This window comes from Pleurodeles waltl, chromosome 3_1 (assembly GCF_031143425.1).
Source record: "Pleurodeles waltl isolate 20211129_DDA chromosome 3_1, aPleWal1.hap1.20221129, whole genome shotgun sequence".
NCBI lineage: Eukaryota > Metazoa > Chordata > Amphibia > Caudata > Salamandridae > Pleurodeles > Pleurodeles waltl.
In genome coordinates this window covers 161,222,854-161,367,032 of record NC_090440.1, presented here as the reverse complement: position 1 = coordinate 161,367,032, position 144,179 = coordinate 161,222,854, and the positions used below count along the sequence as shown (strand labels likewise).

At 46.1% G+C, this 144,179-nt stretch overlaps 1 protein-coding gene across 1 annotated transcript; it reads left to right on the top strand.

Annotated features, from left to right (window-relative positions):
* Window positions 1–28,883: 28,883 nt before the first annotated feature.
* Window positions 28,884–143,908, top strand: CRABP1 (cellular retinoic acid binding protein 1). Its single transcript, XM_069221241.1, has 4 exons — window positions 28,884–29,136; window positions 29,944–30,122; window positions 43,157–43,270; window positions 143,640–143,908. The coding sequence occupies exons 1-4, from the start codon at window positions 29,064–29,066 to the stop codon at window positions 143,688–143,690; spliced, it is 417 nt and encodes a 138-aa protein (XP_069077342.1). The 5' UTR covers window positions 28,884–29,063; the 3' UTR covers window positions 143,691–143,908.
* The last annotated feature ends 271 nt before the right edge of the window (window positions 143,909–144,179 follow it).

The window sequence follows — 144,179 nt, the reverse complement described above, 5'->3', positions numbered from 1 at the left end:
CATTGAACTGTATATTGCTTAGGGATGAATGAAATTTGATAAGTGAACCAGAACTCGAACCAAGCGAAATATTTGCTCTAAAGGTGGTAGATACACTGGACGAATTGAAATCCTTACAGAATGATGTCAGTGAGGATGAGAAACTCTCGTGGACCAAATCACAATGTGTAAAGAGACTAGATGAATTATGGGTTTCAAGTGAAGGGAAATTCGTTCTTCCAAACAGCCTTTTGACACAGATAGACAGATTTTACCATGGACAAGCTCATCTTGGGAGGGATGCCATGATTAGATTGTTTAAAACTGATTGGTTTAACCCCAAATTCCGTCAAGTTGCTGAAGCAGTTTGCCACCGTTGCGTCATTTGCCAACAGATGAACGCAGGGAAGGGAACCGTAGTAAATTTGAGCCACATAGGAAGAGCAGGGGGTCCATTCAGCAGGATGCAAATGGACTTCATTGAGATGCCTGTGCATGGAGGCTTGAAGTATGTGTTGGTGGTTGTGTGCATTTTTAGTCACTGGATCGAAGCATACCCTACACGCAGGAATGACAGTCTCACAGTTGCAAAACTACTCTTGAGAGAGCTAATACCACGTTTTGGATTCCCGATCTCTTTAGAATCAAATAGGGGAAGTCACTTCAATAACGAAGTAATAAAATTGCTTTGTGCAGCACTGAACATTGAGCAAAAGCTGCATTGTAGCTACCGCCCTGAAGCATCAGGTCTAGTGGAGCAAAGGAATGGCACATTGAAATCAAGAATGGCGAAAATATGCGCATCAAAAAACTTAAAATGGCCTGACGCATTGCCTTTGGCACTAATGTCAATGAGAAACACCCCTGACAGAAAGACTGGACTGTCCCCACACGAGATTCGCATGGGCAGAGCTATGAGACTTCCAGCAGTTCCTGCAAATGCGCTTTTGAATATTACAGATGATATGATGTTAGACTACTGCAAAGGTCTAGCTGATGTGGTTCGCTCTTTCTCTCACCAGGTGGAGGCAACCACCTTGCCACCGATCCAAGGTCCAGGACACGCCCTGAAAGCAGGTGACTGGGTCGTGATAAAGAAGCACGTGAGGAAGTCGTGTTTGGAACCCCGTTGGAAAGGACCTTTTCAAGTGATTTTGACGACTACCACCGATGTGAAGTGTGCGGGAGTTCCCAACTGGATTCACGCCAGTCACACAAAGAGGGTATTGTGTCCCACAGACAAGGAAGTTGAAGCGCTGAAGTTACCAGTACCTGATAACAAAGTGCCAAGCGCTGAGACAGAGCGAAAAAGAACTAGAAGCGAACAGGCAGAAATAGAGGAGGGAGAAATATTCTCTGAGGACGAGGCAACTGACTCACTTGGAGAAGACCAAGGAGGAGCCTCAGAAAGCGACGAAGCAGCTGAAGGTAACAAAGAGCCTGAAGCAGCTAAAAGTGACAAAGAGCCTGAAGAAAGTAACGGAAGCAAAGGGCTTGAAACAGGTGAAGAAGCAGGAGAGCCTGATCAGAGGAGGGCTTTCCCAGAAGCAGACGATACAGGAAAAGAAAAGGAAAACCTGATTGACTCCCCAGAAGGAGGGGACAAGGCAGAACAGAACGAAACTGCTCAAACTCCTTCAGAAGAGATTGCAGGTCCATCAAGTGGACACAGTGCAAAAAGAAGACCAAGCATATCGCCAGTAAAATTAAGAATTAGAGAAACGTTGAACGACAGTGAAGGGCCAAGAGTGAAAGAGAAAAGAAAGGAAGTATCTGTCGTAGTACCAACACCAAGTGAAGAAAAGGACTTGGCCAAAGAGGAAAGTACCAGTGAGAAAGAATCAGAGAGATGCAAAATTGAAAAGAAAAAGGATACCGAGCAGGAGGTATTCCGGTCCGGAGTGGGCATATGTAGCCAATAACGATTGGTCAGACGAATTCGTATCCCTCAGTCTTGAGAACGAAGAGGCAGAACTTCATTTTGGAAATAAAAACTTTATGGACTCTGTCGATTGAAGACATTGATCACCTGATTGACTTTTCAACCGGCTAAGACATTGCTAACTTGATTGACTTTGAAACAGATTTTGAGACAACGCTGCTAACCGATAAGAGACCAAAGCTGGTAGATTTCTTGTTTGAAAACCGTTTTGCTTAGCTTAAATTTAGTACAGGCTTTGGCCTAGTTGCCTGGTCTCAAATTCTAACTGCGTGGTTTTTTTCCTTGAACTAATGAAACATATATTCTTGCTTGAAGTTGTATTTTTCCAGTAGAGCTGACTGATACACTTATCTCCAAGGTTTCGTACTAGGCCGGTTTCATCCCCTTTGATACAAGGTCAGTCTGCAGGTGCGGACAATGAAGGTACAGATAGTAAAATAATTGGCAACCCATGTTACAACTTGTGTTCCAAGGCTCCAAGGACAGTGTATGCATAAATGAGCGCTAGTAAAAGACAATTTTCATTGGACAATTTGAAGCCAACCTATGAACCCTCCAATGGAAGACCCTGCAGAATTTGGAATGTTTCTTACTTAAACCCACTGGACAAAGAGAAGTCAGCCATTTTTTTCCTCGATGCCAGTTTGAAGCCAGATGCCAGACTCCATTTTGGACGACACCCTGATGCCCTTTTCTCTATCTGAGAGAAAGAGACTTTAAGAATTCTCACCCTAGAGACTTTAACTTTGATTTGCCCCGTCTTGCCCATGCAGTAACTTTGCCCCATTCTCCTTGCCGCTGCAAGGAAGCTTGCCCTTAACTTTGCCCCCTTTGAAACTTGCCCCATGCTGATCAACCGGTACCTGAAGGACGAAGACTTTTCTTGAATGCTGATTGTATTTGGTAAATATGAAAGGATAATTGTATTATGCATTGTGTTTTTCCTTTTAGGTACCAACTGCTATTTTGATAGGGTCCTAGCTAGAAGTTTTCCAAATTTGTGTTGACTAAATTCGTTTTGCATGAAGCCCCACATGCCAATGCTAATTAGAGGTTAGTTGAGGTATTCATTCAATGTACCACGCTAAATTGAAATCTTGTTATGCTGACCAATGTATGAAATTAGTCAAATACAGTTAGTCATATTAGTGATTTGCATTGCCATAACTGAGTGTATCATCATCCAGATTTTGCGTAGATTGTGTTTCTTCCGCCGTTATGGACAGCCAGTAATGTTCATATACATATATCATTTGGTTTTGAGACTTATATACATCGTGTTAGCTTTGTTAATATAGGGAAATAAATTCACTAACTTTTAATAAACTGGTGTGGTTATGCATGACTGAAAGGTCGTGGTGCGCCGAAATACCAACTGTTATTGATTTCTGATGTGCTATATTGATCTATTAATTGAGTATTGATTACCGATTAGAATAGTTATTGATTATTGATCTGAGTGACTCGACTATTTTAGATGAGGAGAGCCCGACTCGGTTAAAAGATTCACCGACCTCCAACGTGTCCAGGTACAGGTAATTTATAAGGGCTGGACGCGTTATCAGTGGCAGCCCAGGGGGAAAAGGGGTGGGCCTACCCAGGCTGACGTTGGAGTTCCCAAGGGGGTTGGGGGCCAGCATTTTACAGGCAGCACCGGGTGTGACGCCCCCTACGAAAGCCTTCGGCAAAGACAGGTGTGGTGAAGCCCTGCAAGCAGAGCCAGATCGGGTAGAGTCAGAGGAGGAGAGGGGGAGGGCCGGGGATGCCACGGTGGCGGCGGGGCACACGGGGGTACAAGGGTTGGCCCCCCTTTTTGAGTGGAGTGAAGGGGACGAGGATGAGCAGGAGGTTGAGCAGGACGGGATCACGTTAAAAGTTATTCCCCCGCGGCGGACTTACGGGAAAGATGCGCAGCAGTCGGTTTCAGGGTCCCCGCAGTCGGGCGAGGGGGAGGGTGTGGGTTGGTCTGCTGGGCAGGGACCAGATGGCCTGGAATTTGGGCGTCGGGAAGGAGGGCGCGTTTTTTCTCAATGGCTCACCAGCACATCGGACCTTTTTTGGCAGGATCAGCACAGTGAGGGACGGAGTGACTCAGGCAGGCTCGAGGCGGCCCGGGGACCCTGGGGGGAAGGGAAGGCAGGGCCCAGGATGGCCGGCTGGAATTTATCGAGGAAGGAGGTCCTGGATAAGAGGGAGGATAAGGTTGGTATGACCAGGCAGCGCATCGGAAGGGGTTTTGCGCCCTCTGGCAGCGTGACGTCCGGCATTCAGCGGCCTGGCAACTCTGAGTTCTCAGGGAAGTCCCAAGCGGCTTCCCGTCGGCTGATGATGCACTTCCCAGGGACGGTGACGGAAGTGAAGAAGGCAAGGGGGTGGGAAGGTGATTGGTTGAGCAAATGCATGGAGACTGCTGGTAATGTAGAATTGGATTTTGACAATGACAGTACTGAAGAAGGGGAGTTACAGGAGGAGGAGAAAGCAGCTTGGTGGGATGGTAAAGGGGGGGTGTCTAATCCTGTTTGTCAGTCTTCGCAGGGTGCGGACAGCGGATTGGACACAAGACGAGCGGGACGGAAGGTTGAAGACCGGCCCCTGTCCTTGCAAAAAGGTAAAGGTTTGGGGGTACTGCGCCCAAAAATGGTGTCTGTGGCAGTTGAGGTGCATGCGGATAGTGCGGGCGAGCGACTGCACAAAGGAAAGTATGTTCAGGATGCAGGGGTGGGTCCAGAGCAGGAGGGAGCAGGGAACGTAGGGGCTGAGGAGAAGACCGTTAAAACTGGGGAGAAGGAGTGTGATGAGAAGGGGGCGGGTAAGTCTAAGTGCCTACCCTACATGGGCACGGCAAACCCACTTGGGGCGCATCTTATGTTGGCCACAAAAGAAAAAATTTGGAAAGGGGAGTATGTCGAAATGCTGAAATTGTTGCACCGGGAAGTCAGGTCTAAAGAAGGCTCGAAGGAAGAAGAATATGAATTAGCAAAACGCCCCAAGGTTCCAGTGACCATTGAGAACTGGACTGCTGCATTCCTGATTTTTGCCAGTGTCTATTGTGAGAGCTTTTCCTACAGGGCAGTGGCACTTTTCAAATACATGAACGTGATTCGGAAGGTGTACCTCAATTATGGGGGATACGCTTGGGTCCATTATGATGAGGAATTTAGGGTCCGTGTGGCAGTGGATGCTGAGGTGCAATGGGGAGAAATCGACGCGGATTTGTGGCAACACACAATGGGACCTTCCAAATTTGGGAAGACTATTTTCACAGCGAGTGGTTTGCCCATCACGTATCGGCCCTTTCGGGAGTGCCCCACCCAGGGTGGCGCAACCACAGGCACCATGGGAGGGTCCGGAGCGTCGGGGGAGGAGCCCCCAAGGCGGGAACATGTTTGGACTTCAATAAAGGAATTTGCACTCGCGAATATTGCAGGTTTCGGCACGAGTAATCCAAATGCGCGGGTAGACATCCCCTTGTTAACTGTTATGGGTCAAGTGGGGCGGGAACCTCTGACACAGGACATGGGGGAAGTGGTCAAGATCAGCAGGGGCCAAACCGAGCTAGAAGCAGCCAGAATCCTTTGGGGAAAATCTACTACTCCAGTTAAGCTGGACAAACTTCGCTTTTGGGCAGAGAGGTTTGTTAACAAACAGGCTGGACAATTGCTATTGAACCAATTTCTGCATGGTTTTGAGTTGGGATACTCTGGGCCTAGACAGTGCCGTTGGGTGGAGAATTTGCGTTCAGTGCGAGAGAAAGAGGAGCTTGTGCAGCTGAAATTGGAGAAGGAGGTGGCCGAAGGCGCATGGAAGGTGCTTTTGTAGATTGGCCTCTCCTAATCTTATTGTGTCTCCCATTGGCGTTGTCCCCAAAAAAGAACCGGGACAATTTCGCCTCATACATCATTTAACTTGGCCGGAAAGATCTTCTATTAATGATTTCATTCCAGAAGAGTTGACAAAGGTGTCGTATGCGTAGGTGGATGTGGCCATGGCAATGGTGGTGTTGTTGGGCCCAGGCACATTGATGGCCAAAACTGACATAAAATCGGCCTTTAGATTGTTGCCGGTGAATCCTCGTGACTTCGAATTGCTGGGGATTCAGTTCCAGGACAGGTGGTATGTGGATAAGGCGCTTCCATTTCATGCTCTCTTTTTGAATGCTTTAGCACCTTTTTGCAGTGGATTTTTCAGGAGGTAACTGGGCACAGGGAGGTGACCCATTACTTGGATGATTTCTTCTTTGCGGGCCCCCAAGGTTCTGTGTGCTGTGAAACAGCCCTGGGGCAGTTTAAAGATATTATCGGGGACCTGGGAGTACCCCTGGCCCCCGAAAAGACTGTCGGGCCCTGCACGGCCTTGGCCTTTTTAGGTATTGAGTTAGATTCGGTGGCCATGGTGGCCCGGTTGCCTGAGGACAAGCGAACAGTCATGCTCACGCTGGTACAATTGATGGTTGAGAAGAAAAAGGTGACGGTCAAAGACATCCAGGTACTGTTGGGGCATCTGAATTTTGCATGCAGGGTTGTTAGAGCAGGGTGGACCTTTTAGAGGAGACTAGGGATGGCCTTGTCTGGACACAATTTAGTGCATCATCATGTGAGACTGAGTGCGGGGTGAAACAGTATTTGAGGAGAGGATGTGGAGTGTGTTTTTGGAGTCTTTTAATGGAATCCCCATTCAACCGTGGCCGTTGTGCGACTGGGATTTCCAGATTTTTTCAGATACGTCCGGGGCGTTGGGTTTTGGCCTGTACTGGGATTGAAAGTTTTGTGCAGAGGATTGGCCGGAGGCGTGGCAGTCGGGGAGCGTAGCATCGCCTTTTTGGAGCTCTTTTCTTTGTTGGTGGCGGTTCGGGTTTGGGGTCACCTTTTGGCGCACAAACGAGTGTTGTTTTGGGTGGACAATCTTGCCGTTGTTCTGGTGGTAAATCGTCAGTCTGCTAGAGACGTACAGGTTCTTCAGCTGCTGCGCGTTTTTGTATTGGACTGTTTGAGCTGCAATATTTATTTCAGGGTGCGTCACGTGCCGGGAGTCAACAATGACATTGTGGATGCGTTGTCTCGTTCGCAGTGGGAGAGGTTCCATGGGTTGGTTGTGGATGAGGCACTATGCAGAACGAGGATGCTGCAGTTGGTGGTGAATTCCTTGGCCCCTTCCACCCGTCAGTCGTATGTCAGAGCGTGGTTTGAATTTTTGCGATCTGGGGCTCAGAGACGGCAAGCGAAGAAGGAAAGGGTGGAAGATGTAGTAAACTTCATTATGGATTTAGTAGGTCACCGCCTGTCCAAGGTATACATTGCAGGGAAACTGGCTTGTATTGCATTCATGGAGAAGCTTTTTTGGGGGTATGCTCCGTCGGCTGGTGAGTTAGGGCAGAGGATATTGGAAGGTTGGGCTAGGGAGGACGACAAGGGGGGGAGTTTACGGCAGCCTTTCACTTTGAACATTTGGAAAAGACTCCTGCGGACAATGAAGGAGGTGTGTTTTAATGAGTTTGAGTGTTTGTTGTTTCATACTCTTATGTCGTGGATGTTTTTTGGGGCTTTCCGTGTGTCGGAGTTGCTGGGGTCTGCATCACACCAAGGGATTCAGAGGGATGACGTTTGCATTGGAACGCAGGGTGTGGTTCTTCATTTACGGAAATCAAAGACTGATCAGAGAGGCAGGGGTAGGTATGTGTTCTTGGCAGGTTAACCCTTTCCGGGTATTTGCCCGCTCCAGCTAGATATAGGGTTGAGGGCTATGTTGCAGGATTTAAGGGGAAGGGTTTTTTGTCATGAGCATGGCAGGGCAGTATCCGCCTATCAGCTGTTAGCAGTGATGAGAGGAGGGCTGCAGGTATTGGGGCTGGAGGCGGCATGGTTTGGGACTCATTCTTTTAGGATCGGTATGGCGACGGAGGCAAGCCGTAGGGGTTGGAAGAGTGGAGACTTGTTGGCTTTGGGCAGGTAGAAGTAAAATGCCTATAAGAGGTATGTGAGACGGGATGATGATGCGTTGGAGTAGTAACTCTTTTCTTTCCTGCTGCAGGTTCAGTGCCCGGACCAGCCGCACGATGCATCTCCATATGGGTCGTTGGACATTATCAAGTGGGCCTAGAGACAAGCGCGGACAATATTGGGGACAATTTGGGTTTGGACAGGGACAGGTACCGCGTTCGTTGGGAAGGGAAAGGGGGTATGGTTTGGCAGGAACTGTTGGGGACCTTGCAGCGGGTTCGGGGACGGGGGTTTTGTCCTGATGGGGTGCTCATCCACTTGGGCGAAAATGATTTGGTACGTAAGAAAGGTTTGGACATTATGAAGGATCTGAAGAAGGACCTGTATGAAATTCAGAGGCAGTGGTATGGCTGCCACGTAGTATGGACAGCTTTTATTCCACGCAGGGTATGGAGAGAGGCACGGAGGCCTGGTGCAATTGAGAAGGCTCGTAGAAAAATTAATAAGGAAATGCGTTTGTATTGCCTGGAAAAAGGAATGACCTATTTAGAACACAAGGACTTGCGTTTCGAGGATCAGGAGTTTTTTCAGAGCGATGGCGTACATTTGTCCTTTATGGGCATGGAATTGTACCTGCTCCAGTTGAAGGAATCTTTAAGAGAGCTGTTTAAGGAAACTTAATGGCTGCGTTGGGACGGCTTACGGTGACTGCGGTGGCTGGGGGGGCAGAAAAAGGAGGGTTTTTCCCTACTTTTTCTGGTGGCGGAGACAGAGACTGTTCTCGTGATAACGATAACGGATGGACAGGACATATGCCAAGACAATTTCAGATTTGAAAGGGGGTGGACTGCAGCAGGGAAACAAAGATATCAAATTGGGCAATAGGGGTTGGAGACTTGCAGGTTCGGGAGATAGACCGCAGCAAATGACTATTAAGGTAATTGACGGCTAAGGATGACGGTATTAACGATCTGAAAGTTTAAGGGGAAGGGAAGGGGGAGCGTTTGGTTTAGGTGAATTTATGTATAGTGAGGTTTTTAGTTTTGTGAGGCTGGATGCCAAGGGTATTGTTTTGTGAGTGCACCTGTTTCCAATAAAACGGCCTTTTGCGCACACAAAGTTGGCTGTGGTGCTGTTTTCCTTCCTCCACAATTGTGATTGCCACCTTAAAACCTGTTTTCACTACATTTTATGGTACCCTAATGCTGTCATCTTGTTTTCCTTTATCACATTTCCCCAGGCTCTTTGAACATTCGTCACACCTTGCAGAGGAGCTCTCTGCAGGAGCACGGCCACAGATAGGCTAACATTTGCAGGTACCGCATTATACATAAGAGCAGGGGCATAGCTGGGGGAGGGGGCGGGCTGTTGTTTGGGATGCCACGCCCCGCCTAATAAATGTATTTCCTGCCAAATAGTTGGGTACAGGTGCTTTGAGATGGGTATGGTGAGGTGTCTGTCGGATTTCACCGTGAATTTTTCGTACACACGGACAGAAACGCGAGCACACTCTCTCCCCTTCTGCTTTGAAAGTCTTCAGAATTGTTGCTTCTTTTACAGAGTATTGTGTTTTCTCTCACTGCCTCTGGCAATCCACATCCTTCTCCCTTTTCAGTGTTCCTTTAGCCCCTCTAGTGCCCTGCTGGTAGCATTTGTTGGAAAATCTGAAGCCCCCCCCACACACACAGTCTTACTGACCAAGCTACGCCCCTGCCTAAGAGCTGTGATTTTTTCTCATCAAAGTTCTGCCTGTCCTGTAGCTGCGTCAGGCTATCCTCCCTTGTATAGAGCCTTTGGACATAGCGCCCAGGGCGAATCCAAATTTTGCACCCCCCATCACTCGTCGTCGATATGTTGGAAAAATGGGCAGGGGCGGAAAAGGGGAGGGGAATAAGAGAAAGGAGGGCCATGAAAAGGAAAACAGATACATGAGGACACGGGTGCCAGTGTTTCACAGTCTTCTTTGCAGCCAGGTCGGAGGGAGACTGCTGCAGGCAGCTGCTGGGCTCCCCTGAAGGCTGGCGCCCTGGGCGTGGGCCCAGCTCACTACACTAAAGGCCGACTTTGGGTGGTGGTCATTGGAGATGCTGCTCCACATCCACTATTAAACACAGGGACATGAAAAAAGAACCTGTGAAGGAGATGGAGACAGAGAATCAGCATAAGCCCTGCATTCTGCTGGCAGCCCAGAGTTTTGCCTGCCGAGTGCTGGGAGCCCTGACACAAGCACCGCTACCGTGCAAATGAGTGCCTCAGGCACGCGGTTCTCATGTCCGCCCATCAAGTGTCAGGTCGGGTTCCTGGAGTCATCCTTGCAGAACAGTGCACAGTTTTAAATTCAGACCCACACCATGTCTCCGCAGGGCCACGTGTGTATGGTACATGGGCCAACACTCACCACACCAGCACTGACGTGACTGTGATGACTGGACATGACTGGCACATCCATGACCCGACACTGAAATATGATTAGGGTATGTCCCACTCCATACTCCCTCGTCCCCCATTTTGGTGATACACACATTAATACACTTTAAACAAAACTAAGGCCCTCATTAGGACCTTGGTGGTAAAAACCGCCTATAGCCGCGGCGACGGCCGCCAAAACACCATCGCTGCGGCTACCAGCCGTCCGCCATAATATGACCACAGCCGGATTTCCGCCAGAAGGATTTCAGAAATGTGGCTGTGGCCATGCCGGCCGACGGTGGTAAGGTGGCGCTGCTGCCAGCAGCAGCGCCAAGCCAGTAGTCCGCCGCTGGCTGTATTATGAGAAGTAATACGGCCTGGCGGTGTTCTGCTGGCGGACGCTTCTGCTGGCAGCAGCGCCCCGTCCCGTCCCGACATAGGTAAGTGGGTGCTCCGACAGGGGAGGGGGCTGGGGGTGTTGTGTGTGTGTGTGTATATGTCTGTGCATGCGTGTATGTGGGTGTGGGTTGCATGTTGTATGTGGGTGCATGTTTGGGGTGTGAGTGTGTGTATGTTGAGTAGTGTGAATGCGTGTCTGCGTGTATGGATGTAAGTGTGTGCGGATGTGTGTGTGAATGGATGTATGCATGCGTGAATGAATGTGGGAATGGGTGTGTGTAAGCGTGTGTGCATGTGTGAAAGCGGGGTTCTGGAGAGAAAGGAAGGGAACCTGTGGAGGGGAGTGGGTGGGTAAGGCCCCTATCAGTGACAGGAAAGGGATTCCCTGTCACTGATAGTGCCTACTGCCATGGTTTTCGTTGCGGTAAGGAAGCCACGAAAACCATGGCGGTAGGCAGGGTCATAATCTCACAGGCAGTCAAGTGATGGCCGCCGGGCTGGAGATTGATATCTCTAGCCCGGCGGCCATTACCGCCATGGCGGTCGTTGTGGTACCAATGTCATAATATGGAGGAAAGTACCGCAAGCCTGTTGGCAGTACTTTCCTCCATATTACCGACGACTGCCAGGGTCGTAATGACCCCCCCACGCTTCAAAATGCAGGTACCAATTAACTGGCAGGGATACACTGTATCCTGTTGTGACGTGTCCATTCTCCTCTTTACATAAGGTCTAACGTGGTAAGTCTCAAGCACGGGGCAGTGATACCTCCACTCTGGGATTTAGAGCTCTGTGCTCAGTTTCAAAGTTGTATTGTTTCGATATGGAATTCAATGTCTAAAGCATCACACAGTTATGGTGACCAAACAATCAGTATTTGTTCTCAGCAGCATTTCGGTCCTTTATCCTTTGCACATTGTTTCCTCAAATGCGAGCAGCTTATGATAGGATATAAAATGAAGATAATGGTGCCAACTTCATTCAGACTTAGGTATTGATAAAGGCATGCTCTAATAAATAAATAATTAACCCCGAGAGTGCGCCGTCTTGTTCTTAGGCATAAATATAAATAAATCTATGTTCTGGCGGTCACCCATAGGTAGTTATAGTTCTGAAGTAGTTTCTATAGAAAAAGTGTTTTTTGTTTTGCTAATAACTTTTCCGCCATTTGATGAATCTTTACGAAATTTTCCAAGAAAATCCGACACTCACTTCAGCATCTGTCTGGAAAGTTGCGGGTGATTCATAAAGTAAGCAGGGGCCGAGAAAAAGGGTGCCCAAAATGCTTTTTCTGCATGCATTTCTCCATAGGGATTTTGAACAGGAATAGTGCCTGAACCACTTGATGGAATTACACCAAATTTGGCATAAATGTAGATCTTGGTCCAGAAAGTGTCCTTTTTGTTATTTGGTCTAAATCTGTTCAGTAGTTTTTGAGAAATTAAAGAAAAAACAAATGTGTGTATATATAGGGACGCGTAGCCTCTGTGAAACATCCTGATCTCGTTCTGAGATCTGATTGGCTGTGAACACTTAAACTAGGAAGTGTTGGCAGGCATGTTGGGACTCAGCTTTAGCTAAAAATAAAAAGGGGCCAGGGTACAGACACTATGACCCCTTAGCTCTGGTGCTGGGGTCCCAAAGGAACACCTAGAGCAGAAAAGCATTTTTTTTGTAAATGTTTGGCTTGAGACACGGTGGATCCGCCGAAAATGAACAATAAAAAACACGCTTATTTCAGTGAAGCCCCCGGGACCTGGCCATTTAAATTTTGACTGCAGGGAGCAGCACAGCACTCTGCCCCCGCCGCCCTGGTGACTGCCACCTTCCCAGGGCTAAGGTGAATATGTATGTTGGGGGGCACGCTGCCCCAGCAGTCCCAGGGACCCCCACCTCCCTGGGGCTTTCATCAAAGTAAATTTGAGGGGAGCACCTGGCTCCCCAGCAGCCTCAGGGACCGCAGCCTCTCTAGGGCTTTAAAATAAATAGATGCAGGAGGCCGCCAGCCCCACCCCCAGCCCCAGGGACTACCACCTTCCTCTGGCTATTTTACATTAGATGAGGGGCCACACAGCCCCCCTCGAGGAGCCATAATAGCCCTGGGGACCACCACCCCTCAGGTCCGGCTCCAGCTATGTCCCGGGTGCCCACCACCGGGACATAGCTGTTTGCTTTGACTTGGCAGGAGGTTTGACAGCTCCCACCAAGTCAGAGCAAACACTTCACTTTCTGCAAGTGAGAGCTGTGGAACAGCTCTCACTTGCAGAAAGTGAAGTTTTCATCTGTTTTCCTGCATGCAAATATGCTTGTAGGGAAACAGATGACAACATTGCTCCGTCAAGCAAGGAGCTTCTACTTAAAGCAGCTCCCTGCTTGTGGGAGCAATGCGGGCTCCCGCAGGACGTGGGGAGCTAGCTAGGATCGCAGGGACCTTCATGTTCCCCTTGCGTTCTTGTCACTCTTTCTCTCTTCCATCTCATAAAGGGATGGAAGAGAGGGAGAGAAATTGTTATTGAAATGGTCTCTCCATACAATTACTTCAAAGAGTCAGACTAGCAAGATGCTTGGTACAAATGTTATATTTACATCTGGATGCAGAGCAGAACAGAGTCACTTCAGTCCTAATGGTCAAGGTCTTGTGCTGTCACCCTGTAGGCTGAAGGTTCAAATCCTAGTATCACTGGGCATTGTGTTTGTTTATTTACTAATGTCTGGACTGTTAAACCTTCCTAGTGATGGCACATTTACGTTTCATTCCAATCACATGCGTGGGTTGACTGTCATAGGTATGCCTGGAAGCATCACAGTAAGAAGTCACCCATGTCCTAAAGGTTAAGGTCAAAGGCCCTCACATTGAAAGTTGAGGGTTCTACTCGAGGTGTGTCCGTGGTCATTTTCCTTCTTTAATTTCTTTTAAACTTCAAAAGTTTAAGGTTCATACTGAAAGGTGATCTCACTTGTTTTAAATGACAAATGCACTGTTCTTTTTAACTTGCCCTAAAATATCTCATTCTATGTATATAATTCTTCAAAGCCTAAAAAACTGCTCTCCCTCTCGGTCCCTCTTTCTCTCATTGTCAAGTTATCTCTGTCAATCTCTTTCCCTTAATTTCTCTCCCTCTCTCTCAATCTCTCCCTTTCTGTGTGTGGGTCTCTCTCTCTCTCTCTCTTCCATCCCATAATGGGAATCCCAGTGACCCCTGACCTGCTATTAAGGTCAGAGGTCACTCCACGCTGCACAGCTCCACCAGACTGTGTCCGTGCCCTTTACCCTTCCCTCGCTGCTGCTGCGAGTTCGAGGCCCTCCACCACCCGCAGGCACCCGCCTGCGCCTCATCCCTGGTGTCAAGTGGGTTTCGGTGAGTATTGTGCGTTTGTTTTTGTATCTGTCTTTGTTTTGTGCCTTTTGTCTTTGTTGTGTGCCATTTGTCTTTGTTTTGTGCCATTTCTGTGCTTCTTCGTAATTTTTGTGCTTTTTCCTCGTTCCTTAGCCGCTTTTCTTTTTTGTGCCTTCTGCCCGTTTTCAGCTCTTCCTAGCCGTTCTTTCTTGCCGCTGCGTCCCTGCGGCCCCACTCCCCTCGCACCCCCATTCGCCCACCACTCCCGCCTCCCAGCTGTTCCTCCCTCCCACCTCCCCTTCTTAATGGCGCCCGCTGCGTGGTGCTCAGAGTGACCTCTGACCTGCTATGAAGGTCAGCGCTCGCTCCACACGTCGCGCAACTCCACCAGACTGTGCCCGTGACCTTTACCCCGCCCTAGCTGTTGCCGCGAGTTGGAGGCCCTCCACCACCCGCAGGCACCCGCCTGCTCCTCATACCTGGTGTCTAGTGGGTTTCCGTAAGTATTGTGTGTTTGTTTTTGTATCTGTCTTTGTTTAGTGCCATTTGTCTTCGTTGTGTGCCATTTGTCATTGTTTTGTGCCATTTCTGTGCTTCTGTGCAATTTCTGTGCTTTTTCCTGGTTCCTTAGCCGCTTTTCTTTTTTGTGCCTTCCGCCCATTTTTGGCTCTTCCTAGCCATTCTTTCCCGCCGCTGCGTCCCTGCGTCCCGCCCCCCTTGCGTCCCCATGCGCCCACCGCTCCCGCCTACCAGCTGCTCCTCCCTCCCACCTCCCCTTCTTAATAGCGGCCGCTATGCCCCCGCGCTCAGCGGGCATGCTGCTGGCTTGCCGGAGGCGCACCAGAGGCAAGCCGGTCTGTGCCCGTCCGCGCCTGGATCACACCCAGCGCCAGACCGCCTGGCCTGCGCGCTCCCCGCGCCACCAGACGTTGCTACAGTGCCAACGAACTCTACGCCCTCAACTCAGGCCGTTCCACCGTCTGCGTCCAAGCCACCCCGATGCACACCCACGGACCCTTCTCCTGTCGGACCTGCAGCTTCTCCTGCCTCCAAGCCGCCAAGCACCACGCCAGAACCACACACAGCCACCTCAGCTGCATCCTCCTCAACACTACTCCGTCCACAAGCACGCAGTCGGACTCTGGGACCTACTCACCTCATCTTCCCCAGACATCGCCTTCTTCACTGAAACCTGGATGAATCCCTCCTCGGAACCTGATATCACCATAACCATCCCCAAAGGCTATAAGATCACCCGCAGAGACCGCACCAACAGACCAGGAGGTGGAATCGCCATAGTCCACAAGAACACCATCAGAATCTCAACTAACACCGATGACACCCTCGATGCCGCCAAACACTTACACTTCCAGATTCACATCAACGCCAACACGACCCTCAGAGGAACCCTTGTCTACAGGCCCCCAGGCTCCGACCACAGTTCAGTGACTCCATCGCCGACATAATCAGCACCCAGGCCCTTGCCTCTACAGACTACATTCTCCTCGGCGACTTAAATTTTCACCTTGAGAATGCCAACGACAGCAACTCCACCGCTCTGATCGCCAACCTCGGCAACCTTGGTCTCAAACAACTGGTCACGACGCCCACCCACTCCGCCGGCCACACGCTCTACCCCATCTTCTCCGCCAGCAGCCACGTCAACTTTAGCCATACCACCGAACTCTACTGGACTGACCACTGCTGCGTCCACTTCACCTTCCAGAAACCTGCCACTCACCACCGCCCATAACAGATCCCCCACCGCAGCTGGAACAAGATCTCGGAAGACCAGCTGATCTTCACCCTTGCCCGGGCCCCGCCACCTAGCACCACCGACCCCAACACAGCCGCCCTCAACCTCAGACATTGGATAGACGACTGCGCCAACATCCTCGCTCCGCTCAGGAAATCCTCCAACAACCGCACCAGCACCAAGGCCATCTGGTTCACCGCTGACCTTCAGGCCTCCAAGCGGGAGTGCCGGAAAATCGAGAAGTGGCGCCACAAACAAACAGAGAGCAACCACGCCGCCCTGAAAACAGCCATCCGCAAGCACCACCAGCTCATCTGGACCACCAAAAGATCCTTCTACAAAGATCGCATCACCAACAACGCACACAACAGCAAAGAGCTCTTCAGCATTGCAAAAGAACTCACCAACCCCAGGTCATGCTCCATCGACCCCCTTCCTTTGCAAGACCTCTGCGACTCCCTCGCCACCTTTTTCCATCGCAAGATCACAGACTTCCACAACAGCTTCAACTCCTCGCCCCCCATGACCACCGCAGCCACCACTAACCCCAATGCACCCAGCCACACCAACCTCTTGCTCTCCTGGACCCCCATCAATGACAAGGACACTATCAAAACCATGAGCACCATCCACTCCGGATCACCCTCTGACCCCTGCCCCCACCATGTCTTCAACCAAGCGAGTCCCATCTTCGCCCCCCAACTCCGTATGATCATCAATAGCTCCTTCGAGACCGCCACCTTCCTGGACAGTTGGAAGCACGCGAAGTTAACGCCCTATTGAAGAAACCCAAAGAAGACCCCGGTGACCTCAAGAATTACCGACCCATCTCCTTCCTTCCCTTCCTGGCGAAGGTCATCAAGAAGATCGTCAACGGCCAACTGACCCGCTTCCTGGAGGACAACAACACACTGGACATCTCCCAATCCAGATTCCGTAGGAACCACAACACCGAGATCGCCCTCATCGTCGCAACCGACGACATCAGGACCATGCTCGACAAAGGTGAAACCGCGGCCCTCATCCTCCTGGACCTCTCAGCCGCCTTCGACACCATCTGTCACGGCACCCTCCGCACTCGCTTCTGCGACACCGGGATTTGACACAAGGCCCCGGACTGGATCACATCCCACAACCTCAACATCATTTCCTACGCCGACGACACCCAGCTGATCCTCTCACTCACCAAGGACCCCGCCACTGCCAAAACCAACCTCCACAACGGACTGCATGCCATCGCCAACTATACAAAATGTACAAAACCATAGAAATTCACCTGTTATAGTTAGAGTAATCTCAAGTAACTACAACTGGTGCCCTAAGGTAACTATAACTTGCAGCCTCGCCATGCACTTCTAATTACCCCACAAATTACGGCACTCATGACATCTTTGATAATATCATTGATAATATCAATGTAATATTTGGATTACAAACAATTATGAAAAAACTGTGCATGGCGGGGCGCGAGTTATAGTTACCTTTGGGGACAAGTTATAGTTACTTGAGATAACTGTGACTATAACAGGTGAATTTTCATGGTTTTGTACGTTTAAAATGTGAGCCTAACTATAACGTCCCTGTAACCTTTGGTTTTTTAAGTGAATATATATTGTTTTTTTGAGTGAATATATATATATACATAAATAAATATATATATATATATATTTATATATATATATATATATATATATATGTAAATAGACTATACTTACACTTAATGTTTACCAAGCATATGCCTTTACAAACATGCTTCTAGAATGACATTTTGGTTGTAAAGGAATGCGTGGTAAAGGCATATTGGTGGTAAAAATTATCATTGTAAAGGCATGCGTGGTAGTGTTGTGGTCTGAATGACAGCAGAGTAAAGGCATGCATGGTAAAGGCATGCGTGGTTCAGTCATACAACCATCAGTGACAGATATTGAGTGAGACTGTGAGATTGAGTGTCAGTGAGTATGAGTGAGTAAGACTGAGTGAATGTGACTGAGTGAGAATAAACAATGAATAAGTTGTGTAGGGTGTAAGAGTGTTAGTGAGAGTGCAAGTGAAAACAAATGAGTGAAAGTAAGTGTGAGTAACAGAATGATTGTGAGCAAGAGAATGACTGTGACTAAATGAATGCAAGAGAGTAAATGAGAATGTGATGTTTGCAAGTTTGGTGTTGGCTCCGGCATACTGAAGGTAATTATTGTCTTGTAGAGACACCCAGAGCAAACTACTGATGCTGGCTACATGAGGCAATTCTTAGCATGAGAGACGCCTGTAACAAAATAGACTTGGCATTAAGAACATCAGTGATAAAATACTGGTACTGGCATACTAGAGGCAATTCATTGCTAATGGGGCACATGTGGAAAATACTGGCATGCTAAGAAAATTCTTGACATGTTGACACCAGTGGCAATATGCTGGCACTAGCACACTGGAGTTATTTCTTGTCATAAAGTCATAAAGGTAGACAACCTGGCGAATGTTGGGTGGCAATAATAATTTGATAGGTAATTTGTGATGGAAGGGTTACCAGTTGGCATGTAGGCAGCATACTGTGCCAAATTCTGGCAACGGCATTTTTATGCCATTTTTGACATAAGGGGCAGCCATGGCACAAAGGGCCGTTCAGCACAAAATGCTAGCCCTGGTGCAATGGTGATAGATTTTGACATATGGGGGCCACATAAAACATGAGGTCAACTCCTAGAGATCGCTAGGTTTAATTAGTATGGCATACCATCAAAAGATTTAAATATTTAAAGTTGAATATTTAATGAGTATTCTTTCAGCGCCTATGATATTTTAGCAAACTTATGTGAAAACTGTGCTTTAAAATGTACCATTTCATCCCATTCTCTTCCAAATTTTCTTGGGTTGAGAATCCCACAAGAAGAGGTTTCGTATACTTGCTCACTACAATTCAGAACTTTCAAAGATCAAGCAGCACCATAGCATAGGTATCTAAAATAGACATTTGTCTGTGTTATGCTGTTATAGAATTTCAGGAACGTCAATTGTAATGTTAGGGTAATGTGACATGCATTCCTGGAATAAATTCAAGGATCAAAGGATATCTCTTCCTGTGTTATCGTTAAGGTCAAAGGGTACTTGATTTCACTTTCTCTACCCCTGGCATTTTGGCGAATCAATGCCTATGGTGTAGGTTATAACTGTGAAACTGTGGCAGGGCTCTTTACATCACCTACTGATATAGACTGTTAGGTTTGTTTTTCTCCTAACACCCTTGCCTATATGACCACAGCTCAGTAGGGAAGAGTATGATATACCTGCCAATTTTCATTTTCTCCGAAAAAATAACAGTTTTGAGATTAGGAATTCTAGCAGGTGTGACCCTAATAATTTTGGTGCAACACAACAATGCATTTACTCAAATCTTGAGTGTGGTGCAAGGGTGGAATTTTAAAGCTTAAAAATATTCTAAAGAAAGTCCTACATTGTTTTAATTCTTGGGAGGTGTCTGATGTACGTATTCCCTTTAACCGAAAGCTGAAATGATCATAGACTCATTATAAAGATAGCCAATCAAATTGACCCAGTTCAACTCAGCATGTCACTTGAGGGCCTGATTATAGGTTCAGCAGTTTTAGGTGTGGGAATACCAGGGAGCTGGAATTTATGTGTGTGGCCAGGATTCGCACACTTGCAGCAATATGGTTTTAGTTATTTGCCCTGCAATGGGGAATAACATACAGGCCTGAAATTAGCATGGGGAGTCCCCTTTGCTAGGCCAATGCATGTGAAAGGGTAAGGGGGAAGGCTTGCTGTCAGGGTACTGGGAGGCTTGTGCCAAGCATGAGGGAGCCCTCTGTGTCCTCCCACACCTTAGAAGGAGGTTGGCAGGGGCTGAATAGGCCCTCAGCCCACAGCCCCTGTCTAATCCTAATTAGATTTTACTTGACAGAAAATCAGGGTGCAGGAATAACGGGCTAGATGTGATTGGTTGGAATGGTTTCATTCTTTTGTATTATTCCACCCTAATCATAACTAGGGGTGGGTGACAAATTCCACTCTACCACCATGTGACAGTTTTTTTTCGCGCGTGGTTCACCAATGGTAAGTGATTGTATGTCGGAATAACGCATACCTTTACCACGTGTGCAGTTGTTCCGCAGTCTTTATACCTAATGCTTTTTTACCATGCATATCATTACTACGACATGCCTTAGGGAAAGCGCTGGATTTTGGAACGGAATAATTTCCTGTTCCAACTCCAGTCTGTGCACAGTCAAATATTGTTGTAACAATATGCATGGTTAAGGAATTCACGGTAAAGACGCATTTGTTATAACGCCCGCGAAGTAACAGTAGCGCGTGATTCGCTCATCGTTATAAATGCTGTTTACCATGGTAAGTTGGTGAGCACGAGTGAGAATTAGCATCCATTAGCATCCATTAGCGTGATTTTTGGGAGCTCGGAGGGCAAATGGCAAGATTTTCCGAACGCATATGGTAGTGAGCTGCGTGAACATTCATGTTGGGGAAGCTGCCGCTCGAGTAAAAAATCTACTCGAGCGGCACAAAACCAACTCGAGCAGCAACGCCCTCTGGTGCTCCACATGCTGCTGTTCATGCTGATTGTCTCAGCGCAGAAGAGGCTCCCAATGCTAACAAGCATTTGCAATGCAACGGGTCTCGCGTTTGCTCATGTTAGAGCTGATCGCGTTGTAAACTCCTAACCCGACTTTTCATCTATCGGGAAAAGTGCTTTTATGTAGGTAACCCGAAAAAGTGAAATTAACTGTGTAAAGCGCTCGACTTCTGCTAAGCGAAATCGCGCTAGGAAAATAGAGAAAAAGTAGTCCACGATCTGACAGAAAACAGCGAGCCTCGCATGTTTTCTGTACTTGGTCGCTGCGCTTGAGGAGGGCTAACCACCGGAAAAGGCATGACGTGTACATGCCTTCCACTAATGAAAGCAAGCAGATTTTACTAGGCAAGCCCACGAACCAATGAAACACACTGACGTGACGCCGACAGGGCTCCAAGCCCTTTTCTAATAACTAAAACGTCTCGCTGCGATACGCATGCGCGAGCGCATGCAACGCAGGCTCGACCCTAAAAATGAAGGCAGCAAGTGCGACGTGCCGATTCCCAAACTCTTGCAGAAATCCGCTGAGTTTTTGTGTAACTCTGCAGAATTCCACAGAGTGAAACTCTGCAAGTTCACCCACCCCTGCTCATAACCAGGGCCATCCTACAGTATAGTGTAACCCATAGTGTGTCTGCAAAGTACTACTGGGCATTAAAGAAAACAGATTAAGAAATAAATAAATAATAAAGAAAATGACGTATTCATTGAAGTTGCTATGTCATGAAACCTTCATTGATGCATTAACAAACAGATTTTGTTTATTTCCCTGTTTTGCATTTTACCTCACCTACAAGCTATTTTAGAAAATCGTTTCAGAAAACATCAGCAAATTATTTTGCTTTGAGTGTGACCCTGAAAATTCTGGAAAATATTTTTTTGTGTTAAAAACGTATCCATGCCTGTCAGCCCTTTTGGTAAAATGATATTTCAAATTAAAAAATTGCGTAAATTACTCAGAGAGCTCCACTGACTCCTCTGGCAAGAGCTAGATTTTAAATCTCTGAAGAAAAATTAGGTTATGTCAAGTCTTATATTTCTCAACTTTCAAACTGTATTTGAGTCACTGACAGTGCCCTAATTATTTGCTAACGAGAAAGAACAGGCCTTCATATTTCAACATTATGTGCAACATTTGTTCAACAGATGACATTTGTGAACATAGAACCATGCCACGTCTGCTTCCGTATTGACTTTGTATTTTGCAACTGCTGGAAAAGGAAAGATGTTTTAACTCAGGAATGTGCATTCTCAGTCCAGGAGGGCTGGCCCCACGCCAAACTTTCGGCATATCTATACGAATAAACTGTTCATACACCTACTGACAGCAAGTGGATTGTATCACCTTAAAATAGCCCAATGAAATGCATTTTAGTACTTAAATACCATTTGAATAGTGCATAATAGGATTTTAGCTTAACTATTTTTGACATAAAAAAGAGCATGTTCAGATATATGTATAGGTGTGCAAAACCTTTTTTGAGAATAGCAGTGATCACACCATTTACCACCTGATTTAAAATGGCAGAATCATAATGTAAGAGAGAAATGATCAAGTACTGTTGTTTAAATGCCTTTTCCCGCATTCTTGGCTTCCCTCTGTCTCCGCCATCTCGCTGCCCAATGTGTACATCATCTAATTCCCTGGTTTTGCTGCCAACAAAAGAAAGCAAAGTAAGCAGAATAGAACAAAACGTTTCTACTAACATTAAACACTAAAGAGGTGTTTATTAGCATTCCCTCCACTTAGGAGAGGTTCCACGTTGTTTGTATATATGTCTGTATATAGTAAAAACAAACATGGCAATCAACAGAATGTTGAACACAGCCCAGTGCCTACGGAGCAATACAAACGTACACAGCCAGTAGGTAGCAGGTAAACTCTATTGTGTTGGTGTGAAATGTTCTCTAAGAGGTATTCGTTCACCTTCTCTATGAACTTGGGGAGGAATGGAGCAGTTCTGATGTCAAAAGTGATGCTGTTTCATATACTGCGTGCATACACAGAGAAGGCATGCCTTCTATTTTATTTCCTTCGTGAACAGTTTGGCTTCTAGGCTGGTGATGTTCTAGCTCCTGGTGTGGTCGTGCCTGTCTCAAGTGATTAGTTTCTATGCCATGTATGCAGTGCTTAATTTGTAAATAAAAACGTGCCGGTGCCCAAAGCCCTCCTGTTAAATACACGGGTGCTGTAGTTAAATGTGGGAACACGAAATACAGAGGCGGCGTAATCCTGAAGCCATCTCGGGCCTCTATTTTAAACCCCTCCCTGCCCCTTCAGCTCACTCTTGCAGCTTTCTACTTTCTCCCTCTGTGACGCTTTTTGTTTTTCTCTTCCCCCCTCTTTCCTATATGTGTCTTTTGCTCGTAGTAAATGCTTGGGGCAGAAGAATGAGCACCGGCCCTCAAAAATAAGTGCCGGTGCTCAGCACCTGAAACAAGAAGCACAAATTAAGCACTGCATGTATGATGTGAAATATTTCCTTTTACCTTGTATATTAGCTGGTCTTGAAGGTATTAGTGGCCTGAAGGTGGAACTAGTGTAGCTCCTTCAAAGAAGGGGTGATATGGTTGAATTTCTTTACACCATTGATGGGACCAGCAACAGTATGAAGGATGACTTTTAGGAACCCCAAAGTAGTGCCTGAGAGGTTGTTAAGCACTGTTGCCTTCATCTTTGTGGGAGGGGACCAGGGTTAGCACTGTTGCTCTTGGAGAAAGGGTTTCACTTTCGCCAGGAGGGAATTTGCAGCAAGGCGTTTCAGTCTTCCTTGTAATGTGTTCTTTGAATGTGAGACCTGTGCCAAAGATGAATCCAAGAGAATTAGGCCTGTCTGTTAGCTGCAGAGAAAATGTTTAAGTTCATATCAAAGATACATGCTTGGGTTTGTAATTATTTAGTGCTATTGGTGAACAGGGGGATTTCTGACTTTGGGAGGTTGAGCTTCAGGTAAGTGCTGGGCAAGCATGTCTGCTTTATTTCAAGGCAGTATTGAAGTCATAGGATGTTGTTGTTGCAGGAGATTATGATAAAGAGTGTTGTGTCACTGGCATATTTGTGGATCTTGATGTTATCATGAATATGGTTGAGAGGATCATTGTAGAACGATGTTTGAGAAACCCAAGCTTGAGTCCAGGGTGTGGATCAGAGTTTGTAGTGCACTATGTTGATGGCTGTAAGCAGGTCGAGCATGATCTAGAGACAGACCGTGTAATTGTTAGTGCAGAGGATGTCAATGATTACTTGAAAAGTGATTGTCAGCGTAGTCTGAAAGATTGGTAACCTCGTAGAACATTCTTCCTGCTGAAATGGGCCTGTAGCTTGGTGGCAACTGATTTTTCTTGGTAATGGTAGGTAGGTGATTAGGCAAAAGATGGCAAGATCATCAGGGTCTTTGATGGGATCCTTTTGCAGGGGGAGGTTTTGTCCTGTCCTGAGTCATCCGGGAAGATCATTTCGCAGGTCAATGCGGACTATGAGAGCAGCTATTTAAAAGGCTTGATGGAGCAAGATTTTACACCGTTGTCTTCATAGGATATATTGTTGAGAGTTCACGATGTTGCAGAGTTTTACTACCAGGAGGTGGTTCCACTTGGCAGCAGTGTCAAAGGAAATAGTAGCAGGCACGTGTGTGTTGTTGCTGTGGCATCTGACTTTGATGATCTCAGTAAGTGAATGATGACGATTTCAGCATCTAGGAGTTGGGTAATGTAGTCACTGACAGCCTTAAAGAGTGATTTGCTTTACTGTCCTTTGGCACTTCTCAGTCTTTACTATTCACCAACTGTTACATACATATATATAGAATTCCTCCTTCCTTTATAGCATGCTATATTTGTGCTATTTGTCTTACTTATTGCTTCTTGTTACCTACCCTCGAATGGTTCTAAGGAGAAGCAGCGTGAATGGTATGATGTTTTTTTGTTGAGCCAGTAATGCCTTTGCAGATTCATGACCCACGTGCATACGAAATTTGAGTGATTACATAAAACCCCTCAAAACAATATGGGCATTGCTAAACAAGCATCTGGTGCTTATTTTAGCTCAACGCGTGTCCTCCCAGCCATTTTGGATAAGAGGATCCATTTCAGGCCTAAAAACGGCAAAAACCACAAGCACCTCAAAGAGCAGCTGCTCGCTTTCTGGCCATTCACATTGTTCCCCTGTGCTCACATTAACTTTTTACAATGAATGGTGTGCAATGGTGTGGTGTAATAGTGCCATTTCGGCAATTGTGTGTAAGAAGTCTAAACACAAAATTACCAAAAAGTACGAAAGATTACTTCAGTGTAACAGAAAATGTGCCCAGATCTGCTTCAAACCTCCATGGTATTTGTATGTGTTTTTTACCACATCTCCCTTCCTTTGGATCCACCATTGCAGCTTGAGCTGTCACCCTGGTGTGCAGTGCAGTCCTTGCTCTTGTCAATGTGTAGACATGTGGAGTTAGACCTACTAACATTTGGCACAACACAGCAACCAAAGCTGCTGTGCTGCAATGTCTCAAATGGAGAGAGGAAAGCCATGCCATAACTTCTAAGATGTGGTGCTGTTTTTCTCTCCCCCTTTGCTGGCATACTTTTTCCTACCTTTTGCCAAACCACACACTCTTACAAGGTAGTCCAAGGGTGTGTGCCCTCTGTCAGTCATAGGTTTTGTACTGGAAGCGTACTCTTCCAGTGGAACAAACTACGCTTTTGTACTATTGCCACTTTGTATGTGTGCTGTGTAATGCAGCACACAGGGAAAGTAGGAAAAGCATTGTTTTAAAACTTGCTCCATACTTACGCCTGTCTCTAGGAGGCATATGTTTTTCATGATAATCACTCTCTAAGAATATTAGTAGATCGGGATTTGCATCAAAACCCATGGGTTGTTGCGTGGAACGCCCAAGTAGCATCCATGGAACGCTCCCTTGATGCTTAGTAGCACAACTTTTCAATCCAAATAAAGATTTGTGTTGGAAAGTGAATCCCAACACAACTTTTTGTGCTGGGTTTGTGTCACTTTTGTGGTGCAAACCCAGAGTAAATCTGGGCTCTGGTACGCCAGCACACGTATGAACAATGAAAGACCTTGGAGATAATATAGAAAGAGTCATCCTTTTGAATGTCTCACCCCTTAGCCAGCCATCTTGCCATACCTTTGCCACAGCTCAGTCATGTGTTAAAGCTGCATCATGCCCATCTCTCCCCTCAAAGGCTTGTGTATACATATGAGGCACTGGAAATCTCACTGGGATAGATTTGGGCACTTCAGGTTTTTTCAGGAATGTCCAAAACACACAGGTTAGGACAAACAACAGACCATGGCAGCAAAAAAAGTCCACATACACATTCACACACTTGATACTTTTCATAGCACACTATCTTGACATCACCTAAGAAGAGCACTATCTTGACACCACCTAAGCAGAATTTGTGTCAAGTACTAGTCCCTTCGCTTGTGGATGGTGGCCTTTAATAGATAGCCCAGGTGGTGTAACACCAAAACAAGTTTATAATTGGACATCCAAAGCCTGTTCCACTGTCAAGATATATTGATGCTACATGGATGGGTACTTTAAGAGAGGACAGTGTAAAAATGCATCACAAAAATGTTATATTGATTGACTGATTACATGATTGATATTATTTGTAGGTAGAGGGCATCACCACAGAAAGGCTTCTTGATTAAAAAAAAATAACAGAAAAAGAAACAGGAGCTTGGGTAAAAATATAACCAATTCTATACAGAGAAGTAGGGGAGACTGGGTCAATGTAGCCAGTACAGCACACAAACAGAAGCATTAGATTTTTATGTTATGTGAAAATGCTAGCCTTCTAGTGATCTGAGCTCAGTTGGAAGACAGTTCCATAGTCAAATGTCTACAGCCGAAAGGAGCAATCACCTGAGCGCATCTGCTGATTTTGTGAGTGGTGAGTAGTCACTGATCACCAGAAAGTAAAGAGTCAGGAGGTTCAAAAGGATATATATATATATATATATATATATATATATATAGTGTTTGATAGTGTGAAATCGATCAGGATTGACTGAATCTTGACCGAAATGCTGTCCGCTGCTTGTTCTGTAGGTTAGAATCCATCAAAAGTATAATCAGCTGTCTTGACCCAAGTTACCCTAGCTTCATTCCTAGCACAGGAAGAAAAGTGATGAGTTGGTAATTCCTGGGATCTAATGGGTCGAGGGAAGATTTATTCAGTAAAGGTTAGTCCACTGCCTTTTTTTAGAAAGCCTAAACTATGTAAACTTTTATGATGGTAAAACTTAATAAAAAGCGTATTTAAAAAACATATTGTTGTAGTAGCCTTGTGCAAAACTGAAAAATATTCTAAGGCATCTTTCCTGGAGGTTTAACGTAAAAAAAGTGGGAATGGGGTGCATTTTAAAGGCCATCCATTAGTCAATGCAGCGGAAAAATACATGGCTGTATGATTGTGTGTATGTTTTGTGTGTCTGGTGCAGTGATTTTTGCCTCAGTTCGCTTTATAACCTTACCTACTATCAAAATGCACGTGGAGTTAGAATAGTAAATGCACACTTCATTATTGTCAATGGCCAGTCCTCATAATCATAGGTATGTTATGTTGTGTGTGTATGTGTGTGTGTGTGTGTGTGTGAGCACGCGTGCGCGTGTCTGGCGTGTTTGGTGCATGAATGAAGGAAAGGTTACCATGTGTGTGAGTGCTGCATGTCAGTATGTATCAAGACCTGACTGGTTGTACAAGGCATCAGGCGTTTCCACTGGAGGTTGGAAGTGTGATGGGCCAGTGTTTTTTTGCTGGGGGCCGTGTTTTCAGCAGTGCTGCAATATCAGACCCCTGTAACAAAATCAGCAGGCCAGCATAATCCACTCAGCACGCAATTTTGTTACCAGCATCCCTGTGTTTTGAAAGATGGTATGCTTTTAAAAGCACCTGCAGAGTTCCTTGTATATCCAGCGGTTTTCAGGTAACAATAAAAGTGTCAAATATCTCTGGTGATTAATCTTCCTGCTGGAGGAATACGGAGATTTGTCCAGTGGCATTTTTGACTCATCTAAGCTAGCACAAATGGTTATTGTGCCTGCTGCAAAGAACGTCTACCATGCAGACCACAGAACTGTATTTTATGTGCATAGCTCGATGGGTTACTGCTTTTGTAACAGAGATCATTTTGTTACTGGGCAGTTCATAAATTCTAATTATAACCTTGCAATGTGAGCTATGAACTGCCATCAAAAAGCTGCATGCAACCTGCATGGTACAGGTTAGAAAGTTATGTATATTACCAGTCTTTCCTTAGACTAATATTGCTAAAAAGGGTTTGGGTAGAAATAAATTCTGATCAACAAAACCAACCCTGCCACTGTGTTACGTTTGGAATCCTGAATTTATGCTTCTCCGGACACGCACTCTTAAAAATGCATACCATTATGGATGACGTGAATCCTATACCTCGTAGTCCCCTTTGTCTTATGTAACATTTTCTATACACGCATTTACACACGTATTATTAATTGTCTGTGTGTGTGTGATATAAAGTGCTTCAACTCCCTATGCTGGTATGAGAGGCACTATAAAACAAATGAATTACATGTGAGAGAGAGGCTATGGAGAGATGGGAGGCACTGTCAGAGGGTGATGGTGAGGGAATCATTGAAGAACCCCTACAAAGATTACTGTATCCTGGTGCATAGTAAAATCAGCATTTACTATGCTTTGAAAGGTAATACAATTCAATTTAGAATGAAAAATGTAATGTAGAATGCACCAATTTTGCCATTCTCCCTTAAGGTTTCTTGGGGGGAAGGACCCCCGAACCTCTTTTGTAGTGGTCGGGCTTGCTCGCTACACCCTGTAGGGGGGCTGGCCTGACAAATTTTGTCAGGGCTACTTTGGGTTCCCAGTCCGGCCCTGGTATGTATGTTTCTGTGGCGTGTTACAGTAACTATCCCAGCATCGCCATAAAAAGAACCCATTCTGGCACAAAGAACACGTGCCTCTGGGTAACCCTCCTCATAACGAACCCTGTTATATAGCGCTTCGAAGTTCAGGTGTTGCACCACTCTTGTATCTTCTTTTTCGTTGCTGCTAACAGGATCACTAAATCAGACATTTGAATTATATCCTCCTGGCCTTTTCCTACAGCCAGGACAGCAGCTCGGGCGCTTGTACAGGTATGCAGACCTCAATGCATTACATACAGGGAATGGAGATAGCACAGGGCGTGTCTAGTTCTCTCACAGGGGCGTAGCTTCCAATGGTGCAGCAGGTGCAGTAACTCCGGGACCCAGAGGCCTGGGCGTGCCATTGAACTCTGGTTATTGGGGGGCCTTTCCTTCCTTGAACTAGGGCCCAAAACACACTGCTTATTCTACTGGGCACTTGGTGATGAGTTATAATTTGAAGGTTGCAGTGGAGTCCCAGTCATTCCTTTGGGGGAGGGGCTGTCATTTTTTGAGGACGTGCTGTGGCGGACGCCCTCTGTGTGGCGGGAAAGAGCTGGAGTGAATCGAAGTGAGGCGCAGTGACTGGGTGAGGGAGGGACGGGGTGACAGGCCGCCGACGCGCTCTCTGAATGACTCACAGGGGAGGGGAAGCCGTGAACGGGAGATCAGTCTGGCTGTGCCACTCACCCAGAAGGAGGCTGTGACAGTAGCCCGCGAGCCCCTTGTCTGACGGACCCCTCTGCAGCCTCCGTACCTCCACAACGAAGATGATGCCGGACTTTGCTGGCACCTGGAGGATGAAATCCAGTGAGCATTTCGACGAACTCCTGAAAGCTCTAGGTAAGCTTTTTAAACTACACATATTTCATCTTATCACACAAAATACATTTTTTTTTTTTGCTGTGGTATGGTTTCCTTTATTAGACAATAGGCAAATATGTTATTTTTCTGCTTGCATAACTCGAATGTATACCATATATTTTCGTGAATTAGATACTATTATACTAAAGAAAATACATTTAAAATAGTTACTTAGTTTGCGACTTTTTTTTTAGTAAATTTGTGTTTTTTCGAATATATAAACACGAATGTGTTATAACAGTAGAAGTGTCACACAGCAATTTCAGAGATGTAGGGACGTTTTGGAACATGAGATTACAATTTGCGTTTACTGTATTGAAACATGTATTCTAATGTATAGAGAGAGTGCCAGTCTTGTAAAGGGTCGGCAGCCTTAATTATACAGTCAGTGTAATTATAAACGGTGAGCTCTATGGCTGAATTTGCAAACTTGGAACAGAGAACAAGAACGTAAAAAATTGAAGCAGCCATACACCGGGCTGGGAGTGCCTGCAAGTCACCTGAAACAACAAATAGATAAATAACACATGCAGAAATAAGACAATTATAAAGGATAAATAATGAATGCATACCCAATAGCATGGGAAACACGAGTATATATATATATATATATGTATATATATATATATATATATATATATATATATATATACAATAGATACAAAATTATAAAATACATACACATGTACTAGATAAATAAACATTAAAAACATTAAAAACAGAAACCACAGCCCAATTTTAGAATCAACCCCCGCAGGCGTGTGAATAATGATTATCCTTGTGTAGGTGTCAACGCCATGCTTCGGAAGGTGGCGGGGGCCGCTGCTTCCAAACCACACGTAGAAATTCGCCAGGATGGAGACCGGTTTTACATCAAAACCTCCACCACGGTCCGGACCACAGAGATAAACTTCAAAATAGGGGAGGAATTCAACGAGGAGACGGTGGATGGGAGAAAGTGCAAGGTAAGACGCAGAGCACTGGGCTGACTCATGATCGATTGGCTTGGTTTTATAATCTGCACCAGACTTTTGGTCTCATTCATTTGTGATATATATTCAAATATGAATTCGATACATTTTAGTTCAAGCCCAGCGCTGTTTTCAATGGGCTCATTTCAGTTTTATGTCTCCTAAAGCATTCTTTTTAAATCCCCTAATGCACCCTCTCTTGAGATTAAGAAGCGCCTTGAGGACGACTAGTCGCTAGAGATGTGCTATATGAAACCTTTATTTCTTTGTAAGTGAAACGAATCACAGGTTGGGCCCTTGGGCATATAATTCAACTAAGGCTCTTATTACACCCAGAGTGAAATTCTGCCACCCACAGCTACAAATGTTTGTGGCCTTGGAATGACCAGGTCGCAGTGCAGTTTCCGGTGCTGAGCATGGGCACTTATTTTTGAGGGCCGGCGCTTAGTCTTCTGCCTCAAGCATTTGCTGCGAGCAAAAGACACGTTTGGGAAAGACGGAGGAAGAAAAACACTAAAAAAGCGTCACAATGAGAGAAAGCAGAAAGTTGCAGGTGTGAGCTGAAGGGGCAGGGAGTGGCTTTAAATGGATTGAAGAGGTCCGAGATGGCTTTAGGATTACGTTGCCCCCGTATTCCGTGTTCACACATTTAATTGCAGCAGCCACGTCTTTAAGAGGAGGGCTTTGGGCACCGGCACCTTTTTATTTACAAATTAAGCACTGCCAGGTCGTAAACTCCAGACCCAATAATTCCAGGCACGGAGACTCTGGACCTGGCTTTGCGGCTGCAAACCATGCCCAACCCACCGCACTACCTGTGCAGCAGCACAAGCGAGCAGATAATGCTCCCCCTGGACAGGCTGAGGTCTGCCCTGGCCACTTTGCCCCCCACCACACTCCCCAACGCCCACTGCCTGCCCCGCTGGCACTTTCAGACTGCTCTGTGTGGATGGAAAATGTCTTTGGATTTCTACGTTGGAAAATTGCGCATAAAAGGACCCAGTGTTTCTACATCTGTGCCCTTATTCCTCATTCTGGAAGGAAACATGGAATTGCCATAAATGGTGCGGGGACACTACCCAGCACTAGAGATTTTGGCCCCCACTCTCCTTGCACCAAATTCCGGAAATCTCGTAGGGGAGGTCCACGCATGGGCACAGGGGGAGGGACAAAATGAGTGCACCTGCATGCCGAGGTTTACAATCTCACATGGATGTAGTTATTCATTTTGGGAATTCACAAAGGTTTCACAAGTTACTCATGGATACCTGCAAACGCCCCAGGTTTCCAGGTGTTCTCCTGGAAAACATTCCTGAATATGCAATTGTAACGAAGCAGAGGAATTTCGACCTATGCAGCTGAACATAGAGCACAAAAGTGCTTGGGCAAAGGCCAGCAGATCTGGCTACGAGCATTCAGAGTTTCTATGAGATGAATATTTTTCTCAGTGGTGAAACCTTGTCCACTAAGTCCACGGCAGTTGTTCTGGGTTCTTTCTCGCCATGAAAAGGGCATAACTTCCTCCTTTGATTGGGGTATATCGACCATTTCCAGGGTGGGAAACGGCCAGAGAAAAGTTTAAGAATGTCTACAAACTTCCCATGTTATCATCTGCTTCGGAGGCCCTCTCTTTACTCATTGGTTTAGTTTTTAGTCACGTTTTCTACATTGCTGCTGCACCATACTGAACAATATTAGGTCACCCAATCCCCCTATAAATCCAGACCCATGCCCTACACATCCAGACCCACAGGAGTCAACTGCGGAGTCCCCGAAGGATCCTCACTGAGCCCCACACTGTTCAACATATACATGGCCCCTCTCGCAGCCATTGTCAGAAGCCACAGTATGAACATCGTGTCATATGCCGATGACACACAACTCATCATTTCCCTCACCGAAGACACGGACACGGTCAAAAGAAACTTCCACTCTGGAATGGAAGCCGTCAGCACCTGGATGAGAAAGCTGCCTCAAGCTCAACTTCGACAAGACTGAGCTCATCATCTTCGGGAACGGCACCTCCGCTTTGGGACGACTCCTGGTGGCCCACATCCCGTAGCTCTCCTCTGCACTGCATCTGAAAAACCACTGCCGGAGGACGATCCTTCACCTACATTGCAGCAAAGAGCTGGAACAACTTCCCCCCACCTCAGACAATGCCCGTTACCATCTTCAGGAAGAACCTCAAGACGTGGCTCTTCGGATGAGGCCTCTCCTCTCCCCCTCAGCACCTTGAGACCCCCACTGGTGAGTAGCCGCGCTTTACAAAAACGGATTGATTGATTTTAAAATATGACAGGTGTCGGAAAGATAAAACAGAGCAAAATTATACTAAACTTACAAGCTTCCAGTTCAAGTCAGGCTGAAGAGAGGTAAATCCCCTTGAGTGGGATTTTTCACATCCAGTCAGGGTTGGACTTGGACCAAAAATAGGCCCAGGCATCAAAATAAAAATGTCTCAATTTGCAAACCAGATAGCTAAAAAAAGTGCCCCACAAATTAGACCAGTTTTGAACTTGTAAAGACACGCTGTATGGGTTTTTTTCAAGGTATGTGTGGCTGCATGCTTTTGTGTTTGCGGCAAAGTTTGTGGTGATAACAGGGTATTCAACAGTAAAAGCTGACCCACCTGGGATCTGTTCTCAAGGTCTTACACCCTTCAATGTAACCACTAATTCACATTTCTGGTTGCCAGTAGTTTACACGCTCTGCATTCCCTTCAGTCTCTTCCGTATATGTTTGCAACTTCCACTCTGACATTTATATTTTGGCTGTGACATGACAAGTGCTGGTAGCTCTTATGTGTTACACATCTCTGAGTCTTCTAAGTTCATCTCTTTACCTGTCCAGTCTATCCGACAGCCAGAGCTCCACAATTAGTGTATTTCTTGCAAAACGTATGCAAAGACGAATGATGCATTCCTACGCCACAACAGTAGCAGCTTGCATTGAGGTGATGCACTAAAGAGGACTTATCACTAAGGATATTTACCCGATTTGGAATCTTTTTTTTTGCAAAGAAACCACACAAAAGCAAACTGTTTAGAAATCACACTTTCCAAACCCTTTACTATTCAAAACAGCTCAAACTCACTTCTCTATACTTGAAACCACATCACCACAAATTATTAAAATCACTGGATTGCAAATAGTAGAATAACATTTGTGTTTTAAATGGTTGCTGTTTGGGTGTTGACCATTCCGTTCAGCGTTGCATTCTTATATGCGGAGTAAAGTGCTGTCTTGTGTACATCGTCAGCTTATTGCAAGTCACCGAGGAGTTCTGTGACTATAAAAAGTAACTAAGCCAAAGTCCAAAGCCTTATAAGGTCATGGAACTCCAGGCTGGCTGGCAGTAGCTTTTTACCATGCTGCAGAGGGTATTTTATTTCTTATAATACATGGTCATCCCATTACTCTTGTTGCCAAAAAAACTAAAATCTCTGGTGTCTTTCTAATTCATATGATTAAGCGTGGTTGCAAACTTGTAGAATACAACTGGAACCTTTAGTGGTGTCAATGAAGTTGAATGTAATTCCCTTTCAAAAATAGGTATAACTCATGTGTGATCAATTGCTGCCGTTCTATAAGGAACTATAACACTGCAAGAAAAATAACCTGCTGCCATAAAATACTTCTGCTGAAAACTATTGATTTCAATAAAAACAATCTGGAAGAGCAGAAAAGCTAATTCTTGTCTTCATTGTTTTAACAGCAGCTGCCTACCGGCGCGGGCAAAGGCATTGTGACGTCACAAAGCAACTGTACTAGGTTATTACATATGAGCAGGTGTGTAATGCATTATAGTGCTAGTGATGTCACAACTAGACAGCATAAGAACATTAGAGACATTGTTTTGTACTGAGATTGCAGACTCCCATGTGTTACAACAGGTTCTAATTACAACTTCCTCAATTAACAAGAAAAAAGAATGATTCCAAACACTTCAAAAGTGGAAATATTTGTCAGGATACTATGTAGAACAGCACTCTATGATGCAGTGTTCCAATCCAATGCCCCCACTTCCAACATGTGCTAGATTCTGTAATCTGATCTCAACCAAAGCCCACTAACCCGATTTGCTGTCTTTTGGCCAGATTCTCAGTATACGATTCCCTCATATGTACTATGTACATATTAATTACTGTTGTATATATAGCTCCTCGTGTTAAAGTTACTCCTGCTAGAAGGAAAATGATCTATGTGAAGCTCTCCGTTGTTTCTTGGAGTGCGGTCCTAAGTGTAATATGTCTAAAAGTCAATGATGCAGTTGAAAGAAACATATACTTCAACAAGGACTGCCCATTTGGAGTATCCTTATTTTTAATACCAGTTAGTTAGCACTGATACCTCCAATATAGTTCTAAAGCTATGATAATACTAATCATGAGCTATGTATAAGTTTGTAAGAGCTTCGAAGCTATATAAGTAGATTTTTGTGAGCCTCACACAAGGATGCTCATTGGATTGGCATGAAAGTATGGACGTTTGAGCAGGCCCAGTTAAAGACAGTCGCAATCAAAAGCACCATTTGCTGAATTTCTGTGTGCACCCCTTCATCCATACCAGGAATGCTCTGAGATGCAGCATGTAACATTATTCCTCCTGGCAATTCATGTGTTCACACATATTTGTGAAGCTTATTATATATTATTTATAGAGTGACCAGATGGCTCAATGTCACAGGAACTGAAAGGGCCTGGATATAAGGTTTCATTTGAAGAATCAATTCATTCTGAGAGTTGTAGTGTTAATTAACTTGAACTGGGCTAGCAGACCTGGGGCTGTATCACGGCGTATTGTCCCACTCTACACCGTGGCACCCACTTTAGTATGTGCACCAGGTGCAGCGCAGGACAGTGGTCAGTATCACTGAACATGTGCTGTCCCCAGTGGAGGCGCGAACTCGCACCTACACGGAGAAAGCATGTCAGTGGACGGTGACGTGGCTGTAGGAAGAAGTCTGTCCCCTTTCACTGTGAAGGCGGTAACCTACCTTGTGTTTGAAAGGGGGTAATAGATGTCCCTCCATGCAGGAAAGTGAGTGACTACACCTACTTCCACAGGGATTTCTGGGGTCTGGCTTGGGGGCCCCATTTCCCTCTTCAAAGAGATGTTGAAGGGCACTCTGCGCCCCACCTCTATGTGGCCCGCATATTGTGCGTCTTCTCAGTGACGTAACAAAACGTGAGGTCCCACCAGCAAAGTACTTGCCCTTACCTAGCCAGGAGCTCTCAGGACAGGGTGCTCGCCGCTCATGCACAGTGTACTGTGCTGAGGGGGTCCCTAGACCTTGGACGCCCCCCCCCTCCCCCGGCACCGCAGGGGCTGCGGGGCCCTTTAATACACCAGTGCGCCTCCTGACAACCTCCTTGCCTGTAATATGGTGCAAGAGGAACGATTTTCCTAATTTGCATTGGGACACACCCCAAAGCAAATGGCACATTAGGCACCAGGGACATCTGTATTGTAGAATGAATCACACAAACATTTGCGGCCCCTTCTGTAATACCAAAGTGCCCCAGATGCTGCAAGGGGGAACATACTCATTGAACCCCCATTGCCTCTCTCAGTAACACGCCTTCTGATAGCAATAATGCATAAAAGCAAAGACCAGAACTTGGAAAGCTGTCCTGTGACACGTGGCTTTATGCTGGCCTGATCAGTTATAGTATAAACCTGCAAACATGGCTCATGTTACACACGCATGTCATCCATCATACCGCACGATCATGTCCATTTCCACGTCGCTTTGGACAATAAAAACAGATGTGGCCTGCGGAAGGACACAGAACTGGATGCGTGCACTTCCTGCTCTGCGGTAATAGCCAACTCCCAAGACAAAAATTAAAGACTGCGACAAATGAGTTTATTGATTATAGGCCGACAATGGGCTCCTGAGCATCCGAGTCCCCAGCCTCAGTTAATCTTTTGTTGCCTTTAACAAAGAGGCCCCCAGTCTGAGGAGAGGAGCGGTCTGCAGAGAACGCCTTCCGGGGAACCGCACTTTCATTAATTTCGGCTTCATGACGATTACACGTGCGAACACTGTCTGCATGCTAACGTGCGGTGCACACGTTTTGTGATACACCGCCTGCCTTCTGTATCAGATTAATGGACACTGTCAGGGTGTAACTGGAAATGGATGAGCTCAGCCTCCCTGCACTCAGCCTTCTTCGCCACGAGTCACTTTCCACTCACAATGCATCCTCACAGCGCTCCTCCTCAAAGGTTTCAGCTATTTCATTGACACACTTTCTCATCGAACCACAATTGCAATTAGCACATATGTGGCCATCACTTTGCGTGCTCTGCAGAGAGGCCAAGTATTGAATGTGCATGACGTCTCAACACCTGTAAACCTGACAATCAGTATCAGTTCCAGGGCTCGCGAGTGTGCCTGTCGCACTCAAAATATCATACTCATCCACACCCACAATTTGAACTCGCCCAGAGGCAACTCAGTCCACAGTATTCCCTTATGCAGCAGTCATATGTTGAATGAAAAAAAACAAAAAACTACAGAAACACAATTTCTGGAAAATGCTAATATTCTTACATTTTTGCAAGCTGAATTAAAACGTGAAATGAAAACTCTATCGTTCACATGGCTTACCTTGAGCATTTTTCCAGTCATTGTTTAGAAATAGATCAGTGTTTTTTGTCTTTTAAAGGTAATGAGATCAATATGACCCGATAGGCACATGTTTCAAAGTAAATTTCTAATGGCCCGTCAAGACCTATCCTGCTTAGAACCCTATGTTTGTCTATGAGAATATCTGTAGGACAGAAAGGGGAAACAGCCTTTATAATGCAGATTTTACCACGCAGTGCCTTTACCACTCATTTTTTACCATACAAGTTTTTACCACACATTTAAGATAAGTATAAATGTTTGTGTTTGTGTATAGATATATATATATATATATATATATATCTATTTATATATATATATATATATATATATATATATATATATATATATATATATATATATATATATATATATATATCTATATCTATACACACGCACACACACATACACGCACACATATATATCCACTTCCAAGTAACTGAGTTTGCCAGCTGGCTCCTAATCATCAGGTGTACTCATGTACAACGCCCAGCACTAAAACATTAAAAACAATTCCTCCGTGTGTACAGAAACGAGCACGGCACTCTTAGGCAATGAAGGTGCAAACATCATTATTTCATCCTCGGCAGAGGAAAAACATTAGCGTGTTTGGCGCGCTTGTTTGGGGTCTAGGATGGTAAGAGTATATTTAGGGTTTAAGGTGGGTAAAGGTATTGGGTGGTAAGAGTGTTTTAGGGTTTAAGGGTAGGTAAAGGTATTAGGGGGTAAGGGTGTTTTTAGGGTTTATGGGTGGGTAAGGAAATTGGGTAGTAAGGGTATTTTTAGGGTTTAGAGTTGGCTAAGGATATTGGGTGGTAAGGATGTTTTTAGCGTTTAGTGGTGGGTCAGGGTATTGGGTGGGAATAGTTTTTTAGGGTTTATTGTGGGTAGGGGCATGGAGTGGTAAGTGTGTTTTTAGGCTTTAGGGGTTGGTAAGAGTGTTGAGGGTAAGAATATTTTTATGGTTAGGGGTGGGTTAAGGGACTGGGTGGTAAAAGTGTTTTAAGGTTTACGGGTTGGTAGGGGTATCGGGTAAGTGTGTTTAGGGTTTAGGGGTGGGTAAGGTTATTGGGTGGTAAGGGTGTTTTTAGGGTTTAGAAGTGGGTAGTGGTATTGGATCGTAAGGGTAGTTTAGAAAGGGGGTTTGGAGAATCGCCACCAAAAATATAAATTACACATACCCACACACACACACACGCACATATATATTCACTGAAAAAAACTAGGGTAACAGAGATGTTACAGTTAGGCTCACATTTCACTCATAAAAAACTATGAAATTCAGCAGGTATAGTTACCTGAGCTAACTATAACTTACACCCCCGCAATGCACTGCTTATGACCTCGCTTATGACCTCGCTCATGACATGGTCAGTGACATTACCGATGACATCACTCATGACATCTCAAATGACATCATTGATAACATTACTGATGACATCATCCTGTGTGAGTGTTTTCTAAAAGTTGAGTGTTACGCATATATACCAAGGTACTACAAAAGTTAAAGTAGTATGCTTTCTGTACTACTAATGAGTGATACTATTTCTACCATATTATGTGAGTGGTTGTGTGACTGTGTGTTTTCGTGTGTGAGTGCCTGTATGGGTGTATGAGTACCTGTATAGGTGTATAAGTAGGTATGTGACTAGCTGTGTGGGTGAGTGAGTGGCTGTGCGAGTGACTATATTGGTGAGTGAGTGGGTGTGTCAGTGGCTGTATGGGAGAATGAGTGGCTGTGTGAGTGGCTGTATGGATGGGTGAGAATGTGTGTATGACTGTATGGTTGAGTGAGTGGGTGTCGGAATGGCCATATGAATGACAGGCTGTGTGAGTGGCTGAGTGAGTGGCTCTTTGGTTAAGTGAGTTGCTGTGTAAGTGGCTGTACTGTAGAGTGTCTATGTGAATGGATGTATGGGTAAGTGAGCGGATGTGTGAGTGCTTGTATGGATGTGTGAATGGGTATGTAAGTTGTTGTGTGGATGTGTAAGGGAGTACTTGTATGGGTGAGTGAGTGGGTATGTCGAGAGGCTGTGTGGGTGAGTGAGTGGGTATGTGAGTGGCTGTGTAGTTGAGTAAATGGGTGTGTAAGTAGCTGTATGGGTGAGTGTGTGGCTCTGTGAGTGGCTTTATGGGTAAGTGACTGGTTGTATGAGTAGCTGTATTGGTGAGTGAGTGGTTGTGTGAGTGCCGGTATATGTGAGTGAGTGGGTGTGTGATTGGCTCTATGGATGAGTGAGTAATTGTGTGAGTACTTGTATGGGTGTGTGAATGGGTATGAACGTTTTTGGCTGGGTGGGTATGTGAGGGGGTGTATGAGAGGTTGTATAGGGGTGTGAGTGGGTGTGTGAGTGCCTCTGTGGGTGATGTCATCAGTGACATAATCACTGATGTCATCTGAGATGTCATCAGTGATGTCATCAGTGACATGAATGACCTTGTCATGAGTGATGTAATATGTGAGGCAGGAAACAGTGCATTGCGGGAGTGTAAGTTCTAGTTAGCTCAGGTAACTATAACTGCTGAATTTCACTGGTGTTATATGGATGAAATGTGAACCTAAAAATAAAGTGCCTTTTTTCAGTGAATTTCTAACGCTTTTTTTTCTATTACCTAACCATAACATACCTGTAACCGTTGTTTTTTTTAATGAATTTCTAAGTTTAAAAAAAAAAATGTTGTTTCCTAGCTATAACGTCCCTGTAACCTTTGGTTTTTAAAGTGAATTTTTAAGGTTTTTTAAAATTTTATTTCCTAACTGTAACCACTAACTCTTGACAGTGAGTATGTGAGTGAGTGCATAAGTGTCTCAGTAGGTTTTTAGTGGGTGTAAGAGTGTCTGAGTGGGTCTGTCAGTGGGTGTGTGAGTGTCTGAGTAGGTCTGTAAGTGTGTGTGTGTCTCTGAGTGGGTCTGTCAGTGGGTACAAAGGTGTCTAAGTGGGTCTGTGAGTGGATGCCTGAGTAACTGAGTAGAAATGTGGTGGGCACATGAGTCTCTGAGTGCATCTGTGAGTGAGTGCATGAGTTTCTGATTTGGTCTGTGAGTGCATGAGCCTCTGAGTGGGTCTGTGAATGAGTGTGTGAGCCCGAGTGGGTCTATGAGTGGGCACATGAATGTCTGAGAGGGTCTGTGACTGGGTTTGTGAATGTCAGAGTGAGTCTGTGAGTGGGTGCATGCGTGTCTAAGTGTGTCTATGAGTGGGTGCGTGATTGTCTGAATGGGTCTGTGAGTCTGTGAGTGAGTACATGAGTCTCTGAGTGGGCCCATGAGTGGGTACATGAGTGTCTGAATGCATCTGTGATTGGGTGTGTGAGTGTTTGTGTGGATGTGCCAGTAGCTGTGTGAGTGACTTGGCCACAGAGGAACTGCACCTGTCTGTTTATCCAACAAGAGTCTACCCAACTGAAGTGCTTTCTACTGGTTACTTAGTAAATGCTACCTCCAGTGTTTTGTATACATTACAGCTGCGTAATGGGCCACAAGGAAATGTCTCCAGCAATCTTGTGTGCATTTGGCAATGTGATTTTCCTTCCGTGTCTTACTCCAGAATTCTGTGATAACATGTGATAACATGAATCCTCCTATGGAGAGGCCAACGAAATACAAAGACGTAAATCTCCACCAAACCAGGGTTCTTCCTCTAAGCTGTATGACGTAAGTGCTTCTTTGTTTTTTGGGGATATCCTCATATTCCTCGGCATGAAGAATGCACCACCAAAATCAGAGGGAACGCACTGGAGGACCCTTTAGTAAGCTGCCCATCATCCTTGCAAAAAGCGATAAGACCTTTGCATACTACTAAGGGGGCAGAGCCAAGTCAATGGGGAGGGGGCACGGCCCCCCCCACCAATGGCCTATTTGGCCCCGGGGACCCCATCCCCTAGGTCCCACCACAATTCAATGGGGGAGGAGGACAGCGTGGCCCCATCCCCTGGCCTATTTCTATAGGAGAAGCTGGCCCTGGGGAGTGGCCCCCTTCATCATTTTATTTAGTGGCCTGGGGAGGTGGTGGTCCCTGGGTCCGCAGGACTCCCTCTTTTATAATTATAGTATTTTGCCCCTTGGAAGTGGTGGCCCCCAAAGCACAATGCACCTGCATACTATTATCTTTAAGCCACAGGGAGGTGGCAGTCCCCAAGACACAGGGGTCCACAGGACTCCCCCCATCACAATTAACGTTTTTTGCCCCGGGGAGGTAGTGGTACTTGGGGCGCCAGGTGGCCATATGCCACCCGCCCACATACTATTTACTTTAAGCCCCAGGGATGACAGGTGCATGCGGCCCCCACTTAAAGGGCTTATTTATGTCCCGGGGAGGTGGTGGTCCCCAAGGCATAAATAAGCCATTGAAGGGGGCCTGTGCACCCCCTTCTATTTTTTTAAAGCACCACATGCCCCCTGGCCCTTGCCAACCCGTGGGCTTGATTAAAAACAAGTGCGAGAGACCGCGCTTGGTTTTGTTTTCAATTTTTGCCATGAGTTTAGCAAATTTGCAGCAAAATTGTTTTTAAAAAAATGCTTTTTTGCCCTGGTGGGGTCCCTCTGGATCCCTAGACCAAGGCTAAAGTGTCAGGGTATTCGTACCCTGCCCCTTTTTCATTTTTTCTATGTTGAAGCCAAGTTCCTAGATGGCTGCCAACAGTTCCTAGTTGAAGTGTTGGCAGCCAATCAGAACTCTTAATTTCTCTACACAAGTTTATTATTCTTTGTGGAGTCATCACGGAGGAGCCACAGCCCTGAATATAGAAATTTGAATTTCCTTAAATTACTCAACAACTACTGAACTGATTTACACCAAATAACAAAAAGCACAATCTGCAGAACAAAGTCTACCTTTCTATGAAATTTGGAGCAATTCTGTCCAGCAGTTCAGCTGTAGCCATGTTCAAAACTCCTATGGGAATGAACATGGGAAACACACTTTTTATGACCCCTCCCCCCTTTTCTCGGTCCCAACTTGATGGATCATCCCAAAGCTTTCCATGTGCAACAAGAATTACTGGCACACTCCATGTGCAACAAGAATTATCTATCTATCTATCTATCTATCTATCTATCTATCTATCTATCTATCTATCTATCTATCTATCTATCTATCTATCTATCTATCATAGTCCTTACCTTAGACTTTCGATGTGTTGTAAAGGAATGCGTGATAAAGGCATTCACGTGGTAAAAAATGCATGTTTGTTTTCTCATTGTAATGTCATACAACCCAGAAAGATGACTGGTCATTAAGTCTGCTCCAGGTCAGGATGAAGGATGATGTAAAATAAACAGCGTGCTTCTCCCATTCCAACTTGCAAAACCCATATTGTGGATTTTTCTCTACAGAGATTTGACCAGCTTTTACCTGAGGGAGTGAGGGAAACTGACAGGTCTGTGCAGGAGTTTTAGACAAACTGCAATGCAGTGACAGGAACATCCCCTGTTTTGAGCTGAACGAGGGATTACTGGCCAGAACAGAATGAGCAAGGCGAAAAACAGAGTACAACCACTGAGCATTACCTGTTTTATAAACAAATTCCTCATAGACGAACTGATGTCAATTTAATGAAGTATCGTTAAAATCCAGATGAAAATATAGCATCGTTATATTAACACCATTGTTGGAGCCTATACCGAGGTTAAATATACGCTTAGCATGCGGGTAGACCGGTGGCAGTTTAGTAAGATGTGTTTAACTTTATATCATGTATTAATAAAAACAATGAATGGCTAAGCCAACAAATGAGCACATAGAGACATGGATGATTTAATGACAAATTAGCAATGGGCTACCCGTAGATAAAATATTCTAATGCCAACCGGCCAATTCAACCTGTCATCCTTACCCTGTCGGTGAAATGAGCTCAAATGCACTGCTGAATATTGACAACCATATTTTAGCACCTGGATGTCGCCAAATCATGCCAGCCATAAAAAAACTAGAAAAAGTCAGCATTATTGTTAAAGAAATGATCCTCATTTGACCTGGGTGGAAATATCTAGTCATTTGTTAATTGTCTTATCCCCATTTCATCTGTGTGTAGTGAAAGAACGCCTTAGTGCTGATAAGAAAAACATTCATGAATAGTGCAACAGAAGTGCCCTGTTATATACTCCATATGGCTTTGTGAACATCCTCTGTCCAGCAAAAGTCTGTCCCAGGACACGGTGTGTGTGGTTAGATGTGCATTCGGTTGGTTTGAAGGTGAAAGGCTGCATGTCTGTACTTCCCAGCGAGGATGTCTGGATTGGATGGCACTCAGTGCATGTTTGTCTCATGCCCCCCTTTCCCCTCCACCGGTCCTTTACTGCAGCCATCATTCTCAGCCATGTGCATTGTTGTCTCTGCCTCCAGCTGCCAGGCGGCATCATTAATGTTACTAATGGTTTTCTTGCCTGCAGAGTTTAGCCACCTGGGAGACTGAAAACAAAATCTATTGCAAGCAAACCCTCGTAGAAGGAACCGGGCCTAAAACCTACTGGAGTCGAGAGTTAGTGAACGACGAGCTGATTTTGGTAAGATCTTTTCAACTCCATTAGCACAATACCTCCTTACAGAGACCATCTGGGACCCCTCATGTTGAAAGAATGCTCTCATATTTAGGGCTTACAGTGCAGCAACATCAATCATGTCCATGAGTAAGGGGTGTGTTTATTTAGCTAAAGACTGTGTATAGGACAGTGGCCCTGGCATGTGCAGTGCCTGATACACAAAGCTGCAATGTGGTGCTCACAGCATGAGATTTATTCACATAAAATACAAAACAATGATTTGTGTACAGGAAAAGGGCATATCAGAGTCTTCAATATAAAAAACAAAAGCAGAAAGATGGGAAACGCATAAATATACCCCCTGTAATGTTACACCTTGTTTTTGTGTCTCACCTCACTATTATTTCAGCAGCCTTACTAACCAAAATGTAAATCTTGCACACCCAGGTGCACACTTAGCTCCACACTTAGACGGCTCATGCCTGCTAATGGTTTCTTTGCTTTGATTTGTGTATGGATAGTCCTTTTTGGGGAAAAAGTGAACAGCCAGGAATTCCTAATACATGCTACTGAATATTAGGTGGCATGTGCCTGTTTTATATAACTATGCAGAAGATATTTGATGGTGAATATACCATTTTACACAAATTAGTGGCTGATGTTTAAAGAGTCCACAATTAACCTTCACAAGGACATAACAAGCATTGGCAAAGCCAAAAGGTAAATCTGCTGAAGCATGCAAACGCAGGAATGCTCAAAACCCTGCTCGTATGCATTAGGAGAATTAAATAAAATCTGCCCTTGAAGTCCATAAAAAGATCCCAGCTTGATAGATATATGGCTATTCAATTTTATGTTCAGCCAGAGAGCTTGTCATCCACTCATACTCGACAGGGAGCCATGTCGCATTATGATACCCCAAGGAGCTGTTTCCTGGCAAGCCGGACTCTGCCATGACCTCAAACCTTAATGACCCTGGTCTATAACATGAAAGGAATTCTGCTAGCGCCTACGGAAGGTGCTTTCCATCACTCCATGCATAATCTAATCAAGAAGGTTTAAGCTCTTTTCGGTGTTGGAAAATGAGAGGATTTCAGACAAATCTTGCATGTACTGCAGTACCTCAAACCTTCAGCAGGTGTTGCTCTTGGGTCAGTAAACCAATGCTGCTTATGATGACAATTGTCATTACCTCCCGTCCCTCCCTCGCCTTCCTTTTAACCAATGAGGCCTCCTGCCTCCCCTCTAGACCCTCCCTTCCCCTTTCAAAAACCCCCCCCACCCTTATCCCCTCCTGTTCTTTTGTCTAGCCCACGCTAGACGGTTTTCTTTCCCTTTCTTACCTGCACGGCGGGGCCTGGAGGTCGTCGATGGAGGCACTCCTTGGGACGCGGAGCTCCGCGAGGAGTGCTACGGCTGGGGCGCGTCTTGAACGAGCAGCATGGTTGCTCGAGAGGCGTGTCCTGGAGGCCGGCTGACGGGGTCAGCCGGCCCTCTGTGGCTGGGACGTTGATTTCCGGGTTTCAGCGCCGCGGAGCCGCGGGGAACCGAGGGAATTCAATTCTGAGATGCTCTCAGGTAGGACGGGCGTTCGGCCCGTGGTTGTTATGTATTTGATGAAATAGGTGACCTCTTTAGGGATTGGTGGAGCCCTGATTGGGGGGAGGACCAGGTGCCTATATAGAGGGTAGTTTTTTGGGATTCAAGTCACTGATTATTTGTTTACCATGCCTAAAGTTCCAGCAAAGAGACGTAGGATTGTCTCTTCTTCCTCGGAGGAGGAGGGGGGTGAGGCTAGCATTACTACTCCTGAGAACTCACAGGTACCTGGCAGGGGTACTCCCCTCATGTCCAGAGAGGAGGTTCAGGATATGATTGAGGTGGCGGTGACCAGGGCACTACAAGCAGGCGTGGCCAGGACTGGTCAGTCTAAATGTGCGCACTCATCGGTAGCAGCTAGGAAATCCTCATCGGAGAGTGAGGATGAGGCCCCATCGACGTCATCTGGGGGGAAATATGTTTCCAGAGAAGATATGTGGGAAGTGATGGCACATGTTCGGGACAATTTGGGTTTCCCGGTGTTTCAACCTGCAAACTCGGATTCTCATTTATTTCCTCAATATAAGACACCTTCAAAGTTTGCCATGCCTTTTCAGGGACCTATGAGGGATATGGTGTTTCGTGAGTGGAAGGATGTGGATAAGGCTCAGGTTCCACGATTCCTTCAGAAACTTTACTTACTTGAGGGTGAGGAGGTTTTGCCTCCTTCAGTACGCCTGGACTCTATTTTGGCTACTCTGATTGGCAAAACGGCAGTCAATCCGGAGGATTGTGTGCCTACGGATGCCACTGACCGTAAAGTGGATTCGGGTCTTAAGAGGGCTTTTGCTGCGGAGAATCTGGCGCTGAGGGCAGGGATTTATTCTGCTTATGCGTCACAATCATTGGTTCAAGACTTTGATAATCTGGCGGTGGCTGTACAGGAAGGGGCGGAATGTTCGGAGCTCCTGGCTGGTATGGAGCAGCAGGCCAGATTGTTGGCTGATGTGTCTTCGGATGTGGTCCGTACTTCGGCTCTGGCATCTGGGTCTTTGATTGGGGCTCGTAGGTCCCTCTGGTTGCGTTCCTGGAAGGCTGATCCAGGGGAAAAGGCGGCCTTGTTGAGACTGCCGTTTGAAGGTCGTACCTTGTTTGGAGAACAATTGCCATCCATGCTTTCCAAGGCTTTTAAGGAACGGAAGCATGCCTTACCTTATAAAGGGGGTTCTTCTTCGGGTAAAGGGTGGAAGAAACATTCCAGATCTTCTCCTACTAGGGATGCTAAATCCTTTTCATTTAGGAAACGGCGTTTTCAGCCGCGTTTTTCAACTAAGAAGTCTGCTCCTGCGACCCGGGGTGGTTTCAAGAAGGGGTCCTGACAATCACTGTGGGCCTGGCAGAGGGCCGGTTGGGGGAAGACTGAGTCACTTTCTTTCGGCTTGGAAGGACAGTGTAAACGATCATTGGGTACTAGACATTGTGGCCAATGGTTATGTCATAGATTTTGTGGTGGTTCCTCCAGATTCAGGGGTACGTCCCACACCTCTGCCTTCAGAGGGGTCACGGAGAAGAGCATTATTGGACGGAGTGCGGGACTTACTGGTCAAGGGGGCCATTTCCCACGTTCCGCTAGACGAACGGGGTCAGGGCACTTATTCGGTCTTGTTTCTTGTGCAGAAAGTTTCAGGGGGATTTCGGCCGGTGCTCAATCTAAAGGAGGTGAATACCTGGATCAGGACAGTGCATTTCCGCATGCTGTCCATTCAGACTATTTTTCCATTTGTCAGACACGGGGACTTTCTGGTGTCACTGGATCTGCAGGACGCTTACCTACACGTACCGGTGGCAAGATCCTCTCAAAAGTTCCTGAGGTTTGCTGTGGGTCAGGACCATTATCAGTTTTGCGTTCTGCCTTTCGGTCTAAAATCTTCTCCTCGAATTTTCACAAAAGTGCTGGCTCCTCTAGTGGCTTTGCTTCATTCAGAAGGGGTATTTCTGCATCCTTATCTAGACGACATTTTGATTCATGCCCAATCACGAGACCTTTTGCAGAAGCAGGTGGTCCATGTTCTGGGGGTCCTGCAAAACCACGGGTTTTTAATCAATTGGGAGAAGTCAGACTTAGTGCCGTCCCAGGATCTGGTTTTTCTGGGAGCTCGGTTTCAGACTCTTCTTGGGTTGGTGACTGTGTCAGAAAAACGGTTGGGTGTCCTACAGGCTTTGGTAAAGAAGGTATTGTTGCGGTCTGCTCCCCGAGCTCTTCTATGGTTGCGTCTGCAGGGTCATTTGGCGTCGGTGATATTTCTGGTTCCTTGGGCACGTTTCCATCTCCTGTGCTTGATGACATGGTTCTTGAGAAGGTGGACACCAGGGTCCGGTTCTCTGAAGGACAGGGTTCCAGGGTCCGGATTGATTCACAGAGAGTTGCAATGGTGGTTGGATGCAGACCACCTGAGGATAGGGGTTTCTTTATCGCCTCTGAGACCCGTGGTGGTGACGACGGATGCCAGCCTCTCCGGTTGGGGAGCATGGATGGGGTCGGCTCAGATTCAGGGGTTTTGGTCCCCTCGGGAGGCGAGTCGGTCATCGAATTGGCGCGAATTGCGGGCAGTATTCCTGGCTCTGGTCCATTTTCAGGATTCCCTGAGGGGTTCGGCGGTTCTGGTTCGCACAGACAACTTAGTGGCCAAGGCTTATGTCAATCGGCAAGGAGGGACCAGGTCAAGGGCTCTGTTCAATCTAGTCAGGGAGATTTTTGTGTGGGCTCAGGAGTGGGTTCCTTCTCTCAGGGCTACGTACATTCGGGGGGTGGTGAATGTTCGGGCGGATCTGCTGAGCAGAGTGATTCCTTCCTCTCAACTTTTCTCTCTCCGGAAGTCTCTGTTTCAGCATCTGGTTCGGCTTTGGGGTCTTCCAGTGCTGGATGTGTTTGCGTCAGTAGGGAATGCGAAAGTGGATCGCTTCTGCTCCCGGTTTCGATGTCCCCAAGCATGGGAGGTGGACGGGATGTCATGTCCTTGGCCGCAGGGCCTTTTGTATGCGTTCCCTCCTTTTCAACTACTCAGGGCGTTTCTGTTACGTGTGAGGGATCTGGGGTCCAGGGTTGTCCTAATTGCGCCACTTTGGCCGAGGGCGAATTGGTTCCCCTTGTTGAGGCTGATGGCGGAGGGGAGGATGTGGCCTCTGCCTCTTTGTCCGTCTCCCCTGGAGTTTCCCTGCCTCCCATTGGGGTCATTGAGAAGGTTACACTTGACGGCCTGGAAGTTGAACGACGGGGATTGACAGGTCTGGGGGTGCCGGTAGCTTTGAGTTCTACATTGCTGGCTTCGAGGAGACGTTCCACTTTGCTTTCTTATGGTAGACAGTGGAAGGTGTTTTCGTCATGGTGCTTAAGTCGCGAGTTAGATCCTACCTGCGCTTCTATCTTTGAGGTGATGCAGTTCCTGCAGGACGGTGCTCATTTAGGGTTGTCAGTGGCATCTCTTCGGGTGCAGTGGGCGGCTATTCAGGCATTCAGAGGACCATGGCGTAATCTTCAGGATGAAGGGCGCTTGATGCCGAGATTTTTTCAAGGGCTTGTTAATTTATTTCCTCGCCCGGTACGTTCTTTTCCTTCATGGGATCTGTCCTTGGTTTTGGATGTGTTGACGGAGCCCCCTTTTGAACCTTTGGGGGACTGTGATTTGCGCCATCTATCTTTGAAGACATTCTTTTTGGTAGCCATTACTTCGGCTCGTCGGTTGGGGGAATTGGGGGCATTGGCTTGTTCCTTTCCTTTTTGTAAGATTTTTCACGATCGGGTGGTTCTGGTTCCGGTACCTTCCTTTATTCCAAAAGTCAATTCTTCGTTCCATTCCCGGCAAGGTCATCCTTCCTTCATTTTGTCCGAATCCCTCCTCAAGGGAGGAGGTCCGTTTGCATTCGTTGGATGTGCGCAGGGTTTTGTTGGAGTATCTGCGGGTGGTGGCTCCTTTTCGTAAAGGGGATTCACTGTTTGTTAATTTTGGTCCGGCTCGCAAAGGTGAAAAACCTTCCACGGCTTCCTTGAGTCGGTGGGTTCGATCTTTAATTCTGTTGGCCTATTCCTTGAAAGAGGTGGTTCCTCCTCAAGGGATTCAGGGGAGATCTACCAGAGGCATGGCGGCTACGGTGGCGGAGCTTCAGGGGACTTCCGTGGTGGAAATTTGCAGGGCCGCCACTTGGGCTTCTCCTTCGACGTTTGTGCGTCATTATAGGCTGTCGGACTTGGGTAGTTTGGAGTCGGTGTTAGGTCACCGGGTCTTATCCTCTATGAGATAATGTTTGGGATGTTCTTGGTGCAGGATATTAAATAAAGGTCTTGCAACTCGATGTCCGTCTCCTGTGTGTTTTCTTGCTATGTCTCATTGGTTAAAAGGAAGGCGAGGGAGGGACGGGAGGTAATGCTTCCATTTTCTTACGATAATGGCATTACTCCTAGTCCTACTCCCTCGCCTTCCTTTTCCGTTCCCTCCCACCCTCCCGGTACGGACTGTCCGAGTTGCAGCTTGGGCTTGGTTTTTGTACAGGAGGGGATAAGGGTGGGGGGGGTTTTTGAAAGGGGAAGGGAGGGTCTAGAGGGGAGGCAGGAGGCCTCATTGGTTAAAAGGAAGGCGAGGGAGTAGGACTAGGAGTAATGCCATTATCGTAAGAAAATGGAAGCATTATCACTTATATGAGTGCACTTCCTACACGAGCTGAGGGAAGCAGGTGACTCCACATTAATATTTATAGATGTTGCACTCATTGCTACTTAAAAAGTGCCTTTATTCCCTCCAGTGAATAGTCCTTTATTTGTTTAAAAACAATGCGAGCTTAAAAATCTCAGTGAGGAGATGCCATTTTCTTAGAAGACATTGTATGATGTCTGAGAAGGGAGCACATTGTTAGCCAATTACTTGTGTAAAATGTAATGTGGATAACATGACGGTTCTTTCACGAATAGTTAACTGCATACATTTTGCAAACACTCTGTTAAAACTTTCAACCAAAGGGTTGGACTTAGAAGGGGGTATAGCTATGTCATCAGATCCACTATCATATTTTTTTTCAAAGAAAACTAAAATTGTATTCTGACAGAACAGAGGACTGCCTTAATGTTCTGTGAACTCCTGGTAGCAGTCTTTAACAAACGCTTCTTTAACGATAACTATCGCAAATGTTGTTTTCATCTTGTTAATTATTGGGAAATCTACCCTCACTAAAATTACTTCAGGACACAACATAAACCATAATTTGGATTGCAAATGTCCAGTCCTCCTCTACTCTGTTCCAAGCTCTCTGTAGAAACTCGGTTGGTTTCAAAGGTGAATGCTTGATTACCTAACATTTATCAATGGTCTCATATGCACCTAGCTAGCTATTTATTGATTTATAGTATTCTAGTGATCAAACAATATGAGAGCCCCCATTTGTTCACTCACATTTCGATGTCACTGTGTATGGATGTCTGCCCTCAGTCCTTGATAATTCTCCAAGTGACTTGACTTTCCATCCTTTTTGGCCTATCCTTTTGCCATATATTAACTCACTATCCTCGATTCAAGATCCTGCTCCAAATTTTCACCCCATTTCAAGTTTGACATGGCATCAGTTTGACATGGCATCACCCATAAATTGCTTAACTTTCTAAGCAGACTACTTATCCAGTCATTCCATATATGCCGCATTTCTGTGTGTGATATATATGTATATGAATTAAGGTATTGGTTGTACTATTAGTTCTCCTTGGCATTGCATCTTGATGGAAGAACTGACAAGGAAGAGGGATGAAGTGGTTATTTGCTGGTCAGCTTCACGCGAGTGCTGTTTTATCTAAGTGTCGTCCTTGTGTATGTTCTGTGTCTTTGATTGACATGGTAATACATCAGCATCGAAAGCTAGAATTTTCGGAACATAGGTCAAATATAAATATCCTCACGACTAATATAGGATATTCAAATGTATGTTAACTTTAAATTGCTAATGGACGTGGCTGAACAAGCTACAAGATGGCGTTGTAGCGTCAGAGATTCCAACTGGTTCAGTACCTTAGGAGCAATAATCTTGTTGCTGCTTCCTTCCAGAGCTGTCGTTCTGCATTCCCCAGAAATGTGCAGATGTTCCTAATTAGGAATGTGTGTTTCATGGGGTGCCCTGTCATGAGTAATCATAATATGGGTGGTCACAAGCGGTGCTTTACTGGGGCGCAAGTTATAGTTAGTTGTGTTAACTATAACTGCTGAATTTTCTCTGGTTTTGTGCAAGTATATTCGGAACCTAACTATAACGTACGTGTAACCTTTGTTTTTTCTGTGTGTATTTTTATATATATATATATATATATATATATATATATATATATATATATATATATATATATATCAAGCTGAACATCTAATATTCAGTTTACAATAAAATAATAAAATTCCACGAAAAGCCAGTTATGGGCAATATAATCAAAGCTAACTCAATCCTGAATCAGTGTTTATGATGACACATATTTCTTTCTCATTTTTAAAGCAGACACGATAACATTCAATACTGAAAAACATGTTGGCAGGGACTGACGGCGCTGCCAAAAGAATACACCTTCTTGGTGTGTTTTAAAGGTTTAACCACATAACATAGGGCGTAGGAATCATTTTTGAAAAGAGGAATTTAATGTGCAAAAGAGCATTAGGTGCTTTTTGGTTTGGGGAGATGTACCATCACATGAGCAAGAAGGCACAGAAACAAACCAGGTACCTGTGATGGGAAAGACCACAAGGCAATTTATCAAACTGAGTCTAAGCCGTGTGAGATAAAATCTTGATACAGCATCCATTATCCAAATTCAGTAAGACTCCATATCTTGAGTAGTCGAGAGTGGTACATATGATTGAACAGTTACCCTCTCAAATGACTTTGCTATCCTGATACTTTGTTTATGTGCATAACGCCTTTCTATGACTACGTTCTTCGGTAAAGAGCTAATATCAGTGGGATTGTCAAAAAGGCTACTCGAATCTAAGTGCTGTAAAGTGTTTTTAACATGCTTAAGCAAAGGAATAGCTAACAAATGGCTTTGCTTCACGCAATCCTCAGCAATTTTTTGCGTAAAGCCCATTTCAGGTGTAGCCCAAACTTTAAGCCAAAGCAGGAGCCAATCCTACTAATCTTTGAAAAAACCCATGCCCAATTCCTGATGTGAAATAAAGCTTGGTGTAGCTTTTGAGGCCCCAAGTAGCCTGTTTAAAAAATTGTTTTCCACAACCTGGAGAGTATTCGCAGCTAAACGACCCCATGCTCCGGCCCCATTGGTGCCAGTTAAGATACATTTGCTTCTGTAAATTGTTTTTTAGGGGATTTATGTCCTAATATTTTGGTGAACCTAAACGTGGCTTTTCTTGACACCATCAGCAACTGGGACCTTAGTGTTAATAATCTCTCCCAATTCATGCTGGCGTCAAACAGGATGCTCAAGTAATTAAAACTCAATGTCTTCACGATTGAAATCTCATTTATAAAATAGCTCTGAGAGCGAGTACTTTTAGGACCGCAGGTCAAAATAAAAATATTTTTTAATAATTAATCTTCAAGTTCAGTCCCTGCATAAAATTATTAAGACCGCCAAAAAGTGCTTTGCAGAGCGTGCAATTAAAACTGCATCACCCGCTTATAAAAAAACGGGGACCGAGCTATCACAAAGTTTGAGAATATCAGGTATACAAGAAGTTAAAAAAGTGTCTAAGGCATTTATATAAAACAAAAATAAGAAGGGGGCTAAAATACAGCCCTGTCTTACCCTGCATGTGACTTGTATGGGGTATGTATAATCACAAGACTGGGTGTATCAAACGCTCATATGAGTATCCCAGTGAAGTCTTTTTAAAATATCCAATAAAGAAGAGTCATCCTCGGCTAGCCCCATGATGTCCCATAATTTACCTCTATACACTAAGTCAAAGGCACGGGAAAGGTCCATGAAAGCCATTTGCATGGCTCCTCTCCTGGCCTTGACATATTTACACAAAATGAGGTACGGATTTAGGGATTTTTAAGTAGTACACAGGCCAGAGCAGAATCCATATTGGACTTCTGAGAAAAAAGATTTTCCATCCGCCCAGGCTTCCAGCTACACTAGAATCACTCTGCCAAGCAATTTTACAGAGAAATCCAGCAGCAATATGGGTGGTCAATTTGCTCGAATATTTCTATCTCCTTTCTTAAAAATGAGAACTTTTAGAATTCCCTCCATGATTCAATGAGACACTCTTTAATTGAGGCTCTGAAGACATTTGTAATTAAGGGGCCCCAGAAATTGTTCTTACTTATATTTCCGCTGCAGTAACACAACCTTTCAGCAGACCCCATTCAGGGAGCCAAAGGCAAGTAGGGGGTACTAGTCCTCAGCCAGGGGGGCTGGTGTCATTTATCTCTGATGTCCATCTTACTATGGCTCTGCAACCTGGGCCAAGTACAACCCCTTCGGTGCTTGACTCTCAATGGCAGTAATGGTGAGTAGTAACAGGCTTCTCCGGTAGGTAGTGTGGGGGGTACCTCAACAATCACCCAGCAGCATGATAAATGGGTGATTGTCCAACCAAGTACTTGAGAAAAAACATACTCATTACGCACTCTTATAGGAGTACTACACAGCAAATACTAACATGCACAACTAAAGGAGCTGGTGCAGGAGCTATTGGGCCTTGGGATACTGCCCGCAGCTTGTGTCCCTCCTTGATAAGAGTTGTTCCCCGGAGTTAGAGTATCTGTGCAGCATGAATCAAAACTTAGGTGCAGATTAAGTCAGTTCCACATAACCAGCACTCATTTAATAAGGGGGCACTCTTTAGAGTCTCAGCTATTTCCGTGTCCATGTTCCAGTCTCAGCTGGCAACACACTTCTTCACTCACTCCCACTTCTGAGACAAGATGCACTGTTCACAGGAGCAGCATCCGTCAGTCCAGGCAAGCTGCAATGAGAGACAGACATGGGAGGGTGGTGGCTGTGCCGTCAGAGGTCCTCTGATGTGAACACAGGTGTTTGGAGTTGGAGGGACTCCGCGGGGGCGGCTGGATCCTCTTGACTTCTGACCACTTCTAGGTCACGTTGTGATACATTGCTTATTGGCCACACCACCTAAAAGAGGTGGTCACAGCAGCACAATGGACAGGTGAAGGCACACTTCATCATGGTTGCAAAGACCCCTGCACTTTTCAAGCACAGTGGCCCAGTCAGCCACAGTTGCTCTTCTTGGCACAAAGGCAAGGTTAGTCTCAGTCGCACCTCTTGACACTCGATGAGTCAGCTTCAATTATGTGACCCTAGCCTAGAATGCAATACTGAAGGCACTAGATCTCACCATCTTAGGGATTCTAGATTGCTCTCCTCCATCTTTCTTCCAATGGCAGTCCCCATCCGCACCATTGTCTCACTGCTGTTGGCTCTCCCTGGACTGTCACACCTCCTGCAGGGTTGGCAGGCACCTTCTCTTACTGGCTAGCTTCTAGATGCTTCAGGTGCTTCAAAGCACATGAAACTGGAACAACAAATAGGTTCATGGCTCCCCCTTTTTTTTCTTTATTTTTTTAAACAAAATTTTTATTAGCATTTTTTATTCAAAATACAATTCTGAAAGAGGCGCAGACACATGTTATACATTAGTCGTATGTATCTCACAGTATTATAATGTGCTTGAGGAATTGTCTGCGACCCTCCTGATGAACAGAACATCTTAATATTTACAACTTACACACCATGTTACATCTGCCCCTCCTCTGTTAAATGAAGTCGCCCCAGATACAAAACTCCTTCTTTGTCATGGTTTGCTCTGATGTACTATGTCTTATGTGACCCCTTCTCTTTCAGCATCCTCATTCGGTGCAGGGGACATGGAGCCGCCAGGAGTGTGCAACTCCGGTGTCCTCAAACATTCATCCCAACCCCTGGCTACTTCAGGATTACAATGCCCTTTCGCCACTTCCATATGTAATACTCACCCCTCTATTTCTGCCCATGTCAATATTGTTTTCTTCCAGCGGTCAACAAAAGGACCCCTTGTACTCGTCCAATGCATTATGTCTCTTTTTGCTAATATGAGCGCAAGGTCAATACATTCTGTGGTTAGCTTTAAGGAGTGTGGGCGTGGGAAACCTCCCAGTAGGCCATTTATAGGAGTGGTAGCTATCAGCCTCTCCATCACCCCATTGAAACATTGAAATACTCCCCCCCAAAAGTCCGTTAATTGCAAACGGGCCCACATCATGTGAAAAAATCTACTTTTGGCTGCACTAATCTCGGCAGTGGTAATTGGTACCCCAAGATTCCCTGCATCTTCCTCCTGGAGGCTTGGAAGGCCTCCCAAAATGAGGGGCCGTAAGTACACAGGGAGGTTCATTCTTGGCTGCGCATATAGGGCAGTATAATACACAGTGAATCTATCATTAATGTCAGTTTGGCGATACAGCCGTATGCCATTCGGGCCAACCAGCTGCAATATCAGGGAATTGCAGGGGTTGTTTTCACTAACCATGCCAACAGACTTCCAGCCTTGTCAGTTTCTGCAAGTGCTCATGTTTTGTAAGATTTATAGTCAAAACATCTCCGTTTCTCTATGGCTGCCGCAACCTCCTCTTTTGTTTCCAACAATTGCAGCACCAGGGCAGGGCCAAGTGGCCTCTCACATTCTAACGTACGAAGAACCTTCTTCTTTTTCTCTGTTTCCTGGATTAAGGTATGCATAATGCCCACCACCTCCGCTATACACCTGCCTCTGATTACTGTTTTAAAGGCCTCCCATTCTGTTGATCAGGTGGAGGTGGATTCTGTGTTCTCTCCGAAAAGTGGCCCCTTACAGTCTCCCAATGGTCTGTCAAAACACTACATCTTCTAGATTTTCTACTTTCAGTCACCAGGTTTGGATACTAGGGCGTTCCCTATGTCATGCAGGGGAGGGTTGTGGTCAGACAATGCCCTCCACAAATACTCAGAAGACTGAGCAGTACTGTGGACAGCAGGAGTAGTCAGGAATGTATCTAATCTCACATGGAGGTCATGTACCCCTGAATAGAAGTAGTAATCTCTCTCCCCGGGGTGCATTTGTCTCCAAGAGTCCACTGGGCCCCAGTTATTTTGCCACTCTCAGAATGCTTGAGCTGCTCGTATTATTGGGGAGTTGTTCTCCCACTTTTATACAGTCAAAGTAGACAGAGAATGTGGATTCCATGTCTGTGCAAAACTGGTTTAGGGTGGTTCTTCTTTCAAGTGTCATTTACAGGCTGCTCTCCAGAGACAGACATTCTGCAGAGTAATGCCCCTCACAGCAGGGTAGTCTGCTGTCTGCAGTACAAATTATGCAAAAAGTGGTGTGAGCTAGCTGTCTGTGCCTGGCTATCAATTGCCTGAACAGTGATGAGGGGAAAGGTGAAAGGCTAACCTCACCTAAAGGGTTCCTCTCATCCTGAACCACAGCAACTGCAGTCCCGCCTTTTACCCCTCCAATCTATGAAACGGCAGTGTGACGGGAAGACTAATCAGCAGGTCTTCTCAGGAAAGGCCTAATCAAAGTTCTAAAGGTGCCTTGTGTCCTCTTTTCCCTCTTCAGTGTCTAGGTCCATTTCCTCCAGCATTGTGAATGTCAGCAATACACTTCCACTGTCTTTCTTAAATTAATGACTGAACTCTCCAATAATAGCAACAATTATCTCCTCTTTGGAAATATACATTTTCACCTGAACAGTCTCCTAGACCCCAATACTTCACAGTTATTTGTGTACTGCTATCAAAGTGATCTTAGTCAATTGGTGGGCACCCCACTCACTCTGCTGGTAACACACTGCATGCAGTATGGGCTTTGCCTAATTTAACACAATCCATTTCAATCATCCCTCACATATGATCAGAAAGCATGCCTTGATTATGTTTTTGTCTTACCACCCATCAGACGATATCCTCCCCATATCATTTCCTTAAAGTAGAGGCAATAGCTGACAATATTTCCACTTTCAGATCCTTATGACTGACAAACAGAAATAAATATGCTTCTTGGTTTACTGATAAACTTCTCTCTTTAAAACCCAAAGACAGGCAAGCAGAGTAAAAATCCAAGTCATCTTCAAGCCCAAGATTTTATTCTACAAGAACACCACACGAGGAACTCGAAAAATATACTATTCTAATCCACTCTGTAGGCTGCTAATACACTAAACTAGATCTTTAAAATTATTAATGAATTGTCTACCATTCCCACCCTTTAACTACAAATTCAAGATTGTCAAAGTTTTCCAACATTCTGTCCCATTTCTTTGTTGAGAAGATAAACCATATCCAACAATCTATTAATGACGCTCCTTCACAACAGTTTCTCTCCAGTTCTGAATCATGTAAAATGTTAAATGAATATTCTTTCTCTGAAACAGCCACCTCACGACTTTGGAAATGTAACAGTCTCCCCCGCAGTGTTTCCCTCAATTGATTAAAGTTTGTAAGTCTGGATCTCCTTTAAACCTTGCACCAATCTACATTATTCACAAAGATACTCCACATTTTATCTCACCTATTCATAAAACTATTGAACCCCTTTCGGAAGCCCCTTCTCAGAAAGCCCAACCTTGATCTAGAAGTTCCCTCTAACTATAGACTACCACCCTTTTACCAGCCATCGCCAAAATTCCGGAAAGAAGAGTGGCCAAAAAACTATGCTCCTGCCTTGAAGACCATTGCGACTGGATGAGTCAAACATTGGCTTTCTTTCGAATTGTATTACAGAATCTGCTTTAGCCTGTGTCTTAGATGATCTTCATTTGGCTGCAAACACCAGCAACACTTGTGCTTTGATTCTTCTGGATTTGTCTGCATCCGTCTATACTGTTGAGCACAACCATATTATTTCACGCTTTACTTGAATGTGCAGTCAAAAGACCAGCATTCTATTGGTGTATTTCCTTTTATAAAGTGCGTTATTTCCTTTTATAAAGTGCGTTCGCCAAAGGTTATAATTAAATATTATTCTCCCTCATCATCCATGGAATCATGAGCATCACAAGACTCCATTCTGACACCACATATAGGGCCAGATGTAGTAAGCTGTTTGCAGGGTGCAAACTGCGAAAATCGCAGTTTGCGCCCATGCAAACAGCCTTCTGCGATGCACATTCACAATTTGCGAGTCGGTACCGACTCGCAAATTGTGAATGCGACTCGCAAATAGGAAGGGGTGTTCCCTTCCTATTTGCGACTCGCATAGCAATTCGCAGTTACCACCAGTGTCACACTGGTGGTAACTCATTCGCAAAAGGGAAGTGGTCCCCAGGGGACCCCTTCCCCTTTGTGAATGTTCCCCAAAAGGTTTTTTCAGAGCAGGCAGTGGTCCAATGGACCACTGCCTACTCTGAAAAAACGAAACCAAATGGTTTCGTTATTTTTTTTATTTTGCAACTCGTTTTCCTTTAAGGAAAACGGGCTGCAAAATAAAATAAAAAAACTGCTTTATTTAAAAAGCAGTCACAGACATGGAGGTCTGCTGACTTCAGCAGGCCACCATCCCTGTGAGTACAGGGACTGGCTATGGGGTCGCAAAATGCAACCCACCTCATTAATATTTATGAGGTGGGTCTTTGCAACCCCATAGCGAGTCGCAGACGGTGTCTGAGACACCGTTCTGCATCCGCATTTGCGATTCGGAAATTGCGAGTCGCACAGACTCGCAATTTCCGAATCGCAAATGCGGAAGTTGCTACATCTGGCCCATAGTTCATTTCATGTGAAACCCCCTCTTGCCTCCTCAGAAAAAAATGGTTGTTGCTTTCTTAGTTTATGTGCTGATTACACACTACGTATCTTTCACCTTTGTAGCTACCTGGGCCCCTGAAACAATCCCACAGTCTATGTCACAAATGTGAAAAACTGGATGAACTCAAATTGGTTAAAGATAAACCTAGATAAAACTGAACAGTTAATTGTAGGGAATAAATCTTTTATTTGCACCTTCGTTAACTGACCACCTCATCATGGCACCTTCCCAGATCCCCAGCCATGTGTAAAAATTATTGGTTTCAAACTTGATGCTAATATGGATATTTCAGTATCCTTTGCAAGCTCAGATCCATTCTCTATTTTCCCCAAGACTGTTAGAAGGGCCATCATTGCTGCAACTATACTATATGTTTGTGCCTTGACTACTAGATGCTAATATGGCTATTTCAGTATCTTTTGCAAGCTCAGATCCATTCTCCATTTTTCCCCAAGACTGTTAGAAGAGCCATTATTGCTACGACTATAGATTTGTGCCTTGACTACTGTACCTCCCTATATTGGGGCCCAGACTTTGACAGTCCTTAATTTTAAGATGATATACAACAAACTGTGGCCAGCTACTAATACAAAATCAGATATAGAGCAGTGACTTCAATTGTGTACTGGACCCTGAGAATGACAGATCCACAGGCCCTCCCAGACAACTTTCTGCGGAACCAAAAGCCATCAAAGCAATGGCAGGAATGATGATTTGATAGATGCCTGGAGACATTTACATCCTGATAACTCGGAATTCACATATTACTCAACAGTATATGGCAGACACTCACATATAGATTATTGGTTAATGTCCAAAAGTATGGCACCCTATATCTAGCTGTACACGATCCTGCCAGAACTTACTTGGACTACTCACCAGCGGTGCCTGACTTAATCATACCAAAAAGCACGCCCAAAAATTATCCTAATAGTCCCCTCTGGTAAAAGAAATCTCCCTGAAATGCCACTTGCATTAAAAAAATAACAGTGCATCTCACTTTAAAATAATGGCGTAGTCCTGGTAATGTCACACAAATTTTGTTACCCAAAATTACTCTGCAGAATTACAATTTTACCCTAATCAAGACAATATCTAGATGCTTCCAGATGATATGCTATACTGACAGACAGCTGGAATTTTTGACATATTCTGTCATGTGTTTACATCCTATGTGCAGGCTCCAGAATCCAGTTTTGGCAAATTTGTACAGCCTTCTGGCAGGCAATCATGACTCAAGGAGTGTTTATGTTCAATACTATTGACAATATGAATGTGATCCAAGATAGGTTGAGTGTGCATGCACATATGGGTGGTGGATCCTCCAGTTTGCCATCCTTTCGCTAATATGTCTGAGGGATGGGAGGGACTTGAACACTTGGCAATGCTCCTTTTTGGGGGGGCATGTAGTAGTACCTCTAGAATAACCCACATTTTCATACTATGTGACACCAATCTCTATGTCACAAATGTCAAATTTTTAGTCAGGTACATTATTCACTGTTTCTCTTGTTTATTGAATTCCACTGTAAGCCAGTAATCAATGTCTGAAAATTAAAACTTAAGTGCTCGGTATCTTCAGGTTTATGATAGTGGATCATCTATCCAAAAATCCAACCTTTACTTTAAGAAGAGGTGGGTTTAGTGGAATCCTAGAAACACATAAACCAATGAGACAGGCAACATCATTCATTGCCCACAAAAATTAACACGCAAGTTAGGGATGGATATGGGCATAGGCATTATACCTATGGAATCAGAACATTGGGCCTTAGAGACCTTTTTTAGAGGAATTAAGGTGACTGGTGCTGCTAGACTACATTATCTTGGAGAAACAGCTTACAGGACAGTGGGAAAGGATAGGAGAATGCCACCACAGCTTAGCCATTATGAGGAGAAGTCTAACTGGAAGTGTATTGTTAACAAAGTGGAGGGGGCAATTGTCAAAGTATGCCCCACATATTATAGAATGCTAAAAATCTCTACGTAGATCCCACCTGTCTCAAAACAAAAATGGTATTTGGCAATTCCTAAGCTACCATGCACCGCTCATGGCTCACTGAGTAGGAGTAATTGAAGACATCTCACAATTGAGGAGATTTAGACAGTGATTAGACAGTGGCAATCTGGAAAGGTGCTAACATCCAACAATGTCCTGGTAGGCTTGCTCAAGCATTTTTTAGACACCTTAGCGTGGAAGCTTCTGTGTTTGTTTTAGGGGATGAGAGCAGAGTCCTGTCAATTCCTGACAGACCCATTCATCACTCTGTGTCCTGAATGTGAAGATTTAGGTTCTGATTTAGAATTTAGTGGATGGAGTTTACTCCGTTGGGATGGTGGAGTAAGTTAACTCTGCCATCCTTAAGGACCTCTGTCTGCCAAATTTAGAGATGCCTGCTGGCCCAGGGGCATCACTCTGCATTGACAGGACCCATTATTTGTTCTTGGAAAGAAAAATGAATGACACCACACCCTAGGAGCCTTCTTCCAGGTTGTGGCAGTCATTTTGGGTCTTTATCTGTCCCTCATCGCCAGGTTTTTCCTGGAGGCGACAGACATGAAAAAAAGCATTACACCATCCAGAGGGTTGACAGTGTAATGCCTTTCCTCTGAATGCCTGACAGAGGAGTTCATTGGGGCTCCATGGATGGAATACTTTAGGACCTCCCATCTCTAAATGAGACGAGGAGACTGAGTGTTTGGTGGGCAGGGCACTCCGTTGTGTTTGCGACTCTCTACCCTTCCACCAAACTATATATCAGGCCCTAAGAACCTAACTAATGTTCTAGCCAAACGGCTGAGTAATTTTTTTCTCAAATCATCTTTATTGCCATTTAAAAAAAAAAAAAAAAACTCATATCATCCTAGACTAAGTAGAACGTGTCAACTACAGATTAAGGCTGGGTATGTCTTAATAGTATAACAGCTTTTAAAAAGCATAAGAGGTAATGGAGAGTCTACAAAGTAAGTTGTAGTAAAATGTTTATTACTACAGAGGTAGTTAACACATCTAGGAAAAATTGAACCCACAGTTTAAATATTGTGGCTGTGCTCTTTAACTTCAAACCAGGAAAATTAAGGGCCATATTTATACTTTTTGACGCACAACTGCGCCAACGCAGTTGTGCGTCAAAAATTTTAACGCCGGCTAACGCCATTCCAAAGCGCCATGCGGGCGCCTTATTTATGGAATGACGTTAGCCGGCGGAGCTGACTGGTGTGCGTCAAAAAAAATGACCCACACCAGGCAGCGCCGGCGTAGGGGAAAATGGAGCTTGGGCGCCAAAAAATGGGGCAAGTCGGTCTGAGGCAAAAAATCTGCCTCAACCCGATTTGCGTCATTTTTTTTTACTCCCACCCTCCATTGACATGACTCCTGTCTTAGCGAAGACAGGAGTCATGCCCCCTTGCCCAATGGCCATGCCCAGGGGACTTATGTCCCCTGGGCATGGTCATTGGACATAGTGGCATGTAGGGGGGCACAAATCAGGCCCCCCTATGCCACAAAAAAAAAAAAAAAATACTTACCTGAACTTACCTTAAGTTCCCTGGGATGGGTCCCTCCATCCTTGGGCGTCCTCCTGGGGTGGGCAAGGGTGGCAGGGGGTGTCCCTGGGGGCATGGTAGGGCACCTCTGGGCTCCCTCCGAGCCTACAGGTCCCTTAACGCCTGCCCTGACCATGCGTTAAAAAATGACGCAAAAGCGGCTGGACGTCATTTTTTTTGACCCGCCCACTCCCGTGCGTCATTTTTGCACGGGAGTTTAAATAAGGCGCACATACCTTGGAGTCCTTTTTTAGACGGGAACGCCTACCTTGCATATCATTAACGCAAGGTAGGTGTCCACGCTAAAAAATGACGCAAACTCCAAGATCTTTGGCGCTAGCCGGGTCTAACGCCAAAGTATAAATATGGAGTTAGCTTTGCGTCGGATTTGCGTCAAAAAAACGACGCAATTCCGGCGCAAACAGAGTATAAATATGCCCCTAAGTGTGGTTGTGAAGCAAGGGGGGATGGAAGCAATGAGGACTGGTCCACATCTTCTGAATAGAGAGGATTACGGATTGCCTAGGGGGTGGCTTGAAGAGTTGATATCCAGGTGAGGGGCACTGCTGTGGTGTGGGAGGAGATAGATGGATTTGTTATTTCATTGTGATTGCCGTCAGTGAGGAAATTGACTGTGCAGTCAGATAAGAAATAACTAACTTCCTCGCTAATCTCTGTGCAGTGCTGTGGTCTTTGCTGGGGCCTTGGGTCAAATAAGCCACCGGGGTTCAAAAGAAGATATACAGACATTTATGGAGTTGGTGTGCCATCTTTGGATGACTCCCTAAGACTTTCTAACATGGTGTCCAAGTCCCTGGAAATTTGGCATTTAAAATTCCTTTAGCTTCCACCCTGTGCAGAACCTTGCATTTGGCTTCAGCCCATTTTATGACAACTTGGCACTATTGTGCTGCATACACAAGGAATCTTTGCTTTCCAGTTTATAGTGACGGTTCACTTGCCCAGGTCAGGCAGGGCGAGGATGAGCAACCACCATTTTTTGGGTCTTCTATAATAACTACAGCACAGTTTTCCAACTCTTTGGAAATTACTAATCCAGCAGTGTAGAAAAGACAACTCATTACCCTTGACCAGTAGGTCCTCAAAGAGGGGCAGGACAGTAGCATGTGTTGGAAATCTACGGACTCTGGATTGCAGAGCTGGCAGAGTTCATTAGCAAGGGAGAAATGTATGTAGATTGCGGCTGGGAATAGGTAGGCCCGATGTAAGATAATAAATTTGAATTGTGCATTGTGTGAAACAACATGTGGGCATGCAATGGCTCGGGCCCACTCTTTGTTGTGCAGTACTCTGGATATTTTAAGTTTCCCCTTGAATTGTAACAATGTATGTGTATGATATAGGAAGGCTTTGTATGGTCAGCTAATGTGTCTCCGGGCATTGCCTAAAAGGGAGAGACTGAATAAAGATGTGTGTTAAGAGCATGGAGGAGGACATAGGGCCTCATTACGACTTTGGAGGTCACAGTACTGGCACGCCGGCGGTCGGACCACCACCAGGCTGGCAGTGCAGACCGCCAATTTACAACCCTGGTGGAGATCCCACTGTAACACAGCCAGAACCTCGCCAGTGCAATCTGACCGCTGTTGCCATCTCCAAGGTGGCAGAAAGGAGGTAACCGCCCACACTGGGAAATGACGGTCGGAAACGACCAGTATAAAAGGAGACACTTACCTCAAGGGATACAGATGAGTCCGCGGAAGCCATAGAACGTGCACTGGAAGTCTTCCCAGTGCTCTTCTTCGCCTTCCTCATACAGGACCAGCAACACTGACGAAGACGCCGTCGGTAAGTACACCCGCCTAGCACACAACGGAGGGAACCGGAGAGTCACATACTCACATGCAACACACACACACGGCACAGACTGCCATGCTCACATACACAATACAATACACGTACAGATACACACACAAATTCAGAGAGACACACACACAGACCACACACACGCACAAACAAAAAACACACACCACGCCCAACACACATGTCTCACACACACACACACATACACTGAGGCGAAAATCATCACATTGGAACCTCATGCACCCACCCACAGCAATCCACACTCAATAGGCCACAAAAGTAATGCAGGCACCCTAATGCTGTATCAGAGAGGGCCAGCAAGCATAACAAAATGTCAACACGACCTGTATGGAATAGGAAACACACAACACAACCAATTCAGAATCGTCGGACATCCATGCAAAGGAAAACATACACATATCATGGACACACAACGCACTCCACACATACATCAAAATACTCAACCACACAAATACCACAACCAAGCACACACAAACATAGCAATCCATAATCATTACATTACTGACACTGCCCAAGTTATGGATCCAGCCAATGCAGCCATACAGATACAATGCATAGATATGCAAAGTAAACAGCATCCAAATACATTTGTATATAATTCATGAACTGAGGAAGGCTCGACAAATATTTGAAAGTGTCACCAACGTGGCCTGTTGGGCAGTTGTATTTTGTTTCTGACACACAAATAACAGTTATATACAAAAGGCCAGTCTAAATGCAAATCACTGCTAAAGTTCATAAGCCCAGGCAATTGGCCCAACTTGACTCCTGACAGCCTCATGGCCTCCACAGGGGAGGGACATCAGTGGGGCAGGCAGGCACCTCAGGGGGTCAGTGGGTGGGTATGGTGGCAGGGGTTAAGGTTTGGGAAGCGGGTCCTTTGGCCTTGGTTTGGGAGGGGGGTTCTTATGATTTGGTTTGGGAGGGTGTGGGGGTTCAACCTTATATTTGTTCAGAGGGGGAGGGGGTTTTGATTTGGCCTTAGGTACAGGTGGTTTTTTTTGGTGCAGGGGGAGGCTTTTTGGAGGGTGGAGGGGCATGGGAAACAGAAGGGGGGGTCATGGGAGAAGTTGGAGATGGAGGGACTGGGTATGGTGAGGGAAGGGCCAACACGGGGTGGGACAGTACAGGGAACAGATCAAGACGGGCAAGAAAAAGCTTCTTAGGAACAGGGGTGATGGGCCTGGATACAGGCCTGGGAGTGGAGGTAGAGGGAGTGCTTGTTGGACATGTAGGTGTGCTGGACATGGATGCATAATGTGCATCTGTGAGGTGGAGGAATGTTGAGTGTCTGAGTGGGAGCGTTTTTGTGTGTCTTGGGAGGAGGCGGGGAAGAGAGCCTGGGAGAGGACAAACAGGTCATGTGAATGTATGTTGGGGTGGTGTCTGCAAGTAAGGTGGGTGTTCTGCGTTTGCTCGTGATTGTGGTTGTGGTGAGCGCAGATGTGGTGTATGGGGTGCATGTCTGAGTGTCTGCTATTGTGGTGACTGTGGGCAAAACAAAAGTGGTGGCAAGATCTGGGAGTGAGGTTGTAGTGCTGGCAGTTGTGAGTGGTGATGTGACTGTAAGGCAGGAGATGGTGGGGAAGACAGGGGAGGCAGTGGCTGTTGTTGTGTCTGCTTGTGAGTGTTGAGTCTGTGAATGCTTGTGGTGTGACTTGTGGTGCCTGTGTATGTCTTTGCGTGCCTTGTCTGTTGCTTTAGGTGAATGCTTCTCTGAATGTGTGGTTTGGATGGGTGAGGGGAGAGGGCTCTGTGATTGGGCACAGGTAGCTGGAGGGAGGACGGAGGAAGTAAAGACACTAGCTGCCATCAATGAAAAGGTCAGAGCCTGAAATGATCTCTGTAGGCCAGCCAGGCCACCGTGAATGCCTTCCAGGTAGGCATTGGTCTGCTGCATCTGGGATGCCAGGCCCTGGATGGCATTCACAATGGTTGACTGCCCCACAGAATGGATCTCAGGAGGTCAATAGCCTCCGCATTGAGGGCCGCAGGGCTGACTGGGGCAGGGGCAGAGGGGCCTGTGGCGAAGGAGATGCCCATGTTCCTGGGTGAATGGGCACGGGCAACTGGGCGGGGAGCTACTGGGAAAGCAGTGCTGGTAAGGGGGATGGTGGACAAAGATGTTGCTGAGCTGGTCCCAGAAGGGTCCGCCACCACCAGGGAGCTTCCATCCGAGGAGGAATCAGAGTCAGATGTTGCAGTTCCTGTCTCCCCTGTGGTGCTCCCCTCGCCCTCACATTCACTGGTCCCCTTGGTATCAGTGGACACTGCCTCCTGGGTCCCGTGGGCTGCAGCGTCCCCACTCGCCTGTGCCCCTACTCCTTCGCCTGCTGATGCTAATACACACAAGGAAAGAAGAGGACAAGGAGGGAGGATGGGAGAGAATGAAAGGGAGCATAGGGTCAATATCTACACATCTTGCACATATCAACATAGTTTTAGCCATTAGCATAGCAATCACAGGTATGCAATGCCTACTACATAACCACATTCTTCAACACTCCAAAATCGCTACCCATAAGTAAGTAAGCACAGCCATCATCCTTCTACATCACAACTCTGGATCTGTTGGACACCGGCATGGCTCTATCAATCCTGATTATAACTGGTATAAGGGAATCCCTAAGTAACAATATTGCAATGTTATGCGAACCTGTGTATGCCTTACAGAACCAACAATTTCAGAACAAAACTGTACATGAGAGTCACTTTTGTCCAGTCCAATGCTAGATTGTATAACTTAACACATGCCTGGCATCCTTAGGTACGGACACTTACCTATCTTACATACGTACACACCTTGTACACAAATATCCTAGCTACATGCCCTATCATATATACACTGGGCATCTACCATTGTATATCTCACTCATCCTGTCAATTCACAGTGAATTAACAGAGGAAATACACTCTGTTACTCACCCCCTTGTGGCTGCTGTGTTGCCCCCAAGTGCCCATTCAACTCTGGGTAGGCCACCGCCAGTATGCAGACCATTAGGGGGGGTCAGGGTCCAACAGGCACCCCTTCCTCGTTAGGAGGCCGTCCCCAAATGGGCCTCTGCGATCTTCCAGGCCCAGTGGCTCAGGTCCTCCCACCGCTTCCTGCAGTTGGTGCTTCGCCGGTTATGGACCCCCAGGGTCCGCACTTCCTTGACAATGGCTTTTCATAATGCTTTCTTCTGATGGGCGCTGACCTGAATGGAAGACACATAAAGACGGGCACAGTTATGTAGACTCATCAAGCAGAAATATGATAGAACTACAAACAGTATACATCACACATCCATCCACGACATTACACTTACACTTTTTTTTAAGCATGCGTGTCCGATGCATCACCCTCCACAGGGTATGCAGCATACACATACTATCATCCACACACAACCATGTCACTACTAATACACCAGTATGCAGCCTACCTGCTGTTCTGGAGCCCCATAGAGCTTTGTATACAGGGGTAGGACCCCATCCACAAGTTTCTGTAGTTCTTCTGTTGTGAAGGCGGGACCCTATCCCCTGTGACACATGCCAATCGTGGCTTCCAGGAAAAGGACACAGCAGCACACTCAGTGGAGGTCGTGTTGGCTGGAGAGTCAGGAGTCAAGTGAGATAGGCTGTAGAAAATGGCCGTCACGGAAGCGGAGGTCTGCACCGTCACTGCCAGTGGTCATCCTTATTGGCCCCTCTTTCCCATAGACATCAATGTTAACTAATGAGGAGTTGCATGGCGGTTTACCGCCATGACGACATACGCCGGCGGAATGAGCTCACTGTAATCATTCCTCTGCATGCAAGACAGGCAGCAGCCCTTTTACACATTTAATGTACATTGTACAGTATTTAATGTGCTTTACAGCTCGTACAGGCAATGTACATGCTAAGCAGAAATGGTTGTGAACAACTTAAATCATGTCTTGTCAGCTGTACCTTCTGAGTTATGAGGAACATTCTGCAGACACATAAACAGCCCATGATTTTGTAGTAGGTAAAAGGGTGACTGTATATTTTAATGCCAGACACCAGGCGCCACAAATATATGGTGATTTCGCTCCAGATCATTTCAGTGAGTTGTAATATTGTAGGAACAGTCATCAAAATTCAGGTCTGAGTATGGTACTTGGTTGCAGGTGTGATGTATATTTCCGAAATATTGTCACAATAGGGGATAAATGAAGTGTAATTAAAGACACAATTGTGTTGTTTGCTACATCTAGATACTGACCACTGTGGAGGCTGAGAAATGCACCTGTGTACCAGCCCCTGGTTGACCTTGCCACCATGAAAGAAAGATACATCATAGTCACCTTTCGTCTCGACCGTGCAACAATCAGGGAACTGTGTACGCAGTTGGAGTCAGATCGGCTGCCAGCCATATGCCAACCTACATCCATTCCTCAAACTCTGCAGGTGCTTTCTGTCCTCCACGTTTTGGCCACTGGCTCTTTCCAGGGGGCAGTGGGATTGGCAGAAGGTATGTCTCAACCTATGTTCAGTATTGTGTGTGTGGAATGTCTTGTCTGGCTTGTTGAAACGTTGAAAGCTACATCAAATTTCCCCATACTGTAGATTTTGCCAATGTGAAGGCTGAATTCAATGCATTGGGACATATCCCTCATGAAATAGGGGCCATAGATGGTACCCATATTGCATTGGTATCAACCAGGGACAAAGAGCGAGTGTACAGAAATAGAAAGAGCTTTCATTCAATTAATGTGCATATGGTCTGTTTAGAAGACCAATACATCTCCCAGGTGACTGCAAAGTTTCCTGGGTTTGTACATGATTCCCATATCCTCAGGAACAGAAGTGTCCCACAAATTATGGCACATCTACATAGGAAGAGAGACTACCTCATTGGTGAGTATGGTGAGTGTGTGCATAATCACTGTGACCTCTGCAATCCTACTCTTTTGACTCTGAACATAGCAAATCTGTAATGGATGTTTCCACTATCCACAGTATCCAACTCTGTCCTGTCTACTGACACCAGTGAGGAATCCAAGGACCAGGGCGGAAATTCGATACAATGAGGCTCATGGGAGGATGAGAAGGATCATTGAGAGGACATTTGATCTTCTGGAGGAGAGGTTCTAGTGTCTGCACCTCCTTGGAGGCTCCCTGCTCTACTCACCTCAGAAGGTGTGCCAGATTGTTGTGGCCTGCTGCATGCTGCACAATTCGGCAGTAAGGAGGCATATGCCATTGCTGTAAGAAGAGGGAGTAGGGGACGTTTCGGTAGCAGAAGAGGGAGCAATGGACAGTGACGAAGATGGAGATGAGGATGATGTGGTCACAAGAACTCAGCTCAACCAGCAATACTTCCAGTGACATTCTGGTAGGTTTTTCTCTCAATATGCCAGTTTTCATGCAGTATTACAGTATGGGTGTTGTTTGAAATCTATCTGTGATGTGAGCAGTGTTATGTCTCATTTCAGTACATCAGTAGAGTGTACCTGATAGGTAGGTATGATTGGGCTGAAGTACTACTGCCATTGCTATTGTCATTCTGTATGACTTGATTTCAATTTTAACCAAACCCCTTATATGCTCAATTATATATGATTTTTTTGGAAGTGACAATGTGATGTACCTTCTTCACAGCTGTCCTTATTCATCACCTCAGTGTACAGTTTCCCCAAATTAGTTTTCTCTGTTTTGTAGATCTATCAGTTGCATAGCATACTGATAATTGAGCTAGAAAGCATTTCTGTTATGTGACATTTATCCAAGACAGAAATAGTGTAATAAGTTAAGTTTTGTTCTAAATATCCGCTATGTGTAGTTACATTTAGATATGTTTGTAGACACTTTCTATTGCAGGTGAATGAAGTATTGCATTGTTATTGTGATCTATCATAACAGAGGTTTTGTTTACACTTTTCACAGAAGACCAGTCGCTGGATGCTGAGTTCCCCTCCCTCTCTGCTACCTGTGGACCCAGAGATGTGTGGACATTGACAGTGAACATCTGACACTGGCCTGTATGGACAAAGGCTTACCATTTTTTACTTTTCTCACAACACTTGTGATCATTTATTGTGTTCAAATCTATTTATTGTGATTACAAAAGGATGGGTTGATGCAAAAGAGTGGGGTCATGGTGTTCGAAATCATCAGTTTGTTAGGCCAAGCAGTAGGTAGCACAGGTCCAGTATCCAGGAGTGATAGGAACATGGATCTATGGCAGTAGTTAGTCTGCAAGGTGTCTCAGTGGCACACAAGTGAGACAGGTCAAGAGAGGCTCATTTCCTGGCAGTGAGGTTGGTCTGGCTTCAGTCCCTGCAGGATGTCTGGTTCTGCAGCCACGTTTTTGTCGGGGTTCCTCAGCTACAGGGGGAGGGTCACTAGTGGCTTGTGGGCCCTCAGGCAGGGCCACCATCACTCTAGCTGCAGCAGATTTAGAGGACTTGTCAAGACTGTGGCTAGTGGAAGTGGCCTGGTAGTGGGTGGAGGACTCATGCAGGACGGATATCAACTCCTGCATTAACCCTTTTATGGAGGCCATGGTGGCATTGTGTTCCTGTCACTGCTGCATGGCCTCCTAGTGGTACTCCCTTTGCAGCCTTTGGTTTTCCCCCAACATGGTGATTATCTGGTCCATCTTGTCCTGCAATGGTGGTATGCTCCCAGGACTTGTGCTGTGGCCTCCTGGGCAAGTGGCTCCCTGGGTTGCCCCACCCTATGACCCACAGATGCCCTCCCACTGGCCATAGTAGCCTATGCCTGTGTCCCCTACACAGTGTGCCCACTTCCCCTTACACCAGGTCCTTCATAATCTTGGTTGGTGGGTGCTGACTCAGGCCCCTGTACAGGTGGCACACTATAGATTGTCCCTAGAGACACTGGTCTGGAGACACTGGTTTGGGGGCATTGGGCAACTGGTATTGTGCCTGCTACAGTTGTGGGGGGCTCTATCGTGGCATGGCTGAGGCTAGTGGAGGTAGACTGCCCAGAGGTGCCAGATGGGCCAGGGAGCTCAGTCATTTCCAGACATCCTGAGTAGCTGTCATCACTGGGGTCTTCTTCTGGTGGAGGACTGGCTCTTAGTGGCACCTGCTGACAGGTGACATTATCTGTGGTACCTGTGGATTACAGTGATTGTTATTTACATCTACCTAATCTGTTTGACATAGGCTGCTAGGTGAGTGCTATTTGGCATGCTTCAGTATGCAATGCTACCTATGTGAGGGTGTGTGTGCAATGTAAGGTTGAGAAAGAGTGATGCATTGTGGGATTTGTAGTGCTTCATGCTGAACATGTCTTAGGTACATTTGTGAGTGCAGACATTTGGATTGGCGTTAGTGGGGCTGGGTGGGCACGCAGGGGATGCGGACGCTTGCAATACTGGTATACTCAATACAAGACATTATAGGTGACTAACCAGCCTCCAGTCCTCAGGGAATTCCACTGAGACCCTCAGGATGCATGATTGCCAAGACTTCCATGATGTAGCTCCAGAGGAGGAGGTGGGGGCCCACCGCCAGTCTTCATGAGAGCAATCTGGTGCCTGGGTGCCATGGAGCGGACCTCCCCCCTCAGGTCATTCCACCTCTTCAGTATGTTGTCCCTTGTGAGTGGGTGGCTTCACACTGAGTTCACTTTGTCGATAAATCCTCCACCACCACTCAATCTTTTTGGCAACGGATGTCTGCTGGATCTGTGCACAGAATAGCTGTGGCTCTACCCTGATGATTTTGTCCACCATTGTCCGCAACTCGTCATCTGTGAGATGGGGGTGCTTTTGTGGGGACATGGTGATGTGTATGTTTCTGTCCAAAAATGTTACGTGACGTGTGATGTGTGAGGGGTGTACAGGTGGCTGTGTTGTATGTGTGCAGTGCATTCTCCAAAGTGGCAGTGAAATGTGTTGTAATAGTTTGTCGTAGCAAAGGGTTGTAGGTTGTGTGGGTGTGTGTTTTATGGTGGTGTCTGTGGGGGGGTATGTATGTGTATCAGGGGAGGGGTATTTGAATTGGCAAATGTGGTGTGGTGTGTTGTGGAGGTTCCTTTTTGACCGCAGTGGTCTGCACCGCCATTGAATTACCGCTGCACTAACACCGCTCTGCTGATTTGAGGGTCGTAATATGGTGGGCAGTCTGTTTTTGGCGTTGCAGTGTGGGTGGTGGGACCGCCTTTCTCCCACTGTCCTTCAGGCTGGCGGGGTCAGATATGCGGCTGTATTCTGGCGATTTGGTTTTTGTGAGTCATAATAGGGCGGGGTAATTACTGCCACCGCTGTGGTCTTTTGGTGGCAGCTGGCATGGCGGTCTTCGGAAAAGTCATAATGAGGGCTATGGTGTGTTATGAATTGGCCCTCCTGGATAGTTAATGTGTCTCTGAGCATTGTATAAAATGGAGTGACTGAACTAAGGTGTGTGTTAAGAATATGGATGAAGACAAATTATGACATAATGTCATTATGACCCTGGCAGTCCTGCCCTGCCATGCTGACGGTGGTGACCAGACCGCTGACAGCATGGCGGTGCAGGACCACCAAATTATGACCATTGCAGTGAACTGGCTGCATCGCAACCAGTTCACCGCCTGTACCACCAGGGGGGTGGGACCGCCTGGCCGATGGTTGACCACCTTTGGCCCGGCGGCCCACCTATCACCGCCTGTGGTATGAGTATCCTTACCGCCAGGGATTCTGTGGTTACAGCCCGGCCATGAAATTCCTGGCGGTAAGGATACTGGCAACAGGAATACTAATTCCTGTTGTCACTACAGGACTCCCTAACCCCGCTCCCTGTAGGAGCCTCCAGCCCCCAACCCCATCAGAAGCCCCCCCACCCTCCAAGTAGCAACACCCCCTCCCCTGATCCACGTACTCACCCCCTCCCCCATCCCTGTACTGACCCCCCACCCCATCCCCATACTGCCCCCGATCCACATACACACACAGCACACATACAGACATACACACACACAGACATACATACACGCACACATCCACACATACATATACGCACACATTGACGCTCACTCATTCACACACTCAGGCACACATAGCCACAACACTCCTCCCACCCCGCATACTAACACAAGCACACAGACACTTGCACACACACATGCACACAAACACACAACATCCCCACCCCCTCATTCACACACACAACACTCAACACCCCCCCCCTCCCTTGTCAGTCGATCACCTTACCTGGTGGTCGTCCGGAAGGAAACGGGGTCCATGGGGCCTGCTCCGCCGGCACCGCCCCGTCACCATAACACAGCCATGTCGATTACAAAGTTGTAATACGGTGGGTTGTGTTGTGATGACATGGCGAGGCCAGCGGAGCAATGTCCACTAGACCACCGACCGCCAGTATGGCTGCTGGAGGCTCTCCACCCAATTTATGGCAGAGAGCTGCCAGGAGTCATAATATGGCGGTCTCAAGACAGCCATCACTGGCAGTCTCCTGGCAGACGTGACTTCGGCGGTCAACTGTTTTGACCGCCAAAGCCATAATGAGGGCCATTGTGTGTTAAAAATTGGCTCACCTGTATTGTGAACTGCTCGCATAAGTAATTAAAGGGAAGGAGTTGCCCATCTTTGAATAGGTCAAATATGGTTGAAATCCCAGCATCCATTTTGTGTTCCTCTGTGCATCTCCCCTGTGTCCTGATACAGCCCAGTGTTCAAGGATCGCAAAAAGACCTAGGTAAGGAGCCCAAAGATTTTTCTGGGTAAATAGTATTATTTGTTCAAAAAGTTTTTGTTTTACTGTGGACTCTCTGTGTTTCAGGCAGCCTGGCCTCTTTTAAAGTGGTGTTTTAAAAAAAAAACGTTTTTGCCGTGACTGTGTGAATTCCCTTGCTAGTTTGTGGCACTCCGCTCCCCTCCCCTCCTCTGCCCCCCCCTTTTTCTTCCCCGCTATTCTTAGTAAAAAAGGCTACATACATCTTTCAGAGTGTGGTTTTAGGAGACTGTTTTAATCTGTTTGTGTGATTTAAATTGTGCTTAAAAACTGTCTGCCCCCCTGTATTTTTGCCTTTAAAAAGCCCGATTTTAGAGTGTGCGCCCAGCACTATTGCAGTGTTTGTCTCTTAAACAATCTCCCCCTTACCTGGAAAGTAGACTCTGCTAGCTTGGAAGTGTGGATCCAGCCTGTCTGTATCCAAGGAGATTCTGAATAGAGCAGCAGTTGCCTTTCCCCCTGCCCACAGGGACTGGACTTAGCTGATTGGCTCCCTGAGTCTCTGCTGCACCTGAGACCCACCCACCCCCACCTGTTCTGGCTCCTTAAGTTTGTGGAGGGAAGGCCAAGACAGGCACCTCCATTTTGTGTTCCTCTGTGCATCTCCCCTGTGTCCTGATACAGCCCAGTGTTCAAGGATTGCAAAAAGACCTAGGTAAGGAGCCCAAAGATTTTTCTGGGTAAATAGTATTATTTGTTCAAAAAGTGTTTGTTTTACTGTGGACTCTCTGTGTTTCAGGCAGCCTGGCCTCTTTTAAAGTGGTGTTTCTTTTTTAATCGTTTTTGCCGTGACTGTGTGAATTCCCTTGCTAGTTTGTTGCACCTCCCCCTCCCCTCCTTTGCCCCCCCCTTTTTTCCCCCCTATTCTTAGTAAAAAAGGCTACATACATCTTTCAGAGTGTGGTTTTAGGAGACTGTTTTAATCTGTTTGTGTTATTTAAATTGTGCTTAAAAACTGTCTGCCCCCCTGTATTTTTGCCTTTAAAAAACCCGATTTTAGAGTGTGCGCCCAGCACTATTGCAGTGTTTGTCTCTTAAACAATCTCCCCCTTACCTGGAAAGTAGACTCTGCTAGCTTGGAAGTGTGGATTCAGCCTGTCTGTATCCAAGGAGATTCTGACTAGAGCAGCAGTTGCCTTTCCCCCTGCCCACAGGGACTGGAGTTTAGTTAACTTGCTCCTTATATAAGTTCCTCGTGGTTGTTTGCATATGCTGTTCTGATAGGTTGTTGGGAGATGGTGTTTCATTGGTTGCTAGCTCCAGGGATGCAGTTATGATTGGTGGATAGGGCTGAGTTTCTGATTGGCTGTTGGTTCTAGGGCTGTGATTGGTGGATAGGGCTGAGTTTCTGATTGGCTGTTGGTTCTAGGGCTGTGATTGATTGGCTGTTGGTTCTAGGGCTGTGATTGGTGGATAGGGCTGGGATTCTGATTGGCTGTTGATTCTAGGGCTGTGATTGGTGGATAGGGCTGGGATTCTGATTGGCTGCTGGTTCTAGGGCTGTGATTGGTGGATAGGGCTGGGATTCTGATTGGGTGTTGGTTCTAGGGCTGTTATTGGTGGATAGTGCTGGGATTCTGATTGGTTGCTGGTTTTAGGGCTGGGGCTGTGATTGGTGGTCAGGAATAGGGCTATGACTGGTGATTAGGGTTGGGTCTCCCATTAGTTGGCTAAATCAGGGTTTAAAATAGGATTGGCTAGGGTTAGGACCAGCTTCTTATTGGCCAGTAGGGCTATAAAAGGCCAGGATTCAGGGCGTCTCAGCCCGGGCGTCGAGGCAAAGGGCGGAGAGAATAAGGGCAGTTGTCTGTTTGGGCCTGTTCAGGACAGGTAGGGACTAGGGACTAGGGACAGAAATGCTGCCCAATTCACGTATGGCCAGGAATGGTGTCAACCCCTACACATCCCTCAACATGCAACCACATATTCTACAAAGGCATCCAAACCATGCATCACAAACTGACCACAGACAGATTGCATTGCCCCACCACCCAACACAATACACATACCCCCCACAACTACTACAGTCAAACACCTTCATTCTCACAGCAAACACTACTCTGTCCCCTCCCACTAACACTACCTGCCACCACCCACACAATACAAAACTACAACATACATTTCTCTCAGTTTCAGTTTCCCAGATACACACTCTCTGCTGATACTAACCAACAACACTATCCGCTGTTCGCTCCACACAGACCACCTGTCATCATAACAATGCCCAAACCCTGCATTCAAACACATCATCTACAAACACTCTTCCCCTGTCCTCACCAATGACACACAACCATACAATCCCCACATTTCACTCCACCACACATATTACCTCTTCCCGTCATCTCAACTAATACTTACTTCCCTGACACACACCCATCACCTCTTACACACTTCATACATTCACCTCCAAAACACATCAACACCCCATCTAACACTCAAAGTCCACTTAGCAGCACTAACTCACATACAAATCCCTCACCAAAAACAACTACACCAATATCCCCTCTCATTATTCCACAAAAACAATACAGACCACAAACATCAGCACATCAAAGCAACACAAACTTACATTACACTCATCGTCATACCCACTCCCACCCCCAGGACTACACAAAGGATACAAATTCCATCCGATCTCCACCCCTACCCCCCCACTCTTCACAAACACCTACCTCAAGCACCCCAACCCAGCAACTTTCATTCACTCGCCTCTCCTCCATTGCACAATTTAGAGCCTTACATCATGATCCATATGCTCCTCAACCACCCCTAACCCATACTCCATCCACACTAAACAAATGCAAACAAAATATAAAACATGCCACTCATAGCAACCTCGCATCCCCTTGTCTGCTACATAATAAAACTACCCTACAAAAAACACTACACTCCTCATGGCTCTCTCAGCCACCAAGTCCACCACCCACACACACAGACCCAACAAAATGCCTCCTTAACCTGCTGGAAGAGGAACACTATATTGAAAAGCAAGACTATTGTGAGCCTCAAACAGTTATCACAACTAGCAACACTCCTGCTTCAAGCTCACATTACACTACTTACACTTCTACTAAACAAAACAACACTACCACTAACACACCTTATCTAAACTGCCAGCTCATAAATGCTCGATCACTCTCAAAAAACAAGCACCACATCTACGACCTGCTCACAGACACACAACCTGACTTACTATTCATTACGGAATCCTGGTTGGGAAATGACATGGCACCAGTGTTGCACGAAGCCCTTCCTCCGGGCTATCAAACCATCACACAAAACCGTATAGGCAAGAGAGGAGGTGGACTAGCTATTATATTCAAACAGGCAATAAACCTCAGTAAAACAGACAACATCTCCATACAAGGTTGTGAAGCCCTCCTTACCAGATACCACCCTACTCCAACCTCCTCCTGTAACTTTCTCCTCCTTTACAGACCTCCACCTAACAACTCCACTTTCCCTGATGCTTTTCTTGACACAGTCTCAAACCTTATTACACTATACTCCAACCTATGCATTCTTGGGGATCTAAACATTTGGTTTGACAAACCCAATATGCCCCATCCAAAAGCTATCACCACTGGCCTACTCGCATTGAACCTACATCAGATTGTACACAATCCCACACACATCGCTGGTCACATCCTAGATGTCATTTTTGCTAAGCCTGAACTCGTTACTATTCATAGCATCACACCAACCACCTGGTCAGACCACCATATGATAACTTTCCGACATACAACTCCACAAATCAACACACCCCACAACTACTTACATACATACACCTATCGACCATGGAGCAAACTCAATTTGGATCACTTAGAAACACAACTAACAGCAAACACAGATCTAGATACAATTAATTCTGTACCAAAACTTTATGAGTGGCTACAGGAAGCTTTTGATGTCCTAATACCACTCAGAAACACTAAACACGACAAAAGAAAACCAACACCTTGGAGAAACACAGAACTTAAAAAGATAAAGCAACAAATCAGAAAGTTGCAGCGGATCTGGCTCAAAACAAACAACAGTCAAGACAAACTGCAGCTACACAAACTTAACAGGATATACAAATCATCAATCAAAAAAGCTAAAAAAAGATACTACTCAGACAGAATTCAAAATGCTCAATCTACAACCAAGGAATTTTATAAAATTCTCAACGAATTAAGAAAACCTACATGCATGGAAGGAAGTCATCCCACCACTCAAGATTTCACAAACAAATTGGCAACTCACTACACAACCAAGGCAGACACATTGGACTCCTATTTAAAACAGAAGAAAACCATCAGCACCAACCCCTTTACAAAAATACCCTTTAAGAATAAACCATCCCAACCTCTACAGTCCTTCAAACAAATATCCCAGGATGAATTTAAGGATTTGGTCAAAGCAAGCAGACCTTCTGGTTGCCCTTCTGACCCTTGCCCACCACAAATCTTCAAGAACATCCTGCTATCTACTTCTGCTGCCACACCTGTAAGAAGAATCATCAACAACTCTTTAACTTCAGGAACTTTTCCTGCAGATCTGAAAAAGGCATACATACGACCATTATTAAAGAAAACAAACCTAGACCCGCAAGACCCCAACAACTACAGACCAATGACAAATGGACCTTTCCTGGGTAAATTGATAGAAAGAGCAGCATTCGCCCAGATGTCACAATTCATTGAAGACAATTCTATACTTTCAGACTTCCAAACTGGATTCCGCCCAGGAAGAAGCACTGAATCGGCACTCATGGCAATCTGGGACGATCTTAAAAACACAGTCGACCGAAATGGAGTTGCTGCACTATTTCTCTTGGACCTCTCAGCTGCCTTTGATACGGTTGACCATGACACCCTAACTCAAAGACTCCACGAAGCCGGCATACAAGGGATTGCTCTCGACTGGATTACTTCCTATCTCCAAAAAAGAGCGAAGATCATCCACTCGCCCCACTTCTCGTCCGAACCCTACCTCACAAAAGCAGGGGTCCCCCAAGGGTTAATCATCTCACCTTTGCTTTTCAACATCTACATGATATCTTTACCAGAACTGATCAATGATTTCCATCTCACATGCTACAACTATGCAGATGACACACAAATACTACTTAAATTAGAAGACCCCAAAAACATTGAAAACTCCCAAATCTTCAGTTGCCTCAGAGCCGTTGATCAGTGGATGACCTGGAGCCATCTCAAACTAAATACCTCCAAAACAGAAATACTCATATGTGGTAACTGGAAAAATTATGACCCTCTGTGCGTCTGGCCTGAACATCTCGGACCACCTCCTCAATTATCCAAGGAAGTTAAAAACCTAGGAATCACCATGGATTCCAAGTTAACTATGAATGCCCAAGTAGACAAATTAGCACGCACACGCTTCATCACCTTAAAGACTTTACGATGCATCTTCCCCCACCTCGGATTTCCACACAAGGTGCAAGCTACTATCTCGCTTGTACTATCCAAACCGGATTATGCCAATAGCCTCTACCATGGATCATCTCTATCTGTTATGAAAAAACTACAACGTATCCAGAATTCCGCAGCCAGGCTACTACTACATATAAAGCTGCAAGCCCACATCTCCCCTGCCTTGAGAGCACTACACTGGTTACCCGTTGCCAGAAGATGCACTTTCAAGCTGCTTTGTATCACCCACAAAGCTATACATGGAACAGGACCGCTTTTTATCAGAAAGAAAATTACCAAATACATCCAACAAAGAACCCTCCACTCAAGACTGGCACCCCGCCTTAGAACACCACCATACAAGAAAAAGACTATAGGTGGTACATCCTTCTCCGTCCAAGCAGCCAAACTATGGAATTCATTACCCCCAACTACAAGAGCCACAGAGAACATTCTTGTCTTCAGAAAACTACTCAAGAGTTGGCTCTTTCCTTCATAACCACCTTTTTCAAACAACTATGAACTGCATATGCCTATGTGGATAAATATTTTTTTCAGATTATATGTATATTTCTATTTATTTATAGTTTCTTTGGAAAATATGTATTGCTACTGTCATAACAATAAAATACACACACACTCTTTAAACCAGTCTGACTAAGTATTTTTTACCCATGATTCTAATTATGTATTGTATGTGCATATGTGTGTGTATTCATGTGTGTGTGTGTGTATATATATATATTTATATGTGAATGTATGTGTATATGTTGTTTCTGTTCTTGGCATGTTCGTGGATCATTGCATGGCTCCTGGTTTTGGGTTGTTATACTAGATATCTATGAATTCCTGCTCTCATCTTATCACACTTATCTACTCATCACTCTTATGTCATGTCTCTATCAAACTATCCTCCATTCTCACTCTGACTCATCCCAAATCCCTTCTACCACTTTCATCTCCTAAATATCTCTGCCTAAGCTCTTCCCTCCACCTCCACATCTAACTCACCAAACCTCACTCTACCTCTGTGACCTCCCACACAACCCTACTAAATTCTCCTGCATTCATCTCACCCTGCTACTATGCTCTCCCTAACCATTCCACATACTCTTCCACCTCCACCCCCCTTTATTCATCCCAAGCCTTTGGGTTGAGTAAATGAAGGATATACTCCCAATTAACACTTCTGGATTTCTTTCCTCCTCCACCCCTCCATTACTCCAGTCAATCTAACTAACAAACTCTCATATCCGCGGCTCAAATTAACTCATAATAATACTAAAACTGTACTCATTATTAAACAATACTAATCCATCACTAATTCTTGTTGGGTTCCGGAGTAGCGTGCTACTCATCGAAAAGCGCTTCGATGCCTCGTCAGGGGTAGTAAGTGCTATATAAATACGATTACAATACAATACAATACAACCCAGTGTTTCTGTTCACCAATAGTGACGTGTTTCAGGTGGCCAAGGAGACGAAGTAGTGGACATTGCATTAGGGGCAATGGGCTTAGGTGGTCATTATGACCTTGGCGGTCCTGCTCTGCCACACCTGCAGTTGCGATCAGACTGCGGACAGCGTGGCGGTGCAGGACCGCCAAATTATGACTGTGGCAGTGAACTGGGTGCATCACAGCCAGTTCACCTCCTGTACTGCCAGGGCGGTGAGACCGCCTGGCCGAAGGTTGACTGCGGTATTATGAGTATCCTTACCGCCAGGGATTCCGTGGCAGCAGCCCTGCCACGAAATCCCTGGCAGTAAGGATAGTGGCAACAGGAACACAAATTCCTGTCACCACAACAGGACTCCCCAACCCCCCCTCCATGTAGGAGGACCCCCCAACCCCACCAGAAGCCCCCCACCCCACCAAGCAGCGACACCCCCCTGGTCCACGTACTGACCTCCCTGCCCTGATCCCTGTACTTACCCCCACCCCCTGATCCACGCATGCACACCCCCCCTTACATGCATACATGCACACATCCATGCTCACTCATTCACACACAACCACGACACCCCCTCCACCCATCACTCCATTCACACAGGCACACAGACACTTGCACACATGCACAAAAGCACACACAACACCCCTGCACCCCCCTCCATTCACACACACCCCATTCATGCACACAACACTCAACACCCTTCCCCAGCCAGCAGTCATAATTTGGCGGTCTTCAGACCACCAACACTGGCGGTCATATGGCGGTAGTGACTTCGGCGGTCTACGGAATAGACCGTCAAAGTCATCATGAGGGCCTTAGTAATTAACAGATTTTTATGTAGCAGCTCAGTGCTGTGAACAGCAAGTGAGGTCACTTGCGGTTAAGTTGAATGCCCAGCAAGAAGTCTGGCAAGAAAAAAATATATATGTATATATATATATATATATATATATATATATATATATATATATATATATATATATATATATATATATATATATATATATATATCAAGGCAATACCCTTTCTGGCTTAGAGTGCCAGATAAACTATGGAAAAAAGGAAGCAAGGAACTCTATGTAGTTCTTAAGTTTAGGTGGAGAGCAGCTTCTTTATTTGGAGCACCCTATAGCACCACCAACACCCTGAACCTGCTCACCTCAAAGGTATTTTTTTCTAGCACATGTTTTTTCAGCATAGGACTAGCACAATGACATCCAGGTTGAGCTAAATGATAACACCTTTTGCCGTTTTTACAGCTAATTTTTTTTGGGAAATGTTTTTATTAAGTTTTCCTATAGAAACAAACAATGTTGCCATAATACAAATCAAGAAAAAGGAAACTCTTACAGCATCCATAGGCGAAAAAATACATTCTGTGATACATATATGATGTTAATATGTTATACGGTAATATCAATGAGTACATCTGCAGCATTTATTAAAGGATTGGGAGAGGAGTACAGATGGGGGGGTTTCAGGCAGTGGTCTCTTAGGCGACTGTAGCATATAGAGTTAGGAGATATGTTCAGAGGGATCCCCTAACCCTAGAGGCAGGAAGCTGGAATGGGTTTTCGGGCGGGATGCAGCACAGAATTGGCGCTCCTAAAAGCCACTGAAGATCTGAGAATGACTTTGGACTAGGGTAGGTCAGTAGCTCTGATTCTCCTAGATCTTAGTGCTGCCTTTGAAAGGAGATGGCTGGTATATAAAGAGTGGTTATCCCTAGAATTAAGAGAGCTAGGAGTGGAGGCCGATCGTATACCTATCTTGCTCCTCATCTCTGCAACTCACTGCCTATAAGCCTCAAAAAGGAGGCTAATTTCATGTGTTTTAGGAAAAAACTAAAGGCAGTTCTTTTCTTTGAACCTTCTGGGTAGAGATTTGCATATCAATCACCCATTTTTTTCTGACAGCTCTGGGAAACCTGAATTTCAGGTAGCCATGCGCTCTATAAATCTAGAGAATAGAATAGAATAGAATGGCGTGGTACAAATCCCATGTGTAGTGGGTAAATAGTTGTTCCAGTAGTAGAGCCAGGTGTGTAGCCGCAACTTTAGCCAGACATTTGTTGTCATAGTTAAGGAAAGAAAAAGGGTGATATGAGGTACATCGATCAGCGGAAGTGTGATGGCTGCTTTGCAGAGTAAGGGCAGGAAAACACCAGACTCAAGGGCCTCAGCATACCTCTGAAAGATGAGGTATTAATACTTGTTTAAAAGCTTTATAGAATTTACCAGTTAAGCCAACTAGGTCACAGGCCTTAGATCCACCCAGGTCATCTATCGTTTGCCCAATGTCGTCATGGGTTATGGAAGAGGCTAAGAACTGCCATTTCACATCAGTTATCCACACCATAAGAGAGGTAGGAGTTAAGCTCATCCGTTTCACCAGTAAGCCGTGTGGTATAAAGTTGTTGATAGTAGGATTGAAATGTTTGGACTATGTTGGCATTATCAGCGACGGCAGGGCCTGACTCAGTGATGATACTCGTTATATAAGAGCTCTGGTAGTTGGGGCAAAGCAGATCCGCGATTGTGACCAGGTCTCTCGCCCTCGCCATAGCAACAGGCACTGGTGTTCTTGCCAAGAAAGGCCAAATCACAATCAGCAAGATCTCAGAACTCCTGCAGTAGAACTGAGCGTCTATGTGAAAGTGGTCCCTTCACAGTGTCATCATTAGAGGAGTCGGTGGTGAGGAGCTCCTGCTCCAACTTGGCTAAATCGGCTTAAATGCACTGAGGACTCCTGCATGCTTGAATATGCAGATACCCCAAATGTAAACTTTGAAGGCCTCCCAGAGTATTGTGTGTTTTTCTACCAAGCCGGTATTTAACTTAAAGTATTCATTGATTAAGTCTAATAGTTCCACCCTGAAAGCAGTGTCTAATAATGCATTTTCTGGAAAGCACCATGATCGTGTTGGATAGATAGAGGATGGGTTAACTAATTTGATACTAACAGGAGCATGGTCAGAGAGTGTACGGGGAAGGTGGGCGGCCTCTGAGAGCAAAAGCAGGGCAGTGAAGGATAAGAACCAATAGTCTATGTGGGACCAGGTATCATGTGGGGCAGAGTAGAAGGTGAAGCCCTGAGCGTTGGGATGAAGAGTGCACCATGAATCCCTAAGCTGATGCTTGTCCAGGATATCCTGCAATGTGTGGTGCCAGTGGGGTTTAGTGATAATGGGGGGAGGGGCAGTTGAGTCAGTCAGGGGATGAAGAATGATGTTGAAGTTGCCCCTCAAGAGAACACGGTCGGATGGAAAATGGTTGAGTAACCAAGCGAGTGTATGATAGAATTCAGTTGAATCTATATTGGGTGCATATGCATTGAGTAGAAGGAGCCAGAGAACCCACTACCAATAAATATCTACGATCTGTATCTGCAACATGACGATAGATGAATAGGACCTCTCTGGAATAAGTGCTATAATAAGAAAACAAATTGGTTTGCGCCCCAAGTGGATGCAAGCACCAAGTGAATTCTAACGGAATGATAAGCGCATCTCCTGGAGAAAGGCCAGTTAGATGCTGTGTCTGTTAAGATAAGATACCACCTGTTTACCTTGCCTCTAGGTATTTGATCCATGGATATTCCATGATAGAGACGTAAGGGTCAGATATGTCCCAAGGATGTGTTGATGTGCGTGGAAGTAGTATGGGTCGACAATAAGGTGCCTAATCTGTGAAGTGCATGGATGCATTGAAATACCAGCAGTAAAAAATAAAACAAACATAAATATTCAACAACCCCTCCACCCTCACTCCAGAGTCCTAAGGACTGGTGTATATCCCTAACCCATAAAATAGAAAGGGGACATAACAGCAAACAGTCAGTGTACACCTCATGAGAAGGGGCAAAACCTCGGGCAGCGTATACATCCCAAATAGCAGTAGTAAAGAAGAAAAATAATATCAATGAAGGTTTCGAAAATGTTCAGCCAACACCAAGTTAGAGGACGGCAGGTGTGATGTGCACTAGGTCTAAAAGAGCAATATACTGAGGAAAAGGAACTGAAGGCAAATGGCCAAAATTAGGCAAGGAGTAGAAGTGGCAGCGGTCTGGTGCCTAGTCTGGTGGGTTCTGTGCGAGGTAAGGCCTGTGGTTTTGAGGAGCCGGTCAGTGGTGGTCTCTCTGCGCATTGTTTGCAGAACTGGGTCATCTCAGAGGGACTGCTGAAAATATGTTGACAACCGTCGGTCTCAGCACGAAGCCGTGCCAGATAGAGCATGCTGTACTTCAAGCCCTGTGTGCAGAGGTTGTTGTTGAGGTCATTGAATTTGCACCTGGCCTCCTGCACAGCCAATGCAAAATCAGGGAACAGAGATAAAGTGGAGACCTGATACTCAAGAGGGCCTCGCTCGTGGGCCAGGTGGAGTGCCGTATCATGGTCGAGCTATAAGCTGGCGAGAAGTGGCGCCAACAGGAGGGCGGGGATCCAAGGAATCGATGGGCCCTCTCCACGTCAAATATGTCTATGATGACCTGGTGACCAAACAGTTCAACCAACAGTTTTTTGACAAAGAGGTCAGGGCGGCCAGTGTTAGTGGTCTCCACTATTCCCAAAATGTGTCGGTACCTGGCCTCCAGATCTTTATTCTTCGCCAGAGTAGACTTAAGAAGGCGCTCCACCCTTTCAAGGTGCTTTGTGATGTTGGAGGTACCAACTTCTATATTTGAAATCCTCTGCTCAGTTCCATCTAAGCGGGTGGTATGGCAGTTGAGCCACTCTCCCATGCGGTCCACATGAACGTTAAGTGAGTCCAGGCATGTGTCAAGGGACTAGAAGACCGCCCGGAGCTCCATCATGTTGACGGACATGCCATCAGAGAACAGTGAGGCTGGGCCCAAGCAGGAAGGATCTTCAGTGTCTGATGAGGAATGTTAGCTTCGGAGGGGCACGCACTGAGTCAAAGGTCACTTTCTTTGGCCTGGGGTCACCCTGAGCCATTATTGTAGAGGATGGGCCAACAGATATTGTGATACAGTTGCAGTTAAGGCTGAGCAGCACACCAGGAGGTAGTTGTAGCCTATAAGGAAGAGAAGGCCTGGTTAAATCATGGGTTCCGAACTGCCAAGCAGGCAAATGGGTACTAGTCAGGGGGGCGGGGGTCATAAATAACCACCACGCACTAGAAGAAAAAAGCGGTTTCACCAGAAGTTGTGGCAAGGCGGGACACCAGGCAGGGAGCCTCTCAGCAGAGAGAAGCAGTTTGGAGTCTTAGGCGGTCTGTGAGGCTAATTACGGCCCAACAGAGTTCTCAGGCTCCCAGGATAGGCCTCAGCACCACTGATGTCAAGGACAAGCAGGGGGGGGCCACCTTCTGCGGGAGCAAAAGGGGATGCAGTAGCGGATCTAGATCCCCCATTCAATGGAGGGTTGCCAGGTCAATCACTTCATTTTTTTTCTCGAGAATATTTTTATTATTCTTTTACAACCATGCTGTAACATTTGACTTTTACCTCAGCACTAATATAACAAGTCTGTGCAATTACCAATCATATATATAATTATATCAGGAGAAAGTAGGCATTGAAACAGTCAACAGTTAGACTACTAAGTGGAGTTCTCGAATGCGCTCTGCCGGACTCATGTATAACCTGGAGGACGATAGATGCCCCACTAAGTCAAACAACAGACAACAATAAGAACAAGTCCAAACGTTGGAGTGCTATTTCTTCAGGTAATAGACTTTGAATTGAGCGCGTCTTCGTGTGTGCAGAAACCCCCCTGCTGCACCTGTTCGTACCAATATAGGATGGGAACACATCCAAACTGCAGACACCCGCCGCTTGTATAGGACCCAGCCACACCCCCAAAAGCAGAGACTGAGCCAACAACCGGTGCTCAGGCACGCTCCACCTCGCGTTCCCACGTCTGGATTGGGGGCACTCCCACCACAGCTGCAAGACTAATTCCTCCGCACCTGAGTCCGATCCTGAGCCCTGTAAGCACACCATCATCGTCTCCCAGCTCTCTGACAACGGATACCTGCGCAACCCTAGTGCATCCTCCTGTCTCAATGCCAATCCCTCCTCACTTGCCCAAATCTCAAATGAATACTTACAGGCCCGCTCAGTTGGCGGGTCCGCCGACTTCCACCTGCGGGTTATCAGCGGGTTATCAGCCGCTTAGCTTTTATCAAGCCTAGATCCAGAAATCTCGCAGCGGTTCTATGTTGCGTGCCCCTGGGAAGGAGACCCAGCATACAGACCTCCCATGTAAACTGAACCGAGCGCTCCGTGCACTCCGACAAGCAGTCTACCACTGCTCTCCAGAAACAATGTAAGGACGGACAGGACCATAGCATGTGAATCATATCTGCATAAATGTAGGAAAAACGGGGGCAAGCTGCATCCCAACGAGAAAAATATCTGTTAATACGAGCTGGAGTGAGGTATGCCCTATGCATGATATAGAATTGTATCAGGCGAAATCTGGAGTTACGGGGTATGTTAATGTGGCTGGAGGGAACAGAATTCCATTGCGCATCTGTGAATGAGGTGGTCGCATCTGTGTCCCAGGCCGCACGCAGTGTGGCGCACTTTAGGGTTGTGTGCGTGCGTAACGCGTCAGTGAACCACCTAATCAGGTGCCGTCCCTGCCCCATCACCTGTATGTACTGTACCAGCAGATGTGTTGGGGAGCAGTTGACAGGTCACCCCACTTAGATGCTTAAGACCTCAACAGTGAATTATATAGTAGAAACTGTCCTGCAGGCAGGCCTGTCTCCTGAGCCAGTTCGGGAACGAGATCAGTTTACCATCATTGTACAGGTCGCCCAGCATATACAACTCCGCCGCATGCCATGCACGTAGTTCGGGACCGGATGTAACTTGGGGGCCGCAAGGAGTTCCCAACAGTGCCACAGCTGGGGCATACAGGACAGTCCCCCCTGTAAGGCGCAGGGACCTTCGGTAACAGCTGTAGGCCTCCCTGAGGAAGATCTGCCCTGGCAACGCCGCTCGTGTGAGCAGATGAAATAAATGGGACACCTGCATGAGGGACCAGGGGGCCTCAGTGGTCGCCGTGTCTGTAAGGTGAAGGCATGCTAGCCATTTGGACACCCACTGGAGCTGAGAGGCCAAGTAGTAGTGCTCCAGGTTAGGGGCCGACAGGCCACCCTTCTCCAACGGCTTATACAATTTTCTCAGCGCAACTCTGCAGCGCCCCCCATTCCAAATAAATTCCCTCAGCGTGGGCTCCAGGCTCCTGAAGAAACTGGCTGGGATATAGTGCAGGAGGTTGGAAAGTAATATAATAGGCGCAGTAAGACTATCATTTTTAGCAGTGCTATCCTACCCACCACCGACAGCGGCAGCGGCCGCCAGAAAGCCATCTGGGATTTGATGGAAGACACCGCTCTCTTAAGGTTCCCATCAATTAGGTCTTCCTCATGGTGGTAAATACGGATGCCTAAGTATCTGAATGTGTGAGGTTGCCAAGGAACAGTATTTCCAGAGAGACAAAGCTCTGAGTTCAAAAGCGCGGGGTCAAAAGGGAAGAGGCATGACTTAGACCAATTAACCTTGAGGCCAGACAGCAAGGCAAACTGCTGCAGCAAAGTCCCAACCTCTGGGGGGATTCACGTGACATCCCTAAAATACAGCAAAAGGTAATCGGCATACAGCGATGCCACGTGCAGGCCATCTCCCAGGGCAATTCCCCAACCGGAGCCCCTTACGTGCAGAACCGCCGCCAACGGCTCCATGGCGAGGGAAAACAGCAGTGGGGAAAGGGGACAACCCTGCCTTGTACCTCTGCACACATTTACTGGCTCTGATATAATGCCCCCCAGCCTGACCCGGACCTGAGGATTAGCGTATAGAAGCTTAACCATACTAATAAAACCCAGAAGAGATAAGGCCACTCTAAGGAATCAAAAGCCATCTCCAGGTCAAGGACAAGGCATCCCGCCTGTGGCCAGTCCCGTCTCGGGTAGCGCATGACACGGAACAACCGCCTAATGTTGTGTGATGTATCTCTCGCAGGTACAAACCCATTTTGATCCGGGTGCACCAGTCCCGGCGTCATAGGCGCTAGTCGCGTTGCTAGGGTTTGGGCCAGTATTTTATAATCCGTATTGAGCATTGCCAACGGTCTGTACGAGCCCAACTCCGCCGGATCTTTGCCGGGCTTGGGAAGGGAAACAAGCATCACCACGTTCTGGGATGCCGACAAAAATCCCCTCTGCATTGCCTCCTCATAGACACGGAATAGCCTGGGTGCAAGGATTGAAGCAAATACCTTGTAGAAGTCGGCCGGCAGACCATCCGGGCCCGGTGTCTTGCCAGTCGACAGCTCACGGATACTGGCCTGAATCTCAGTGAGGTCGAGAGACTCCTCCAGCGCGTTCCTCTGGTCAGCCGTCAGATAAGGAAGCTCCACCCCAGAGAGGAACTCAGCGCAGGACCGCTCGGAGGAAGTCGCAGCTGAGACGTACAACGTCTTATAATGCTGCGTAAACGCAGAGTGTATTCCACAGGTGTATGAAGCAGCCGACCAGATTCTGAGCGAATCTCCATAATTGGGCAGTGATCGCGATCGCTTCTGGTCAACCAGGCCAGAAGTCTGCCCGACTTGTCTGCTGAAGTGTTCGAGTGAGCAGCATAATTCAAGCGACGCAGCCACCCGAGTAGGGATAAGTGCTCGGCGCAGACCTTGGACAACAGGGCCACTTCTGTGGGGCTTCGAGCAGCCTCCCTCTCTGGGCGCAGCAAGCCTCATTCTATATGGGCAAGGTCATGCTCTATCGAGCAGCGCAGATCACACTGAGTCTCCATACAGTGGCCTTGGATGAAGACCTTAAAGGCTTCCCATTCTAACAGGCCTGAGGATGCAGTGCCGTCATTATGTTTAAAAAATTCAGGGATCGCCGCATCTAGCGATGCTTTAAATGCTGCATTCTCCAGGAGTTCAGGTCTGAGTTTCCAAGTAGGGACAGCTGGAGAGGAAATATCCCAGCCCAAGCGCACAGTCTGTGGGTTGTGGTTGGAGTGCGTGCGTCCTAAATAGTCCGCGTCCACGATGGCAGAGGTCAAGTTTTGTGTGCAGAGTATTCTGTCAAGGCGCACATGCAGGGAGTGCGGGGCAGAATAGTACGAGTAAACTCTGTCTGTGACATTCCGCTGCCGCCATATATCTATCAGGTGTCAGTTTTGGGTCCAGGTGGCCAGCTCCCGCGCAGCTGCCACGGTAGGCGATGTAAGCAATGGGGGGAAGGAACGATCTAAGTCAATATCTAGCACACTATTGAAATCCTCTCCCAGTAACCAAGGGTAGCTAGGTCAGTCACTTCATGGAGCGATATAGGCCCCACCATGGCCGCAGCAGACACCAGGCTGCCTCGCACAAGCAAAGCAGGGACAGCCCGTAAGCTGCTCCAGCCAGACACACTGTCTAGCACTGTCCAGGCCATCCAATGTGGAGATGAGGCAGGCGGCCGGATACTCAAAGGTGTCCGTAGTGGGCCGTGAAGAGGAGTATGGATTTGAGGGGTCTTCACCAGCATCGGAGATGTTGCTACTTCTGCTCAGTGGCACCTCACCAGACTGCTCAAGTCGCGACCCTGCCCTCAGGATCGCCTGTGATCCCTGTCGTTGAGGGGCCTCTGAAGGCTGCAGCAGGCAGGTAAAGGGGTGGCTGGAACGGAGCAGGAGTTACCATCTGGTGCAGGATGATCTAGCTGATGTGGATCCATCGGTAAGGCAGCATTAGAAGGCAGGATGAAGGCGTAAACCAAGAAAGACAGCCACAGCTCCCCGGAGCTTCAATGCTGTGCGCTCCTTTTGGTTGCCGGCTTGGCCACTCCCTACAGCAAAGTTTTTAAACATAGAATTAGTACAGGACCACCCATGCAGAACTGAAAAATAGCAAAAGCCTTACATCATGTGAGGCACAGTAGTACAACTGTAGATTGATACAAAAACCAATCCAAGTCAACCTGAGATGAATAAAAGCAACCCCTGACACATGTTTTTGCTCTAATTAGTACTCGTCAGCGAGGTGTAAATTAGTCCAGACACAAGGGAGCACCCAGTATAGGGCACAACTGTACATTAGGACACGAGTTACAGTTACTTGAGATAACTCTAACAGTTGAATTTATATGGTTTGATACGTTTACAATGTGCGCCTAAATATAACATACCTGTAACCGTTGGTTTTTTAAGTTAATTTTTTTTTATATATATATATATATCAACCTTAGTGACAGAATTTCCCTATATGCAGATGTCATTTGTTCAAATGTCATTCCACATCTTTGAGTCAGGAATTTGAATTTGCCCTTACAAATGTATTTTTTTTAATCTAACTGTGCATTGCGACTATCTCACAAGCTCATAATATATGAACAAAGAACTGAATTATTCTAAAAAAGGATACAGTTAAATCCTGTGGAGAACAGAAGCACAGTATTTGAATAAGATCCACTCATTGTGAGAATTTATTAAGAGTTTCTTGAGTGCACGCTCTTCATTTCTTCCCTGCACCTTCACCTTTGAGGTTGCCGCTTGATGGCTGGCCATTACTCTTGGTAGTCACCATGATTCATGGTCTGTCAGAGGCTGTTGTATCTTTTTCCAATCCTTCACTTGCGGCGACGCTTCCTAATGTCTTGGGGAATCAATCACTGCCCCTGGTGACTGGTTGTGTTTTCTGACAGAAGGAGCCATCTTCGAGATGAGTATGCGTGCAGTAAAGTGGAGCCTCGCCAGGCTGGAGGCAGGAGCTTGTAATTAAAGATGCACTAGGGTAGACTTGTGATTAGAGACACATAAAGCGAACGGAGAGCTACACTTTTGCCAGATGAAAACGCCCGGGACCTCATTATCACCTGCCTGTTTGAATACAAAGTAATCCCACACCAAGGCCCTCATTACCAGTTGACCAGACTTTGCAGCAGAAATACCGGTGGGCGGTATTAAGAACAGCCCCTCCAAGTACTTGGAGGAGCTGTTCTTTGCCCCTCCGAGTGATAAATACAATTTACTGGCTGGTACCTCTGGGGGAAAGTGCGAAATGATTTTTTCAGTGTTTTACCAAGCACTTTTGCGCCATTTTGGTGAAAAAACGCACACATACATTTTCCGCTCTATGTGGGACTTACGGTGGGGGCAAGGGGTGGGGGACTCCCTGCAGACCTGCAAACTCACACAGTGCTTTGTGTGTCACACAGTTTCGTGTCCTTCACATAGACACCTAGTGAGGAGCGGAAAGCACACAGTAGTAGGCTGGTGAGCTGGAAACCCCTGCATAGTGGATTTCCAGTGAGTCTTTTGTGGTTGTAAGCAGCCCATGTCTATTAAGAGGTGTGAATACACCCCAGGACACTGGCGACCCTCTGTTTTTTTTTTGGGGTGGTGAAGGATTGGTGGGCTTGATGGAGGGCAGAGTGCCTCTTAGTTACCTATCAAAAGCAAAAAGAACAGATGATGGACAGAATGCTGAACAAAACAAACATTCACCCCCAGTCCCAGATCTGCATTTAATCCATTGTTTTTTTGATCACCACACCTCCCTAGTTTGGATCCAGGCCGAAATGCCAGTCAAGGTCCTCCATCAACTGGAAACAAGAATCCTTACACCATTTTTGGGGTATCACCCCTCGTCAGCCAGGCTAGCTTGAATCTAGTTGCACAGTGAGCACGGGACTCACATCTGTGTATACCCATCCCACTTAGAGAGACAAAAGTAAAAATAACAGATGATGGATGTTCTTTTTGCATCCTTAGGTAGCTATGGGCTTGAGACTCCGCCCCCTTCCAAGGCTCTGCCTCCTCCACATAGAGGCTGAGCAATTCTGGTGCCTGGAGCCATAGCCCCCTTCTGTGACAGTCCCAGAGTCTCTGCGCCAGAATTATAGGGTCTGGAATCAGCCTCAATATTTCCAGGTCCTGAGGCACTGATGATTTCAATTTGATTTATTTCACCCGGAGTTACTGCTCTTGGTGAAATAACATAACTCGTAATGAGGGTCCCAAGTGCGGCATTGACTGGATGCCGTATTATAACAACATCCCATGTTTTGCACCTTTGAATGGTGGCACTGCATTTTTTCCCCTATTCCCGGGTGTGGCAACTGTGATTGTTATAGGTTTTCCCCTGTATGATTTTCCAGAGGTCTGTGAGGGAAAAAAACAGTGATTGTGGTGATCTCAGCAAAACCTAGAATCAAGATTCGGTATCTCCCCTTTGCGCCCAGATTAAGGTCCATATTTATACTTTTTCAGCGCTGCATTTGCCTCATTTTTTAAAACAAAAGTGGCGCAAGGTTACAAAATACAATTGTATTTTGTAAGTTTGCGCCGCTTTTGCGTCAAAAAGAGGGGCAAATGCGGCAATAAAAAAGTATAAATATTGGCCTAAGTTTCTTGCGGGAGGATTGAGGATCATGGACTTCTTTTTACAGAATTTAATAGGATCAATAATACAGACATATCAGTGGCTGGTCTCTTGAAGCCACTTGAAAATGTTCCGTTCCACCTTTCATTTCACATACCCTGTTACTGCTCCAGGTTTTTTCATTCTTAAGTATATTCTCTGGTCATTGTCATCCAGCCTCACTCTGCATCCTACGCCTCCAGCTCACATTGGCTTTGGAATCCTTTGATCTCTCCTTCCCCAACGCCAACATGCCCGTAGCCCTTAGGAATGAACATTCACTCCATAACAAATGTACCTGTATTTCTGATTATTTCATTAGAATTAATTGATAATCTCCCATTCTTTTTGAGACCTGCAATAGGTCTTTCATTGTAACGCCTCCATTGCTATATCTACCTCTTTATGACTTTCTCATAGTCCTCAACCTTAGAACATCACCTATATATACTTAGACGAAAGATGCGGGTTTCCAATTTGGCCTCAATGGGACATGTTTTAGGACTGTATTTAATGACCCAAGTTTTGCTCTTATCCTATTATACATCCCATCTCCTGGGCATGTATTGGAGTCACAAGGAGTGCAAGATAGGATGCTTAAACGTATAAGGCATTGTTTTGGAGTTGTCTGTGTTTTTCTCAGTGCTTGTTCTGATGGAATCACTGCAAATGCACAGCTGTGCATATGTGTGGAGTGGAATACAGGTGAAGGAGAGAGAGTTGCGCATGTGGTTACTTTTACCGCTCTGTAGGAGATTTGGTTTCAGTTGTAAGTTGGGTATGAGCCTGTGTGCTGTCATTCTTACCCTGTGATGTCCCCTGGTTATGTCTCTTGGTAGGTGAATTATTTCTCCATCTGTAGGGTAAACGACACATCTTGGATGTTAATTGTCTTTACAGGGAGTTCTATAAATGTGATGCCTGAATGGAGAAGGAGGTTCCACCATTTCCTGATTTCTAGTATGGAGGGATGAACAGTTTTGGGTAGCTAGGTATATTCTGCGAGTATCGTTATATGTCTACTGGAATAAATACAAAGTGCTTTGAAGGCAGAGTGTCTGCCTTTTGGTTGCCAGTTTAGTGCTTTGAGGACTGATCGGAATTGGTCAAGTAGGGGAAGGTGAAGCATTTGACCTCCTGCGGAATTTCAGATTCTTTGCAGTCTTCAAGTATCAAGAGACGGCCCACAGAGCCCATTTGCATTCTCCAGGAGGCAAGGCATGTCAGGGGCGATGGTAAACTCTAGCCTCGAGGGGATCCCAGTTCAGGGAAATGCTTTGCAGATTTTGTGTAGAAAGGATGTCTTGTTACTATGTGCATTTGAAGAACCAGAGATCGGATGGAGTCCTTAAGAACTCCCAGACCTCTGATTTCAGTCGATGTGGTTGATGACAGGCTGGCTTGTTGGGGTCAAATGGCTGTAGACTGGCAGTTCTTCCATTGCACCGGCTTAGGATTCCTCTTTTGTTATAATTTAAGTTTAAGATGGGTTCTCAGTCTCTTCTGTTTGATGGCTCAGTAGCAGTGGTATATTGCTAAGATGTCTATGTCTGTCGGATTTTTCAGCTTTTTGTGTAAAACATTTTTATAAAAAAACTGCTGGCACAATTTCAGTATTTCAGTATACACCCCAAGTGGCCGAACCTCATTAACCAGGCATTATCAAGAGCATGTTGTGCAGCAGTTCTCTAACGCCAATTGAATGCATAAAGACGTGATCTCATTCTTTTCAGCCAACCACAGCAGATCGCCCCTCCCCGCCCCACCAACCCCATCTCTCCGAGGAAAGAAGTCTCAGCCACAACACCCTCACATTCCACGGGTATAAATCCATAAAATAAAAGACACAATCCGCCCATTGTGTTTTATTGTCCATTGGGTCCATTGAGAATGAAGAGAGCGTGGTAAGGATGAAGGCCAGTCACTGTAGCCCTGGCTCTCACTCGCCACCCTTCTGTTTCCTATTTACACAACTCCCCTTGCAGTTATCTTCATTTTTTTATCCATCTTTTGGGTCAATTCCAAATAGGCAATTTTCAGATTATTCTGTTTTTCTTACCTTTAACTTAATTAGACCTGGATGCCACTTACGTCTTCTTTGTATCAATTTCAAAGAGACTGAGATTCTGCTCCGTCTTTCTCCTTTCCGTAGGGCTCTGTTCCTCTGCCTTCATCTCTCACCTTCTGCCCGTAGCACAGATGCATATTTTGAGCAGAATTTTTCCCCATGCACCTCTCCAGTTCTCTCACAGACGCCAGCTGAAGATCTGCAAAATATGTTTTCTTCACACCACAACGTAACAAACCTCTCATGCTTTTCCCGTCTTTTCTCTAACGGGCTCTTGTTCTTCTCTCATGGTTGGCTTTACTGTGAATGCTCTTCGGGTCAACTGGTCTTTATTTTTGCCATTTTACACTTACACATTATGGACTAATTTCAACTTACCTTGCTTATCTACCTTATGCCTCATTTCATTTTTATCTTTTGTGCAATGTGTATAATGACATCACTAGTCTTGCCCATTTCTCTTCCCTTTGCATATCCACATTCCCACTTGGAATCTTGAGTCAATCAATCAATCATTTCAATCAATCATTTGTAAAACGCGCTACTCACCGGGTAGGGTCTCAAGGTGCTGAAAAGGGGGTTGGGAAGGACTGCTACTGCTCGAATAACCAGGTCTTGAGGGGTTTCCTGAAGGTCAGGAGGTCCTGGGTCTGTGGTAGGTGGGCGGGAGGGTGTTCCAGGTCTTGGCGGTGAGGTGGGAGAAGGATTTGCCTCCGGCTGTAGTTCGATGGATGTGAGGGACGGCGGCGAGGGCAAGGTTGGCAGAACGGAGTTGGCGGGTGGGGGTGTGGAAGGTGAGTCGCTCGTTGAGGTAGGCAGGGCCCGTGTTGTGAAGAGCTTTGTGGTGGTGGATGAGGATATTGAAGGTGATCCTCTTGGTGACGGGAAGCCAGTGTAGGTCTCTGAGATGGGCTGAGATGTGGTCGCGGTGTGGGATGTTGAGGATGAGGCGTGCGGAGGCGTTCTGTATATGTTGTAGTTTCTTCTGGAGCGTGGCTGTGGTTCCTGCGTAGAGCGCGTTTCTGTAGTCCAGTCTGCTGCTGATGAGGGCGTGGGTGACCGTCCTTCTTGTTTTCGGTCAACATCACATTTCCCTCTCTCTGCTCTTGTCCTCCCTCTGAGACTTTTATCTTTGTGGTGGAGGCCTGTGGGGTGCAATGTCAAACCATCAACAAAAAAAACAAGATACCTGAGAGGCTTTTAATAGACCAACCAAAAGGATAATAGTCTCCAGTGAGCAATGTATACTGTAATAATCTTATTGATGCATAAACTCTGTGAGGAGTCAACAGCTCCCCTTCACCAAACCTGGATGGCACTCTCTATGAAATGAAACCATAGCTGTCAACCGTCCATTTGTCATGAGGGAGGCTACAGTCCTGGCTTTTGGACAATTGCACCAAGGGCCAGATTTACAAGAAAGTGGTGCATCAGTACAGATGTGCCACTTTTCTCGCGTCGCCCTTGCTCCATCTAATAACACCATGTGTGCATCATATTTATAGTATGGCGCACCATGGCGGTCATTAGAACAATAGCGTCAAAAATGTTTATGCTATTGTGTCGCTTTGCTAAATTTTGACACTAGTGTAGCAAAGTGCAGGGAGGCCCCTTGATTTTAATGGGTGCATCATTTTAACGCCTGCTCTGAGCAGGCATTAAAAATGACGCCAAAAATAGTACAATGAAATCTTGTAAATCTGGCCCTAAGTGCTGGAATTAGTCATTTTGCTTGTCACGTAATATTCATGTTCCGACAGATTTCAGGCTGCATAGATCTTGATTAGGAGCTGATGGGAGTGCATTCCATCCACGGATCCCTGGTTATGGCATATTACTTCACCAGCCGATGTTACTGCACCTGAAAATTAATTTTACCGGCTAGAAAATATGGCACCATCTGTCACCCTCCCGCACACATTCGCTACCTCATCAGCGCAAATTAGGGTACACATTAACCTGAGATTGTAGAGTCTTTTATCAAATAGAAAATCTAGTTATTCTGAACTATCAATGATTGTGGGGTTACATACCAGTATACTACAAGAGGCAAACCAAGACTGATCTGAAGACGTTGAGTGGATTAGGTGAGCAGAATCAAAATTTCATGCTGTGCTGATATCTAATCTTGAACCGCCATAAGTAAGGGGAATGTGGTGGTAGGTCATGCCTTCTGCTATGGGTATAGGTAAGTGAGTGCAACCATAACAATCCTTAGCCTGCATTAAACATGTGTACTCAGCCTGCATTAAACATGTGTACTCATGTACCAGGTTCAAAAAGACGTTAGAGAAACAATTTCCCTCTAAAGTATCCTTATGCAAACTATGTTGCTCTAATACATGGTAATCAGTAGGAGTAGGCCTCAGGTTAGACTTGATAAAACTAGTTTCTGTAGGCAAGCCTAAACCTATCATAAGACTGATAATGACAATCAGCACTATACCCACCAGTACTCTACACTGATTTTTCAAAATGATTTCCACAGCCAGACCCTTGAAAAAGCTCAGCTGAAAGCAAAAGAATGATTACTGCTTGTTTCTTCTTGTGGAAAATTATAAAACTCTGTCATCTCAGATTGATATTTTATTTACAATTGTCTTTTTGAGTCATCCCTAACCATACTTATATTCTTCTGCAGAAGCCTTGCCCCTAGGGACTTTCAGACATCAATAAAGTTCAGCTCACTTGTAGTGACAAAAATTAAAAATCAAGCAATCTTCACTATGGTAGCCTTCTTCATGGTGGTTTTCAGGCACTGTCTATTGATTATCTAAGACATAAAACACACAATATAGTTTGCTTTCAACAAAGTAGGTCCACCCAGGAGCTAAATACCTTTGACTAGGCATCCTTGTTCTCTTTGATATTCTGACTACTGGCTGTTCGTCTTCACTGTTATTTTGTTCACTCTCCTCAATCTCCTCAGTGACAGTCTGCAGGATGCGTTCAGTAGATACACTTGCTCTCACTTTCTTATGGCTCTTTAGCCACCCTTCCTTTCTGCGGTCACCACCGGTCACATTGGTCATTCCTTCTCCTCGATCGAAACTACCATCCACTGTTTCACTGGGTCGGTGCACTGCAGTTACTCTTGACTCATTCACCACATGCTCAGCACTTCTCTCAACTTGGCTTTGAGACACTTCTTGCCTTTTACGCATTGAGGCTGTTGTTGACTTTGAGACACCTGGGTGCACTCTTTTCCCCCTCTGCTTCTTTGGGGTAATCAGAAGCTAGATTCCACAAATCATTGGTTTTTGACACCATTCCTTTACAACTGTGTCTTACCTATTGAGTGTGGGTTGTGTGCACCCATTTAGGCAGGCCACCACATTTGACCACTGTGTTGATGACCCTGATGACCTGAAAAGGGCCATGCCAACTAGGTTCATACCATGATGTGCTTCTTCACAAAGACCCTCTCTCTGGAACTAAATTCATGGCACTCCTCTGTGTTCGGAAGTCAGTTGCTGCTTCGTTCTGGTGAGAGACAGAATGCACCACATTAGCCAGTCCTTTGCAGTAGTTAAGAATCATATAATCTGAAGTATTCACAAATGCATTAACAGGCACAGCAGGCAGTCTCATGGCACTTCCCATTAGGATATCATTTGGTGACAAGCCTGTTCACTAGACATTCTTTACTTTATTGGTTAAAAAAAACCCATAAAACTCCAAAGAATAATAAAAAGTCCATCAGAATGTACACAGTACAGTACAGGGTATTAACCTTAATAGATTCTCTAAAAAGGGGCAATGAGCAATGTTTTGCCAGATATACAAACAGACCAGTCATAAATGTAAACAAATTAGAAATGCAAAATAACCCTGCCCCAAATCCTTTGCAATCTGCCATAGATCGTGTGCAAATCGGCCCGATTATCAGTATTAGAATGTTCGCTGGCCATAACAATGTGCAAAGTTCAGTGAAAATAAAACTAACATGCCAGGAGATCCTCGTTCCACATGACCAACCACGCATCATGTTCAATTCACTGCATAGTGTCAATCTTGGGACTTTCACTGACAAATATAGGGGCATATTTATAATCCCCTAGTGCCACCTTGCGCCATACTAAAGTCATTATTTTTTATGTTAATATGGCCCAACGAGGCCAAAATCCCTGCAGTGTATTTACAGAGTGGCGCAATGCATGCATTGCACCACTCTGTAACCTTTTGCGCTACATTGTGCCTGCGCCATGCATAATGTATGCAAAGGGGGTGTTCTCCCATTAGGGGAGCCGGAAAAAAATCTATGAAATTTCCTTGCGCCATTTTTTTAAGGCACTTTTAATGCTCAAGAGCAGGCATTAACAGGGGGCTTCCATTATTTAGAATGGGCCCCTATGTACTCTGCAGAAGTAATGCCAATATTTTGGCGCCACTCCTGCAGAGTACGTCAGTAGCGTCATTTGAAAATGATGCTATTGCCCCCTACCCTGCACCATAGTGTGCCGTATTTTAGATACGGCACACACCTGGTGGTGGTAGGGAAGTGCTAAGGGGTGCAGGCAAAGTGGCGCTGCACTCAGTGCAGTGCCACTTTCCATAAATCTGGCACAAAATGTGCATAATTAGGCGAGGAGTGCATATTATTCAGTCTTCATAAGAAACAGATAGCAAGGCAAATAATAGTCAGGCAGATTACCCCTTATCAAAATGTCCGAGCTCTGGCCAAGCTTCAATATTCAATATTGGTATGTTCACTGACAAGTAGAATGTGCAAAATTAGGCAAAAAGTGCATATTAATCAGTCTTTATAAGAAACAGATATCTAGACATGCAGTAGCTAAGCCAAATAACCCTTGTCAAAATGTCCAAGCACCAACCAAACTCATTTTCAATATAAAAAGTTATGTACATTGTGCAAAAGAAACCGTGCGTGATCCTAAGAAAACGTAACTGTAAAACATCAACCTTAAGATATTGATTTCGGTAGCAATCTGGGGTTATGGCTTGCTAAAGTGACAAGTAATTTAGAACTTTCCAGAAACTGTACCAGCTTGATAGTCAACATTATGGCCCTCATTACAACATTGGCGGTAAAAGCCGCTTACCGCCGTGCAGAAGACTGCCAACACACCGCCGCGGAAAACCGCCACAGCTATTATGACCCACATTTCGGAATCCGCCAAAATTCAGACACCCACACAAGTCCGCCACACCAAAGGTCAGTGATAAACTGGCGAAAACAAAACCTCCACCATCACGCCAACAGAAATACGCCCACACTATCACGACACACGAATCCACGCGGTGGTCTTTCAACCGCTGTATTCCATTGGCGGTACACACCGCTGCGCTCAAAATACACACACATCTACAAAACACAGCCACATTAGACAAATCGAAATACACACACCTGATACACATACACACACCACTCCCACACACCCATTACAATATAAAACACACACCCACATCACCCACAAACCCCCATGACCAGAATCACCAAGAGAAGGCCAGAGAGAGACACCACCATCAACAAACTATCATCCACAGGCACACAACACCATCACCCACACAACTTCCACGCACCTCACACAACACACCACCACATATCACCACACTTATCCCCCCACACACTCCACCCCACACATCACCCACACCACCCCATGGCAAGGCAAAGACACCCCAGGTTCTCGGAGGAGGAGCTCAGGGTTATGGTGGAGGAAATCGTCCGGGTAGAGCCACAGCTATTCGGCTCACAGGTGCAGCACACCTCCATTGCAAGGAAGATGGAGCTATGGCGAAGAATAGTGGACAGGGTCAATGCAGTGGGACAGCACCCAAGAAATCGGGAGGACATCAGGAAGAGGTGGAACGACCTATGGGGGAAGGTGCGTTCCGTGGTCTCAAGACACCACCAGGCGGTTCAGCGGACTGGCGGCGGACCCCCACCTCCTCCCCCACAACTAACAACATGGGAGGAGCAGGTCTTGGCGATTCTGCATCCTGAGGGCCTCGCAGGAGTAGGTGGAGGAATGGACTCTGGTAAGGCAAATCTTTCACTACTTCATCCCCCACCCTACCTGCATGCTATCACATACCCCCACCCTCACCCTCACCCCCAGCACCCCAACTCCTCACATATGTCTCAACATCACAAACCACTCATCCCAACACCAAGACCTGCATGCAACAACAAAGCATGGACACCCATCACTAAAGCATGCCCACTGCACATACCCATACAACCCCCTAAACCATCATCACACAAGGTCCCACACAGGAATGCAAACACTGGGGTACACAGTCACCCACCCATTGCACACCATGACACACACAGCTGTAATAACCATCCTTTTATACCCCTGCAGGACCTCTACCCAACGTCACCGGACAGGAGTGTCCACACATGTCCACACCACCAACAGAATAGGCCCACAGTGATGACAGCAGCTCTGTCCAACTGGATCTAGATGACCAGCCCGGCCCATCGTGGACCTCGGGACAGTCGGCTCCCATCACACAGTCACAGGCCACTACAGACCTTCCACCCTCTGGAAACACCAGCATAGCACCCACCCAACGGGCCCATACCTCCGTCCCCAGGACACGTCAATCAGCTGTGTGTCAACCACTACAGGGAACCCAGGATAACCCACCACCCCAACAACAACAGGGACCTGGGGGCAGTGGTAGTGGGCACACGTTCCAGGGGACGGAGGCCCAGGAACACAGGGGAACTGGGAGGGCTGCTGTACGACAGGGGGCAGACAGGCCAAGGGAACCCACTCTCCACGAGGCCCTCTAATCCATCATGGGAGCCTACCACCACTCCCAGGAGACAATGGCAACAGTACTGGCCAAGTTTCAGGAGACCCAGCGCCTGCAGGAGGAACAGTATATGGGCTTCAGGGAGGAACTCAGAACCATCAGCTCCACCCTGGGCACCATCGTAGGGGTGCTGAAGGAACTTGTGAACACCAGGAGGGATACTGTGACACTACAAGGGGCCCCTGACACTAGCATGGACGATGAACTGCCCACTACCTCCACCGGCGCTAGTGGACAGGACGCCCCACCACAGGACCACCACACCAGCACCCCCTGCAGAGGGAGAACCACCCCGCACAGGGTCCCTGAGAGCCAGGACAAAGACAGAGAACGATGCCAAGACCACCGCCAAGAAATGAGACCACCCTGATTGTCAACCTACTGTCCCACTTTGTCACCCTGTCCATACTTTAACTGCCCCAGCTCCACTTCCTATGCCCATATGGGCAATGCACCTGTGAGACTAATAGACTGGACTCTGCCATGGACATTCCTCCGACCATCACCCCTCACCATTTCACTTCCCCCTCCAATATTGAGCACTTAAATAAACACCCTTAAATCACAAAACAATCTGGATTCTCTCTGTGATTTCGAAATAGTGTATTAGCAATTACAGTGACAAAATGCTTTTTAAATAGTAATGTCAACATACCTATGTCACACAGCTCTAGTCCATGAGGAATCTAAGCAGATGTCACACAGTGGGACCCACATCTGTGAAATTGTAAGGGAAAGTGACAACTCAGTGACCATACACTGGGTGAAAATGACAGACAGTAGCGAGGTAGTAGTGTTAAAGTACATGTAGTATGCAGGATTGTATTCTTACCTGTGTCTCAATGGAAATATTGCAGGATCACTGAGTCCCTGTTGTGCATGTCTTCTTCCTCTGCTTCCTCGTCTTCACTGTCCACAGGCTCCACAGCTGCCACAACACCGCCATCTGGACCATCCTCCTGCAGAAAAGGCACCTGTCGTCGCAAAGCCAAGTTATGAAGCATACAGCAGGCCACGATGATCTGGCACACCTTCTTTGGTGAGTAGAATAGGGATCCACCTGTTATATGGAGGCACCGGAACCTGGCCTTCAGGAACCCGAAGGTCCGCTCGATCACCCTCCTAGTTCGTCCATGGGCCTCATTGTAGCGTTCCTCTGCCCTTGTCCTGGGATTCCTCACTGGGGTCAGTAGCCATGACAGGTTGGGGTAACCAGAGTCACCTGCAAATGGTGAGGGACAACTGTCAGACACACACTAACCTGTAGGGATATCCCCAGACCCAGACAACCATTCCCACTGACTTGCTTCCAGGTGCTCACCTAATAGCCACGCACGGTGCCTCTGGAGTTGCCCCATCACATAAGGGATGCTGCTATTCTGCAGGATGTAGGTGTCATGCACTGAGCCAGGGAACATGGCATTCACATGGGAGATGTACTGGTCGGCCAAACATACCATCTGTACATTCATAGAATGATAACTCTTCCGGTTTCTGTACACCTGTTCACTCCTGTGGGGTTGGGAGAAAAGCCACATGTGTCCCATCAATGGCACCTATGATGTTGGGGATATGTCCCAGGGCACAGAAATCACCTTTCACTGTAGGCAAATCCTCCACCTGAGGGAAAACGATGTAGCTCTGCATGTGTTTCAGAAGGGCAGACAACACTCTGGACAATACGTTGGAAAACATAGGCTGGGACATCCCTGATGCCATGGCCACAGTTGTTTGAAATGAGCCACTTGCAAGGAAATGGAGCACTGACAGCACCTGCACTTGAGGGGGGATTCCTGTGGGATGGCGGATTGCTGACATCAGGTCTGGCTCCAACTGGGTACACAGTTCCTGGATTGTGCCACGGTGAAGCCTGTATGTGATAATCAAATGTCGCTCCTCCATTCTCGACAGGTCCACCAACGGTCGGTACACTGGAGGATGCCGCCATCTCCTCACATGTCCCAGCGGACGGTGCCTATGAAGGACAACAGCGAGCACAGAGTCGAACAACTCAGAGGTACGTACCCACAGTTTACACAGAACACCATTCATACACAAAAGGTGGCCTGTATGTGTGTTGAGTCTAGGCCTAGGTCTGTGTGACGCAGTTGAAAATGAAGCCATGTGGGCCCCTGAAATGGCGGCTGCCTGACCTCTAAAGTGGGACAATGGGATGTGAGGTAACTGCCCTGGCATTGTACACCGTCGCGGTAGGTGGTCGAAGACCGCGGCGCAATGCTGCATTGGTTAACATTGGACCCTATGGGTCCCAGGAGCCAATGACGATGTACGCCGGCGGTGACGGTACGCACTGCCGCGGACGTGACCGCCATTTTCTATTACTTCAATCACTCGATAACTGATCTTTGACAGGAGAGGACCTACACTGCAAGTGCTGCTGTGACCTCGGTCTGGAAGAGACAATGGCTCGAGTGTCTGGGGAAAGGGCCCCTGCCTTCACATCGGAGTAGTTGGAGAAACTCGTTGATGGGGTCCTCCCCCAGTACAAGCTATTCTACGGTCCTCCAGACAAACAGGTAAGTACACAGGGAGCATGTTGTATGGGCTATGCCTGTGTGGAGAGGGCTGGATGTAAGAAGGAAGGGGGCAGAGTGCTGCGTGCATGAAAGACGGTGAATGCATCTGCCACATGGCAAGGGTAGGGATGGGGGCCAATCAGTTTGACGGTGCAGTTGGTAATAACCTCTCTTTTTCCCCTGTACATTTTATGTAGGTCAGCGCCCACCAGAAGAAAGATATTTGGCGTGCCATCGCTAAGGACGTCCGGACCCTGGGGGTCTATCACAGACAGAGCACCCACTGCCATAAAAGATGAGAGGACATTCGCCGCTGGAGCAAGAAGACGGCGGTGGCTCAGCTGGGGATGGCCCCCCAACGTGGGAGGGGTGCCCGTCGCACCATGACCCCCCTGATGTTCAGGATCCTGGCGGTGGCCTACCCAGAGTTGGATGGGCGCTTGAGGGCATCACAGCAGACACAAGGGGGTGAGTACACTCTCATTCAGCTGACTTTGCGCGAATTACGAGGTGTCTGGATGGGGGAGGTAGGCTGTGGGTTTCCCTAGGCCAGGGCGAGTTCCGTAGGCAAGACCCCTCCGTAAGGCAGGCCATGTGGCACCCCACCCCACCTCCGTAGAGTGCCAAGTACAGCTATTCATGCCCCTGTGTCATCTATGTGTGCAGATGTCGTCCATAGCCTTGTAAGCCATTTCCCAGGAATTGAACAGTGGAGCCCAAGAGCGCGGCGTAGTGCGGTAATGCATGCACTCAACATGTCTTTCTTATGTCTCCCCCCCCCCTTTTTTTGGTCTCCCTGTTCTTCTGTGCATTAGCATCATCAGGCGGAGGAGCAGTGGCACCGGAGCACGAGGGAGCTGCATCCCACATGGCCCTGGTGGGCGACACTACGGAGTCAGAATTCACCAGTGGGACGGAGGGCGAGGGGAGCTCCACGGCGGGGACAGGAGCTGAGACCAGCGACACGGACTCGTCCTCTGATGGGAGCTCCCTTGTGGTGGCGGGCGCATCTGTGCCCCCCGCATCTACAGGTACAGCCGCCACCCCCCTACCAGCACCGCCCTCCCAGCAGCCCCTCAGCCTTTGCCCCATGCCCGCTCACCCAGGAGGGTGGGCATCACCTTCAACCCAGGCACCTCAGGCCCTGCCCCAGTCACCCCTGCTGCCCTCAGTGAAGAGGCCATTGACCTCCTCAGGTCCCTCACTGTTGGGCAGTGTACCATTTTGAATGCCATCCAGGGTGTAGAGAGGCAGTTGCAAAAAACAAATGCATTCCTGGAGGGCATTCATTCTGGTCAGGCGGCCCTTCACCGAGCTTTTCAGACTGTGGCCTCAGCACTGATGGCAGCCATTGTCCCCGTCTCTAGCCTCCCCCCTCCAACTTCCTCCACCCCGACCCAATCCCCTGTACCTCTGCCTATCCCAAGCACACCTACAGACCAACATGCACACACGTCAACACACAAGGGTAGCTCTAGCAAACATAAGCACCACACATCCCACAGGCACTCACGCAAGCATCACACACATGCAGACACACCAACATCCACTGCCTCCACTGTATCCCCCTCCTCCTCGTCTCCCTCCTCCCTCCCAGTCTCGTCTACACTCGCACCTGCATGCACTACCTCTACAGGCACTACGTCCCTCTCCAGCACACCCACCACCACACCCCGCTCACGTGCAGTCACCACCCGCCCTACCATTCACACGTCCCCTGTGTCCTCTACCAGTATGTCTGTGACGCCCCCTCCCAAGATACACAAACGCAGGTACACACCCACCCAACAGCCATCCACCTCACGACAGCCTACAGCGAATGCACCTTCACCCAAAGTCACCAAACGTACACTTCCTACAGCCACCACTTCTTCCTCCACTCCCAAACCCCCTCCAGCTACCCGTCCGAGAGTGTCCAAAAAACTTTTCCTGTCCACCCTTGACCTCTTTCCCACACCTCCCCCACCCCGTCTATCTCATAGGTCCCGAAGTAGCACCTCAGCCACAACATCTCCGGGACCAGTGGTGCCTGTAGTCACCGGAATATGGAGTGCACCGGCCACCAGGGCAGCCAGTGTGGCATGGAGCCACAGCACAGACAGTCCCCCACCTGTGAAGCATCAGAAGTTGGCCAGTGCCCGGTGGGAGAGGGGGAAGACTCCAGCCACCAAAGCCGCTCCCAGGGATCCTGTTGGGAGTGTGGAGTCAGCTGTGACACCTTCCAAGGTGGGGAAGGTCCACAAGAAACCCGGCAAGTCTGGGAAGAGCAGCACGGCGGAGAAGACCGCCATCATCCCCGCTTCCCAGGAGGCCACCGCCAGCCCCAGCCCAGCTGCCCAGGAGGCCACCGCCAACCCCAGCTGCCCAGGAGGCCAACGCCAGCCCCAGCCCCATCCCAGCTGCCCAGGAGGCCACCGCCAGCACCAGCCCAGCTGGGCCATGAAGGACCGCCAGCAAAAGGCCCGTTGGGCCATGAAGGACCACCAGCAGCTGAGACCCTGCAATGTAGACCGCCATCTGAAGCACCGCTGAACAGGGCACTGCCATCTGAAGCACAGCTGAACAGGGCACCGCCATCTGAAGCACCGCTGAACAGGGAACTGCCATCTGAAGCACTGCTGAACAGGGCACTGCCATCTGAAGCACCGCTGAACAGGGCACCGCCATCTGAAGCACCGCTAGCCCATGAGCGGCAGGGGCACTGACGCAACGGGGTCCGTCACGGGGTGAATGATGCACTCTGGGCACCAGTCCCCCTCCAGAACCAGTGGAGAGATCCATCCACTACCTCTGTCCTTAACAGGATGAAGCACTCTGGGCACCAGTCCCCCTCCAGAACCAGTGGAGAGATCCATCCACTACCTCTGTCCTTAACAGGATGAAGCACTCTGGGCACCAGTCCCCCTCCAGAATCAGTGGAGACTGTCATCACTACCTCTGTCCTTAATAGGATGAAGCACTCTGGGCACCAGTCCCCCTCCAGAACAAGTGGAGAGATCCATCCAATACCTCTGTCCTTAACAGGATGAAGCACTCTGGGCACCAATCCCCCTCCAGAACCAGTGGAGACTGTCATCCACTACCTCTGTCCTTAACAGGATGAAGCACTCTGGGCACCAGTCCCCCTCCAGAACCAGTGGAGACTGTCATCCACTACCTCTGTCCTTAACAGGATGAAGCACTCTGGGCACAGGGCCCCCTCCAGAACCAGTGGAGACAGTTATCCACTTGAGAGACTGTGGCTGTGCACTCCCCAGGATGTAACAGTGGGCAGACCACCCACTGTATAGACTTGTGAGACTGTGGTTTGCACTCCCCAGGATGGAACAGTGGGCAGACCACCCACTGTATAGACTTGTGAGACTGTGGCTTTGGACTCCCCAGGATTGAACAGTGGGCATGTGGCCCCCTCGTGGATTTGGCGTCGTGCACTCAAGCGGCTGAGGTGCCCCCCATTTCCCTCCCCCTGAGGTGCCTGTTTTCTTGCTCTCTGATGCCCCTGCAGTGTTCTCTCCGTCATGGTCGGGATCTTGTGTGGGCCTCGCCCATACCGTGTGGTCCCAGTGTTCCACAGACTTTCTTTGTGCTGTACCTGGACTACTATGCCTTGTATTTATTTTGTACATTGTGTATATATATATATTTCTGCCTACTTGTTTTTAATATATTCCAATGGTTACACTCATTTTCTTTGGTCTTTGCATTCTTCCAGGGGGTTAGGGGGTGTAACTATATTGTATCATGATGTATTAGTGTGTGTGTTGTAGTGGGTGAGGGTGGGGGTGTTGCGTGTGTGTGTCCCTGTTTTTTGCCTCCCTCTCTCCCCTTTGTCGTAGGTGCAGTACTCACCGTGGTCTTCGCCACCGGCGTTTGTGATCCTGGTAGAGGAGCAGGAAGACTATCGCAGGTAGAATTTGGAGTTCCGGTTCCATGGTGTCCTCGTTCCTCGTGGAGTGTGTAGAGGTGAGCGTTTTCCATTCGAAATTCCTGTTTCCGCCGTGTTTTTATCCGCGGTGAATCCGCCCTGGAAAAGGTGGCGGATTGGCCTGTCATAATAGTGTGGGTGGTACATTGTCTCCCGCCTGTCTGTTGGCGGTGACCGCCGCGCTGTTTGTTTCTACTGCCGTGGCAGTCGGAGTGTTAAAGTGGCTGTCTTTGTTGGCGGTTTCCGCCACGGTCGTAATTGCTAATTTTTTACCACCGGCCTGTTGGCGGTCTTACCGCCGCTTTAATACCGTCCGCCAGGGTTGTAATGACCACCTATGTTCCTTGGGTCGAATGACTCAATAAGAGCTGGTCTACAGGATCTGATCCCCAGTACGTTAAATTCCTTTTTCAAAATTTTTCTTCTCTTGTGAGCCAGAACTAGGCATATTCAAACAACATGCAGCAACATTTCATCGACTTGATGGCAAAGCCAGCATTTCTGATTCCCTCTTTGGATATCCTCCTTCCATTTTGGCTGAAAACCTAGGGTTGGGATATCACCAAGCCTTAACCTTAAAAATCTCTGCTTTATCTTCAGGGAGTAAGGTGGGAGGAGGATGGGTGACTCTTCATAAGCCTTATAAGATTTTAAAACCAGACACCCATGCTATCACTTGGATATTTCCTCCTTATCTTCGGTCCAACTTTGCAGTTTGATTGATTTATTTACTGCTTTCCTAAAGGCTGACCTAGACATATTAAGGTCCCACAGGTCACCCAGATCCAGCAACTTTATGCTTTTTTTTTAGATATTTCTTATGGTCGCCATTACCCCTTTCAAGATTAATTTCCACCTATACTAGATTTGCCAGCATTCCCCCAGCAGATTGCTGCAGATTGTGACAACATTTTACAAATGCCGCTGGCCTGGCAAGCGACTGCCTCACTCGCGAGAATTACAGCCTGACTTAGCAGTTGATGTTGACCTAGGTAACAAAGGGCTTGTTAATATGATCTTATCATTAATTTATACAGAAGAACTCTCTCCGCCCCATCATTATTTCTGCACCATATGAAAGAGAGAGTAATAATTTGGCCCTCATGACTGTTGCCAAACAGCTTACGAGTGTGCCCCGAATGGTTCTTGCTAGTGCTTCAAAGGCATGATTGAGGGCCTGAGCTTTTTCCTTTATCACTTCCATTTGGGGTTCATATGTGCCTCTTGAGTCTATCTTGACCCCTAGATAGGTAGGTATGCGTGGCAGTTTCATCAATTAACTTCCCATTTAGGTGCCATTTACGCTGGTTGGAGATTTGGCAATCAAGGGCAATCACTTTTGTTTTGTTTTGATTTATTTCCAGGTCATTGCTCTTTGCATACAACCCTAGACAATTCAGCAGTCTTTGCAAACCTATTCTAGATTGCTTAGCAACAGCATGTTGTCTGCATACAGCATGTTGGAAAGTTGCTGCCCGCCAAGGCTAGGTGCATGCGCTGACTGACCATCTAAATCAGAGGAGAGGTATGCAATATAGTTAGAAGTGGTGCTAGAACCCAGCCTTGTTTTAGGCCAGGTGTTGTTTTGACTTCCCTGTACCCTCCCCAAGCTTGATTTTGACCCATGTGTCAGACATGGGTAACTTTGCCCAGAGTCTACCATGAGGAACACAGTCAAACGGTGCTTCAAAGTCTACAAAGCATATGTAAAGTGGGGTCCCAGTGGCCTTCGCTCTATTAACCATCAGAACCAATGCCAGGAGGTTTGTTAGAGTACCTTGGTTCTTAATTAAACAAGTTTGGTTGATGGGTAATCTGCCATTGTCTACAGCCCATCACTCTAGATCTTGAAGTAGGCACATGTAGAAATACACGAGGTTCACGTACAAAAGTGCAATTAAGCGATAGTTACTTGGAGAGGCGGCAACACCTCCCTTGTAAATGGGGTGGATTATTGATTCCTTTCAGGTAGCTGGGATGACCCCAGCTGACAAGATATGACTAAACATTGCTGCAAGGAAGGTTGCCCATCTTGATGCTGAATGTTTAAAAACGCTTGTGGTAGCCCCTCGAGGCCTGGTGAGCAGTCAGTTCATGATTTTCCAATGATCTTAATTATTCCTGTAGGCATAAATACAGGGGCATTCTGTGCCTCAGAGGTCCAAATGCCCCTCTCCCATTGCACAGGCATAGCTTCATTCAAGGTGCTTTCTTTAAAATGAGATTTAAGCTGACTAACCCAAGCCTCCTTCCTTATATTTACATTATGGGCTGCTCTTGGGCCTTTCTCAATATTATTGATGAGTTTTCAGAAGTGTTTGCAGCCATGCATTCCAAGCTGGCCACTGCCTCCTCCACTTAGGCCTTAACCGAACGGGAGCTCCACTTAGATTTTCAGTGCCAATCTCCCCCTTGAGGACGGCTGCTGCTTCCTGCTTGCACACAATTGTCTGAACCTTAATTATCTGCGGATGATGGTCATCCTCCTCATGATCTAACACTCTGAAAACACTTACTTGCTTATACAATGGAAAGTTTACCAGCTTATAGTCTAGATACAAGACTGATTCACCCGAGGCTCTTGTCCATGCTGGTGGAATTTCTGCTGGTTTCCGACCATTCGGGGTAAATAGGCCAGTTAGGTCACATGCCTTTATTAACTTCTCTCCAATCTTATCTTTCCTAACATAAGGTAGGATGCTTTGACTTGGCACAAACCAGCTATTTCTATGTGCTCCTCACTCAGGCGATGAAATAGATGAAGATTGAAATTTCCTAATACCAGCCAATATGCTGGGCAGATTGAATTTTTTAAATGAAGCAAATGTACTGCAAGACTATCTGCTGCTGCGGCCTTCCTTTTTGGGTTGATGTATACATTTATGAGAATGAGGGGTTCATGTAAGTTCTTTGCCCAGCCATCCAGGCGGACAGACAAGAAGGGTTGTCCATCCATATGAAGTTCTGAGATCTTAACGGAGAGATTGGTATTAATATAAATCACCAGGCCACCTTTTGCCCTCCAAATAGCTTGGTTTTCGCTGCAGGTTTGATGAATTCTTCATACCCAAGAAGGGGTATACTCACTTGTACCCAAGAAGACTCTTGGATCATTATCAAAAGCACCTAGAAACTGAGTAACTGCTGAATCTTCTTTATTTTATTATGAGCAGATACTCAGCCCCCTCGTATGGTTGTGGTCCGCTGTGTTGTTATTTAATTGTTATGGGTTGTTCCATGTGATAGCACTGTAGGCAACCAACTCCAGTTGCCCTGGGGGTTGCATTTTATTATAATGTTCCTGTGCTCCTCTTTTCTTGAGATTTGGACTCTCACATTAGACTGACCTATCACTCCTTTATTAGCTTCCCCGAGGTTGAATCTCCCATTTGTCCTTAGCAAAATGGACCAGGGTAGATCTGATTTCTTATTTGGGCCAGGCTCCTCTAATAACAGGTATGGATATCTATCTCCTTGATAGGTTGATACCTCAATACCCCATACCTTCAAAAACGTTTTCCGTTCCAGGATCTGGATGGGGAGGTCCGAAGTAGAAAACAAAACTAAGGTTGAGTCCGATTGCTGTCTCTCTCTTGCTTGTAAAAATGTTATAGCTAGGATATCTTCAGAGGTCACATGGTCTAGGCTGCGTATCGCCTTTATTAATTTTAGGGTGCTTGTGCAGTTAAGTACATCCTGAGGACCCCTCAATTTAAATTCAGGAATCCCAAGAAGCTGGAGCCATTGCCCCAAGTTAGTCAAAATTTGATGATTGTCGGTGCTCGACTTTTGCTCAGCCATGTGCACTCCGTTTGATGCAGTGAGGCTCTTCCAAATTGTAGGGCAGCCTCTTCCTTCCATTGGGCTCCGAGTTGTAGTTCCAAACTGCCCACGAGTTGAGCCTCCTCTTGCCTCTGGGGGCTCATTTGCAGGTGACTGTGGCTTGGTACTTAGGGGGCCTGAACTATCAATGTTCTGGCTCAAGCACATTAATCACCGGTGCCAAGATGACTTGCTTGAAACTGTTAACTGACTTTTGCTCTGACTTAGGCACCTTGCCTTCCTCCTTACCTTCCTCTATTGCTGCTGCAGTTGCTTTTGCTGCACCTGCATAGCATGGGCGGGCATTCTTGCAGCCCTTTCTTGCAGACTTCCGCTCCCTCTTTGTCATATGCAGAGGGGAGTGCATTTCTATTTCTTTTAGACTTGTTAAGTGAGCCGGGGTCTCCTGTACACTGGGGGCACATCCTTGCTTTTCTTTCAAACCTGGCCTTGGCTTCCATGCTTTGATGAATTCCTGTCCTCCTAGTGCTGGCGTTGATATCTCTGTCCCCACAAATGTTGCAGCCTCTTCAGTCACATGCGAAAGAATGGCCACAGTCGCCCACTATACAAGCACTGATTCTTTGTGATGACAATTGTTGGGGAAACAGGGATTTGGGGGAGGAATTCTCTGGCTTCCTTACCTCCTTTGATCAAAGGGACCTGAGCAAGTAAACGGGTATCATCTTATTCTTGGTGATGGGGCCCGCTTGGAACCATCTCGTCACCTTGCTTGCTTAAATAACGGAAATAGTCTGTTATCTTATGACAAGCAGATTGTCGGGATGGCATTCTTTTCTCCTCCTTGTTTTGAGGTTAATTCTGGAAACTATCATCTGCTTTCTGATCCACAGCTGTTGCATTCTCCATATCCATATCCAAACTGCTATTGTCTATTATTAAGCTCCTGTTAGCAATGCTATTTGCGCTGGTTGCCCTGAGTGTCCTGGTTGTCCAGGCTGCGCTGTTTGCCCTCCTTTTTGATGCCGTTTCATTTGATGCTGGATCCTTTTTCCTCTTGTTAGGGATTGGGGCCTTGCCTCTTGTTCTGCCTAATCTCATCCTCAGGCATTTGTGGGGTAGTTAGATTATTATCCTGGCGTAACTTGATGGCGGTGGATGCAAAGGCCGCCTCACCTTACAGTCTTACAGCTCTTACAGGCTCTTATATACTGCACTGTACTGCAAACACTCAAAATATTAAAGGTTTTCAAAGTGCAAAAAAGATTCAGAAATATTCAAATATGCTTTTCAGGGTGCTTTTTCCAGTGCTCACAGAGGTTCTTAGGTACTTGCAATGTTTTTTTCTTTCCCAGTCTAGCGCATAACCAATAAGATCATCTATTGAGGCCAATGAGGCCTTAAGCAACTAAGAAGAGGCAGTTACTGAGGCGGTGTATCGGTGTTCAATGTTAAAATGTTCAATTTTCAATTCAATGTTATCTCTTTAGTGGGCAGTATTCACAATATTCACATTCAAATGTCAATATTCATGTTCACTTTCACGTTCAATGTTCAACATTCACTTCAAGTGTTGAAATGCAAAAACTGGCAGTAGTCCACCTTCAAATAATCACAAGGGGAGGCCGGCCAGGCTGCAAGCCACACCTGGTCCTAAGCCGGACCGCTTCTGTGCCAACTGGCGGCCTCCTCTCACCGGTGAGTGATAAGTGATAGCTGGCAATAACAGGCAGTAACAGGTGGGGTTTTTCTCCTTTCTCTGCTAGGCCCTCTCCAGGCTTCTCCGCTCTCAAGTCTCCCTCAGATGGCAATGAAGTAGTGCTGCTAAAATCGAGCTACTCTCTGGCGGCTCTTAGGCACATTAAGGCTGGGCGGGGTGAGCCCTGAGACCCCCCTGTAATGGCGGCGGGATATCAGGGTAGCTGCTGTGTGCAGGAGTCGACACACTCAACACAGTCAAGGCCGGGCAGAACAGAGCAACCTGGCAGCCTCAATGGGGCAGACCCTGGATGTAGCAAAACTGCTACTGCTTCTGCCTCGCTCCGCCTCCTCATCCTTCAAAAGCACTTATAGAGATCTTATCACAGCAAAAGAAACAAAAATATTTAGATGAGAAATCTTCGCAACTATTGAGGAAATCCTATATGCCATTTGATGCGAATATGAAATGGTTTACAGGTTTGTTGGCCTTTCTCGCATAAAGCCTACACACGAGTCCTATAGGGTAGATTCACTAATTAGTGGTGCTTCAGAGATCTGTCAAGCCAGGGGTAAAGCATTAGGCCACGTAAAAGGTGTAAGTAAACACACATACTTTGGCCAGATGGGATTTCAGTATCCGGTTGATCTGTTTGACAATCCCTGATGCCTCAGACTGGTAAGTACAATGTAGTCTCTGCTCCACTTGTAAGCATTTGCAGGACTTTGCGGTTGAAATGAGTCCCACACTCTGATTCAAGAGAAAGTGGAAATCCAAAATGAGGGTTTAATTCACACAGCAACAGTTTGGCTACAGTCGGGTACACCTCCACTCAGTCAGAGAGGATGCACACCACAACTAACACATATAGCAATCCATTGCAAACAGACATCTTGATAAAATCTAACTGCATATAATTGAATGGACCTCCTTATCTCTACTGTCTTCCTTCCTACATTCAGCTCTTGACAAATCACCTGCTGCTGACACAGAGTCTTAGCTACTACACTAAAATGTGGGTTAAACCAGTCTGCTTAAACAAATGCATCAAAGTGCCAATCCCTAGATGTGCAGGACCATGGAATGCCTTACCATACATGACAACAAGCTGTCCAGCAGAACAGACTTTCCACCTGCAGACATCCCAACCTCAAATTCATTCTTTGCACAACCTTTTCTGACCCATTCCTGCTTCTCGCACTGTGAGGTCTCTTCCTGCAGTCTCTTGACCTGCTCCCACATATCAGCAACACTCAACATGTTCATGGCAGTCTTACTTTTAAATTCATTTCAGTATTCCCCGTTAAACGCTTAGGACCAATGAGAGAAATATTGGGCAATTTCATCAGCATACCAGGTCCTGGCAGTGACAAAATAATTTTCACTCCTGTGTGCTGTGCACTTCACAATAGTCATCTCATTAAGCATTTCTAAGGCCTCGAGCAGTCTCCTAACATAATTCCCATTCCTAATCAGAGATCGAGACAATGTCATAAACCCTTTTGTGACCACAACTGTCCAAAATTGTGGACCACACCAAAACCATATTGATTTTCAGTGTAAATGGTAACTTCCAATTGGTCTGACACACAGAAAGCTCTTGTAACAGCCACCAGTTCAGCCACCTGGTCAGAGATGACATTACACAACCAGGAATCATCCACCACACACTCAAAGGTGCAAGGGGCATTGTCAGCTCTCAAATTCCCCCAATCATCTCATAAACAAGAGCTGTCCACAAATAAATAATCCGGCTCTGCAAGGGGGTCATCTCTGATGTCAGGCCTTGATTTGATACACAACTCAGTGACATTCAAATAATTGTGGTCAACCTCCTCCCCAACCATGTCAGTTTCAGGCTGTGGTAACGCTATAGCAGGGCTAAAGCACAAGCACAGCTTCAATATAATATTGTCTGCTGCCAGTATGATTTGCTCATACCTAGTGAGGCGACTACTTGTCTTATGATGTGTCTTAGTATGGGTTATAAGATCCTCCAGAGAGTGAGGTATCTCTACAGTAAGGGGATATCCCATGACAATGCTTTAACTCTGCTGGATGCTGACACCAACTACCCTCACTGCCTTTAGGCAACCAGGCAACCCTGTGGCTACTGGGTCAAGAGTGACTGAAACATAGGCCACAGGCTTTTTTCGAATCACCAGCTGTTTGAGTAAACACTGAGACAGAACATCCTTCACTCTCATTGCAATACAGAATCAACTCTTCACTATAATTTGGCATTCCTACAGCTGGGGTGCGGCAAGGACTTTCTCTGCTTGAAGGCATTCATGCTTTCATTGCCCAAAGGTAGCGATCAAACACATCTTTAGATATAAGCCCCTGTAGAGGCTTTGCCACTAGGGAAACAATGAGTATTCACTGGTGACAGTAGCCCTCCATTCTCTATGCATAGTTGGAGGGTTCATTTTTATAACAGCAGATATTCTTTCCTGAGACACCTTTCTTGCTTCATTCTCAATATGAGGTCTTACACATAGGAATTTCTTCAGACAGTATTGCAACTTGCTCAGGGGACACTTTATGTCCATTTGCAGCCAAATGATTCAAGAGAGCAAGATTATCCTCATGCATGTTTCTTGTGATACTGACACCACTTATAGGTCTTCAATGTACTGGATTTGGACTGAATGACTGAATTCCACAGTAACTTTAAAGTCTCCAGATTATTTTTCAAGATCTGTTTGAAGATCGAGGGGCTTTAGGTATACTCTTGCAGAACTCTGCACCATGCCAGAATTCTATTCTGTAATCAAAAGGAGAAGAGAAACTGTCTCCCTTCGTGCAGTGGGGTAGAAAACAAGCATTTGCAATGCAATTGGTCTCACGTTTGCTTGAGTTAGACCTCTTCGCGTTTTAAACTCCTAACTGGACTTTTCTTGCCACATAAATTGAAAAGTAAAACAGTTTCACATAAGCGAGCCTACGGCCACCATGAAGCGTGAAGGAGACACACAAAAGGAAAAAGAAGTTTACTCGCAGTGAAACGTATCAGCAAAAGTGCAATTATCCATGTAGCTGGCAAAAGTGCAATTAGCCATGTAACAGGGTCGATGTCATGCAAATCGCTCAACTACTGCCCAGCGAGATCATGCTGCCTGCGAAATGAAGAGAAAAAAAGTCCAGAAACCATATGGAAAACAGGGAGCCTCGTATGTTTTCAGTACTTGGCTGGTGCGCTCAAGGAAGGCTAAACACCGGAAAAGGCATGACGTATGCATGCCTTTCTCTAATGAAATGAAGCAAATTTTAAAAGGCAAGCCCATGGACCAACCAAACTGATGGCTGTGGTTAAAGCCCATAGAGAGATTACACGAGGGACAGAGCGCATTGCACTCGACCCTACAAATGCTTGGCACACATCAATCACTCTGAACCACAATACTTCAAATGGTATGTGAAACTTTAATATGGCAGGGTTGTGTACCATGGGACAACAGAAGACAACAATATTTTTGATCTTTCCTAAATCCTGAATTCTGCTGCTAAATTTCTGCAGGCCAGTGGTTGGGGAATAGCATGGACTTCCTAATTACTCTTTCAAAACTCCTTTCTCTATCAAAGATTCAATTACTGGGTTGATTCCAGCCACCATTGTCTGTGAGAGACTGTACAGGGGTGTTTGTGAATACTCTGCATTCGAGTTGATTGTTATTCACACTGGTTCTATGTCTTTGATTAGACCAATATCTTTACCAGAGAAATCCCAGACTTCAGGCTTAACCATGTCTTCGGGATTAAGGGGCAAACCATCTGTGGTCATCATGGGAAACAATCAAACCATTGTTCCCTGTCTGGTCAGTATAAAGTCTACATCTTCATTGTGCGTCTGAAGCTCAACACCCACCAGTGTACAGTAGATAACACAATTGAGTTTGCAAAATAAATCCATGCCCAATAGATTGAATGGGCTTGAATAACACACAACAAACTGATGATTCTCTTCAAAAGGACCAATCTTTATAGGAACCTTTGCTGACACAGGGTTTACAGTCTGTTTATTGGCAATGCTTACAGCTTGGACTAGTTTTCCATAGAGAGGTAAATTTGGCACTTCCACTGTCCTGACAGTAGAACAGGTAGCATTGGTGTCAATCAAAAATGACACCTTTTGCTCATTCACTTCACCATCTACAAATGGACTACCCAAGTCTACGTCCAAGACTGCATCAATCACATAACCTTCCTCTCCTTTCAGGCACCTTCATTGTGACTGTTCGGACTCATGTTCTCCAGAAATATCTTAGACTGGGAACTGTTGGAACTGACATAATTCTCAAAGGAATTTGTGTGAACTCTAGTAGCTGGGTTTGCATAGAACCCTGGGTCCCCCATTATTTGCACCACGATCCGGGCATGGGGCATCTACATCATCTGCATTAGCATCAAATTTACATTTTGCATTTGGCCATCACCTGACATTCTATTTGGGTTAAGCAGACACTTCTTTTTCCAGTGGCCTAGTTTGTGCAATAGTGACAAGGATCAGACCTCTTGAGAGTTGCCACATCTATTTTAGTATTCAGGTCAATCGGGACACCATGACCTCTACCTCGAGGAACAGTGTTCCCACTATGCATCATCTATCCACCATCTTGAAATCCGACCCCCTGCATTCCACCATCAACACCATGATTGTAACCTGCATTACTCATGTACAGACCATTCTAGAATCCCCTCTGTGCCAACGTTGTCTTTGTCAACATGAACTTCTCATTAATTCTTTTTTGTTACATCTCCAGTTCATCACTGCAATATCGAAAATGTCAAAGGTTTGGTCTGCCAACAGATACTATTTTGTTGAATACTAATCTCTGGGCGCTCCCCAAGAAGAAAACAAAATTGCTCAAATTTACTCATGTGGGACTTTCAATATCACTATGCTGGAGGAACACCTGCATTAGATGCTCAAAGTAGACATGCACTGACTCCTTAGCTTCCTGAGAGGTTTAATTTATCTTTAACCAGTCAATCTCTTTCTGCAGGACCTTAGTTTTCAAAACGTTAATCACCTGAAATTATATTGCTTCATGATCTCAGGAACTGAATCACTTGTCTGAGCCACCTTTGAGGGTTCTTCGGTCAGCTACTGTATCAACACTTTACATTCAGCCCACACATCACTAGGAACCACATTGTTAAAGAAGGTAAATCTTCACACAACACTTTAGAAATCTTAACAAACTGCTCAACTTGTCTGTGCCACACATCAGGATTCTCTCGCAGTTTGCGGAGTTAATTTGTCAGTGTAGTACTATCACTCCATGGCACATGCTCATGCCCGCTTCTGTGCACCTCTTTAAGGGAGAAGGCACTGGTTTCAGGGTCACTCCATGCACTCTTTTTCCCTGTCCCTCCTGAATCTTCTTTGTCTTTCTTTTTTTTCCTCTGGCCCCACTTGTTCTTAATTTTCTTATAATTTTTTCATTTCTGTATAGTGATCGCTGACTCCCTTAGATGTGCTTTCAGCCTAGTATTTCTTATGCTATTGAGTGTTGGTCTTTTATGTGCACTCTAAAATTATTTTGGAAGGTCTGACTTTTGGATACATCAACATTAGATTCAGCAGTGCTGCCCCTTCTAACATTGTATAGGCTTCAATGGCTCATCAGGCAACTTCTTTACATAGGAACAGAAGTTCCTCTTTATGGTATCTGTTGTACTTGGCTCTCTCTGCAGCATCACCCCTAAACGTTTTGCCTTCACCTCTCCTATTTTTTTAATTTATTTTTGTTGGCCTTAGGACTCTGTGCAGTTCACCACCTCTAACTAGTGCTGAAGTGCTTGTGCTCATTCCCTGAAGCATGATAAAATAGGCTTACACCTGATTGACATATTTAATTTACTTATAAATCCCTAGTAGAGTGGACTACTGTTTACCCAGGGCCTGTAAATTAAATGCTACCAGTGTGCCTGCAGTGTCTATTTGTGCCACCCACTAACGAAGCCCCTTAAAACATGTCCCAGGTCTGCCATATCAGTCTGTATGCAGTTTTAAACTGCCTATTTGACTTGGCAAAATAAACCCCTATCCAATCCTTTAAATCCTACTTTTATTGCATTTGTCACAGTCAAGGTAGGCCCCTCGTAGCGCATAGTGCAGGGTGCATTGTAATTAAAGAGATGTGTACGTGTACTTGTAAGTGTTACATGTTCTGGTAGTTAAAAACTCCTAAATTTGTTTTTCACTACTGTGAGGCCTACCTTCCCATTGGATAACATTTAATGAGTACTAACTTTTGATTGGGAACAAATAGGATATTTGTGTTTGGTATCTAAGAAATTGTAATTTATACCCTTTTTTAATGGTAAAGTCAGATTTTAAGTCACAATTTTGAAAAGGCCACTTTTAGAAACTTGGGATTTTTCTTGCACAAGCTATTTCCTGCTTGTAGCCTGTTCCTGGGTCGCATGACTGGGTGTAGTTGGTAGTTGAAGTTTGTATATTCCTCCCAGACAGCCACACAATTGCGGGATTAGATGTACCTGGATCACTCACACACAGAGCAGTCAGGCTTAACTTAGAGGCAATGTGTAAAGTATTAATGCAGCACTTCAAACAGTAACACAGTGAAAACACAACACAAGAAAATACAAGCCCAATTTGAAAAAAATATAACACATTATTTGCCATCAAAATAACAAAAATCCAGTTAGTGCAACTGGGAATATGTAGTAAAACTTTTGCTAACAAGCACAAAGCAGCCTTCGTGGCCATCTCGCCATGAAATTCACATGTTCAGGCCAACTGCGATGGAGTGTGGGCAGGATACAAGGACCAGGTTAGTTCCACTGAAAGATTTACCTTCCAAGTCCAACGCAAGAGTTCCGCTCTCAGTGGAAGGGGTCACAAGCAGCAGGGAGAGCATCGCTGATGGTTGTTGATGTAGTGTGAAACGAAGACCAGACTTTGCGGACGTAGTTTAGCATGAAGGTCCTGTCAACGTTGTGGCAGTTATTGCTGGAGCTTCGCATTTGTGGTCCCCGTGAGCTACAGATGCAGTGGCACAAAGTGCAGTTCTCATGCTTCTGGGAATTGTTGCCATTCGCTCCTGGGCAAAGAGTCAGGTTCGCCAGAACTTCGCATTAGCAGGCGATGCAAGCAGCAAGACCTTAGCATGATTGGGCCATTTGTGAACTGTCAAAAAACTTTTGGGGAGCTCAACAGAGGTCACACCAAGGGTTTAGGACATGAGAGTCACCACTTGGGGTCAGAAACTTACTCCAGCAGACCTAGCAGGGCTCAGCTGCAGGTCTAGGCAGCAGGTCCACGCGGCCGCTCTGCTGGGAAATTTCAAGGGACCTCTGTAGTTTATTATGTCCCTCTAGCTCATAACAGGAGGTCGCTTAACTGACCCTTGGACTTAATTTAGACTGGGAATAAGGATGCAGGCTCAGTCTTTTCAGCAAGTATGACAGCATACAGCAGAGCAGAGTAACAGGGCAGCAGAGTGGCAGTCCTTCTGGCAACAGAATAGCATAGCAGTCCTTCTTCTGTAGTATCCACGGATCCAGAAGTGTACTGAAGAGTTGCAGTATGAGGTTCAACATTTACACCTGGTGCCAAAGCGTAGGAAGTTTCTAGAGGTTCCGCCACCGCCCCAAAGATATTAGATATCATCTTCCTCCCTGTCCTGGCAACAGCATGATGGGGTTCACAAAAGACCAATGTCAATCCTTTTGTGAGAGTGCTCAGGCAGAGCCTTATGATGTGTGATAAGTGTAGGAAAGTACCATCTTGCCTGGCTTGTTACCCCCATATTTCACTGTATATATGTTGTTTTAGTTGTATGTGTCACTGGGACCCTGCCAGCCAGGGCCCCAGTGCTCATAAGTGTGCCCTGTATGTGTTCCATGTGTGATGACTAACTGTCTCACTGAGGCTCTGCTAACCAGAACCTCAGTGGTTATGCTCTCTCATTTCTTTCCAAATTGTCACTAACAGGCTAGTGACCAATTTCACCAATTTACATTGTACCCAGGATATTGGGGTTCCAGGAGATCCCTATGGGCTGCAGCATTTCTTTTGCCACCCATAGGGAGCTCTGACAATTCTTACACAGGCCTGCCACTGCAGCCTGAGTGAAATAACGTCCACGTTATCTCACAGCCATTTACCACTGCACTTAAGTAACTTATAAGTCACCTATATGTCTAACCTTTACCTGGTAAAGGTTGGGTGCTAAGTTACTTAGTGTGTGGGCACCCTGGCACTAGCCAAGGTGCCCCCACATTGTTCAGGGCAAATTCCCCGGACTTTGTGAGTGCGGGGACACCATTACACGCGTGCACTATACATATGTCACTACATATGTATAGCGTCACAATGGTAACTCCGAACATGGCCATGTAACATGTCTAAGATCATGGAATTGTCACCCCAATGCCATTCTGGCATTGGGGAGACAATTCCATGATCCCCCGAGTCTCTAGCACAGACCCGGGTACTGCCAAACTACCTTTCCCAGGGCTTCACTGCAGCTGCTGCTGCTGCCAACCCCTCAGACAGGTTTCTGCCCTCCTGGGGTCCAGCCAGGCTTGGCCCAGGAAGGCAGAACAAAGGACTTCCTCAGAGTCAGGGATGGGGAGGAGTAGCCTCCCCCAGCCTCTGGAAATACTTTGATGGGCACAGATGGTGCCCATCTCTGCATAAGCCAGTCTACACCGGTTCAGGGATCCCCCAGCCCTGCTCTGGCGCGAAACTGGACAAAGGAAAGGGGAGTGACCACTCTCGTGACCTGCACCTCCCCTGGGAGGTGCCCAGAGCTCCTCCAGTGTGCTCCAGACCTCTGCTATCTTCGAAACAGAGGTGCTGCTGGCACACTGGACTGCTCTGAGTGGCCAGGGCCAGCAGGTGACGTCAGAGACTCCTTCTGATAGGCTCTTACCTGTGTTGCTAGCCTATCCTCCTTCCTAAGTAGCCAAACCTCCTTTTCTGGCTATTTAGGGTCTCTGCTTTGGGGAATTCTTTAGATAATGAATGCAAGAGCTCATCAGAGTTCCTCTGCATCTCTCTCTTCACCTTCTGCCAAGGAATCGACCGCTGACTGCTCTGGATGCCTGCAAAACCGCAACAAGGTAGCAAAGATGACTACTGCAACCTTGTATCACTGATCCAGCCACCTTCTCGACTGCTTTCCTGGTGGTGCATGCTGTGGGGGTAGTCTGCCTCCTCTCTGCACTAGAAGGTCCGAAGAAATCTCCTGTGGGTCGACGGAATCATCCCCCTGCAACCGCAGGCACCAAAAGACTGCATCACCGGTCCTCTGGGTCCCCTCTCAGCACGACGAGCGTGGTCCCTGGAACTCAGCAACTCTGTCCAAGTGACTCCCACAGTCCAGTGACTCTTCAGTCCAAGTTTGGTGGAGGTAAGTCCTTGCCTCCCCACGCTAGACTGCATTGCTGGGTACCGCATGATTTGTAGCTGCTCCGGCTCCTGTGCACTCTTCCAGGATTTCCTTTGTGCACAGCCAAGCCTGGGTCCCCGACACTCTAACCTGCAGTGCACGACCTCCTGAGTTGTCCTCCGGCGTCGTGGGACCTTCCTTTGTTACTTCGGGTGAGCTCCGGTTCACTCTTCTTTGTAGTGCCTGTTCCGGCACTTCTGTGGGTGCTGCTTGCTTCTGAGTGGGCTCCTTGTCTTGCTGGGTGCCGCCTCTGTCTCCTCACACAATTGGCGACATCCTGGTCCCTCCTGGGTCACAGCAGCATCCAAAAACCCTAACCGCCACCCTTGCAGCTAGCAAGGCTTGTTTGCGGTCTTTCTGCACGGAAACACCTCTGCAAGCTTCTTTACGACGTGGGACATCCATCCTCCTACAAGCTCACATAGGTTTAGGGTCCATTCGTGGTTCGCATTCCACTTTTGGAGTATATGGTTTTTGTTGCCCCTATACCTATGTGCTCTCATTGCAATCTATTGTGACTGTACATTGCTTGCATTGCTTTCTATTGCTATTACTGCATAATTTTGGTATTGTGTACATATATGTTGTGTATATTTGCTATCCTCATACTGAGGGTACTCACTGAGATACTTTTGGCATATTGTCATAAAAAGAAAGTACCTTTATTTTTAGTATATCTGTCTATTGTGTTTTCTTATGATATTGTGCATATGACACCAGTGGTATAGTAGGAGCTTTACAGGTCTCCTAGTTCAGCCTAAGCTGCTCTGCTAAGCTACCCTTTTCTATCAGCCTAAGCTGCTAGACACCTCTTCTACATTAATAAGGGATAACTGGACCTGGTGCAGAGTGTAAGTACCCCTTGGTACCACTACAAACCAGGCCAGCCTCCTAAATTGGATGTGCAGCGGTGGGATAAGTACTTGCAACTACTTACCACTTTGTCATTTTGTACTTTTCATAAGAGAAAAATATACACAACAAGTTCAGTGTATGTACACCTAACCAAAAAGTTTTGCTTTTCTTCTCTTACTCTATTGCTAAGTGCTGAAAAGTACCTCTAAAACTTTAAAAAAGTTTCTTAAAAGTTGAAAAAGTTTTTTTTTTCCTGTTCCTTAAAAAGTTCTGAAACTTTGTCTTTCTTTTTCTGTCCCTTAAACCTTTTTCTATCATGTCTGGTACAGGTCAAACTCTGGATCTGACCAGCACTGCTTATGACCACCTTAGCTGGAAAGGTGCAAGGAGTCTCTGCTTTGATAGAGGTTTAGGGGTAGGGAAGAATCCCTCTAGAGAATTGTTGGTTAATATGCTCATTGAACATGATAAGGCCATAGCTGGCACATCAGGTGACAGATTAGCTGATGGTTCACACTCTGACTCTGGGGTAGTCCCAGCAAAAGTGTTAGATGGGAACCTTCCCAACCTGCCCCTTAGCAGGCCACCTAGCAGGGATGGTACTTATGTGAGTTCTCATCACAGTAGGGAGATTACTCCTTTAGGCCAGGTTGTTAGAGTGCCATCTGTTAGGGACAGGTCTCCCTCTGTCCATTCACACCAGTCTTCTGTGTCTAAGCATGCCCAACCCACCCACCCTGATGACAGAGTGTTAGAAAGGGAACTCAATAGATTGAGAGTGGAAGAGTCCAGGCTGAAGCTGAAAAAGCAACAGCTGGATCTAGACAGGGAAGCATTTGACTTTGAAAAAGAAAGGCAGAGGTTGGGGTTGGGGTTTGGACCCCATGGTGGCAGCAGCAGTATTACAGATAGTAATCCTGTAAAAGAGCATGATTCTAGGAATCTGCACAAGATAGTTCCCCCTTACAAGGAGGGGGGATGACATTAACAAGTGGTTTGCTGCACTTGAGAGGGCCTGTGTTGTCCAGGGGGTCCCTCAAAGGTAGCGGGCTGCTATCCTATGGCTATCTTTCAGTGGAAAGGGTAGGGATAGGCTCCTTACTGTGAAGGAAAGTGATGCCAATAATTTTACAGTTCTTAAGAATGCACTCCTAGATGGTTATGGCTTAACCACTGAACAGTACAGGATCAAGTTCAGAGAAACCAAAAAGGAGTCTTCACAAGACTGGGTAGACTTTGTTGACCATTCAGTGAAGGCCTTGGAGGGGTGGTTACATGGCAGTAAAGTTTCCGACTATGAAAGCCTGTATAACTTAATCCTGAGGGAGCATATTCTTAATAATTGTGTGTCTGATTTGTTGCACCAGTATCTAGTGGACTCAGATCTGACCTCTCCCCAAGAATTGGGAAAGAAGGCAGACAAATGGGTCAGAACAAGAGTGAACAGAAAAGTTCATACAGGGGGTGACAAGGATGGCAAGAAGAAGGATGGTAAGTCTTCAGACAAGGGTGGGGACAAATCTAAAAATGAGTCTTCATCAGGCCCACAAAAACACTCTGGTGGGGGTGGTGGGCCCAAATCCTCTTCTAATCAAGTAAAGAAACCATGGTGCTATTTATGTAAAGTAAAAGGCCATTGGACAACTGATCCCAGTTGTCCAAAGAAAAGCACCAAGCCTCCCACTACCACAACCCCTACTGCTATACCTAGTGCCCCTAGTAATAGCAGTGGTGGTGGGAGCAAACCTACTAATAGCCAATCCAAGGGAGTAACTGGGCTCACTTTTGGTAATTTAGTTGGGGTTGGTCTTGTTAGGGAGACCACAGAGGCTGTGTTAGTCTCTGAAGGTGCCATTGATTTGGCCACCTTGGTCGCTTGTCCCCTTAATATGGATAAGTACAAGCAACTTCCCCTAATAAATGGTGTTGAGGTTCAGGCCTACAGGGACACAGGTGCCAGTGTTACCATGGTAATAGAGAAACTGGTCCATCCTGAACAACACCTACTTGGTCCCCAGTACCAAGTGACTGACGCTCATAACAACACTCTTAGCCACCCCATGGCTGTTGTGAATCTCAAATGGGGGGGGGGGTTACTGGTCCACAGAAAGTTGTGGTTGCCTCAGATTTACCTGTAGACTGTCTACTAGGGAACGATTTAGAGACATCAGCTTGGGCAGAAGTGGAGTTGGAGGCTCATGCAGCAATGCTGGGCATTCCTGGGCATATTTGTGCTTTGACAAGGGCTCAGGCCAAAAAGCAAAAAGGACAGGGTGACTTGGATCCTGGAACAATGGACCAAGTGCTCCCTAAAGCTAGGGTTAGTAAAGGTAAAACACTACCTACTATCCCTCCCTCTACAGTGAATTCAACTGAGGAAGAAGAATTTCCACCCTGTGCAGAACCTACACCAGCGGAGCTGGAAGCAGACATTGCTGAGCTTTTGGGTGGAGGGGGGCCTGCCAGGGAGGAGCTCAGTGTGGCACAGCAGACCTGTCCCACACTAGAGGATCTAAGACAGCAAGCTGTCAAACAGCAACATGGGGACGTCAGTGACTCTCACAGAGTTTACTGGGAGGACAACCTCTTGTATACTGAGGCAAGGGACCCTAAACCTGGAGCAGCCAGGAGATTGGTCATTGCCCTGCAATACAGAGAGTTCCTCCTAACTCTAGCCCATGACATTCCCTTTGGCTGGACATTTGGGACGAATGAAAATTTGGGACAGGCTTGTTCCCTTGTTTCATTGGCCTAGAATGTCAGAGGACACAAAGGAATTTTGTAAGTCCTGTGTCACCTGTCAAGCCAGTGGCAAAACAGGTGGCACCCCAAAGACACCCCTTATTCCACTGCCTGTGGTTGGGGTTCCCTTTGAAAGGGTAGGGGTTGACATAGTTGGCCCCCTTGACCCTCCTACTGCTTCAGGCAATAGGTTTATCTTGGTGGTAGTGGACCATGCCACCAGATATCCTGAAGCAATTCCTCTAAGGACCACTACAGCTCCTGCAGTGGCAAAGGCCCTCCTGGGAATCTTTTCCAGGGTGGGCTTCCCAAAAGAGGTGGTATCAGACAGGGGTGGCAACTTCATGTCTGCTTACTTAAAGGCCATGTGGAAGGAATGTGGTGTGACATACAAGTTCACCACACCCTATCATCAACAAACAAATGGACTGGTTGAGAGGTTTAATACAACTCTCAAAGGAATGATAATGGGACTCCCTGAAAAACTCCGGAGGAGATGGGATGTCCTGTTACCTTGCCTCCTTTTTGCTTACAGGGAGGTACCCCAAAAAGGAGTGGGCTTCAGCCCCTTTGAACTCCTATTTGGACACCCTGTAAGAGGTCCTCTAACACTTGTGAAGGAGGGTTGGGAACAACCTTTAAAAGCTCCTAAGCAAGACATAGTGGACTATGTACTTGGCCTAAGATCTAGAATGGCTGAGTACATGAAAAAGGCCAGTAAAAACCTTCAGGCCAGCCAAGAGCTCCAAAAGCAATGGCATGACCTGAAGGTTGTTCTGATTCAGTACCAACCAGGGCAGAAAGTGTGGGTCTTGGAGCCTGTGGCCCCAAGAGCACTCCAAGACAAATGGAGTGGTCCCCACATTATTGTTGAGAAAAAGGGAGAAGTCACCTACTTGGTTGACTTGGGCACTGCCAGGAGTCCCCTTAGGGTGCTCCATGTCAATCGCCTGAAACCCTACTATGACAGGGCTGATCTCACCCTGCTCATGGCAACAGATGAAGGACAGGAAGAAGAGAGTGACCCTCTCCCTGATCTCTTCTCTTCCACAGACCAAGATGCTCTAGTGGAAGGTGTAGTTTTAGCAGATTGTCTTACTGCTGAGCAGAAAGACCACTGCATAAATCTCCTGGGTCAGTTTTCTGAACTCTTTTCTACTGTGCCAGGCACCACTTCTTGGTGTGAGCACACTATAGATACTGGAGACAGCTTGCCTGTCAAAAGTAAGATCTATAGGCAGCCTGACCATGTCAGGGACTGCATAAAACAAGAGGTTCAGAAAATGCTTGAACTGGGAGTAGTTGAGCACTCTGAAAGTCCCTGGGCCTCTCCTGTGGTACTTGTACCAAAACCTCATTCCAAAAATGGGAAGAAGGAAATGAGATTTTGTGTAGATTACAGAGGTCTCAACCAGGTAACTAAAACTGATGCTCACCCTAACCCAGGGCAGATGAGCTAATAGATACACTGGCATCTGCCAAGTATCTAAGCACCTTTGATTTGACTGCAGGGTATTGGCAGATCAAGTTATCAGAGGATGCTAAAGCAAAAACTGCATTTTCGACTATTGGAGGGCACTACCAATTCACAGTAATGCCCTTTGGTTTAAAAAATGCACCTGCCACTTTTCAGAGGTTGGTGAATACAGTCCTGCAAGGGTTGGAGGCTTTTAGTGCAGCATATCTAGATGATATAGCTGTCTTTAGCTCCACCTGGGATGATCACCTGGTCCACCTATGGAAAGTTTTAGAGGCCCTGCAAAAGGCAGGCCTCACTATCAAGGCTTCAAAGTGCCAGATAGGGTAGGGGAAAGTGGTTTATCTGGGACACCTGGTAGGTGGAGAACAGATTGCACCACTTCAAGGGAAAATCCAAACTATTATAGATTGGGTTGCCCCTACAACTCAGACCCAGGTGAGAGCCTTCTTAGGCCTCACTGGGTATTACAGGAGGTTCATAAAGAACTATGGCTCCATAGCAGCCCCTCTTAATGACCTCACATGTAAGAAAATGCCTAAAAAGGTATTGTGGACAGCTAAATGTCAAAAAGCTTTTGAGGAGCTGAAGCAGGCCATGTGCTCTGCACCTGTCCTGAAAAGCCCCTGTTACTCCAAAAAAATCATTGTCCAAACTGATGCATCTGAATTAGGGGTAGGGGCAGTCTTATCACAACTCAGTTCTGAGGGCCAGAATCAACCTGTTGCTTTTATCAGCAGGAGGTTGACCCCTAGAGAAAAGCGTTGGTCTGCCATAGAGAGGGAGGCCTTTGCTGTGGTCTGGGCACTGAAGAAGTTGAGGCCATACCTGTTTGGCACTCACTTCATTGTTCAGACAGACCACAAACCTCTACTTTGGCTAAAACAAATGAAAGGTGAAAACCCTAAATTGTTGAGGTGGTCCATATCTCTACAGGGAATGGACTATACAGTGGAACATAGACCTGGGAGTACCCACTCCAATGCCGATGGACTCTCCAGATATTTCCACTTAGACAATGAAGACTCATCAGGTCATGGCTAGTCTTATTGTCCTTCGTTTGGGGGGGGTTGTATAGGAAAGTACCATCTTGCCTGGCATGTTACCCCCATATTTCACTGTATATATGTTGTTTTAGTTGTATGTGTCACTGGGACCCTGCCAGCCAGGGCCCCAGTGCTCATAAGTGTGCCCTGTATGTGTTCCCTGTGTGATGACTAACTGTCTCACTGAGGCTCTGCTAACCAGAACCTCAGTGGTTATGCTCTCTCATTTCTTTCCAAATTGTCACTAACAGGCTAGTGACCAATTTCACCAATTTACATTGGCATACTGGAACACCCTTATAATTCCCGAGTATATGGTACTGAGGTACCCAGGGTATTGGGGTTCCAGGAGATCCCTATGGGCTGCAGCATTTCTTTTGCCACCCATAGGGAGCTCTGACAATTCTTACACAGGCCTGCCACTGCAGCCTGAGTGAAATAACGTCCACGTTATTTCACAGCCATTTACCACTGCACTTAAGTAACTTATAAGTCACCTATATGTCTAACCTTTACCTGGTAAAGGTTGGGTGCTAAGTTACTTAGTGTGTGGGCACCCTGGCACTAGCCAAGGTGCCCCCACATTGTTTAGGGCAAATTCCCCGGACTTTGTGAGTGCAGGGACACCATTACACGTGTGCACTATACGTATGTCACTACATATGTATAGCGTCACAATGGTAACTCCGAACATGGCCATGTAACATGTCTAAGATCATGGAATTGTCACCCCATTGGGGAGACAATTCCATGATCCCCCGAGTCTCTAGCACAGACCCGGGTACTGCCAAACTACCTTTCCTGGGGTTTCACTGCAGGTGCTGCTGCTGCCAACCCCTCAGACAGGTTTCTGCCCTCCTGGGGTCCAGCCAGGCTTGGCCCAGGAAGGCAGAACAAAGGACTTCCTCAGAGAGAGGGTGTTACACCCTCTCCCTTTGGAAAAAGGTGTCAGAGATGGGGAGGAGTAGCCTCCCCCAGCCTCTGGAATTGCTTTGATGGGCACAGATGGTGCCCATCTCTTCATAAGCCAGTCTACACCAGTTCAGAGATCCCCCAGCCCTGCTCTGACGCGAAACTGGACAAAGAAAAGGGGAGTGACCACTCCCCTGACCTGCACCTCCTCTGGCAGGTGCCCAGAGCTCCTCCAGTGTGCTCCAGACCTCTGCCATCTTCGAAACAGAGGTGCTGCTGGCACACTGGACTGCTCTGAGTGGCCAGGGCCAGCAGGTGACGTCAGAGACTCCTTCTGATAGGCTCTTACCTGTGTTGCTAGCCTATCCTCCTTCCTAAGTAGCCAAACCTTCTTTTCTGGCTTTTTAGGGTCTCTGCTTTGGGGAATTCTTTAGATAACGAATGCAAGAGCTCATCAGAGTTCCTCTGCATCTCTCTCTTCACCTTCTGCCAAGGAATCGACCGCTGACTGCTCTGGACGCCTGCAAAACCGCAACAAAGTAGCAAAGACGACTACTGCAACCTTGTATCGCTGATCCAGCCGCCTTCTCGACTGCTTTCCTGGTGGTGCATGCTGTGGGGGTAGTCTGCCTCCTCTCTGCACTAGAAGCTCCGAAGAAATCTCCAGTGGGTCGACGGAATCTTCCCCCTGCAACCGCAGGCACCAAAAGACTGCATCACCGGTCCTCTGGGTCCCCTCTCAGCACGACGAGCGTGGTCCCTGGAACTCAGCAGCTCTGTCCAAGTGACTCCCACAGTCCAGTGACTCTTCAGTCCAAGTTTGGTGGAGGTAAGTCCTTGCCTCCCCACGCTAGACTGCATTGCTGGGTACCGCGTGATTTGCAGCTGCTCCGGCTCCTGTGCACTCTTCCAGGATTTCCTTTGTGCACAGCCAAGCCTGGGTCCCCGACACTCTAACCTGCAGTGCACAACTTCCTGAGTTGTCCTCCGGCGCCGTGGGACTTTCCTTTGTTACTTCGGGTGAGCTCCGGTTCACTCTTCTTTGTAGTGCCTGTTCTGGCACTTTTGCTGGTGCTGCTTGCTTCTGAGTGGGCTCCTTGTCTTGCTGGGCGCACCCTCTGTCTCCTCACGCAATTGGCGACATCCTGGTCCCTCCTGGGTCACAGCAGCATCCAATAACCCTAACCGTGACCCTTGCAGCTAGCAAGGCTTGTTTACGGTCTTTCTGCACGGAAACACCTCTGCAAGCTTCTTCACAACGTGGGACGTCCATCCTCCAAAGGGGAAGTTCCTAGTCCTCTTCCTTCTTGCAGAATCCACAGCTTCTACCATCCAGTGGCAGCTTCTTTGCACCCTCAGCTGGCATTTCTTGGGCACCTTCCCACTCACGACTTGAGTGTGACTCTTGGACTTGGTCCCCTTGTTCCACAGGTTCTCTTGTCTGGAAATCCATCGTTGTTGCATTGCTCGTGTTGGTCTTCCTTGCAGAATTCCCCTATCACGACTTCTGTGCTCTCTGGGGAACTTAGGTGCACTTTGCACCCACTTTTCAGGGTCTTTGGGTGGGCTATTTTTCTAACCCTCACTGTTTTCTTACAGTCCCAGCGACCCTCTACAAGCTCACATAGGTTTGGGGTCCATTCGTGGTTTGCATTCCACTTTTGGAGTATATGGTTTGTGTTGCCCCTATACCTATGTGCTCTCATTGCAATCTATTGTGACTGTACATTGCTTGCATTGCTTTCTATTGCTATTACTGCATAATTTTGGTATTGTGTACATATATCTTGTGTATATTTGCTATCCTCATACTGAGGGTACTCACTGAGATACTTTTGGCATATTGTCATAAAAAGAAAGTACCTTTATTTTTAGTATAACTGTCTATTGTGTTTTCTTATTATATTGTGCATATGACACCAGTGGTATAGTAGGAGCTTTACAGGTCTCCTAGTTTAGCCTAAGCTGCTCTGCTAAGCTACCCTTTTCTATCAGCCTAAGCTGCTAGACACCTCTTCTACACTAATAAGGGATAACTGGACCTGGTGCAGAGTGTAAGTACCCCTTGGTACCACTACAAACCAGGCCAGCCTCCTAAATTGGTTGTGCAGCGGTGGGATAAGTACTTGCAACTACTTACCACTTTGTCATTTTGTACTTTTCATAAGAGAAAAATATACAAAACAAGTTCAGTGTATGTACACCTAACCCAAAAGTTTTGCTTTTCTTCTCTTACTCTATTGCTAAGTGCTGAAAAGAACCTCTAAAACTTTAAAAAAGTTTCTTAAAAGTTGAAAAAGTTTTTTTTTTCCTGTTCCTTAAAAAGTTCTGAAACTTTTTCTTTCTTTTTCTGTCCCTTAAACCTTTTTCTATCATGTCTTGTACAGGTCAAACTCTGGATCTAACCAGCACTGCTTATGACCACCTTAGCTGGAAAGGTGCAAGGAGTCTCTGCATTGATAGAGGTTTAGGGGTAGGGAAGAATCCCTCTAGAGAATTGTTGGTTAATATGCTCATTGAACATGATAAGGCCATAGCTGGCACATCAGGTGACAGATTAGCTGATGGTTCACATTCTGACTCTGGGGTAGCCCCAGCAAAAGTGTTAGATGGGAACCTTCCCAACCTGCCCCTTAGCAGGCCACCTAGCAGGGATGGTACTTATGTGAGTTCTCATCACAGTAGGGAGATTACTCCTTTAGGCCAGGTTGTTAGAGTGCCCTCTGTTAGGGACAGGTCTCCCTCTGTCCATTCACACCATTCTTCTGTGTCTAAGCATGCCCAACCCACCCACCCTGACGACAGAGTGTTAGAAAGGGAACTCAATAGATTGAGAGTGGAAGAGTCCAGGCTGAAGCTGAAAAAGCAACAGCTGGATCTAGACAGGGAAGCATTTGACTTAGAAAAAGAAAGGCAGAGGTTGGGGTTTGGACCCCATGGTGGCAGCAGCAGTATTACAGATAGTAATCCTGTAAAAGAGCATGATTCTAGGAATCTGCACAAGATAGTTCCCCCTTACAAGGAGGGGGATGACATTAACAAGTGGTTTGCTGCACATGAGAGGGCCTGTGTTGTACAGGGGGTCCCTCAAAGGCAGTGGGCTGCTATCCTATGGCTATCTTTCAGTGGAAAGGGTAGGGATAGGCTCCTTACTGTGAAGGAAAGTGATGCCAATAATTTTACAGTTCTTAAGAATGCACTCCTAGATGGTTATGGCTTAACCACTGAACAGTACAGGATCAAGTTCAGAGAAACCAAAAAGGAGTCTTCACAAGACTGGGTAGACTTTGTTGACCATTCAGTGAAGGCCTTGGAGGGGTGGTTACATGGCAGTAAAGTTTCCGACTATGAAAGCCTGTATAACTTAATCCTGAGAGAGCATATTCTTAATAATTGTGTGTCTGATTTGTTGCACCAGTATCTAGTGGACTCAGATCTGACCTCTCCCCAAGAATTGGGAAAGAAGGCAGACTTGAGTGTGACTCTTGGACTTGGTCCCCTTGTTCCACAGGTTCTCTCGTCTGGAAATCCATTGTTGTTGCATTGCTGGTGTTGGTCTTCCTTGCAGAATTCCCCTAGCACGAATTCTGTGCTCCCTGGGGAAATTAGGTGCGCTTTGCACCCACTTTTCAGGGTCTTTGGGTGGGCTATTTTTCTAACCCTCACTGTTTTCTTACAGTCCCAGCGACCCTCTACAAGCTCACATAGGTTTGGGGTCCATTTGTGCTTCGCATTCCACTTTTGGAGTATATGGTTTGTGTTGCCCCTATACCTATGTGCTCTCATTGCAATCTATTGTGACTGTACATTGCTTGCATTGCTTTCTATTGCTATTACTGCATAATGTTGGTAGTGTGTACATATATCTTGTGTATATTTGCTATCCTCATACTGAGGGTACTCACTGAGATACTTTTGGCATATTGTCATAAAAATAAAGTACCTTTATTTTTAGTATATCTGTGTATTGTGTTTTCTTATGATATTGTGCATATGACACCAGTGGTATAGTAGGAGCTTTACAGGTCTCCTAGTTCAGACTAAGCTGCTCTGCTAAGCTACCCTTTTCTATCAGCCTAAGCTGCTAGACACCTCTTCTACACTAATAAGGGATAACTGGACCTGGTGCAGAGTGTAAGTACCCCTTGGTACCACTACAAACCAGGCCAGCCTCCTACAATAAGTGACAGCTCCTCCCCCTCGTTAACTCAGAGTGGTCCATCCTGCTCACACCAAGTTTCTCACTGTCTGGGAGCAATATACAAAGACCAACTGCCAGCTACACCTAGTCAGGTGACAGGATCAGGCTGTATGCATCTAAATGCCAAATTTCTAACAGCGGCATTTTCAGGATTGTGACTAAAAATCCAACTTTATCATTAAAGAGGGCTTTGAATTACAATTCTTTAGATACCAAACTCAACTTGTCTACCTGCTTTCAATTGGAAGTAACATCTTATTAATTATAATGATGTAACTCCAATGGGTGAGGCAGGCCTTGCAGTAGTAAAGAATGAGTTTTTCACTACCAGGACATGTAAAACTTAGAAGCATATGGACTACTTTTTAACTACACTGTACCCTGCGCTCTGGGCTATTCCGGGCTTTCTCTAGAGTGACATATATGTATTAAAAAGAAAGGCTTGGGCCCGGTAAAAGGTTTATTTTGCTCATTGAAGTGGCACTTTAAAACTGCACACAGGTTGCAATGGCAGTCCTGAGACAAGTTTGCAAGGCTACTTAAGTGGGTGGTACAGCAAGTGCTCCAGGCCCGCTGGTACCATTTAATTTACAGGCCCTGGGTACATGTAGTACCACTTTACTAGGGACTTAGAAGTAAATTAAATATGCCAATTGGGGTCAAGTCAATGTTACCATAATCTAAGGAATGAGCACATGCACATTAGCACTAATTAGCAGTGCTAAAGTACACAGAGTCCTAAGGCCAACAACAATAAGATCAGAAAACAGGATGGTAAAGGCAAAATGTTTGGTAAAGGAACAGCCATGTCCGACATGCATGCACTAAACATTGAAAAAAAAAGAACTGGGATCCGAGGTTCCTGGGGGATTGGGACTGCTGTTACAACACATTTCCCTTTACCACGCATGCCTTTACTAGACAACATTTTACCATACACATGCCTTTACCACAAAAATATTTTGCAGGTAACTTTAAACCCCTTTATCTATCTATCTATCTATCTATCTATCTATCTATCTATCTATCTATCATCTATCTATCTATCTATCTATCTATCTATCTATCTATCTATCCATCCATCCATCCATCCATCTATCTATCTATCTATCTATCTATCTATCTATCTATCTATCTATCTATCTATCTATCTATCTATCTATCTATCTATCTATCTATCTATCTATCTATCCATCCATCCATCCATCTATCTATCTATCTATCTATCTATCTATCTATCTATCTATCTATCTATCTATCTATCTATCTATCTATTTACCTGCATACATATAAAATTATTTGTGTGTGTGTATACATATTACTTTATCATGCCCAGCCTGTAAACCCTACCCACTCTAATCAAAAACTACCCTTGCCACCCAAACACTCCTACCCACCGTAATCCCTAAAAATACCCTTGCCTCCCAAATACCCCTAACCACTGTAAAACATCAAAATACACTTACCTACCACAGAAACCTAAAAATACCATTGACACAAAATACCCCTACCCATTAAAAACCCTAAAAATACCATTGCCACTCAAATACCCATACTTCCCTAAACCCTAAAGAAAATACCCTGGCTATCCAAATACCCTTACCCACCCTAAACTCTAAAAATACCTTTACCAACCACATACCCTCACCCACACTAAACCTAAAAAATACCCTTGCCATCTAAATACCGCTAAATACCCTAAACCCTAAAAATACCCTTCCCACCCAAGTACCCTTACCTACCCTAAACCTTAACATACCCTTGCCATCCAAATGCCTTTACCTACCCTAAAACCCAAAAATACTGTTGCCACCCAAATACCCCTACTCACCCTAAACCCTAAAAATGCCCTTATCGCCCAAATACACTCACCCCCCATTAACCCTAATAATATCCTTGCCACCCAAATACCCCTACCAACCCTAAAACCTAAAAATACCCTTGCCGCCCAAGTACCCCTACCCTGCCTAAACCCTAAAAATACCCTTACCACCCAAATACCCTCACCTACCCTGAAAACGCTTTCCCTATATATATATATATATATTTTTTTTTTCCCCCACTGAAAAAAACAAAGGTAACAGGAACGTTATACTTAGGTTCTGAATTTACTTGTACAAAACCATAGAAATTCAGCAGTTATAGTTAGAGTTCTTTCAAGTAACTAAAACTCAGGCCCTAAGGTAACTAAACTTGTGCCTTCGCCATGCACAGTTGCCTCATCAAATATTTTATTGTAAATGTTGCAGTGAGAATATGGAAGATGGCATAGAACATGTCATCAATGATATGTGGATTCATTAGCTGTGCATGGCGAAGGCATGACGTATGGTCCATCTATAGATCCTGCACATTTAGCACATGTACTGTGCCTGGCTGCCAGAACTTAACATAAAGACTGTCTATCAGGCTGACCTTTGCTCAGCCTGACAGACACTCTTGATGTCTGCAAAAAGATCGGGGCTGGTCGTTTGAATCATGCCCACCATGCCAAGGCCCTCTGTAGGGTGGCATTGATGTATTCTGCCACGCTTGTAGCGATGGTCATGGTGCTTCAGTCATGGTTGTTATTGTAGTGTCTGACACTGTCAGAATGTCATTCATTACTTCTTGCCAGTAGCATGAGATAATAGAAGATTAACAAACAGACCAATCATAGTACTTTCCATGACTCTGCGGTGGTGACATCATTCATGCATTCAGGAAAGTGCACAGTAAAGTCTATTGTAAGTGTCACAAGGCTGCAATCAATCGAGCTTTCACTAAAAGAATACAGCTGTTGAATAAGGCTTATTCACTTTGTTTCCCAGCATCCATTTCTCACTTATCATGTGATCTCATTGGTCATCAGTAAAATAACAAACCATAAATGCTTCATGACGTAGACCAACAATTTTATATGCTCTGAATATTTCTTGCAAAACTGACAAAACATACTAGCACTTACCAGAGTTACTGGCAAAGGTGTGCCTCCTACAGAAACCTTAGGCAACATGTTGATAGGTATTAAGGGATCACCTGGGGCACTGAGTGTATAGATGGCAAGCTTGCACTTGGCACATGCGGCTTGGCAAGTGATAACATTAGCATCAATGTTTAAGTATCCAGATCACAATGGAAAATTGCATTGCATTGAATCTGGTGTTGGGTCCTATACACCCATTAACCCCCCCCCCCCCATTAGGTTTCAGGGCAGGAGAAGTTCAACAGTCTCCATCTGAATGATTAAGAACCACACAGGGCAGACCAGTGATAACTGGGAACTAGTACAAAGTCATGTGTGTGCAGGAATTTATGTTACGTGGTTGTACAGTCTAGAACACAGTGAAATCCTGGTCAACTGTTGGCGCTCAACATATAAGTTGTTGAATTATTATGTTTGTATGGCACTAATAGATAACCAGCAGTGTGAATACTGGATTCTGAATCCAGTCACACCGTGCTACAACACCACAGTAGAGGGAAACAAAATAAATGTGTTTTCCTCTGCTGTGACATCATTAAGGGAACATGCTCTCTTTCCATGTGCTATCCGACACGTTTCTGTCTATGTGGGTCTCTGCAGAACCGAGCTGAGCAATTTCAAAGCTGTGCTGATCCGACTCTCATAAAGTTAGTGGTGCACCTGTATTGCTCTTTGCTCATGAAGAGCGTAGCACCCGGCTTTAGTGGTGAGTAGGGGCGGGAGTAACTCGCATAATTCCTCACTGCATATATCCCGCAATTGCAGACGACTGCCCTAGGTGCAGAGCGGACTGCGCAGACGTAGTACACATGTTCTGGACCTGCTGACCCTTAGATCCCTAGTGGGACACCATACTTTCCGACACATCGAGAGTCCAGGCAAGGATCAATTAACCGCCACTAACAATGCCTGCTGGGCCTGCACACAAATCCCACGACTGGCAAAGCCAAACTTGCTTTACTGTCCTTGCACTTCTCTTGACCAAGAGGGCGATAGCAATGCCGTGGAAATCAACCGTTACCCCTTCAGCCTCACATGGGCACTGGTGGAGGGCGCCACACTCCGCCTTGAGGAATATCGTGTATCGTAGGCTAAGATATTGCCCCCTTGCGGACCACTGGGACCTCATCCTTTGTGATTTTGTACCTCAGCCTCCTGAGGGATGCCAACCCCATAGTCACTCTCACTGTAGCTTACATCTGGATAAAGGACCCTCTCTCTTTCCTCCTCCCCTCCAATATGCTCAGTCCGTTTATCTCTCCCTCCCTCCTCCAGTGGCGCTTGGTCTGATCCCTCTCCTGCCCCACAATGTCCCCTTCGTTTAGAGCAGTGATACTCAAAGTACGGCCTGGGGGCCATCTGAAGCCCCCCTGACCTTTATGTGTGGCCTCTGGTCAACCGCAGCACCAGGCTGCTGCTTACTCCACTCAGCAGTAAATAAACGGACAAGGATGTAACTTGGGTGTCCTGCACCACTTAACTTTAGGATCTCTTTCATTTATAAACATTGCAGCAAACCTGTAAAATTATGATAGTCTCCTAAAAATTCAAAAAGTGCATTTCATTAACATGCAGAAACGTTTTACCTTCGTGAATCAGATTATATCAGTGCATTGAAAAGTATTTTTTTAAGTGACAGTTTTCACACATGAATTTAGAAACATTCATTCTCCCCCTCATACCCCCGCCCTGACAGCAAAGAGGCAAGTCCATTGTTATGTGTACCCTTTGGGTGGCCGAGGGTGCTGTTATACATGAACAACATTATAGTTTATTAAATCAAACTCAAGAGAAGGTTTTCTATAATGCAAGTTCTGAAGTCATGTATTTTAAGGTCCTCATACTTGATAATGAAGAAAAAGAAGGGAAAGTGAAATAAAACAATTGCCTAGGATCACACAGTTTGATCAAGTGGGGAAGCCAGAACTTATTCCAGATTTTCTGGTTCCACATTATGCAGTTCATTTCAGCCACTAGATGCACATGTTGCCAGAGAGCAGCTGTGTCTCTTCACCCCCCGCATTAGTGCAGCCCTCCTTTACACTATTAAGCAAACTTTTTGGCCCCGTGGAAAATGTTAGTGAGTACCAATGGTTTAAAGGATTTCGACTTTCAATGGTCCTTCCCTCGCTGTTATACCTGCAAATGTACTTGGTGAGATTCCCTGGGGGTTGGTTGGATGGTGATTTCCTACCTTTTATTTCTTTAGTTGTCAGGCCTTCTTATCTAAAATGACACTGCAACAGGAATACTCGCCCACCATGCATAAGACTGTGATTTTTAACACTATACTCTACTAACAGTACTCTGCCCTTTACATGTATGCTCTTATATTTAATTCCGTGTAGCATAATCACACATAATTCCACAAGAATCTTCAGACTTGCACAAGAAAAGTAATTATACATTTAGCACTATGTCTTAGTGCAAAAATGCCCCCTCGTCTCGAAAATGGATTCATTTTGAGCTATGAATTACAACTAAATGCAATAGAGCATGAATAGTGCACTGCTGCTCGCTAAATGTGCTTTTGGGGTAGGATTTCCTCCCTACTCATAAAAGGCACTTAGTGCTATTTTCTTAGCACAAAATGTACCCTTCTATCCACAAAGGATGCATTTTGCGCTAAGAAACAGTGCTAAATGCAGCAGTACACATATGGCAAGCTAAAACATGCTCTCGCTGCAGGATTTTTTCCCCCAGATTACGCAAGCAGGAATAATCACATTATTATCAGTAATTTCATGTCAAAGAGAAATACAGAATTATTGAAACTACTCTGATTACTCCAGCGTAATTGAAATTCTGCTGAGGTCTAGTGGAGAGAGGAGACGAGCCACAGAGCGAGATGGGTGGTAAGAAGTCACATATTATTCTGCTATATTTGGACATTGGGAATTCTGTTGAGGTGGTCTACTGAGCCTCCTTTTTGCTTTTTCAAGGAAAGGACAACCTCTTCCTGTAGCCAGGATGTCACCCTGCACACAATAGTATAAGCTAAAGGTGTCACGTATCTCCTTGAGAGGCCCCCCCCAGTTGGAGCAAAACAAAACACAAATAGCTGGAAAATGAAGAATGACAAGTTTTATTTTTGAAATCAGGCTCTGTCCTTTTAATGGGCAGGAGCTACTATAAAACACAGACATTGGCAAAGAAAATGGGTCTGGGTTGGCCACCAGCCTTTTGACTTTGCTAGTGCTTGATTTATCATGGCTATTGTAATGGGGGAGCTGCAGGTCTGGTGACAATACATAAAACATGTTGACTAAAAGTAAAAAAATGTTTTGGTCTCAAAAAGTACGCATTGCCATAGCAGTCCAGACAAGGGAGAGACATATTTTGGAAGAGGGCAGGATCAGACTGGCCTGTCCCACAATCTGGAGGTCCTAGATGGGCTGGTTTCACAGATAGTCTTTGCAGCTTGTGGTCCTATCTCATGGCCAGGTGGGCCATTTTGTTCCTGTTGATTGCCATGATATTTACACAAGCAGAGCCTGCAGCAAACATACACACTGTTTCCCCTACCCCTGCAAAATAAACATACAGCATGGCTTTACAAGTAATGGGGTTCCACCTTGATTTTGGTGCCGGGCCTATTTTTTTGTCCCAGTCTGACCCTATAAGCCTCTTGGGTAATGCCAGTCTGAATAATGTTAGCTATGTGAATTCAGGAATGGAGGCTTGCTGCTTCTAGCAGGCATTTATGCCTGCATTCGTAGAAGTCCTGCATCATAAATATTAAAAAGGCAGGAGTTTCTGTGACACCTTACGAATGAATATTTTGCACAATGCTTAATTTGTGCTTGTTGTTTCTGTTGTGGGCACCAGCACTTATTTTTGAGGCCGGCACCAATTTTTCTGTGTCAAGCATTTACTACGAACAAAAGACACATATGGAAAAGGCGGAGCAAGATAAAAGCGAAAAAGCTTCACAACAGGAGAAAGCAGAAAGCTGCAAGAGTGAGCTGAAGGGGCCGGGAGTGGCTGTAAATTGATTAAAGAGGCCGGAGATGGCTTCAGGATTACACTGCCTTAGTATTCCGTGTTTGCACATTTCATTGCAGCAGCCGCGGGTTTAAGAGGAGGGCTTTCGGCACCGGCACCTTTTTATTTACAAATTAAGCACTGATTTTGCAATGTGACTGATTAGTACATTAGTTGAATTGCCAACCGGAGAAGAGTCACAAAATAGTTAGTGTGCAAAATCACCAACTTGTTTGAGAGCCCATCTTAGTACATCAGGCTCAACATTCCATAACTTGAGTGTTTAGCATAAAAAAGAGTGTTTGCCATTCCTAGCTCTCCCAATCCATGGGCCCATCACGATTCAGAGTTGGAGGTATCTAAGAAGATGTGTGACGAGGTAGGGATGAATCCTGTGTTACTGAAAAACTGACAAAAAGCCAGGTACAGGTATGTGCAAAGACTGCACACACCCTGGAAATATTGCTTTCATCTTGGAATTCAGGTTTAGACTGTTAGCTCTCATCCAGCAAAAGGTGACTGACTTGCAGTGGGTGAAAAGCTGAGCTCCTTGGACAAGACAGTGACTGAAATAAGGATGACTGCGTCAACAGATTTTGTGGAAAAGTCAAATTGAAAAGACCCAATACGAGATACAAATGAAGGGAGATTAGCATTAACTTCAATAAGAGAAGAGCTCTGGAAGGGGCTGCATGTCTTTGGAAAGAGGTCAGAGGATGCAACAGGAAATACATTTGGCGTAGTCTCAGTCTATAAGGGGTGAAAAGAATGTAATGGTGCAAAATTAGGATTAGGTAATGACCATGACCCTGTGACACGAAGGCTTGACCTCAGGCCGTTCAGGACCTCAAACCAAAGGCATTCTATTCTTCTGGCAGATTAACAGCCAAGCTGGAGAGGGTATAGGCCAGACGCGGCACCTCCGTTAGGGCAGGGGAGCGTTGTCCCCCCAGCAGCAGCAGCTGCAAATCACCTTTAACAAATGTTAAAGGGGCGGGGCATTGGGGATGACGGGATGAGAGGAGTGCACTGTGTACTCCCCTCACTGCGCATGTATGTTTGGTCAGCCGTCTCGGGCCGTCCAAACATACATACGCAGTAGGCTCTCTCCAGCCTGGCAACAGTTGCCGGGCTGGGGAGAGCCTGCACAGGCTCCCAGTCTGCCTAGGAGTGCCCTGGCTGGGTGCTCCCAGCCAATCCTGACGCTCCTCTGAGCAGCGTCAGGATTGGCCGCAGGGCAGGCTGGGAGCCTGTACCTGCCTGCAGCGACAGCAGAGGAACAGAGCAGGTAAGTGATTTCTTTAAAAAAAGTTTGTTTTCATTTGCCCCCGCTCCCCAACCCCCCCCAACCCGGTGCCCACCACCCCGCCCCAGCATTGCCCCGCAAGCTGCTCCTGGTACAACCATTTACTTTCATGCAAAGAAAGATTTCAGTAGTAACTGCTTTTGCCACAATAAGCAATAAATAGGCAGTCCAGTAGTTAGGATGAGCAGAAGAACCAACTGAATATCTATTGAGCATTAGCAAAAAATGGCGGTACTTCGGAAGTGCCCGGATAAAATAGAACAATTGGGAAACTGGAAAAAGTAGGATAGATTGTTTCAGAAATAGATATAAGAATTTTTACAGAACAGGAATTGATAAAGAGTCTTTGTTTTTCTTGTGAAATAAACATCATACACATTTATCAATATTTCATTTGTGCAATATTTCCCAGAATTTTCTCCCACAAGCAGGAAATGTCTTGATAGAATAGGGAACTCAGTTCCAAGTGTCATTTTCTTCCTGAACTAGTTTGCTCCTTGAATTTTTATTTCATACAAATACTCAACAGAAACGTTTCATAGAGTACACACATTTCTTATAATCTTTACAAAAATTACACAGATCTTGCAAAATAAATGTCAATGTCTTGCACCCTTTTTTGCAGCCAGCCTGAAAATAAGAGTTTTGTGATAGCTGTTAGCTCCAGTCCCATGTAGTTAGGATCTACTAGATCCATTTCAAAGAACTTATGAATCCCCAGTGGAAATTTTAATTGAGAAAATATAAATATTTTTATGTTTGAGAAAGTTGATGGTGTATTGCAGTTTGGTTCTGTAACCTTATCTGTCCTTTTTACATAATAAGCATGTGTTGTTACTTGATTTAATAATAATAAATTGCAATGGGATTACAGTCTGGTTGTTGTAGTTCTGTATGTATATAGAGTGCTGATTTGTTGATGTGTTATTCCCCCTATTATCGTCACCAGTGCATGCATGAAATAAATTAAGTATATTTGAGGAATGAGTATAACATCTCTTATATTGCCCTTCGTTACAGACCTTTGGAGCTGATGATGTTGTGTGCACACGGATTTATGTCAGAGCATGAAAAGCTGTCACCAAGGTTGTAGTTTCCCAAGCAGGCGCCATTGAAATAGCGACACAAGAAGTAGCCATCACCAGTATTCCAGATGCCCGTGAACAATTCTCTTTGACAATGTGTTTCATATCAACAATGTTTTTGGATTTGATTGCTTTATTTTTCTGTGTACATTGCATTTTGTAGATACCAAACCTGTATTCCGTGATGTTATTAAATTTGTTGAGCAAAAATGCTGATTTTTCTACATGTTCTTTATATATACTTTGAAAAATATTTTCAGCTTAAGTAAAATTCATGTCTCAAGAGTGTACAAGACCCCTGGTGAAATGACGTCTGATATGCTGCATGGTCACGACCTGAACTACCCCGCACATAGTTGATGCACACTATAAAAGTATCCTAAGAGAGATAATACCTGGTTCCCTATCCAATACTTAGTAAGCAAGAAAATGTCCAGATCACTTACAAGTAATCTTCTTTACTCGGTTCCTTGTC

What these genes read in the sequence shown, in the direction of transcription:
- CRABP1 (XM_069221241.1), top strand. Translation starts at nt 29,064, where the DNA reads ATGATGCCGGACTTTGCTGGCACCTGGAGGATGAAATCCAGTGAGCAT. An exon ending in CGAACTCCTGAAAGCTCTAG is followed by an intron (nt 29,137 to 29,943) that starts GTAAGCTTTTTA and finishes ATCCTTGTGTAG; the next exon opens with GTGTCAACGCCATGCTTCGG. An exon ending in TGAACGACGAGCTGATTTTG is followed by an intron (nt 43,271 to 143,639) that starts GTAAGATCTTTT and finishes CCTTCGTTACAG; the next exon opens with ACCTTTGGAGCTGATGATGT.